General features: G+C 45.8%; 4 protein-coding genes across 8 annotated transcripts; 2 read left to right on the plus strand and 2 right to left on the minus strand.

Moving 5' to 3' along the window:
- Window positions 1-2147: 2147 nt before the first annotated feature.
- On the plus strand, window positions 2148-26725 carry SLC2A4 (solute carrier family 2 member 4). The gene is made up of 11 exons (XM_033925371.1): window positions 2148-2557; window positions 10679-10786; window positions 11683-11855; window positions 12710-12834; window positions 15209-15324; window positions 16274-16436; window positions 16987-17174; window positions 18808-18912; window positions 20949-21050; window positions 24009-24212; window positions 25650-26725. The coding sequence occupies exons 1-11, from the start codon at window positions 2522-2524 to the stop codon at window positions 25854-25856; spliced, it is 1527 nt and encodes a 508-aa protein (XP_033781262.1). The 5' UTR covers window positions 2148-2521; the 3' UTR covers window positions 25857-26725.
- Window positions 26726-37154: 10429 nt separating this feature from the next.
- Window positions 37155-55029, minus strand: YBX2 (Y-box binding protein 2). Its single transcript, XM_033923513.1, has 10 exons — window positions 54686-55029; window positions 52593-52656; window positions 51895-51928; window positions 51428-51517; window positions 50625-50927; window positions 50425-50531; window positions 48480-48645; window positions 42784-42930; window positions 37704-37791; window positions 37155-37506 (listed from the first exon to the last, which is right to left on the minus strand). The coding sequence occupies exons 1-9, from the start codon at window positions 54819-54821 to the stop codon at window positions 37738-37740; spliced, it is 1101 nt and encodes a 366-aa protein (XP_033779404.1). The 5' UTR covers window positions 54822-55029; the 3' UTR covers window positions 37155-37506; window positions 37704-37737.
- Window positions 55030-55263: 234 nt separating this feature from the next.
- On the plus strand, window positions 55264-77426 carry EIF5A (eukaryotic translation initiation factor 5A). 3 transcript variants are annotated; one of them, XM_033923520.1, is made up of 6 exons: window positions 55264-55369; window positions 63872-64070; window positions 66436-66540; window positions 67804-67935; window positions 68134-68198; window positions 77045-77426. In XM_033923520.1, exons 2-5 carry the CDS (start codon window positions 63906-63908, stop codon window positions 68194-68196), a joined length of 465 nt encoding a protein of 154 aa, XP_033779411.1. In that variant the 5' UTR covers window positions 55264-55369; window positions 63872-63905; the 3' UTR covers window positions 68197-68198; window positions 77045-77426. The 3 variants fall into 3 exon arrangements, with proteins under 3 accessions (XP_033779411.1, XP_033779409.1, XP_033779410.1); XM_033923518.1 differs by lacking the exon at window positions 55264-55369 and adding an exon at window positions 61814-61940 and having other exon boundaries at window positions 63749-64070; XM_033923519.1 differs by lacking the exon at window positions 55264-55369 and adding an exon at window positions 61814-61940.
- A 4143-nt stretch (window positions 77427-81569) lies between these two features.
- GPS2 (G protein pathway suppressor 2) lies at window positions 81570-100097 on the minus strand. 3 transcript variants are annotated; one of them, XM_033923514.1, is made up of 12 exons: window positions 99950-100097; window positions 97248-97383; window positions 97038-97147; window positions 95336-95448; window positions 91172-91251; window positions 90359-90438; window positions 89425-89593; window positions 87497-87583; window positions 86691-86770; window positions 83218-83310; window positions 82535-82618; window positions 81570-82355 (listed from the first exon to the last, which is right to left on the minus strand). In XM_033923514.1, exons 2-12 carry the CDS (start codon window positions 97339-97341, stop codon window positions 82272-82274), a joined length of 1074 nt encoding a protein of 357 aa, XP_033779405.1. In that variant the 5' UTR covers window positions 97342-97383; window positions 99950-100097; the 3' UTR covers window positions 81570-82271. The 3 variants fall into 3 exon arrangements, with proteins under 3 accessions (XP_033779405.1, XP_033779406.1, XP_033779408.1); XM_033923515.1 differs by lacking the exon at window positions 99950-100097 and adding an exon at window positions 99787-99921; XM_033923517.1 differs by lacking the exon at window positions 82535-82618 and having other exon boundaries at window positions 99950-100096.
- Window positions 100098-101484: the final 1387 nt, after the last annotated feature.

Below are 101484 nucleotides of genomic sequence, written 5' to 3' on the forward strand. Positions count from 1 at the left end.
CTGTTGTTTGGTCTCAAGATCATAGTGGTGGAACCATGTTTCATCAACAGTAATTAGTCGTTCCAAAAGGTTGGCTGAAAATGCTGCAAATTAAACTTGGGAGTGTCCACTTGACACCGTTTCTCGTCAGCATTGAAATATATGGGCATCCACTTGGCTGACAGCTTCTGCATACCCAGCTGCTCGTGGATTATACACCCAACACGTTCCCGGGATACCTGTAGTGTCACAGCAATTGTTTGAGCCAATATTCGCCGATCTGGCACAATCAGGTCATGGACATGGTCAACAAATTCAGAAGTTGACAGACCTTGCTGCATTTTTGGCCTCGAAATGTCCACGCTGAAAGTTTGCACACCACTTGTTCACTGTGGAGTGTATGATGGGCATTTGCCACTCAATGTTGGCATTATAAAAGAATGGATTTCCTTTGGAGTTTTCTTCCGCAGGAATAGGAACTTTCCAATGATCTGAAACAATGCCAAAACCTAGCATTACGATTCTGCAAACGGGCACTTTGCAAAATAAAATAACCCTCTTTTCAGCTGCGGTGGCAAAAATAACATTCAGAATTTAGGAAACCGGCTGGGCCGAGAACTTTTCAGCACCCCATCGTAGTTTTCTGGAATTCACAAGCGGTAGCCGGGTTTGGCAAAGGTTTGGACAAATTCCTGGAGGAAAAGTCCATCAACCGTTATCTAGACAAAGGGAAAACCGCTGCGCATTCCTAGAGGTCAATAGCATGAAATCTTGCTACTTTCGGGGAACGACTAATTACTGTGGATGAAACATGGTTCCACCACTATGATCGTGAGACCAAACAACAGTCCATGCAATGGTGGCAATCGGGTTCTCCAAGGCCATGAAAATTCAAGACCCAAAAGTCAACAGGAAAGGTCAAGGCCACAGTGTTGTGGGATCAGGAAGGTGTTTTAATGACTACCTTCCAGAGGGGTCAACCAGTTAATGCAGAATACTACCGTAACTCGCTGTGCCGATTAAAGGAGGTATTGAAAGAAAAAAAAGGAGAGGGAAGCTGCGGAAAGGAATTCTCTTTTTGCAGGACAATGCACCTGCTCACAAGGCTGGCCAAACGATGAATGTTTTGACGCAGTTGGGGGTTTCATTTCATAGACCATCCATCCTACTCACCAGATCTTGCTCTATCTGACTATTTTCTGTTTCCAGACCTGCCAGGTGCTTCTGATCTGGACTGGGCGGGATACTGGGTTCGCTGGATGCTTGGTCTGATCCGGTACCTTTCAACTCAGCATCTCCGCTCAATAATCAGATTTGGTGGAGAGAACGAGAGCAGGGGGCTTTCTTAATCCCATCTCCTTCCCTGCAGTGATTGGAGAGAAGAGCAGACCCCAACTTTTCTGGGCCAGGGCAAGGGAGCGTGGGGGTGCAGTATTTTCCCGGGCTGACAGCAGCAGTTACAGTGGAGGACAGAGTCGGACATCCAGGATTACTTAAAAACACAGTTATTTGTAAATGTATTTTTTTAGACACTGAACCCTCGCTGAACAATCTTTACAGGATCTTCTGAGGATTATTTGTTTGGTCTTATTTGTTTCATCGAATAATGTATGTAAAGATATGCAAACCGTTTAGAACAGGGATCTCAAAGTCCCTCCTTGAGGGTCGCAATCTAGTCGGGTTTTCAGGATTTCCCCCATGAATATGCATTGAAAGCAGTGCATGCACATAGATCTCAGGCATATTCATGGGGGAAATCCTTAAAACCCGACTGGATTGCGGTCCTCAAGGAGGGACTTTGAGACCCCTGGTTTAGAAAATGTTTAAAATAAATATGTACTGCTTTCAGTGGAAGTAAAACCTGGATGCCTCAATCCATCCTGCTTTTTTGGGAGCTATATGGTAACCCTGCTTAGGGGGGATTTCGAGTACTTGGCTCTCGGCTTTCTCCAAACCCCCAGGTGCACACGTAATTGTTCCAGGCAGCATGGACCCGTCTGTGTCGAATGGATAGTGACACACACCCCAAATTCCCGATGACACACTGGTTAAGAAGCCCTCAAGTTCTGCCTAGCCCGTGAATACCCTCTTGTGGTCCAATGGGAGCCCTACCGGGGTGGGGACAAACCAGAGGCTCGTCCCTGCTTGCAAGATCTGCCCAAGGAGACCTCCAGAGTTCCGACAGCTTTGCTAGGGGCAGCTCCTGCCTAGGTCCCACCCCTGCCCTGCCCTCCTCTAGGGGCACACAGAGAGGCCAACACATATACAAAGACACACATAGTCACGCACCCAGCTCTCTCTCCTTCTTTGCACTGGACTCTAACTTTTTGATTTCCCCCCCCCTCTCCCCCAGATTGCCAGCCATTGACTTTTTTCCTTTGCTCCCTCTCCCCCCACACCTTTCTCTGTTTCGTTAAATTTGGGGAGGGGGGTTTGTTTCTTTCGTCGGAGTACAGCCCCTAGGATTTCTCACCGCTATCTTCTACCTGTGCCTGGACTGGATTACCAGAGTGCCAGCTTGCCTTAAGCGACCGGGGAAAGGATGCCAGCCGGATTCCAGCAGATAGGAGGAGGGCAGGTAAGGAGCGCAGCTGGGGGAGGGGGGCTGGTCTCCAAGTTTCAGCTTTACCCTTCCAGGGGGATCCGTGTGGGACGAGGAGTTTACCAAGGCCTAAAAAGTGAGAGTGTGGCAGAGAGGCAGACAGACGAAAGAGGGAGAGAGGGAAAAGGAGACAATCCCGAGTGTCAGGAAAAAGAGAACAAGAGAGTGGGGAGGATATGAGAAGGAGGAGTGGCGTGGAGACCTTTCGGTGACATTGGAAGTTCGGGGAAGGTCAGAGACAGCGAAAGAAATGCATTAGTAACTTCCTCCCTCTCACTCCTCCCTGCTTCTTCATTACATTCCTTCGGCCTCCCTCACCTCTCCACACTTTGTCCCCGTTCCCCTCTTCGGCAGGTCTTTCTCTCTCTGTCTCCCCTTTCACCGCACTCCTCCCCCCTCTCTGCCACGCTTCCCATCCCTCCCTGCATCCCTCAGACCTCTCAACCCACTCTCACTCATCCACAGTCCCTCCTCTCTCTGTCCCTTGCGCTTTTTCTTCCTCCCTCCTCTTTGTTTCCGCCCTCCTTCCTTTCTTTCATACCTTCCTGTAATATTTGATTCTATGGCATAAGGACATTTTTCTATCTTGTGCTATTGGAAACAATCTCTATTGAAGAGACTTAAGCACCCATCTCTCTTTTCCTTACCGTCTCTTTTTCCATTTGCCAAATAGAGAAAAACACGGGGACAAATTTTTCCCCATCCCCGCGGGAACTCATTTTCCCATCCCATCCCTGTGAGTTCTTTTCCTGCCCCTGCCCCATTCCTGCAAGTTCCGTCCTCATCTGCACAAACCTCAGATACTTTCAAATCATAAGTAGCAACCTTCTAGAGCTCAGATTGTGATGTCATAATACCTCATTCCACCAATGCCTAAGCTCCGTCCTCATCTGCACAAGCCTCAAACCCTTTCGAATCCTAAGTAGCAACATTCTAGAGCTCAGATTGTGATGTCATAATGCCTCATTCCACCAATGCCTAAGCTCCGTCCTCATCTGCACAAGCCTCAAACCCTTTAAAATCCTAAGCAGCAACATTCTAGAGCTCAGATTGTGATGTCATAATACCTCATTCCACCAATGCCTAAGCTCCGTCCTCATCCGTACAAGCCTCAAATCCTTTCAAATCCTAAGTAGCAACATTCTAGAGCTCAGATTGTGATGTCATAATGCCTCATTCCACCGATGCCTAAGCTCCGTCCTCATCTGCACAAGCCTCAAACCCTTTAAAATCATAAGTGTTTGAAGCTTTTGCAGTTAAGGCAGAGCTTACAAGAATGGGGCAAGGATAAGGTCAGCCACAAAACTCTTTGGGACAGGACGGGGAATTTGAGTTCCTGCGGGGACCAGGACAAATTTATCCCCGTGTCATTCTCTAGTGCCAAAACAGGAAACATAAACAGGAAACTTCATGAACCTGAGCTGGTAAAGTGAAATGATTATAATAATAATAATAACAACGACGACAACAACAGAAAGAACCACAAACATTGTTCCTAGGTTTGGGTGATTTTCTCTCTCCTCCTTTCTTCACTCACCTCACTCTTTTTCTATCTTCATCCCCCCCTCTCTTTCCCCACCTCCATCTCTCCTCTCTTCATCCTTTTCATGTCCTCCCCTCTCTATCTCCTCACTCTCTCCTTCTCTTTTCTCATCTCTCTCTCTCCATCCCCTCTTCTCTTTGATCTCTATTTCCTTATCTTTTTCTCTGTCCCTCTCTCTTTCACCCTACCATCCTCTTTATTCGTCCTCTCACCCTTATGCTCTTCTGCCCCCTCCATTTTCCCTCCCTTGGACAGGCGCAACCCCACTGTCTGTTTATTTATTTTACTTGCAGTATTTGATAAAGTGCCAGTCCCTGTACAGGCCAGGTTACAACCTATAACTGCCTTCAGTCACTTTATTTGTGCTGATCTGTTGGTAGGGTAGTGTTGAGAGGTTGCCCTGCGTCTGACCTTGCATTGGCATGTGCCAGCGCTCATAATGTCTGATGATATGTAAGGATAAAGCCTCCCACAGTCATCCTTGCATGCCTGTACAGATACAAAGCAGTTTTGTTTGGGAGTATCTGTAGACTTCATGGTGGAGAAGACAGTTCACTCCTACTACCCAGCGCTGTACGTGTGCATTTAACATGTAATAGACCGTCCCTGCTCAGAGGAGCTTACTATCCATTTTACACAGACAAACAGGACATATAGGGGTTGGGGAGTTTCTCACAGAGAGAATTGTACTTTGGGCCTAGATGAGTGGGAGTTAGTTAAAAGCAGTCTCGAAAAAAGTGAGCTTTTAGCTTGGATTTCAATACTGCTAAAGATGGAGCCTCGCGTGATGACTCAAGCAGTCTGTTCCAGGCGTACGGCACAGCAAAATAGAAGGGGCGGAGTCTGGAGTTGGCAGCGGGGGGAGAAGGGTACGGATAGGAGGGACTTACCCGACGAACGGAGTTCGCGGGAGGGAGCATAGGGGGAGATAAGCGAGGAGAGATATTGAGAGGCTGCCAAGTCAATGCACTTGTGCTTGAACTTGAACTGTATTTGGGAATGGACGGGGAGCCAATGAAGTGATTTGAGGGGAGGGGGTCATGTGAGCATGACGGCTTTTGCGGAATATAAGTCATGCAGCAGAATTTTGGACGGATTGAAGAGGAGAGAGATCATAATAATAATAATATTAATAATAATAATTTATTTATAACCCACTATACCTTAAGAGTTCAGAGTGGTTTACAACAAAGAGAATCTGCCAGACGCAGATGAAATATAAATGGAATTATATACTCATATTTTCACGCATATAACATGCACACGTGTAAAACGCGCACACGGGTATACCGCGCATGATCCCGCAACCCCATTTGGACTGCAATTTGAGTTCGACCGGATGAATAGGGGCATTTACATTCATAATGTCGGCCCACCGACCAGACCAATAGAAGGATCAACAAAGACCTGGGATGATTGAATAAAACAGTAAACTTTTTTTATTTACAACTTTATTTAGATTATTTTGTCCTCGATACTTTGTTTGATCTACATTAAATTTTAGAGTTTATGAGAATGAAGATGTGATTTGTGTTTTTGTTGATGAATTCATACTCACTAACTGGAGAGATCTTTCGTATACATATTCTTTGTTACAACATGGCGTCGAGGGGTCCTGGAAGCCCCCTTAGCTACACCGGCGGGGACTTGGAAGGGCCGAAATTAGCCATACGGGGTGGCAAATGCCGTCTCTGCTGTATGGGTTTCGCCGAATGGGTGTCAGTAATGTAAAAAAAAAAAATTGTATAACCCGCTCATGGACATTCCGCGCATCTTCTTCCGCGGTTTGTAAAATCTTGTATAGCGCGCGCGTTATATGCGTGGAAATACGGTAATTAGCACGGTTGGGTTTCTTTAGCCAAAATTGTCATACAAATAAGATTTCACAGATTTCCTAAACGTTCGATAAGACAATGAATTCATAAATAGGGCACTTAAGGTTTTGCTCCAGACACTAGCCTGCGATAAGCTAAAGTTTTGTCCAGGAATCTTTTTGCAGTACATCCTTTTAGCGTAGGAAAAGAGAATAGAGAAATTCTCCGCATGGAACAGCATTCAAAAGGAAGTGGGAGAAACCGAGATGCTTTCAGGTGGGATCTTTATGCATCACGATCAGGGGGTCTCAAAGTCCCTCCTTGAGGGCCGAATCCAGTCGGGTTTTCAGGATTTCCCCAATGAATATGCATGAGATCTATGTGCATGCATTGTTTTCAATGCATATTCTTTGGGGAAATCCTGAAAACCCGACTGGATTGCGGCCCTCAAGGAGGGACTTTGAGATCCCTGATCACGATGACACCAATTTTCACGCAACTCAACACCGACAGTGTTTCGATGCCAAAAGGGTGCCTTCCTCTGGAGTCTATCGGCAAATAAGCAAACATACCTTGACTTCAGGAAGAAACTAAAGCCAGGGCAGGATTAAGAGCCCACTAGGCACACAAGTACACTGGGCCTCCTTCCCTGTTCTGATGCGCCCCGGCGGAAACAGGAAGCTGTGTCAGAAGGAAGCTTTGGGCAAGCAGCGCCGTTTGGAAAATTACCCGCGTCCCTTGCTCATCTTACTTTCTGTTGATGGGGGAGGGGGGTCTGTTGCCGATCGGTTCGTCAATGGGGGGGGGGGGCGCATTGCTGATCGATGCTGAGGGGGGCCATCGCCATTTGAAAAAAAAAATACCCTCCTTCATTGGGCCCCCCCCTGACCATTTCGGGCCCTAGGCACGTGCCTATTTGGCCTATTCGTTAATCCTGCCCTGACTAAAGCCATATCATTTCTCTTTCTAGCTCAACCTCCTATCCCTCACCTCCCCCCCTGTAACAACCACAAAATCCGATTCAAAAATGTAACTTCAAGAACTTGGTATAATTCTTATTGTCAACTGCATAGATTCCTTGTAGAAATTGCGGGATATAAGACACGGTTGCATTATATTATTAACCTGAGTTTCTATTGTTGGGCCGCAACGCAAAACACAGGGGAAACAAATCCACAGCAAACAGAATAATAAAAACAAGTGGAATTGTCCAATGATAAATGGTGCAATAAATAAAGATGTCTTTCAACTCATCTGGGGCAAAAAAAAACTGTACTAAAGGATGTATATAATAACAAATATATAAATAATAAAAATATGTTAAAGAATGAATCAATATATAAAAAATATATATACTGTAAAAAGAATAAAAAATAAAAAATAAGCAGAGAAAACACAATATTCTTCATCACAAGAAAATTATACAGGCTCACATACAAGATCTCAAGTCTAAATCTATGTTAAGACCCTGTGGACTGATGGTGTTAAAATTATGTATAAACCGTTGTTTCATGTTTGGTTATTATATATTTTATTATTATAGTGTTTATATGTTTATAGATGTGTTTACATGATTTTATACGTTACCTATAGACTCCTGACGCAGGCCTTAGGGCCGAAACATGTACATGTCGGGTCGAGTATTTTTGGAAGAATAAAGGATGACCTGTTTGTCCAGATGAGTTGAAAGACATCTTTATTTATTGCACCATTTATCATTGGACAATTCCACTTGTTTTTATTATTCTATTGTTGGGCCAACATCTAGCCAAACCCCCAGTAATTAAATTTCTTCTTTAAATTTCACATCTATGTTATTAAGTTTCGCCATTTCTATGGGAACAACCTGATTTCCTTTCCTCCTTGTCAGACTAAATGGAGAGGTTTTAACCAAATTGCATTTGTCTTATCTGGATTGAACTTTAAAGAGCGTCGAGACATCCAATTAAATATATCCAGAAATGCAACATCCGCCAAGATCTTAACTGAAGACGTATCAGATAGTACTGGAAAAATTAAAGCAATATCAGCTGATGGCATAGGCAGTGGAACACTTTTTTTTATTGGGGGGGGGGAGGGCAAAAGCTCCACCCTAGCCCGAGCAGCATCCTGTGGCACGACGACTCCCTCATCTACCGTCCCTGGTCGCTGTAATTTTAAAACCTTCGAGCAGCATCAACGAGCGTCAACGAGCCCCGGAAGTCTTCATTCTACAGCGGCTGGGAGGAGGTGGGTGAGGGAGTAGAACCATAACTGACTCTTCTGACCGCCAATTTTGGGGGAGGCAATGGCCCCTGTGGACTCCCCCGTTCCGATGCCTACGGCTGTTGGCATAGAGTTCTTTCCTGTAAATGGGTGGGGGAGATGAATTTGTTAAGAGATTACATAAATGTATGAATGTAGCTGGCAAATGGATGAGTGAGAATAAGCTAATTCTGAATGTGGCCAAAACACAAGTCATGTTTGTAGGAAAAATAGAACAGGTTTGGCCAGAATGAGACGTGTTAGTTCCAAGTTGACTATGAATGCATAAGTGATACAGTCATCATTTTTTTCAGATTGTTGGAGAGATTAAAACCATTGGTCTCACAATTAGATTTTCATACAATTCTGCAGTCATGTACTCTAAAGTGGACTACTGTAATTACATTACAATAGTGATTTTTATTCCGCCATTACCTTGAGGTTCAAGGCGGACTACAGAAGAGGATTTCTGGACCTGTCCGGAGGTGTTACAGAGTAGAGCGGGTTGCTTCAGAGGATTTAAATGTTTCATACGGCGTTAGTTAGTCTTCGTGGATTTCTTGGATAGCAGGGTTTTTATTTCTTTTCTGAAAGTTTTGTAGTCTGGGGTCGCGATTAGTAGATTGGAGAGTTGGTGGTCTAGTTTTGCTGCCTGTGTGGCTAGAAGGCCATCGTACAGTTTTTTTCCGTTTTATGTATCCTATTGGAGGGTATGTGAATGGTGTCTGGGTTCTCCTGTATCTGGTTGTGGTAGTTTGGATTAGGCGGTTGTTCAAGTAGGCTGGGCTGTCACCATTTATGGATTTACGGTAAATAATAGACAGTAGAATTTAAATAGTATTCTTGCTTGAATTGGGAGCCAGTGTGTGTCGAGGTAAGCCTTGATGATGTGGTTGTGTTTTCTTAGTGAATAGATTAGTCTCAGGACTGTGTTTTGTACTGTTTGTAGTTGTTTTATCATTGTTGCGGGGCAGGGGAGATATAGGATGTTGCAGTAGTCAAGGAGACCTAGGACTAGGGACTAGACCATGAGCTGGAATTGTTTTCTGTCGAAGAATTTTCGAACTTGCCTTAGGTTTCTCACGACCGCAAATGAGTTCTATATTGTTTTGTTGATTTGTGGTTGCATGGTGCAGCATCTGTCTATCGTCACTCCCGGAAGTTTTAAAGTGGGTCGAATGGGGTATGTGATAGAGTTTACTACTAGGTTTGTTATGGTTGGATGTTTTGTTGGTTTGTTTTTTTTTTTGGAGAAGTATGAATTTTGTTTTGTCTGGGTTCAGTTTTAGTTTGTGGTCTTTCATCCATGTTGCCATTGTTTCTAGAGTTCTGTGTAGTGTGTTTGTCATGGTGGGCATTGGCTGATCAAAAGGAAGGAGAATGGTGATGTCGTCTGCATAGCTAAAGGAGGTTAAACTTATTTTGTCTAGGCAGGTGCCGAGGGATGCAATGTAGAGATTGAAGAGTGTTGGGGATAATGGCGATCCTTGGGGTACGCCATAGAGGTTGGACCATGGATCTGATTTTTCTTTGTTTGTCTTTACTCTGTAGGTCCTGGATTGTAGGAATCCTTGAAACCATGTGTGTACTTTGCATGTGATTCCTATCATATCTAGTATTTGTAGCAGGATGTCGTGGTCTACCAGGTCAAATGCTGCGGTGAGATCTAGTTGAGAGTTCCTATGAGCGTCGGGAGCAGCGCGGGCCCTTCAGCGCAGTTCCCTGCAGTAGAAACTGCTAGCGCGGTTTCGTAGAACAGGGGGGGGGGGGGTTAGTGATCAAAATGTGTCAGTTTTGTGAATTTCTATCTGCTGTCTATATTTTGCACTATATTTGCCTATTTTTCTATAGTTGTTACTGAGGTGACATTGCATATTTTAAAGTCATCTGCCTTGACCTCTTTGAAACCCCCCCAAATATAAATGATAATTAACATTTTCTGTGCGTACAGTGTGGTTTTTTTGGGGGAATACTTTGTGGTTACCATTATGTATTAATAAGATTATATTGTGTGTATATGAAAGATGGATGGAAGAAATTGCATTACAATTAGTACTATTATTAGGGGGGGGTGGAGTCAGGGGCGGAGTATGGGCGGGTCTGGGGTGGAGTTTGGGTGGGTCTGGGGCGGAGCTTGGGCGGAGATACTCAGTTGGTATTTGCTAGGCTTAGGAGGTAGTGGGCTTGAAGAAGTTGAGAAACTGCCCTAGACAACCGAGGTAGAAAAAAGAATTGTATTTTTAATTTTGAATAAAGTACAAAACTCACAGCTGAAAGTCTGATATATCATGGGTGAGAGGGTGGGGGCAGCGCATGAAAGGAGGGGGGGGCGAATCCATGGAGGGCAAATTACACAGGGCACAATTACAGCTCGCTACGGTTCTGTCCAGTGCAGTCACAGTTAGATTATGCTGTTCTGGCTTTGCCTTAGCTCAGAGAGGAAAAGTGCCTTTGCCAAGCTCTCAGCCTGCATGATTTGGTTTTGTTTTGTAACAGGAAGCAGGGAGCAGGCTTACTGGCACCCTGGTTTTGGCAGTGGTCGTAGCCGTTTTGGGGTCCTTTGAATTTGGTTATAACATCGGTGTCATCAATGCACCCCAACAGGTAAGGAGCACTTCTCCCCATCCTGTCTCGTACAGCTTCATGGAGGGCGGTAGATGCGAAACAGGGTGGCTCTGGGTGCACGAGGATGGGCAGAGCCAGTCCTGCTTTTAACCCCATTGCATGCTGTGACTTGTAGTTCCTGCGTGTCGTAGATACACTGGAGCCCAGTGACGCAAGGCGTGTTAAACCAGGTGTGGCTTATCCCATCCCATTCGACAGGTCCCAAGATACAAATAACTCAGGGGTGGATGGAGGTGATACTGGAGTTCTTTGAAGTTATTGTAAAAAAAAAAAAAAACACAGCTCGCGGGACATACCAGTATCGAATACAATAACACGTTCACATAGATAGAGCAATGAGAAGGTACAAAATCACAGACAAAAACCCTCCCACTGCCACGAAAACGGCTTAAGGTGGTCAGACACAAACTTCATAGGCATAAGAAACCTCCCCTGGGAAAATAGAAATCTCTGTGGGATGCAGTCTAATTGTTAAAGCGATCCAAGTGAACTAGGCTCAAACTTATCTTGACTAGCGATCGGTACACCGACGGTGGCCGGCGTTTCACATCTCTGCTGCCTCAGGGTGCCACCAGTCCGATCGAAAGCTTTCAAAGGGGACTCAAAGGGCACGCCTCCCTGCGCTCAAAGCTGGCGTGTAAGACACACCATTGAAGGAAATTCGAACTCCCCGGTGGCTTTGTTTTTGGCCTGTGCTGTGGTTTTGGACCTTCCCCCTTTGCAAGGGGCACATCTACATTACGACGCACGACGGATGGGGCGTATCACAGTTTTGGGGAGCTGAATATTTGCTATTCATTTCCATCTGGGGGTGGGGGGGGGGAGGGAGGTCCTACATCTTACCCATGCGTTGGCTTTTCTCTCCCTCTACCCAGATCATAGAACAGAATTACAATGCCACCTGGATGCAGCGGCAGGGGACAGAGTTCCCCTCCCCCATTGCGCCAGGGACCCTCACAATGCTCTGGTCTCTCTCGGTCTCCATCTTTTCCATCGGAGGGATGATCTCGTCCTTTCTGGTGGGGCATATCTCTGAGTGGCTGGGCAGGTATAAACTCATCTATTATCTTTCAATAGAGCATTAAGCAAAATGGCACTTGCTCAAAACTCCTCCTCCTTTGTCATTGTCCTTCTCGTCTATCATTTCTTCTCCTCTCATTTCCTTGATATTTTTTTTCCTGCTATTCTGTTTCCAACTCATTCTTTCTGTCTTTCCTTGCCCAGCATCTTGCTCTCGGTTACCCCCTTCTCTCTACCGCCTTGTCTCGTTCCCTCTTTTCCTGTCTTTCTCCCATTTCCCCATGCTCCCTCTACTCCTTGTATCTTTCCACTTGTTCTTTTCTTATCTTTGAATCTCTTCTCCAATGTTCTCTATTTCCCTTTCTCTGTCTTTTTATGTCATATTCCTCTCCTTTTCCTTTCTTTATCTCCCCTCTATCTTTTTCTCACATTTCCTCTCTCTTTTCCATCTTCCTCTCTTTATCTTCCCTCCTTCTCTTTTCATGTCACACTCCTTCTATCGTCTCCATCTTCTCTTCATCCCCCCTTCTCAATCTGTTTATGTCACATTTCTTCTGTCTTCGCCATCTTCCTCTCTTTATCTTCCCCTCTATCTTTTTTATGTCAGATTTGTTCTCTCTTCTTTATCTGCCTCTCTGTGTCTTCTCCTCTCTTTTTATGTCTCACTCCTTTCTCGCCTCCATCTCTTCCATGGGTACCTTTTCCTTCCATCCCTCCCTTTGTCTGTTTCCTCACTCCCTCTCTCTTCTCTGTCCTCTCCCGTGCCTTTGTCTCCTTCCCTCATGAGTCTCTGATTAATAAGAATGTGTGTTTTTTCTCACTACTGATTGTTATTGTCTCTATTTTGTGAGTGGGGTGATTTTCTCTATTTTTGATCTCTAGGAAGAAGGCCATGCTTCTAAACAACCTGCTGGCTTTTGTTGGTGGAGGCATGATGGCCCTGTCCAAGCTTGGCCAATCCTACGAAATGATGATTCTGGGCAGATTTATCATTGGTGCTTACTCAGGTAATAGCAGCAATCGGGTGTGTGTGTGTTGGGGGGGGGGGGGGAACTGCTCGTATCCTTGCCTGCCTTCTATCCCCAGATGCACTCATACTTGTCCCTCTTTAGGAGCTTCTTTTAGAAACGTAGAAAAATGACAGCAGATAAAGGCCAAATGGCCCATCTAGTCTGCCCATCCGCAGTAACCATTATCTCTTCCTCTCCCTATTGATTAAGGCTCTTAACATTTGCATCTCCTCTTCCTATAGGCTAAGGCTCTTTACATCTGCATTGTGATGTCATAGAACTTTATGGTTACACAAACATTGTAATATGATGGCAGGTAAAAGCCAATGGCCCATCTAGTCTGCCCATCCACAGTAACCATTTTCTCTTTCTCTCTCCGAGAGATCCCACGTGCATATCCACATGCCTTTTGAATTCAGACATAGTGTCTGTCTCCACCACCTCTTCCGGAAGACTGTTCCACGCATCTACCACCCTTTCTGTAAAAAAGTATCTCCTCAGATTACTCCGGAGCCTATCGCCTCTTAACTTCATCCTTTGCCCTCTCATTGCAGAGTTTTCTTTCAAATGAAAGAGACTCGACTCATGCGCATTTACATTACGTAGGTATTTAAACGTCTCTATCATATCTCCCCTCTCCCGCCTTCCTCCAAAGTATACAGATTGAGATCTTTAGGTCTGTCCCCATACGCCTTATCACGAAGACCATGCACCATTTTAATAGCCTTCCTCTGGACCGACTCCATCCTTTTTATATCTTTTTGAAGGTGCTCCAGAATTGTACACAATATTCTAAATGAGGTCTCACCAAAGTCTTATACAAGGACATCAATACCTCCTTTTTCCTACTGGCTATATCTCTCCCTTCTAGCTTTCGTCATCACCTTTTCAACCTGTTTGGACACCTTAAGATCATCACATACAATCACACCCAAGTCCTGCTATTCTGTCGTGCACATAAGCTCTTCACTCCATAATCAGTACCGTTCCCTCAGGTTTTTGCAGCCCAAATTCATGACCTTGCATTTCTTAGTATTAAATTTTAGCTGCCAAATTTCAGACCATTCTTCAAGCTTCACCAGGTCTTTCCTCATGTTATTCACACTATCCGGCGTGCCTACTCTATTGCAAATCTTACCCGACCACCCTTCTGCTATATCGTTTATAAAAATGTTAAAAAGTACAGGCCCAAGAACAGAACCTTGAGGCACACCACTGGTGACATCCCTTTCCTCAGAGCGATCTCCATCGATCACTACCCTCTGTCGCCTTCCACTCAACCAGTTCCTGACCCAGCCCATCACTTTGGGACCCATCCTGAGGGCACTCAGTTTATTTATTAGACGTCTGTGTGGAACACTGTCAAAGGCTTTGCTAAAATCTAAATACACCACATCTAGCGCACATCCTCTATCCAATTCTCTGGTCATCCATTCAAAGAACTTGACAGATTTGTCTGACAAGACCTACCTTTTAATGAATCCATGTTGCCTCCGGTCCTGTAATCCACAGGATTCCAGAAACTTCACCATTCTCTGTTTTAAAAGTGTTTCCATTAATTTGCTTACCACAGAAGTCAGACTTACCGGCCTGTAGTTCCCTACTCCTTCCTTACTTCCACTTTTGTGGAGAGGGACCACATCCACCGTTCGCCAGTCCTCCGGTACCATTTGCATCTTTTCCTGATGCTTATTTCTTCACACCGAGGATACGTTTTCACTAATTATAGAAACATACATTTTATTGTGGACGTCGTGTGGGCTATGGGGTGGTGAATGTAGGCCTCTGGATTGATTATTAAGGCACAGCTGCTACTTTCTGTGACTTTTAAGGACTTTATGCAGCATTGAGATTGTCTATATCATCCTTTTACGGTTGAGAATTGGGGAGCTATTTTTCTGCGCTGCTCTCATGGTATGGGTTGAGTTCTGTTCCACACAGCATCGAAATTCTGAGCATCAGCCTGCACGAGATTAAATTATTCACCCAAAAATTCAGACACAGAGTCGGCGAAAGGACTGAGGCACTGGCAGATAAAGTGACTCCCCCGAGGTTGTACTCTAATATTAAGTCTATTTCGATATTATATTCTTTATGCCATCACTTCTGGCTGTGCTTGTTATTTGATTCTACTTCCTGGTGAATCTTCTGTGAGGGTATTGAACTCGGGACCACGGATTGTAAGGCCGCTTCAACCATAACCCCTCGAAACCTTACATTTTGGGGGGGGGGGGGGGGTTCTAACCTTACAGTACACAGAGTTGGTGACAGATCCAGGAGCTAAACCTCAGGTTCGCGTACAGAAAGCCAGAGATAAAACAGGGGATTAGAACTCAAGATATCATGTTAATCAGGCTTCTATCACCGGCAGGTCTGGCCTCAGGACTGGTTCCCATGTACGTTGGAGAGATCTCCCCTACCAACCTGCGGGGCGCTCTGGGGACACTGCATCAGCTTGGTATCGTCATTGGGATCCTGGCAGCACAGGTATGGACATCCCTCCCTTCACTCACTGTCCCACTCAGGTTAAGGCAGAGCTTTATATTGAGTTTGGAAATAGAGAATGACACAGGGGACAAATTTTTCCCCATCCCCGCGGGAACTCATTTTCCCGTCCCGTCCCCATGAGTTATTTTCCTGTCCTTGCCTCGTTCCACCAATGCCTATACTCCGTCCTCATCTGCACAAGCCTCAGACCCTTTAAAATCCTAAGTAGCATCATTCTAGAGCTCAGATTGTGATGTCATAATGCCTTATTCCACCAACGCCTAAGCTCTGTCCTCATCTGCCTCAAACCCTTTAAAATCATAAGTAGAAACATTCTAGGGCTCAGATTGTGATGTCATAATGCCTCATTCCACCAATGCCTAAGCTCCGTCCTCATCTGCACAAGCCTCAAACCCTTTAAAATCACAAGTAGCAACATTCTAGAGCTCAGACTGTGATGTCATAATGCAATAGAAGCAAGTTAAAGTGACATCTGTACCTGGGACTTTTAATATGACATTCTTTGCAGTAATCCTTCTGCTGTGCTCAGCTGCCTGTGCACAGTTTGCTAAGAATGCTGGCTGCTTGAACGTCCAATAAAACTGGTGTTTCTTTGTTTTTCATGTGGACGTCTTTATATTTGAGAATGACCAAAAAAGACAGATGTACTAAAGACCAAAATGTCTACATAGGTCATTCTCAAAACAAAAAAAACAAAACAAAGATAGGCATCGTGCTGTTTTGAGAATGGACATTTTCTCTCCTGGATTTCTGGACGTCTTTCCCAAAATGCCCAAACTCAGACCTAGACGTCCTGTCGAAAACGCCCCTCCATGCATTTAAACATTTTGAAGACTGCAGATAAACGAGGAAGCATCCCTTCTGCTTAGAATGATTGTCGATCTCTTGCCCCCACCATGACCCAGTCCTTTCCTTTCTTTTTCTTCAGGTTTTCGGTCTGGATTCCATCCTGGGGACTGCAGAGCGCTGGCCGGTGCTCCTAGGGCTGACAGTGGTACCATCCATTCTGCAGATGATCCTCCTCCCGCTGTGTCCGGAGAGCCCACGTTATCTGTATATAATCTGCAACGAGGAGGGCCAGGCCAAAAAAAGTAATTCAAGCTCTCGTCCCCCTCTGTCACCAGAGCAAATGTATCCATTCATATTCTTTGGGTAGATTCTCAACTGAAATGTCTCTGCTGCTGATGGACTTGAAGAATGTCTCAATTTAGGTCTAAGGGGAGGTATCTTTTAGGGTAGAATCGAAGCTCCACTGGTAAAGCAGCAGAGAAGTGAGGGAGTGAGTGTGGCAAGGGTTGATAACAGGTTTTCAGTAGGTGGTCTCCAAAATTTAAGGTTTGGTAATCTACATGAGCAGTAAGGAATCAGGAATTATAGTACCTGGTTCTCTGTAGATGAATTTGATAATCCCTTGAAGGTCAGAGACTGGATGGACTCCTATGGACAGAATCCTACACATCAGATATTGGATGGTCCCTTCAATGTCAGACCCGGTCCCTTGAAGGTCACACACTAGTAGGCTGCTCCTCTGAAGGTCAGAGGTTAGGTGATCCATTCAGAAAAAATTCTTAGCTTCTAGAAGATTTGTTGCTTTTTGATAGACCACAGACATTGATTTTGCTGTTCCCTTCACACTTACAGGCCTGAAGCGTTTCATGGGAAAGCAGGATGTGACTGAAGAGCTGACTGAGATGAAGGAGGAGAAGAGGCGTATGGACATGGAGAGAAAAGTCTCCATTCTGCAGCTCTTCCGTTCCAAAGTGTACCGGCAACCCATCCTCATGGCCATTGTCCTCCAGCTCTCTCAACAGCTTTCTGGCATAAATGCTGTATGTAGAAAGCAGAGAGCAGTTGGGGAGATAGAGTGAGAGGAAGTGGAGAGAGCGAAAATGAAGGGAAAAGAGAAGCAGTGTTGAATGTAGAATAATGAAGCTCTTCTTTAAGACTGGAGAGCGGGGTGAGAGGGCTCTCTGAGATCAGAGAGAGGCAGTGTTTGCAACCAGAGTGCCACAGTGATACCACTTTTAAGATGGACTAATTCACAGTTGTAGACCAAGAAGAGCTAGGTTCCTCTTTGGCCTGGTAATTTGGCATTTTCAAAATGGGATACCCTTGTCAAGTGGCCAAAGTCTAGGGCCTGGAGAGAAGGGAGACAAAGGTACAATCCCCTCCTTCCCTTTCTCCCCCTACCACGGAGATCCCCTAAGTCTTCTTTAACTGTGTCACTTCCACTGCCTTATATAAACTGCTTTGATTGTAACCACAGAAAGGCAGTATAATGAAGACCCATCCTAGGTTCCCGCTAAGCTAGAGGGCACTCGGAAAAGTTGAAAGGGGACAGATTCAAAACGAATGCTAGGAAGTTCTTCTTTACCCAACGAGTGGTGGACAACTGGAATGCGCTTCCAGAGGACGTAATAGGGCAGAGTACAGTACTGGGGTTTAAGAAAGGATTGGACAATTTCCTGCTGGAAAAGGGGATAGAAGGGTATAAAATAGAGGATTACTGCACAGGTCCTGGATCTGTTGGGCCGCCGCGTGAGCGGACTTCTGGGCATGATGGACCTCAGGTCTGACCCAGGAGAGGCATTGCTTATGTTCTTAAGCTACGCTCATACATTCTACGAAAGTCGCTCACAGATTTTACACGGTCACTCACAAAAGTACTTGCAAAGCTGGAAAATTGTTGGTTTTCAGAACTTGTTGCTCATATGAAAAAAGTTTTTTTTAGAACTTGTCGTTCCCATGAGAAAAAAAAGTTTGCATGCACCCGGCCAGTCCTTAGAGATAGCATCGGACCTGTCCCCTTTCCCTGGAAGTTGCATGTATCCACAGTACAGAAATACATGCCTTTTGCATCTCCAATCCAATCCTTGGTTTTATATGCCGATTCGTCCATTCCAAAAAGGGCTCGGCTCGGTTAACAAGATTTGCTAAATTCAGCTAGAGAATGAGACGATTCTATTCCAAAATTATCTTGGAACAGAAGGATCAACCAGAGATTTTTGAAATGGATACGTTTTTAACATTTTCCGAAAAATTGTCAAAATGAGAAAGCAACCTGATCTCCGAAGGAAGCTCATTCCACATTTTTGCAGATAGAAAAATAAAAGATTTGTAAAAATTTGATATAGCTTGACACTCTTAACTGATGGAAAACCAAATTTTATATCTCTAAGTATTTCTTGAATGAGACGGTAAACAAGAATTGAAAAGGACAGGAATTAAGGGGGAGAAAATCCCGTACAAAATTTTAAAAAATCACACAAATACACTTGAATTGAATTCTCCAAAACATAGGAAAGAGGGTCACATGATCTCCCCACCCCTTCCCCTACCTTCAAAAAGATAGAAAGAGGAGAGAGAGTGATAAGAAGGTTGTTCTGGGAGGGGAGACACTGACGGGCGCTCCTCTGAATTATCCGCCATAATTACACTTGTGTTATTCCTATTCTCTTCCAGATCTTCTATTACTCCACCAGTATCTTCCAGAATGCTGGGGTGGAGAAGCCAGTATATGCCACCATTGGAGCTGGAGTCGTTAACATGGTCTTCACCGTCATTTCGGTAAGTCAACAGAGGCTATGAGTAGTGGATAAGGGGAGTGGGTGGGAAGTGCTCTGAACAGTGGGCCCCCCTCCCCCATAGGAATCCTCTCGGGCCCTGAGATCCGCTGATTAGAATCTGCTGACGGTTCCCTCAATCAAAGAACTTTTCTACACTCGAAACACCATCTTCTGTGCCACAACCCCCGCCCTCTGGAACGCCATGCCAACATACCTCCGCCTTGAAAACTCTCCCGACAAATTCAAAATCCAACTTAAGACCTTTGTATTTCAAGACGCTTACCAAACTACAAGATAAGATCCCTTCTCCCGCTACTTCCAACGATTAATGAGAACCGCTTTTAAGAAATGACTTCCCTTCCCTATCTGTTTTTCCCCTTCCCCCTTCTTACCTCCCTTTAATTTTATTTTAACTTCGACGTCATTTTGAATCTTCCCCCTCCCCAGCTCCTCTCGTATCAATTTTGTCTATGTTCTTGTCCTGTCCATATATTGCTCTATTTTATGTTTTAACTCAAATTTTAGCATTGTAAACCAACCAGATACTTGTCAATGGTTGGTATATCAAACTGTAAATAAACTTGGAAACTTGTTGGGGAGGGGGGGGGGAGAGGTGCCAACCTACCTTGCTACAACACTGGATTCATAGTGAGCCTGTTTCGATGATGGTAAGACTAGAGAATTGGAATCCATAGACCTTCTTCTTTTCCTCCCCCTGTTCTTTCCTCTCTTGTGATTCCCAGATGTCTCTATGTCGCCTTGAACTGGCTGATGTAATCCTAGTTATCTCCTCTACCCATTGCCTACAGAGTTCAGATTTTTTACAGAAACAAGTTTCAAGTTTATTAGGTCTGGTATTGAGAAAGACATGGGGGAAGCTGCTGCTTGCCCTGGATCGGTAGCATGGAATGTTGCTTCTCCTTGGGTTTTGGCCAGGTGCTAGTGACCTGGATTGGCCATCGTGAGAACGGGCTATTCTTATGTTCTTATGTCTTGATATACCACTTTAAATACCAAAGCGGTTTACATCTTTAGAGGGTTAAATTAAAAGTTGGGGGAATGGACAAACAAACTAATAGCAACTATTAAGACAAAAAAATTGAAACAAAGGGAGAAAGGGTAGGGATACAATATTAAAAATAAAAGGAGACGGTGCAGGAGAAAATATCAGGGAAGTGGGGTTGTCTGGAACAAGCCTCTTCACTTTTCTAGTTCTTTGAAGGGAAAAGTTTTAAGATTGGTTTTAAAGTTCTTTAAACTAGTTTCTTGCCGTAGGGTGAGGGGAAGGGCGTTCCATAATGTTGGCGCAACTAAAGGCTGTATTAACAGATGCAGGAGTCATCGTATGACCCTTTCTTCTTAATGTCTAAATCTCTCCTCTGATTCATCTCCCCCCCCCCCCCCCGTAGACCTGCCAAGATTCCCTCTTTCAGCCAGTGACTCCCGCTTTTGCAGGTCTTCTCCTGCACTCCCGCAGGTCAGCCGCAGTGTCCCGCCGAGTGGACCTCCCTGTCCAGCGGCAGGAGGAAACACTTCATAAAAGGTCATCTGCTGTCGCTGATCCCAAGGCAGCAGGAGGTGACGGTCTACGAAGCGTTTTCTGCCGCCACTGGATAGGGAGGGCCACTCTTTTTCTCTCTGGCCACCAATTGGCTGTGCCACAGGTGGCGCAGTGAGTGAGGCCAGGTGGAGCGGGAAGGGCAGGAGGCAGACCCTAAACCTTCTGCTGAGTGGATTGAACTTAAGAACATAAGAATTGCTGCTGCTGGGTCATAGAAGATGACGGCAGAAAGGGGCCATGACCCCATCAAGTCTGCCCACTCTAATGACCCACCCCCCATGACGTTACCCCCCTAGAGTTTCCATATGTATATCCCATTTCCAGTGGTCCATCCTGCCCAGCAGTCCGCTCCTCTTGGCAGCTCTGCCTTAGCACACAGTTGGAGAACAGCAATGTCCGTATCAGGATTTCCTTCACACACTCCCTTCCCCCCCATACACTTTTCTCATCCCCTTTTCCTTGTCTTTCCCTGGCAGCTCTTTCTAGTGGAGCGGGCAGGACGTCGGACTCTGCATCTTCTAGGTTTGGCTGGGATGAGTGGCTGTGCTATACTAATGACCATTGCACTAGTGTTACTGGTGAGTAATTTGCACGACAACTGTCTTAGCTCTGATATAAGTGAGAAAACAAAAGCATACACCAAACGATACTACATGAGCCAAGCCCTGTGCTCTCTGCAATCTGGATGTGATTAGCATCGTCAAACCTGTGTCATCCAATGAAGGGATTATTCCACCTTATAGACGGGCTAAGGGCTGGTGGTTCAGTCTACATTTTGGGAAATTATTTCTACAAATGAACAACTGTCCCACAGTAACTAGAATCTAGTTGGAGCTGCCTCAAGTCCTATTTTATTGACTCCAAGGGATACCTTTTTATAGAGTTTTATTTGAAATAGGGCTAGAGATGGCCTCGAGAATGTCTAGAGCCAGGGAAGGGGATAAAAGTGAACTGAGGGGGGTCATTTACGAGGAATCATAGAATGACAAGGCTCGAAGGGGTCTCGGAAAGTCAATCTAGAATTATGAGACAACGGGACTGGAAGGGACCTTGAAGTAGGGTTACCCGATTTTACGTCTGTAAAATCTGGACCACTAGGCCCGCCCAGTTCCACCCATCCCCGCTCTATTACGCCCCAGCTCCGCCCTCAGATCCAGCTCCGCCCTCAGATCCACCCCAGCCCCGCCCCATTGCCTGTTCATCGGGCAGGAAGGCATCCACGTGCCTGCGCGTGATGTCGCCCGGTTGCATTCTGGCATGCGCGGAAGCAACGCAATTTCTTTTCAAAACCTGGATAAAGCGGCCAGGTTTTGAAAAGCCGGACACGGCTGGGGAAATCCGGACGTTTGGTATCCCTACCGTGGTATGCACGCTCAACATTGTTGGTTGGTTTTCAGAAAAATGAGTCTTTTCTCCCTGCTTTCGTTGATTGTTTTAGTACATTTCATATATTTTGTTTTATTAAATGTTGTATTCCCAGGGTAATTTGTTCCTGTATTTCTCATCTGATAAGATTAGATTTAAGCGAATTTTCAAGGGCTCTATTGACTGTCTGTTAGGGTCAGTTATTAAATGATGGAGCTTAAAAAAAAACAACCAACCTCTTTAGGAAATATTTACGAACAGTTTGCAAGATATCCTGCTTTTATTATTTTTATTTATTTTTTGTTCTTGACTTTCCTTTATTTTTTCAAGATATCTTCAAACAATGGTAGAATTAGTCCACATCAAACATGCAAAAGACTACCGTGACCCGACACGGACTGTGTTTTGGCTGACAAGCCTTTTTTGAGGGTCCAGACAGAAACAGGTAGTTCAAGTTCAAGTTTTTATTAATATTTGATGAATCGCTTATTCAATTTGCTAAGCGATGTACAATTTCCCAAAAAAACATAGTTATGAAAACAGACATAATGACATCAAACTTACAAGTTTAAAACAAACATGAGTCGTGGAGGGTAGGGGGGAAAAGTTACAATTCTTTGTTAGAGAGAATAAACAAAATGGAAAAAGACGAAAGGGAGGGTAAAAAGTTAAGAACCTAAGATATATGGTCGTACGTCTAGAATTTAGATGTTGAATGCATCTTTAAAAAGATAGGTATTTAAAGATTTTTTTTAAAGGAAGTGAGATCTTTTTCTTCTCTAATATACTGAGGTAATGAGTTCCACGTTTAAGGGGCCATTACCGAAAACATATCGTGTCTTCTGGTGCCTACAATTTTCAGTGAGGGGATGGTTAAGAGGTTTTGAGAAGTTGGTATGGATGTCTCAAAGAATCCTTAAATTAAAGACGAACAGTCTCGAAGAGTCCAAAGTAGAAAGCATAGACAAGCCTTTTACACCTTTGATGTGGACTAATTCCATATTATTTTATTTTTGATCATGTTTGACCCCAGATTTAACTGGCTTCTTATTTTGCAATCTGCTTTGAACTCACAGAGTGATACGGCAGAATTTAAGATAACATCACATGTGTTTCTCAACCCGGTCCCGGATTCCCCCCCCCTTGTCAGTCAGATTTTCAGGAAATCCACAATACAAGGCATAAACTTGATTTGCATACACTGCCTCCATTATATGCAAATTTATTTCAGGCCTATTCATCGCGGCTATCCTGAAAACCTGACTGGCGGGGGGGGGGGGGGGGGGGAGGGGGTGCGGAAACATTGCTCTCGTGCAAATCAATTGTGCGTGCTTTAGTTTATAGGCTAAGAAGCATTAAATTGATTTTGCGTGGCAACAGATTAAATGCATGCTAAAAAAACCCCAAAACAACGCATCCCTACTGGAAAATCCTAGAAAGACAAGACTGGAAAAAAGATCAAAGGGTAATCTAGAGCAGTGGTTCCCAACCCTGTCCTGGAGGACCACCAAGCCAGTCGGGTTTTCAGGCTAGCCCTAATGAATATGCATGGAGCAGATTTCCATGCCTGGCACCTCCATTATGTGTAAATCTCTCTCATGCATATTCATTAGGGCTAGCCTGAAAACCCAATTGGCCTAGTGGTCCTCCAAGACAGGGTTGAGAACCACTGATTTAGAGGTGTGGAAAAGACCGCAAGAAGTCTCCTAGTCTTTCCTCTGCCTCCAGCCAGTTCCCTCTAAACCAGACCAGACAGGTGAGCCTCTTACCTGTTCTTACAATCCTCCAGGGATTTCATTTTAGCGCTCAGCTCTCCTCAGTTAGCAACCCAAATCCTTCAATCCTAAAATCATAATAACTAGTTCTCTAATTAAACCAATTATTCTTCTATGATGAGTCCCAGCTTCATTACATCTAAGGTTCAAAACATAATACAGTATTCCACCTTATCACTGTGGATGAGTAGATTCACACTCTGATTTATTTGGCTTCTGCCATGACTGACTTCTCTTGGAGCCAATAAGTTGGTCTCTGTTCTTCCTAGTTAGTAGCCCAGGCATCTCCCTGTCACATTTACTCTTGATTGGAAAATCTGGAAACTCTACTCTTGGTCTATACAGTTGACCCTGTTAAGTTCTGTCATTTCACGTCACTCTTCCTTCTCCTTCCAGGACAGAGTCCCTGCTATGAGCTACATCAGTATGATTGCCATCTTTGGCTTTGTGGCATTCTTTGAGATTGGGCCAGGACCCATCCCATGGTTCATTGTGGCTGAGCTGTTCAGCCAAGGTCCACGTCCAGCAGCTATGGCAGTGGCTGGATTCTCCAACTGGACATGCAATTTCATCATTGGAATGGGCTTCCAGTCTGTGGAGGTAAGTGGGGAAGAGAACAAAAGATTCCTAAATACCTAATTCACTGTTGCGGGAACCAACACACAGTTTCATCCAGTGGAGGAAACCGTAGGGCATAGTGCTCACTGTAGCTTTCCAAGGGAACAGATTGGGGCAGATCATTCACTGATTATAGGCCCATCTGATTATACAAAAAGAGGGAGTCCTCGAGACATTATGACCTCACAGGATGTTTAAGCATCTGAGAATTCTGGGGATAGTGTGACCTCACACAACCAGCAAGCTGCAGAAAGCGTGACATCAAAAATCTTGTGAGCAGCAGGGAATCTTGGGGTTGGTAGGACCTCAAGCAACCTCTGAAGAGTAGGGAAGCTTGGAGACAACATAGGAGCAGCAGGATATCTTGGAGATACTGTGATCTCAAAGAGCCTCTCCTTGGTAGAAATATCTGGAGATAATGTCAGACAACCTGTGAGTGGTAGGGAATCCTGGGTACAGTATGAGCTCACAGGACCTTCAGGCCTACTTACCATCCCATCAATACGTGAACTATTTTATGATACAACTGGCAAATCCATTTTCTCGGTCACAGCTCCTTCTCTGCGGAATGCCCTCCCATTGGACCTCCGTTTGGAAAACTCTTTAGAAAAATTCAAAATCTAAGCTCGAGACTCCCAGCTCTTCAATAATTCTCACGTAGCTCTTCGAAGTATTTTGGAAAAAAACAAAAACGTTTCTTTTGAAGCGAGCCCGATCATAATGTATCTCTCTCCTCCCCTTTATTTATATCTCGATGTGTTTACAAACTTACCTTATATTTCCTGCCTCTCATCTCGTGTACAACAGTCCGTTCAAACTCCCTTGGTATTTATTTTTTTTATACACTTTCGATATGTTATAACTTTTATTTTAATTATTTTCTTTTAGACATTGTTTTATTGTAAACCGTTTAGATACCTATTTGATAAACGGTATATCAAAAATAAAGAAACTTAAGAGACTGGGATTGTTCTCCCTTGAGAAAAGGAGATTGCGAGGGGATAGTATCGAGACTTTCAAAATACTGAAAGAAATCGACAAAATAGAGCAGGAAAAAAAATTATTTACAATGTCCAATGTGACGCGGACAAGAGGACATGGACTGAAGCTAAGGGGGGACAAGTTCAGGACAAATATCAGGAAGTTCTGCTACACGCAACGAGTGGTGGACACCTAGAATGCTCTCCCAGAGGAAGTTATTGCGGAATCCACCGTTCTAGGATTTAAAAGCAAACTAGATGCACATCTCCTTGCGAGAGGCATAGAGGGATATGGGTGACTAAAATTACACCAGGTGTACACCTGGCTGGGCCTCCACGTGTGCGGATCACCGGACTTGATGGACCGAAGGTCTGATCCGGAGATGGCGCTTCTTATGTTCTTATGTCTAACTCTCTCCATTTCTCATTCTTCACCTAGAGCCTCTGTGGTCCCTACATCTTCATCATTTTCGCCATCCTCCTACTGGTCTTCTTCCTTTTCACCTACTTCAAGGTGCCTGAAACCAAGGGCAAGACGTTCGACGAGATTTCAGCCACATTCCGCCAACGGACCCTCTCATTGCTGGACCAGGAGATGAAGCCCAGCACCGAGATGGAGTACCTGGGCTCAGAACCTGAAGCCTGACCTCCCGGAGAGAGCAGATGGCACCCACCAGGGGAAGCAAACCAGCACTTTAACTCCAAAACAGGGTCACGACACACCGCATCCACGCATAAAGCTTTGGATGGTGTGCATTGGATAGGGGGTGGGGTTTAAAATGTATTTTCTTGACGGGAAGAAGGGAAGGAGAACAGAAGTAGTGTGAGGTTTCATTCTTCTCTCTTCCAAACATGACATATTCACAAGCAATTGGGAACAGCAGTCCAGGGAGGGTGTAGGGTAGAGGGCCTTTTCAAGGCTGAGATATTGCGAGGGGGGGGAAGAGTTATCGGGCCCAAGTATAACATAGCCGATCCTTGGTCTCCTGTGTTCTTCAATTCCTCTCCACTTTTCTCATAAGGGGTAAAATACAAACGTGGTCTAACATGCCTTCCAGGACACGGAGTTAGGCTGTGAACACCAACTAAAATATTTTCTGTAATTCTATTTAAGGGTGTCAGTCTCTGAAGACTAGCCCCATTATGTCTCATAGATACCAATGTCCTTAATTTATTGACATGATGGTCAGTTATTGTATACTTGTATTGCATAGAGGCTTGGACTTTGTGTTACTCTGTTACAATTGCACTTTGCTAAGTGTGTTAAGTGTAGAGTTGCCATGTTTGTGGCATAATTACTATATGCATGGAGCTAGTCTAACGACAGGGAACAGAAATGGGGTATTTTAGAGTGGCAAGTGGGGGCCTTTTATCAGCTATTAGTGACCGGGTCAAGCAAAGAGGAAGGTTAAGGCCTCTGCATTTTGGAAGACAATGCTTTTTAAAGGAGTGGACTCATAAGAAGTTCTCAGATGTGGGTCTGTGTTTATAATATTAAATAGGGAGAAGGGAGTGCTTCAGGCTACACATTATTGAGATGGCTTGGGGAAATCCACTGCTTATTCCTAGGATAAGCAGCATAGAATCTGTTTTGCTACTTGGGATCTAGCTGGGTACTTGGGACCTGGGTTGGCCACTGTTAGAAACATGATACTAGGCTTGATGGACCATCGGTCTGTCCCAGTATGGCAGCTCTTATGTTCTTATGTGAGCCAAGTATTGTGACATCACTGATGAGGTTGGCTCTTAGGCATTGGTGGAATGAGGCATTATGACATCATAATCTCAGCTCTGGCATGTTGCTACTCTTTGGCCTTCTGCCAGGTTCTTGGGACCTGGGTTGGCCACTGTTAGAAACATGATACTAGGCTTGATGGACCATCGGTCTGTCCCAGTATGGCAACTCTTATGTTCTTATGTGAGCCACATATAGGACAATCAAGCCATTGTGACATCACTGATGAGGTTGGCTCTTAGGCATTGATCGAATGAGGCATTATGACGTCACAATCTCAGCTCTGGAATGTTGCTGCTCTTTGGCCTTCTGCCAGGTTCTCGGGACCCGGGTTGGCCACTGTTGGAAACAGGATACTGGGCTTAATGGACCTTCAGTCTGTCTCCGAATGGAGAGTGTGGCGCAGTGGTTAAAAGCTACAGCCTCAGCACCCTGGGGTTGTGGGTCCAATCCCATGCTACTCCTTGTGACCCTGGGCAAGTCAGGGGAAAATGCTTCAGTACCTGAATAAACTCATGTAAATCATTCTGAGCTCCCCTTGGAGAATGGTATAGAAAACTGAATAAATAAATAAATGTTATGTTCTTATGGTATAGGAAATTGAATAAATAAATTAATCTTATGTTTTGACCAGCATACAACAGCAACACCTAGTGGACAGGCTCAGGGCCACATGATATCAAATTCCTCAAGGAGCTACCAGTTATAGCCCTGTCCCAGGACCATACAATGTGGGAAGAATCCCAGTTAGATATGTATGAGGGCTGAAGGCCGTATACCAGCTCATTTTGACTAAAGTAGAAGCTGAAAAACTCCTCTCTTGATAAAAGCTCATTGGCGCCCTATCCATCACCGAATTACTTATGAAACACTATTACTGACTTTTAAAACAAGAAACACTGGCCAGCCAGAATTTATCAATAGGCTTTTGATACCCTATTCCTCATCACATCTTCTCCAATCCCCCCCAATCAAAAATCTATTAGCCATCCCATCCCGCAACCTCAGGGTGCCGAGGCTGTAGCTCTAATCACTGTGCCACACACTTTAGTTGTCCATCTTTTCAACTTTATTTACACCCCCTTTTTGTCAAACCACGCCGAGCTAAATGCCAAGCCGTGCCTTCTAATCCTACGGGCGGCTCGGCCTTTAGCTCACGCTTCTTGGCAGCGTGGCATGATAAAAAAAAGGGGGGTTATTTCTCAACTTGATTACTGCAATTTGTACGATGTTGTTACATCTAAACCGTTCTTGAAGAAATTGCAAACTATACAAAATGCTGCTGCTGCTGCAAAATTGATTTTTACTGCCCATCTTTTGATGGAATTACACCTCTTTTGTGCTCCTTGCACTAGACTAGAATTTAAAAGCAGCTATTCTGGTTTATGGTCGAATAATTTGTATTGAGTCAAAGACAATGCAAAGGTACAGCTTATACAGATGAGCAGCACGTAGCTCAGATTTGAACAAAGAATACAAAAGAAACGTCTATAACCTCACCCACCCTCCCCCCCCCAACTCCCCATCCAGAAATAGAGACAGACTGGAAAGTAAGAACAAATGGCCATATGATAAGCATAGATAGGAAAACCACTTCAGCAGTTCAAAAGGCGGCTACACGCCTTTCGAGACAGTGTCACAGAAAGGCTCCCAAGTTGCTTGACAGTGGACGCCCTGCACCGAGGAAGAGTCTGTGAGACCCCGGCGGAGCGAATGACATAGGGACAAGTTTTTCCCTGTCCCCGCCGGACCTCAAGCGTCCCATCCCGTCCCTGCCCTTGCCCCACTCCTGTAAGCTCCGTCCTCAGCTGCGCAAGCCTTGAACAAAGCGTTTGGGGCTTGTGCAGCCGAGGACGGAGCTTGCAGCAGTGAGGCAGGGACGGGAAAAGAACTCACCGGGATGGGAGAGTCAGCTCGCGCGAGGACCGGGAAAAATTTGTGCCCGTGTTATTCTCTACCCCGGTCAGTAAATGAATCAGCCGAGTCCTCCAAAGGGAGAAAGTGGGAGCATCAGTGTCCAGCCATGTTAACATAATGCACTTTAAAGCTGCCTGCACCGACCATTTGAGGAAAGCGTTGGTCCCTTTTTGTCTAGGGCGATAAGCAGGGATGTCAGCGAATAATGTAGTTGGAGAACACCGGACAGTCACCTTTCAAATTGTACCAATGAAAGTGACAACTTGGTCCCAAAAAACTGCAATGCAGGGGCAAGAGCAGAACCTGTGGCCCAAACTCGCCTCTGGGTGACCACATTTATCACAGTCTGCAATCAAGCAAAACGTCGAAAGGTATGCTCATTTAAGAGAAATATAAAGACAAAACACCAGCCTGTAATGTAAGTCCCAGAAGTACATGTACCTACATCCTCAAAGAGGGCAAATTTTTCAGGGCAGCAAGTACAATATCATCTGGTAATATAATTTGAAAATCGCAAGACCGAGGCCGGCAATATATGATGGGTCAAGGAAAGGGGTTTCGGCCTTCAACTATCTGCTGAAATTTGAACGGTGCTTTCATCTGGAAGTCAAAAGGGTAAGCAGTAAATAAAAGCTCTTGACGGTGAGAATCCAGATTCGACTTCCCTAAGGAAGTAATGTTAGGATGGATCTGCAAAATACGCAAAACTGTCAATAGGAGGAATGTTATACTTCTGTTGGGCAAAAGACTTAACTCGACCTTCCTCCACGAGCAGATGCAATAAAAAACGACTTCCCTTTGCTTCCTGTCGCACAAACGGAGAGCCCTCTAAGTCGGGAGGGAATTGGCTGTTTACGCAGATCGGCAAAAAAAAAAGGGAACACAGCACTAATACCATGACATTTACAAACCCATTGCCAGACTCGCCTCAAGGGCCTAGAGAGCACATGGTGGTTCAGTACAGAAGGGATGGCGGAGAGGTATGCATTAAAATGTTCCACATGAAAACAAGAGCTCCAGTGAGGTGTTGGTAAAGGTGGCAGTGCCCCTAAAATCATTAATGTGACACATACCACAGCTGATGATCAAATATTCAATAAGCCCCCTTTCGACCAAGGTATAGCCACTTTATGATGGGGAATTCTAGCTCTTTTGCCCGACCACCGAAAACATTGCACCAGACACACAAGCTTGTTTTTCATCAGAGCGTAGTAAGCAAAGATGCAAAACCTGACAGAAAGCCAGCAGGGTACAATTAACGTGTTAAATAGGGCTAAGTCTCACCATAAGCGATAAAGTATAGGCTTGCCACAGACGTAGCTCATTAGAGAAGTGAACAAGAGGTATAGGGTCAAAAGATCATATGGAATAAGAACCCCCAAGTATTTAAAGTGGGACTTAGCCCACTGTAGAGGAAACGTCCCAGGCCACTGGCGTTGGACCACAGCTAGCAAAGGCGTAGCAACAGACTTATCAAGATTAAGAGTCAGTCTGGAGTAAAAACCATATTCCAAAATAAGGTCTAGAGCAGACATGGGCAAACTACTGCCCACGGGCCATATCCGGCCCATTTAGATTTTTTAATCTGGCCCGCCAAATTTGTCTACCGTATTTTTCGCTCCATAAGACGCACTTTTTCTCCACCCAAAAGTAGGTGGAAATGGTGGTGCGTCTCATACAGTGAAGATACAAATTTTTTTACCACCCCCCTAGTACCTTTTTAAAATAGCCCCCACCTCATCGTACCTTTTTAAATCCCCCTTACAGCCTGGTGGCCCAGCCTGTATTGGCAGGAGCATGCTTCCCGCGCCGCTTCCTGAATGGCTGCTGTCCGTTCTTGCAGGACTCGCGAGAACTGACGGAAGCCATTCAGGAAGTGGCACGGGGCCAGGCAGAAGCGGGGCCCAGAAGATCGATGGAAGGGCTGATATCTTATCCAGATCAAGAACTAAGTTAAAATCTCTGAGCAGGATCAAAGGATCAGTCGAGAAGTGCGAACGAATAGTGATTAAGTTGTAGAAAGGTCATCTCTGCTGTATTAGGGCCATATACTACCATTAATAAATAATGTTGCTCTCCTAGAGTCAGCCTCAACAGCAAATATTTACCATCAGTTGCCTTCTCTAACACCTGGGGTACGATTTGCGGATAAGAACCACGACACCTCAGTGGCGACCAGCGGGTGAAGAAAAAGAACCCCCCCCCCCCCCACCCAAGAGCGGTGCAATTTCAGATGCTCGTCATCCATCAGCCTGCTCTCCTGGAGGCAAGCTACGTCAACCCTGTAGCACTGAAGCACAGCCATTGGTTTAGTGCATTTGATTGGCGAGGTTATGCACCCAACGTTCCAGTAGAACAGCTTATAGGGAGAGCCCGCCAGTAAGAGGGAAGCAAAGAGACAGAAACAGAAGAGACAATAGGAAAAGAGCACTCTGGGAGCCCAGCCTCCCCCCCAGGATGCTAGAATATTCAAACAACTAATGGAACCATTACGAAGCAGAAGCCATGTTCCTGAGAAAACAGTTCTCCGGGACAAGAGAATAGAAACTCTGAAAAGGGACTCCCTGAGAAACCCCACCCACCCACCTTTTAACATGAAAACAAAATAATACACTAGAAAAGCAAAGAGTCCCCAAATTCCCTCCCCAACTCCTAGTAACAGCTTCCCCAAAATAATATATGACAATGTGGATTCCCCCTATAGGGCTGCCCACATTAGGGGGGGGGGGTTACGCTGAGACATGAACAACTCCTCACCACCCCAGCAATGAACCAAATAGACTACCTATCCCAAAGCTACATCTAGATATTACTAGCAGCATAAGCAACTGAAAAAAAGAGATGTGTTACCGTATCAAACATACAGTAGAGCATGTACAAATGTAGAATGCAACCAAATATCAAGTGGAAGGTCCTTCTGAGTCTAGAGTATTCAAAATGTCTTGGGCCAAGGCAAAAGTGGGGAACTATCGTCAGCGCCCCCAATGATGGACTCGCAGGATGGTGGGATGAGCATGAAGTGAAGATGTTTCTCTTGGAGCTTGGCGCAGAGCGGGGCAAATTTCCTGCGTTGTTCCATTAAAGCCATTGAGAAATCCTGGAAAATGCACACAAGGCAGCCATCATAATAATAATAATAATAATAACTTTATTTCTTCTATACCGCCATAATCTTACGACTTCTAGGCGGCTCACAGTGAAGAGAGCTGGACAGTCAGCGAATTACAGAATACAAATGGCGAGGATGATACAGTACAGTCAGTGAATTACAGATTACAATTAGTAAAATACAACACGATACAATACAGTTAGTACAGTACACGTTAGGAGATAAATCTGTTGAATAGTGCTGTCTTAATTTCTTTCCGAAATGCGACGTAGGTCAGTCTAGTTCTGTTGATGGAGTTGCCTAGCCAAGTCTGCTGTTTGCCAGCTTGAGACTTCAAAGTTCTGTCCATAAAGGACCTGTATTTGCAATCAGTGATCCTTGGGTAGGCAAAAAGATTGGAGTTTCATAGTACAGAGAATCTCGTTTTCCCCCTTAAAGACGCAAAATCTCAATTTTGTGTATATAGTTATGAAGTTTGACAATGACGACGCATGGCTTGATAGAATCAAGACCTCTCCGGCCCGCCATGGCTGAAAAGGAAATCTCTTGCCCAAGCCAGTTTTCCATAGCAGTAAGCAAGGTACAGACTCCAATTTTCCAATTCTTCTATTTTGTCTGTCTGCTTTTGCAGTAGTCCCCACATCTCCGCCATCTTGGATGACATTGCCATAAAGGCATCTTTCAGACCCATCCGGCGAGTTGTAACAGATAGCAGGCCCTCCAGGTTCGATAGTTGGTTAGAGAGCTATGCCAACCGAGGATCCAATGCAGACACCATAGCCAACTTCAGGGCTTCTAAGCAAGCTGCAGAACGTTGTAGAACATTGTCAGGCTGTGGATCCACTGTCTTGGCCTTGGAAGATTTCTCACGATCCTAGTCCTTTTTCTGGGTCTTCACGCTCATGGATTCTGGCGATTTAAGCACAAATCTGTCCATAGACCATCTGGGCAGAGTGTTAGTGTAAAATTTTGTAGATTATCGCTTTGGGAACAAGAAAATTAAGGGAGCCACAAGCAGAGGCAAAGCACCTCCGCCGCTGTTCAGCACATCACATGACCCCCCCCTAGTCTGATTTTTTAAGGGATTTATTAACTGCCTTTTCATGAAGAGATTCACCCAAAGTGCCTTCTAGTACATTGAATAGTATTTCCCCTATCTGGCCTGGCATGCTCACAATCTAACTTTGGTATGCATGGATTAGCAGCTTGTTATTTAAATTCTATCATATTTTGTAACAATGTTTTTTGTAGGTTTGCTCGAGACTTTTACTATTAATCTCCCTCCCCCCAATCCAAGAATATTTTTATCAGAAGGATATTGTATTCCTCTTTGTCTTATCAAGCTATACATATGGAATTCAGCTCCTTTAAGGTATGACTTTACCATTGCAAAAATTTTTTTAAAAAAGATAAAATTCCAATAAAGGAAGGGATCCTCTTGACTTTGAGAATTGTGGAGTATAAAATCATTCCACTGGTTAAGTAAAAAGTCTTTAAATTCTGGATCCTGATAGAGATATGTAACAAAACGCCAGTATTGGGATCGAGTATAAGTAACATCTAAGTGACCAACCCAAATGGGTGAATTATCCGAGATGCTGAGTGGACCCACTTTAGAATTTATCTTGGCCGATTACATAATTTTAACCAGTTGCTTTAAATGTTTGAATGACCTTTATAGAATGTAATCGACATTGACCATTACAGTATATGGGGGGATATAAGATCAATTTTGTATTACCACCATTTCTGGTCATGCTTTTAGAGCTGGTAATTGAAAACCAGAGCCTCTAAGGCTGTGAATCGCAAACTGCGTGCCGCAGCGAGATTCTAGGTGTGGCACCGGGGATTGAGTCGCTTCTGGTATCAGCGCATCTCCTCCTTCTCTGCCCCACCCAAACCTTCTCTCATTGGGCCTGAGCTCAGGGCTGTGTCTAGCGGGCCTCCAAGAATGTGCAGACATCATGATGAAGTCGTGTGCATGCATACATCAGTGCTCGCTCAGAGGCCCTGCTGCTACAGCTAAACACACAGAAAAATATTTGCCTTGTTATTGTGATGGAACAATAAAAAGAGAGTTTGTGGGACACTGCTCTAAGGTTTTAAGGATGCCCTGGAGTTTCACACCTCTGAGATGGACAGGCAGCAGCCTCTCTGGTTAACGGCCATTGTACTCTTGTCCTGGGGCATGCTACAAATCTTTCTAGATCACGGAACAGCGACTGCTAGGTTATACTCTTATTTTTTCAGAATTGAAATTTTGGTCAGTAAGAGCAGCTTTTTCTGCATTTTTATTATTTTCCTCCAAATGACCACATTTTTTCTGCCAGTATTTAAGTAGCATATTTTCTCTTTGTTTTAATTGGATTTAAACAAAACAAAGGGAAGATGCTGCTCAACTCTTGGAGAAAAAAAAAAGGGGTAGCGCCAAAGGCCTCGAGTAACTGCACCCAAAGCCTTCCGAGTTTGGTTTCGGAGTACATCCATTTTGGGGATTTTTAGTTTTGAGCTAAAGCTCTTTAGGATCTTATAACATAAGCCCAACTATTACACTTTTTCCCCCATCTCTTCTAGGGCAGGCTCATTTCTTAGATACTCATCAAGTCACCAACGCTGGGTTTTACTAAGCCACAGTAGAGGTTTCTACCGCAGCCCAGAGCATCCGACGCTGCTCAGATACTAATAGAATTCCTATGAGCACCAAAGCAGCAGTCCAAGCCACAGTAAAAACCTGTATTGCAGCTTACTCAAAGGAGCCCTAAGTTTTCCTTTGAGTTTAGGGAATATGCCAATTCTACATCAGTTGATTCAGTGGCCCATGAAGCCTTAGTCTGGGGCTAGATGCAGCTACTAGAATCAACAGCAGCATCCATAAATTTAGTCTCAGGCACCTGCTCACATGAAGTCCTTACAGAACGCTTTAATTTCCTACTCCTCACTAGAGCTACAACTATAATTGACCCTTGCGAGTTCTTAACAGTTTTGATTCAGCATTATGTTCCAAGATGTCAGCCTTGAAACTCGCAGCTGGACAGCAGCCTGTTATGTCCTCAATCGGGTAGTACAAGAACCTGGCCCTTCAACCGTCTGCAGCTTGCTTCCGCTAAAGAGCTACTGCAAGGGCTCACTCATCCTTGACTCATGTCATACTCACCTGCAGGAACTCAATTTTCCCTGTCCCTACACATTTTCTTACAGTCCATGCCCCATTCCTGTAAGCTCTGCCTTAACTGAACAAGGCTCAAACACTTATGATTTTAAAGTGTTTGAGTCTTGTGCAGATGGGGAGAGAGCTTGCAAGGGCAGGGACAAGAAAAGAACTCTCCAGGAAGGGAAAATGAGCTTCCACAGGGACAGGGAATAATCTGTCCCCATGTCAACCCCTAATACTCAACCTGGTACTTTACTCCTATTACAGGATGTATAAAGGTACCAGCAGCAATTGCTTGATTTAATTTCAAGAAGCTCAGTTATGCCTGTGGAACCCTTTGATCACCACTAGAGAAGGGTCCTCTGGTTCAGAACACTTGGCATATCTTCCTGTGTTTTTAGAACTTTCATGCTAATTACTTTCTGCTTTTTTTTTTTTTTGGGGGGGGGAGGTATAGTAATAAGGAGTCTATATTCTATGTTTCTATCAGGCAAGTGGGGATCTCTTAGGGAGAGGAGATAGTGGCTGCTGTTGATGGGCCATTCGGCCTTTATCTACCATCATATTTCTATCTGTGGAATTGATAAGATAAATAGGATTCTTAACCCACACCAGTAATGCACCCAGCTTTGGGAAGGCCAGGCAAGCAGACCATACCCAAAGATACCATGGGTATGGAGATCCTATTCTAGCCCCAAGGGTCAATGCCTCACTCCAATAACAGATGTGGTCATCTTACAAGAAAAGAAACCTACAAAGTAGAACTCAGTGGTAGCAGTCTACAATCCCCCCGCCCCTCCCAAGTACAATGAGCAGTGACTGACCCACTCAAAATCACTCCCACTGGCTAAAGCAGCAGGGCCATTTTGGTTAAATACCACTGACCTGCGTTTAATATAAACACTAGAAGGAGCCAACTCCCCTCCCATTTGAATTCAACAAATAAGTATAGCACTTACACTAGCTTCTAAAAGGTAAGATACCTTCTTTACGTTGCAGGAGGATCCATAGCTAAAATCCCCTTAATATTTAGATAGCATCCATGCTTGGGCTATCTCTACAGGTACAGGAAAGAGGTGGCAGTAGATACTTTGATTGGCCTGATTGAGGGCTATTTACATTGAGCATGGGGCTAAAATATTGAATGCTTTGTATTGTACACAGTGGACTGCCCTGTAGCAACAACTCCATGCTACGCAATTAGGAGCTTTAACTTATCTTTTCTGTGTGTTACAAAATGCAATATATATTAAAAAGTTATATTTTGATGCTCCATGGCTTAATTTAAGCATGAGCCTAAGGGAACCAGCTTGGCTGTACACCACTATAACATCTAGTGTACAACTGAGTGTTACAAGCATGTTAGCGCCAGTTGGGATGTTCATGCAGGATATGGTGCGTTTAGAGCAGTGGTCTCCAACTCCAACCCTTTGCTGGGCCACATTTTGGATTTGTAGGTACTTGGAGGGCCACAGAAAAAAAAATAGTTAATGTCTTATTAAAGAAATGACAATTTTGCATGAGGTAAAACTCTATAGTTTATAAATCTTTCCTTTTGACTAAGTCTTAATAATAATATTGTAATTTATAGCTAAAGAGACATACGATCAAGAAACGGTTTTATTTTACTTTTGTGATTATGATAAACATACTGAGGGCCTCAAAATAGTACCTGGGGGGCCGCATGTGGCCCCTGGGCCGCGAGTTTGAGACCACTGGTTTAGAGCATAGATTTCCTGTTAATTTTCTTAGGAATTCAAATCAGAGGGCTAGGAGAAGCCCAGCCAGCAAGGCCTATAATATATGTTGGCAAGGGCTCTTCACTATGCATCCGAGACATTTGATGCTCCGATGGATACCTATATAGTTTCAGTTAGCCTTATCAATCCCACCCTACACACATATTCAGTTTTATAGAACACTGGCAACTTTCAGCCTCTGTCACCCGCTCTTATATGAAGCGGAGCAACAAGAGCAGCAGTTCTACAACGCTGCATGGCAGAACCAAAGAAAAACACAGCTCCAACAGAAAGTCAGTGCAAAGTCTGTATTTGGTATTTTGGTTGTCTTTTTTTTTTTTTTACTGAAGCCCAAACTGCACGACTGTCACAAAGTGCTCTTAAAAGAAAACAAAAATCACAAAATAAAGTTCCTGTAGGGGGGGGGTTAATGACCAGTCTTCTTCTCCAAACTGGACAAGGCTCTGTGTTTCAAGTATCTCTCTCCAAAGTCTTCAAATTAAAGCGATATAGTGCATTCAAGTCCCATCCTGCACCCCCCCCACCTCAATTGGGAGAGAGTTGGTCAAAGCTGTACAAAAGGGTAGAGGGGAAGATAGTTTGTGCAGCTGGGCAAGACGTGACATTCTTGGGACTCAGGGGCACCTAAAGGAAAAAAAAGAAAACAAAACATTACCAGTGATTACCCACAGTGAAAACCCTAGAGGTAGTAGGGGTGAACTCCCTGTCCAAAGAAGTTTCATAATTTAAGGTAAAACAGCAAAAAAACCCAAAAAACTTCCCCATATTCTCCCCTCATTTAACTTGCTGTATGAAAGCAGTATCAATGATCACCAACTTACTTCAGTGATGTCCGTGCCCTCCTTTATCTGCATTTCATTCTGCAAGAGGGGGGGTGGAACGATCCCCTCCAGGCTCAGGATCTGAAGTCTGGGGGGAAAAAAACACACTGAAATGTAGTCTGTACTAGATAATGACATGGTACTGAAGGGAATAGACTCAGATAAGACAGGTTGTTCACCCACTCCAAGGTAGGAAGAACAAGAGGGCACTCTCTAAAGTTGAAAGGGGATCGATTTCACAAACATAAGGAAGTTCTTCTTCACCCAGAGAGTGGTAGAAAACTGGAACGCTCTTCCAGAGGCTGTTTTAGGGGAAAATACCCTCCAGGGACTCAAGACAAAGTTAGACAAGTTCCTGCTGAACTGGAATGTACGCAGGTAGGGCTAGTCTCAGTTAGGGCACTGATCTTTAACCAGAGGGCTGCTGTGTGAGCGGACTGCTGGGCATGATGGACCACTAGTCTGACCCAGCAGTGGCAATTCTTATGTTCTTATGTGACTATTACCCACAGCTATCTGCAGATAACCCACAGGAATGAGGAAAGAAAAAAAAAAAAAAAAAGACCACAGATATGGGAACAAGGCCATTCACCCCCCCTGTAGAGAAGTGGATGGCCTTGAACCCGCAGTAAAGTATCTGCCACGAGTTGTCTCCCTTCCCACCCCTCCTTGCAATCATGTGTCCAGCAGCCTCCTCACTCCCTCCCTATCGTGGGTCCAACAGCCTCCCTGCCGATTGCCTGTGGCAAAAAACAACAAAACCCCCAAACGTGCAACTCTCCTGGGCTGTCTGCCCCTTCGCACCTCCTGGAGAGGTCCTACCAGCCTCTTCGAAGCTTCTTGCAGGCAGAGCTGCTCCGACCAGAACCTTCTTGCCACCGAGTCCCTCCTTGCCGAAGTTACATCAGAAGGATGACTTGGCAGCAAGAAAGTTCTAATTGGAGCAGCAGTGCCTGAATGAAGCTTCGAAGAGGCTGGTAGGCCTGCCCTGGGAAGCACAAAGGGGCCGACCCAGTAGAGAGATACAAAGCATGGGGGGGGGGGGGGGGGGAGGAGAGATACTAGATATGAAAGAAGGAAAGGAGGAGAGAGATTCTAAAAACTACCTGGAGGTGGGGTGTTAAGAGTAGACTGAGAAGCAGAAACCAGAGCCTGAGACCAATGTGATGTGAAGAACATGATGACCAGACAAAAGGTAGGACCCCCCCTCAACTTATTTTGTGATTAGAATATATCAGATTTGAAATCTGTATCCTACTAGAGTTGGTGTTATGGTTTAGTTTAATTTATACTAGAGAATGACATGGGGACCATTTACTGTGGTAAACCATGGTCACTGCAGTAAATCTGTAGTAATGGGGACATTTGCAACTGGTTTACCGCAGGAATGGGGACAAGACCTTTCACTGCCCCGTGGAAGCAGTGAAAAGCCTTGCTCCTGTGGTAAAAAAAAAAACAAAAAAAAAAAAACCAACAACTGCACCCGTGTCACTCAGCATCTCCTCTTGTGCCTATTTCACCTTCAGGAGCCAGCCATGCCACGATGAAGACAGAAGGAACACAAAACCTAAGCCCGAGACCAATGTGATTTGAAGAATAAAATTACCAACCAAAAGGTAGAAAAAAATGTTGTATTTTGATTAGAATATTTCAGATTTGAAATATGTATCCTGCTAGAGCTGGTATAATTAGACATAACCGGGGACTGCTGTGCTTCTTTAGTTTCCAGCTGGCGTAGGGCTCTCTCTCTGACTAGGGGGCAGTTGCCCTAGTTGCTCTCCCCTAACACTATTCCTGCCATGTGTGACTGAAGTGTTCTGTTAGCTTGATTTTTCTATGTAGCATTCTGTAGTAATTTGACTTTTCTCAATAGTGGAGGGGATATTTGAGGGGGAGGAGACGGGTTTTGTTGATCCTTGCTCCATATTTGTGATTTATAAAATGACAAATGTACAGAATATTGTTTTTATACTTTAATAAAAATAAGTTCAGTATAAAACTATTTGAGGCTTGTGTGGATGGGATCAGATGGTTTGTGGGGATGGGAACAATTTTTTCCCCATGTCATTCTCTAGTCTGTACCTACAGATCCATTCCCCTCCACCCCCTAAAAAAAATAAAACAAGCTACAATGAGTTCAAAACCTGGCTCCAGGATGGCTGACCCAGCAGGGGAGTCACCTGAGCTTGTGCTCTAACACTTACACACTTAACTGCTAGCTCAGAACCAGCTACAAGCATTGGAGACATGGGCCTAAATTTAACCCCCCCAACCACCATTGTCAGCATGCTATCCATAGCTTAGCGAGGGTCTATAGGAATAGAGATGTTAGCACCAGATCTACTCAAAAATTTTAATTGTCCTTTCCAACGTCAAAAGGCATTATATACATTGGCAAACTAGGGAAATCTCTACTTTTCAAACTTACTAAGTTGTAGAATAATTTCTGTTCCACTGCGCGATCTGGACTCTTTCCAACTATTTCAAAAACATCTGAAAACTTGGCTATTTTCAAAGTTGTAAATTCCGCTCCTCTCCATGCTATTCCAAATTCATATTTTACTTGTTCTCTTTTCTAATTTTTGTAAACCGTGCTGAGCTCTGTTGCTATAGAGAAGATGTGGTATAAGCCTAACATTTAGTTTAGATGGGGGTAGAGATGTGGTTTTAAGGCCCAATGGCTGCTTAGTCTATTACACAAGGCCAAATACTTAACTATGAAGCAATGACCAAGATTCACTCATCTGCCTGCTCAGCAGAGATCCATCCACACTGGCTAGACTAGCAGATATATATTTCTCTCTATATATAATTGATGGATGGAGGGGATAAAAAAAAAAGGGCACATATTTTAAGTAAGAAACCCTTCAAAGTATTTGAGAGCAGAACTTAGAGAAAATACCTTAAAATCCCCACCCCAAAAGAACCATCCTTGCTCTCCAAGCCCCCCTATCACTTGCTACCTTTCCTAAGCATGAAAGTAAACAAGGTTTCAGTTTTTTCTGGAATGACAAAATTAACTTCCTAATGACAGCGAACTTCCCAGGTTAGGGACAACCACAGAGTTTAAAGGCTTCTAGGTAAACACTTGACCGACCATCCTTGTAAGATAACTGCTGACAAATCCTGCCCAAGCAATATGAGAATACAGATCAAGGGGTAAGCTAACTCAAATGCCATCTAAGGGAGAGAAGGGATAGTAGATGGTATATGGATGAGCAGACTGAACAAGCCATGTGGTTTAACTGCTGACATTTTCTATATTCTTATGCAATGAATTTGTCGACTCTTAAAAGCAAAAAGTAGTATTTAAAAAAATAAATAAATAAATCACGTCACTTTACAAGAATCAAGAAAGGACAATACACTCAATTGCTGATAACCTGTAAAGGTTGGATTGCAGCCCTATCACAAGTTCAAACCTCATAAGCTACAATGCAACATTTAAAAGCCAAGCTTTGCACCACTGTTCTAAAATCAGGAGACAAAGCTTATAAATTCTGGATTAACCTGAGCTTTCAACAACCTGGAATCTGTCCCCCTAATCCTTAAAGATAAGCAAAAGATTATGAACACTAGCTACAGAAACTGACTACTACAAAAATCAGTCTGTGTACCTACCACTATGAACTGTCTGCAAAATTAAGAACCATAGCATTTACAGCCAAACATTGGGCTACCATGGGATCTATCCTCATCCTTGCACAAGCTTCGAACACTTTAAAATCATAAAGTGTTCAAGGCTTCTGCAGTTAAGGCAAAGCTTGCATGAATGGGATAGGGACAGAAACAGAACTTGCAAGAATGGTGAATAGAGATTCCACAAGGATGGGAAAATATTTGTCCCCGTGTCATTCTATACCAGTGGTCTCAAACTCAAACCCTTTGCAGGGCCACATTTTGGATTTGTAGGTACTTGGAGGGCCTCAGAAAAAAATTAATGTCTTAAAGAAATGACAATTTTGCATGAGGTAAATTCTTTCCTTTTGGCTAAATCTTAATATTGTCATTCGTAGCTAAAGAGACATATGATCAAGAAACTTATTTTACTTTTGTGATTAGGATAAACATACCGAGGGCCTCAAAATAATACCTGGTGGAATTCTGTATGTCATATGTACAAAATGGAACTCACCATTGCAACGCAAAAAGGTTATGCGAGTAAATTTCAGAAAGTCTGGGGACCGTTAACAGATTTTTGTAATGAATGATTAACTTTTCCCATAAGATATTTGATTAGAGGGGAAAAGGGGTGGGATTTTATTTCTGATTACATAATATATCAATATTTGAATGAATTCACAATAAAGATGATTTTATGTATTATTGAATTGGGAGGGAGGGAGGGGGGATTATATTCAATAAGAATGATATAAATTTAGATTTCTTACATAATATTTTAACATTATAGAATACTAATTTCCTAACGAAATGTTAAATTTGATGCTAATATGTGAGTTAATCAAGTGTGTATCTAAGTTTTATATGAGTTTAATTGATACACTTGTTGTAACATACAAAAATGAAGAATTATAAAAAAAAAAAAATAGTACCTGGAGGGCTACACGTGGCCCCTCCGGCCGCGAGTTTGAGACCACTGTTCTATACCACCTTCAAATGGCCAGCTAACTGGAGTGGAGAGAGAGAGAGCCCACAGAGCACCAAGCTGTGAAACAGGCACACCAGGCTTCAAAACCCAGTGCTGTTCCTTGCAACAGAGGGTTAAATGCATTGTTAATATACAGACAGCCCTCTAGGGATAGAGAACAGGCCCTGCTGTACCTGAAAAAGTAACAAGCCTTACACTATTCCTGAAAATATGTACACTAAATGCAAACTGGGGTAGATTGTCATAAGTTTGCACCTTGATTGTCTGATATGTTAAGGATTTGAGAGTGCATTTGAGGAGTTATGCAGACAAATATCCTTTGATTAAACATGCAAATTCCCTTCAGTAACTAATTGCCCACAAAAGGCAAGGGTCTAAGCAACCAAATAAAACCAGCAGCACCCAATTCCCCTACTGCATCTCACCTGACCTCTTCACCACATTCCCCTACCATCTGACCCAAGCACTTACCAGCTGCGTCTCTAGCTGGGGCTCTGAAGGCAGCTCAGGGACTGGTGGCTTGTCGGTGCTGACCTCTACTGGTGGGTCCTGGGAAGGAGCCACAACTGTGCTGACTGTGTCCTCTGTGCCCAGAGTCAGCTGCTCCTTGGTAACACTCTGCAGAAAAAAATTATAGTTGCCTCAGCCATCATTTGTATTGTACAGTGTCATGACTGTGGCATTGCAGAAGGGAACAAATTAGAAAAAAAAAGAATTAAATTAAAAAAATTAAATTTTGCTCCATGTTACATTAGGGTTGCCCAGAAAACCTAGTGATTGATCAGAATATTTTTTAAAGCATATCCTGGGATTCCTCAAAGTCACCGATTACATAAAGCTCCATTTTTCTTAAAAATTTGCTATTTTTGCTTAAGAGCAAATTTCTTGGTATTCTAGCTATAACTTGTGTTTTGTTTTCACACTCGGCAACATTGATAGAACATTTTGTGTCAAGTCTTATTGAAAAAAATAAATCAGTCCAGAAATAAGCATACTAGACACTCTGTAGTGTTATTGTAACAAGTGGGGTTGCACCATTGAGCAATAGAGGCATAACATTCTTACTCTTGTTAGCCATCCCTTTTCTAATAAATCCTAGGATCCCGTTTACCTTTTTACCTGCCGCTGCACATTGGGCGGAAGGCTTCAGCCTATTGTCTACGATGACACCCAGATCCTTTTCTTGAGCCCCCAAGGTTGTCCCTTAGCATCCAATAACAATGATTTGGATTAATCTTCCCAATATGCATCACTTTGCATTTGTCCACACTGAATCTCATCTGCCATTTGGACGCCTAGTCTCATTTCCTAAGGCTTCCTGCAGTTTTTCACAGTGTGGATACGTTTTAACAACTTTGAACAGTTTAGTGTCATCTGCAAATTTTAATCGCTCTTGGTTCTAATTTCTAGATCATTTATAAATAAATAGCACCGGTCCCAGCATAGATCACTGTGGAACACTCCTCCACTGAAAAAAAAAAAAAATGGCCATTCAACTCTACCCCTGTTTTCTGTCCGATAATCAGTTCTTAATTCACAAATATTGCATCCTAGCCTATTTTCTCAGGAGTCTCTCATGAAGAACTATGTCAAAAGCCTTCTGGAAATCTAGATACACATCAACCAGCTTGCCTTTGTCCACATCTTCAAAGTCATCAAGCAAACTGATGAGGCAAGACTTCCCTTTGGCTGAACCCATGCTGACTGTCATTAAATCATGCTTGTCTACAAGTTCCACAATTTTATTTTTTATAATTGTTTCCACTATTTTGCCCAGCACCGAGGTCAGGCTTACCGATCTGTAATTTCCCAAATCTCCCCTGGAACCCTGAAGGAGCTTCTCAAGGACCTCCCAATGGTCCATGAGGATTTTAGTAATGTCTTGAGAGGATAAACAGGTGGTCTGAGTTTCTGTGCTGCTCATAAGTGTCACTGTGTAGCCTCTAATTCCTGGAGGGATTCTGTGATCACCTTTAAAAGTGCTGAAGGTTTAAACAGCCTGCACATAATCAGGTCCTCCCCGAGATCAGAGGCCTTCACCAGATCTGGATGTGGCACCCCTAGAGAAGCAGTAGCATCTCCTACTACAGAGGACACTGACTGGGAGAGCAAAGGCATTGAAAGAGCCCACTTCATCCCAGTCTTACTTGACTCAACCTCTGTCTTGCACATGGCACTGTTGCTAGGGAATTGCGCACTAGGGGGAAAACGCAACTCTTGTTAATCATGGAAGCTTCAAATATTTTCAAATTGGGAAATCCCAGAGGGTTGCTGCAGCAGCAATTTTAGCATCAAAAACAGCCTGAAGGAACTACACTGGAGAACAAAAACTAGTGATTTGGGGGAGGATTAGAGGTGGGGGAACCTAACTAACCCCAAAACCCAAAATAAAAAAGGACACCCCCCCTGCCTGATTGTGTTTACCAGGCTGTCAGCCTGTTACTCACTGTACAATGCTGTGTGCTGGAAGCTGCAAACAGCTTACAGAGAACCTCTGCCTCAACAGGTCTGAAATCCTGATTGCTTGTGTCTTCAAGACTGCCTCTCGGGCGCAAAGAACACACCAAACCTTGTGCATGCAAATGGAGGAGGTCCTGGAAAAACCACCCTGGTGCCACTCAGCCTGCGCTCAAGCCCACTGAGAATGAACCCAGAGCAAGCCTTGCTCCAAATGGAACGGTCCCTGAACCTCTGTACTGTTAGTGCAGGCTGTCCAAGTGGGTGCACTGCAAAGCAATCTGCCCTTGGAAGCAGACCCTCGACCTCAATCTGTGCTCGCCCACAGCCAGAACTGTCCCAAGAGTGGGATCCTCTGCAGCACCGAAAAGCCTCAAACAGCAAAAATAAGAATTTAATTGAAAACGAGCAGAAAAAGAAATCTGGCTCCTACCATCTCACTTGTAGAAAGACAACTGAGGAATTAAGAGGACAGTCCAGAGGGATGGAAGGCAGAGCAAAAGAATGATAATGAAGATCTCTAAAGAATTCTCATGAGAAGGGATAACTATCCACAGGTTCATAAGTGTCGCACTAGCACTGATCTTATGAAGCAGCTAATTTACAACAAATTACCTCCTCCAAACTTAAGTATCACTGGCGATACAATGTCCATCATAATACTAACAACATAAGTGAACTACTGTCAGTCTAGAACTGTCATCTGATCAGTGCTTGCCCAATGTTGGCAAATTGACACTAAATATCCTCTTTTCTGCCTCTGAAAAATCTATTACTGAAGGCATTATTCACTGTCAAATCTACCACTGTAAGTGTCCTCTTTGCAACCACATCTATCAAAATTGATCACGGCAAACACTGTTTGGTCAATGTCTATTGTCAAATTGTTACGTTGAGTATCCTTTGTAATCCACATTATAAAACATTCGATAACAAAGAGGTGATCAAGAGTGGTATTGTTCATTTCAGAGTTCCGATGCGTTATATATTCTTCATGAAGACATTTGTCACAAAATTTCAACTCGCAGCTCTGCGACAATCCCAATCACTTCATTCTACCACCTTTTTACAAGGACCAGAACAAACTCCTGCAGACAAGTTGGTCTTCACTAATTTCACTGCACAACAAAGTTTTTGCTTCCTGAACACTGCTGGGTGTTTCTTATAGAATTTTGGGTGCTGATCATGAATATTACATCAAAAATTACCCATCACGTACCATTTCAGAGAAATCTTCAATTTTGTCGTGATTTTTTCTTATATTTGGATGCAAACAATTTTTTCTCCCATAAGTGTCTTATCAACCAGGTATAACTGGAATATCTGTGGAGACCTCAAAGTCGTTGCTCTGTTACTAGGACTGCAGCTTGGCTATACAAAGTACTGCTGTTTCATCTGCGAATGGGACAGCCGAGACAGAGAGTCGCACTATTCTAGAAAGAACTGGCCACTCCGTAAAAAGTTAGTTCCAGGACAGAAAAATGTAGCACATGAATCGCTTGTTGACCCGACAAAGATATTTTTGCCTCCTCTTCACATTAAACTGGGACTCATGAAGAATTTTGTGAAAGCAATGAACAAGGAAGGGGAAGGTTTTCGTTATTTAAGACAGATGTTCCCAAGAATAACTGATGCCAAGATCAAAGAGGGTATTTTTGTTGGCCCCCAGATCAGACATGTTATGAGTGACAAGCGATTTGAAGATCTGTTAGTTGGGCCGGAAAAAATTGGCTGGAAAGCCTTGAAAGACGTTGTTGACAATTTTCTGGGCAATTACAGAGCCCCAAACTACATTCAGCTGGTAGACAAACTTCTCAAAGCATACAAGAGAATGAAGTGCAATATGTCACTCAAGATTCATTTCCTCCATTCACACTTGGACTTCTTCCCCGCAAATCTCGGTGCTGTGAGTGACAAGCACGGTGAAAGGTTTCATCAAGACATAGCTACGATGGAGAAACGATACCAGGGCAATTGGAATCCGTCAATGCTTGCCGACTATTGTTGGATGCTACAACGTGATGCACCAGACACTGAATATAAAAGAAACTCGGGAGCAAAACACTTTTAATTCTGTTTCATTTAGTCGCTTGTGCGAAACGTAAACTTGACTATATATTTTATTGTCAGTAAACATAAAAATGTCTATTTCTCATAGTTCTTACGTGATGCAGTAAAACCAAAACCATATTTGAGCATACCAAGTTGGTACCTGTCATAATCACCAAAAACTTTTCAGGAATCAAGACTTAACCAAAAAATTGTTGTGCAGTGTTTTAAACTGGAGCCACCAAATCTTCCCACGTGGGGTTGCCACATGTCAGCGTGTGGAACGATTTGTCCCTACACATCAAGAATCTTCCCACTCTTCCAGAATTTAGCCCTTTAATTGGCAGATGGTGAAATGGCTTATTTATGGAACTTGATGTTGAACGAGAGCAACAGTGCCAAGTAACAGGCATTTGGAAATAGAGATCTCCCATAAGAGCCATAGAAGACATGTCGCTTCTGAGCAACAATGTCAAATAAAAGGTTAAGAAAGCTCTAACTCATCTTTTCCTACCGAAATTTGGTAACTTTGCTCTCAATCACAATCCTAAATTATCCTCTTGTTGCCTGTGTTAAGTTTGTGAATTTTATTATTTCATGTGTAAAATAGTCTTGCTCTGTCTTGTGTCTGTTCGTTTTTACACAACCGATTCTGTACATTTTGTTGATGTAAACTGCAATAATTTCTTTGTTAGGCCATTTTGGTAGTATATCAAGCATGAAGCTAAAGATACCTTCCAACCCCTCCTTCGAACTTGGGTGTGTGGCTTCAAGGTGGGTGTTTCCATATGTATTTATGGAAAAAAGCATGGTCCTTCAAGCAAATGGCTCTTCTGCCCATTCACATCCCACTAAAACAAGCTTGGATAGAGAAGCCAAGAGTAGCAGAACACAACCCCCCCCTCCGAATGATGGGGGACCAGAGGTCTGCCATTGTGCCCCAAGCCTTGTTGTGAACAGAAGACACCTGATCCCTTTGCAAAGTCCAAAGCAAAGATCCTGCAAAGTCCAAAGCAACACTAACTTCCTAGTATTACTCTGTGGCATATATATACACAAGTTCAAACCACACTACCTCACTACACATTGCTACTAGCAGCTCTTCAGAGAGCTTCCCCAACCCCCCCTCCTCAAAAAAAACAAAAAACAAAAAAAAGGTCTCACCCTGCAAATGGATTTAAGACCTGCCCATAGCTCCAAATTTTTCAGCTGAAGCAAAAAATATGGACCTTATGTTCTTGCATACAGCCAGGACTGGAAGCTGGAACCACACCCATTAGATACTAACAAAAGCTACCCGACACCTTCTCACTGACTTTAATGCCAATCCATCTTAGTCAAAAGGAAGCTATGGACATCCAATTTGTCTGCATGTCAGACAAGCCTAATGGCTAGAGAAAGGTAAATCAGGGTATAAATACCACTGGTGCTTTGCGATCTTTGGCAATTGCCTTTGATAGGAACAGATTGCAAGCTCATCAGGGGAGAAATACTGTACCCAATCCAAAATACCCGTCTTCTTCACTATAGTCTCAGTGAGTCAGGAACAAAGACTTATCTGGCCATTAAGCCACCATCTTGACAAGTACAGGGCAGGGAGGAAAACCACGTTGGCAGTTCTGAGAAACCTGGTGTAGGGGAGAGGACCTGATCTACCTCACCTCTGCAGCAGCTTGCGCCATTTCTGCTGACTGCTGTCGTCTGCGTTGGAAGTAAGGTCGATTGCGTTGTCGCTGGGGCTCTGGGCGTGGCCCACCATTCTGGCCCTGTTTGGTTTCACCATCACCACCTTCAGTCTGCTGCTGCAGGGGCCGTGGTCGGAAGGGCCTGGTTTAAGAGAGTGAAAAAGCAATAGCACTGAGCTTGCAAAGTCATTTCTGTACACATTACCATAAGAGATTAAGCTGCATGCTGGCAGTATCCCCTTTCTAGAGAGCTTAAAACCTAGATATGAGCACTTCCACAGGGGGGGTGCATAACCAAAAAAGGTTTGGTCCATACTCTTTTTTTGAATGAACACAACCAATGGCATGCATTAACTATTAGCACATACAAGCAATTTGCATGCACTTGAAATTTTTTAGTTGCCAAAGCAGACACGTGCACTTGTGAATACACCCTGCTACTATCAAGAAAAAATAAAACCTGGTGTTAGTAAGCCTGGATCCTGGGTACAAGACTAATGGGAAGCCACCTATCCCTTAAATCTGGACTTCCTAGTCTATTATTCACACTCTTCCAGGAATTGTCTTCCTGTGCTCCTCTCTGTTTTATAAAGCATTCATATAACCCCCTTAGGGAATGTTATGTATTTTACCCAGCATTTTCCTCACTCATTTGAGACCCAGCTTATGTGGGATTACAAGGTTTGTCTGCAGCTACCTTGGACTATTTCCCCTCCTAAACACACTTACTCCTAGCTATAACTCCTCCTCCAAATCCTTCCATTATTTTATTTATTTATATTTCTTATATACCACTTCTATTCAAAGTGATTTACATTGAGGTACTCTTAAGTATTTCTCTCTGTCCTGGCAGGTTTGCAATCTAACTAATGTACCCAAGGCAATAGTGTTCATTGACTTGCCCAGGATCAGAGCAGCATGGGGATTGAACCCATGACCTCAGGGTGTCGAGGCAGGGGTTCTAACCATTAGGCTATTCCTGGACACTAGGTGTCATTGTATGACTAACTTCCTCCTCTATAAATTGTCTTACATATTCTGACAAGCACTGGGAATCAACCTTTTATGCAGGGCCAGTTAAGTACAACTGATGATCTAAGCACAGCCCAACAATGGTGCCCCTCAGACATTAAGACTCGAGTGCTGAGAAATACTGTAAGAAAAATATTTACACTTGGATTACTGCAATTTGCTTCTCTCGGGTCTTCCGCTCAACCATCCCCCCCACCCCCTTCAATCTGTGCAAAATTCTGCTGCATGACATTGTGTGAGCCACTATTACTTCTCTACTTAAGTCACTTCATTGGCTCCACATCCATTTCTGAATTCAGTTCAAACTCCTCTAGCAGACCTACAAGTGCACTCACTCTATAGCCCTTTAATCTTTCTCCCCCTAGGCTCTGTGAACTCTGTCCACTGGGCAAGTCCCTCCAATCTGTACCCTTCTCCACTGCCTACTCCAGACTTTGTCCCTTCTACCTTGCTGTGCCTTATGCATAGAACAAACTGCCTGAGTCTTTATGTCAGGCTCCTTCTCTAGCAGTATTCAAATCCAAGTTAAAGCCCACTGAGCACTCAACTCAACTCCCACTAACCATAAAATTATCTCTGTCCACCCTATCATTCTCTGCAAGAAACTCCCCAACTCCTCCCATATGTCTTGTCTTTCCAAATTAGACTAAGCTCTTCTGAGAAGGTAGTGTCTGTTGCATGTTGAATGTACAGTGCTGCGTATGCTTTTCAGCACTATAGAAGTGATAAATAGTAGTAGTAATAATGGGTGTACAGACAACAGCAACAATATTAAGGGAAACTCTGGTGCCCCCTTTCCCTGAGTGCCTCAAGTATGTGCTTATTTTGTTTAATAGTTAATCCAGGGCTGTGATTTTATTCACATTTCATTTGTCACTAGCCACGTTACCTGCGGAATCTAGGTCTGAAGCGACGGCCCTGGGGTCTCTCTTGCCCCTGTCCTGGCTGCTCCTGAACTGGTTGTGTGGTATCTTTGGGCTCAGCTGTCTCTGTACCCTGAATGTGTTAAAGCATGCTTGTTAGAACCATACACAAGGGACTGGCCCATTCTAATCTAGTATCCAAGAACCTTCTGTGGGCAATTCATACCTCTGGTGGCTTTGCCTGCTGCTGGGCAGGTGCACGTGGCCCACGCATGAACCTTCGCCGGTAAAAGAATGGGGGTGGACGCCTCCGCTGTGGTTGAGGCGGCTGCTGCTGTTGTTGGGGAGAGCCATCTCCAGGCTTCTCACCTTCGCTCACTGGTTCGGCTCCAGCACCTTCTCCCGCAGGTTCCCCTCCCGGCCGGGGTCTATTGAAAAATCTTCGCCGGAAGCGGCGGCGGTTAGGCGCGTAGCGACTGCCTTTCACTGGCACGCCTCCAGGGCCCGTGACATTAGCAGCCTCAGCTCCCTGCAGCCGAAACAGGGGAACATGTGGTTCACAGTCTTAAGAGCGCGAGACAAACACGCACCGACAAACGAGCGCCGACAATTCAGCGCACCGCAGGAAAACCTTCTTTTAAAGGGTTCCGACGGGGGTTGTTGGAGGGGAACCCCCCCCCCCCCACTTTACTTAATAGGGATCATGCTGGCGTTGGGGGTTGTAACCCCACATTATACTGGAAACTTCACTTTTTTAGGGAAAAATTAAGTTTTCAGTATAATATGGGGGGGGTTACACCGCCCACACCGCAGCACGAGGCAGCGCGATCCCTATTATGTAGAGTGGGGAGGTTTCCCCCCCCACACACACACAACTCCCATAGCCCTTTAAAAGAAGGGCTTCCTGCTGCGTGCTGAAGTCTTGCTCTGAATTGTCTACATGCGTTTGCCTCGCGTGCTTTTGTCCCGTCACCGATAACATGCAGGCAAATAGTACTCAAAGCTCTCCCTCCCGTCCACAGATCTTACCTTCTCTCCTTCAACAACATCAAATTCCACAGTTTCGCCGTCCCCTACACTACGCAGAAATTTGCGAGGGTTGTTTCGCTTAATCGCCGTCTAGAGAAATAGAAGCACAAATCTCTAAGTCAGTTGACTTTTTCAACTAGGGCCAACCCTTGAAACCCCCCACTAGTATCAATCCTAATCATCTTGTAAGCTTCTGTTAGCTTCTAGAACAAAGGCAACATCTGAGCAGTAAAAGCCCATTTCAGTCTTGGCTATTGAAAACTATTGACCGGCCTGTGGTCATTACAATCCATTAGACAACTTCACAGGTCCCCTCCCCCCCTAATTAACAAGAACATAGATTGAACAGTTACCTCACAAGTGCAGACTCCAGGGTGAGAAGCAAGAAAATGAAAGGAGGAAGAGATTACTGGTCACAGAAAGGTTTTCAAGAGCATCTCAAGGGGATAAAAGGAGAGGGCACTCACCTGGTGCACAAACACATCTTCTTTGGTATCATTTCTATAGATGGGGAGAAGGAGGCAAACAGACCACGTAACTAAGCTCAAAGCTCAGATAAATCATACAAAGTCTCCATCATTCACAGTGTTAGGCCAGTGCTTGTCGATCTTTCGGTGGCTATGACCCCATGACATCAAATCAAATCGCACGACCCCCTTGGAGGTGCAGAATAAATGATGCACCAACAGAGTTCCTAACCCACTATTTCCAGTAGTATTCGTTAGTCATAATTGTCTATAGCTGGCATCTACAACTTTTCTGAAAAGCCATTGTATAGGCTCTCCTGTAAATGTGCCACAAATCATTTTTTCCTTCCCGTCACCATCCTTATCTGCGTCTCAGTTCCCTCTTAAGGTCTCTCCCTTTCTTATCCCCACCCACTACCAATTCTGTTGGCACAAGCCTTCTCTCCTAGGCACGATACAGCCAGCCAAAGCCACTACCTTCTGACCTTTGGTCAGGACTGCCCGATCACCTGCTTTCCTTCAACCGAGGTTTATCTGGGCCACCGCCTCCTGTAGTTGAACGCTCCACCCTCTTGGCTGAGGCCACGAATGCTAATAAGTACCAACGACTGAAACTACCTCCATTCGGGATACTAAAAACAACCCAACTGATAAGGACCATATTCAGCTTCATTGGGGGTTGGCGACTCCTGGCATACCTGTTGATGAAGCCGTAGCCATTGCGAACATTGAACCACTTCACAGTTCCAAGCACCTGTGTGGCTGATGAGGGCAGAAAAAAAAAACAACAACAACAACAAAAAAGGAATGTTTGAAAACAAGATTAAAAATACAATAAATGGCTCTGAAGCTGTTTACCATTAAGCTCATTCTTAAACAACTTAAGCAGCAGGATACCTACTGTATTCCTTCAGGTTTAAATAATCTCTATTCTTTTTTTTTTTAAATTATTTATTCATTTTTCCATCTTTACCACAAGTGCACAATACTACATCATATTCACTTTTACATATCAGTTATGATTTTACATACATGAATTTATTCCCCCTTCCACACTTCCCACAAGTAATTTAATTCAAAATATCACTTATATATTATATTTCAATCTATTAATCAGACCTTTAAAATACCTATTTACCCTCCCCCCTACATGTAAATGTACTTTCATTAGGAAAATGATGTCTATTCATTGCAATAATTTGTTAACGGCCCCCAAATCTTTTAAAAATTATTATAATTCCCTTTTTGTATGGCAATTGATCTCTATTCTTAGTACAGCATCTGTAGTTACTAAAGCCCAGCAGTGACCAATCTACAATACTAGAAGTACCTATCGTATATACTCATTTTGTTACTCCCTCCCAGTAGGAACTGAAATACCTATAGTTATGTGACAAACAGGTAATATGGGGTAAGCAAAGGGTAAAAGCATATTCAAACATTTAAACTCAAGCTTTGTAGTTTTCCTTTCAGTTCTATAGTTTAGCAAGTGTTTAGCAGTTTTAGGAGGGTCCCTCCCCTGGTGCTCGTAAACTGAACCACCCCCTTTCACTTCCTTAGTAGCAAAGCTTGCTCATTAACCTTAATCAGGAGGCAACACCTCCCATGCCTCAAAGGCAAGGTTAACAGAGTCAAAGCTTCTGTGCCAAGCCAATATACCCTCACCTATTGACTTTTTTTTTTCAAAATTCTTTATTCATTTTTCCATCTTACATCAAGTACACAATATTACATCATTAAAAACTTGTACATATTACTTGAATTTTTCTTTATCATCTTAAATACATAAATTTATTCCCTCCCCACCCACATTACCCATAAATATTTTAATCAAAAATTTCTTATAAATATTATATTCTTATCTGTTGATTAAATCTTTGAATAAAACTTTATACCCTCCTATCTATCTATCTATCTATCTATCTATCTATATATATATATATATTACTTTCAGTATAAAATGATATCTAATCATTGCAATAATTTGTCAATGGCCTCCAAATCTTATTAAAATTATTATAATTCCCTTTTTGTAAGACTTCTATTGAAAATAAAGAGGGACATCTCCTCCTTGGGCAGTTAAAAAACCCCCACTCAGGCTGATTAGCCTAAAAGAATAAATTCAACAGCAAAAAGGAAAAGAAACAAAGGCCAAAGAAGTCAAACCCGGAGGAAGGGTTGGGGGGGGCAATTAAGTCAAACAGGGAAGAAGGGTGGGGGGGGGGCAAATAAGGCAAACAGGGAAGAAGGGTGTGGGGGGGAAGAGGCCAAATAAGGCAAACAGGGAAGAAGGGTGTGGGGGGGAAGAGGCCAAAGAAGTCAAACCTGGAGGAAGGGTGGGGGGGAGAGGCCAAAGAAGTCAAACCTGGAGGAAGGGTGGGGGGGGAGAGGCCAAATAAGCCAAACCGGGGGTGGGGGAAGAGGCCAAATAAGCCAAACCGGGGGTGGGGGAAGAGACCAAATAAGCCAAACCGGGGGTGGGGGAAGAGGCCAAATAAGCCAAACCGGGGGTGGGGGAAGAGGCCAAATAAGCCAAACCGGGGGTGGGGGAAGAGGCCAAATAAGCCAAACCGGGGGTGGGGGAAAGAGACCAAATAAGCCAAACCGGGGGGGGGGAGGCCCAAGAAGTCAAAGAGCAAGGTCCGACTCCCCCCCCCCGGTCCAGATTAAGACAAGGGCTCACAGAGGCAGCAGCAGGAACTAAGAGAAGCGAAAGCCACTGAAGCCTCCACCGCGGCCACGGGGGGAGCGGGAGCGGGACCAACCCTCCACCGCGGCCTCGCGCTCTTACCAAGCACCTTCTTGTCGGCCTGGCTGCGGAGCGGCGCTTTCTGAGGCGCCGGAGCGGGCGGCGGCGTCTGTGCCTGCGGCGGCTGCTGCTGCTGCTGGGTGTCGGGCGGGGGCCCGGCCGTGCCGGCCTCGCTCATGTCGCGCTCGCCTTGGGCCTCCTCTGGCTGCGGCTCTCGCTCTCTCCGGCCCGGGGGGGCTCCGCTTCCGCGTCCCTCGCCGGTGCGGTGGTCGCTGGCGTCTGCCCCGCCCCCCTTCTGCTCGCCGGCGCGTGCGCGCGGAGCGATCCCTCACAGCCGCAGCGCCCGACCAACTCCCCCCTGCGGCGCGAGCCCCGCCCCTGCAGGCGCGCGCCCCCCGCCATTTATCGGCGCCGCCTCCGGCGCGAGGGGCCCTCCCATTGGCCGACGTCCGAAAACGCGGAGCGCGCGGCCGGCCGATCGATGGGACTGGCTGCCGCCGGGAGGGGCGGGTAGCTAGCTCGGCACGCGCGAGGGGGGAGGGAACCGCCCCGCCCACCTTGGACCAGCGATTCATAAAATGCACAGCGGTGAAGCCCCGCCCACACCCGGCTAGGTTCGTTCTAAGACGCATGCGTGCGTCTTTCATCACCGCTAAGGGCATGAGACAGTCGGGGGCTTCAGCGCACAATTGTTATTAACTACTTGGGATCTGCGACTGCATAAAGGTGAAACAATATAGGAAATCCCCAGACATGGTGGATACACAATGCTCTCCTGGTTAGTAGGTGAATTCAATCAAAAGCTCTCCTTTCTTTGCAGTTAGATGAGTAAAGCATACAGTGCAAACCAGTGCACCATTATCACCACGGTGACTGTAGACATGTGTGCAAGAGAGACAGTCCACACTCCTATAGAGCTCACCATCTCGTGAAAGTGGGATTTTTCATTCTGAATTTGAGTAAAGCAATGGTTCCAGGCAAGGTTCAAAGTGTGAAGTTGGCAGTTAGCAATAGAGGAGAAAGGGGATGCCAATTGATTTTTTTAAAAATGTATTCCCCCACTTATTGGGCACGATTAACCAATAGGCCCAGTAGGCATGTGCCTAGGGCCCGAAATGGTCAGGGGGGCCCGATGAAGGAAGGCATCAACATTGTTTTTTTCCAAACGGCGATGGGCCCCTCCAGCATCGATCGGCAACGCGGGCCCCACACCCATCGACCGAACGTAAGACAAGCAAGCAACGCGGGTAAGAAAGGCAACGGGAACTGTAATTGTGCAAGCGGTGTTGCTTGCCCAAAGCTTCCCTCTGACGCAGCTTCCTGTTTCCGCCTGGGCGCATGGTGGGGTGGGGTGGGGCGGGGCAGGGGGGCCCAGTGTACTTGTGTGCCTAGGAGCCCTTGACGAATTAATCCTGCCCCGGGTTACAGTAGAAAACATACACATTCAAAACATACACATGCTATCCTATTCTTCCAGATATAATCACTAAAACTAGCATAACGTTAATCAAAAGTTCACTCTATATGAACTATAAAATACATTTCTCTTCAGAGCTAATGAACAAATAAATTTTCAGCTCCTTCTTGAATGACAGTTTCTCCCTACAAAGTCTTAAAAACCAACAAAAGATATGGACCAACAACAGAGATGGTTGTTGCTTGTGGTTTTTTTTTATAGTGTGTTTTACCTAGTGCATCAATTGATAACTTCATTGCGGATTGTGATCTCAATTTTCTGGAAGGTATGTACTACAGTTGCCAGATTTCCCAATCTGAAGATCCAGACCCCTAGATCCGCCCCCAGGCTCACCCAGTTCTACCCATCCCTATCTTGTAGATGGTCTGCGCATGCCCGTCCGAGCCAGGACCATTTGAAAAAGAAAAACTTTTTTATTGATTTTAGCCCTGCGAGCCCGTGGTTTAAACCCGTGGGTTAAAACCACGGGCTTGCAGGCCGGGGAAGGGCAGGAGAGATTCGGGGGAAGATTGGGGCAGAGCAGAGTGGCATTCAGGGGGGAAGATCGGGGCAGAGCAGGGCAACATGCGGGGCGAACAGGCAGGACAGAGAGCAGGGCTTCCAGTCAGAAAGATATTTTCGACTGGTCCCCAGCAGTCGCTTTTTCAGTTCATCAGCCAGCCCTGGATATTTTTTTTGTCAGATGAAAGATAAGAAGATAGTAAGATGCTGGTCACCTGCGTATTTTATGGTTTGTGCTTCTTGTATTACGGGAGTTTTTGTATGGGAGGTTTTTGTATTGTGGGAGTATGTATTGTTGATGGTGTATGATGTAATGTTGCACCTTTCTCCCCAATGTTTAATGTTAGAAGCTATGCAGGACCACCATGTTGAGGCAGTCTTCAGGAAACTCTTTGATGTAGCCGCTTTATGCATTAAAGCTGCTTTGGCGATGCCTTTTGTTGCAGGTGCCTGTCACGCTCAAAAATGCACTCTGGAGAGTGAGGCGGTAGTTCCCCCTCCTCAACTTGTTTTGGCGGGGACAGATTATATGTATGACCTTATGCAAGTTTGGAAAAGGTGTCAGCGTACTCCTTCTCTGCCCGCAAAATGCTTTGGTTCAGACAGTGGGCTAGTGATGCCACGTCCAAGGCTTCTTTGGCTAAACTGCCTCTTCAGGGGCAGTTATTGTTTGGCACAGGTCTGGACTAGAGAGCTGAACGGGAACGACGGGGATCCTGCGGGGTTGGAGGCAGCTCGAGCCGAGAGGTTTTCTGTTATGACTGTCCATTTCTTATCAGTATTTAGACGGGCTTGCCTTGAGTTTTAAGTCAGCTCTTATTGATTTTCATGTATGATGTGATTCTTATGCATAATTTACTCCTGTTGTATGGGCTCTTTATTGTTATGACTGTATGGTTTTAAATTGGTATTTTAAAGTGCCTGCTATGAGTTCTAAGGCTGTCTTTATTGATTTTCATGTATGATGTTGCTCTTATGTATAATTTATTCCATTCACAGTGTAAAGACATTCAGTCTGTCTTTAGTCAACATTTGTTTTCTGAGGGAATAGAAAGGGAGAATTGGGTGTGGGTGGACAGCAACAGAAGGATTTACAGAAGATGAGAATGCGAAAAAGAAACTGGGACCAACTTGATGGAAAAATAAGTCTCCAGACAACAAAGGTAAAAAAACAGAATTTATTGACTAAAATGTTAGCTTTGGGAAATGTATATAGCAGATGTCTTTGTATTGTGTTCAAAAGAAAAGGAAATGCATTTCTGGGTTTATTTCTACTGTTGCTGACCCTTGCTGTGGCTGGTGGGAATCCCCAAGCGCCACCAGCAGAGGACCTCCTCTAGAGACGGTCAGAACTCCCCTCCACCAAGTGCAGCAGTCGCTGGCAGCATCCATGAGCCACTGAGGTACCAGCATCTGTGACTTAGGGACGCTACTGCTGCCGACCAAGCTTGGCAAAATGGACCCCCGGCCAACTGCAGAGGAAGTCCTCAGCTGACAGCTTGGGGGTCCTCATCAGCTGAGTATTTCTATTTTATATTTACATTAGAGGCTGTGGTAGAAATCCGTTTACAAAATATGTATTCTTCCCAATTAATATTTCCAAATTAATAAAGTGTCTTTGCTTATTTGTAAATGGGTCTTTACCAGAGCCTCTAATTCAATAGCATAATTAAATGAAATAACTACTTTTGAAGTTTATAGGGATGGGCGGGGCCGGATTTGATTCTAGCGGGGACGGGTTTGATTCTACCAGGGATGGGTGGAGATGGGATTGATTTCTGTCCCCGCGCAGCTCTCTAGTCTGGACAACCTCATGTGTTCCGAGATGGATCATTGCCCTAAGACTCTGCCTGATAGCCTGGGATTCTGGTTGTTCTAATTTTGTGGCTCACGATTTGACCGTATGCAAGTGCCAAGTTGCAGAGATCTTTACAGGGCTATCGATGGCGGTACACTGGCTGCAGACGTTCCTAGCCTCTCTACTCCATGCTGAACAGGCACAATGGTGTCAGGCTGACGGATTGCCCCTCTGTGGATAGGGGGTTGGCTCTCAGCGTTTCTTCCAGCCTGGATGCGCATTACATCCAACCAGTGGGTCTTGGACAATATTCGGTCGGGTTACAAGCTGGCATTTGCTCGACCTCTGACAGATCGGTTCATAGCTCCTTCAGGTCAACCGGACAAAGCGCTCAGGGTTCAAGCCACCGTTCAGCACTTGCTGGATATTCAAGCTATAGAGCTCGCGGGCTCAGGCAGATACTCCATTTACTTTATCATGCCAAAGAAAGGATCAGAAGATTAGAGGCCTATTCTGGATCATCAGCACGTGGATGCGGCTCCCAAGATTCCACGATTCTGAATGGAAACCGTGTGTTTGTTAGGTTACTGCCCCAAGAGAGTTCCTTGCCTCTCTTGATCTCACAGAGATGTACTTGCATATTTCTATTTTTCCAGCCCACAGCAAGTTCTTGCGGTTTTGTGTTTTGGAACCTCATTATCAGTCCTCAGCACTGCCCTTTGGGCTACTGACAGCGCCTCAAACCTTCACAAGGGTGATGGTGGTAGTGGTGGTTACCTGCGGTAGTTGGGTCTCCAGGTGGAAAGTAGCTATTTGACTAGCTCTGACGAGATTCCAGAAGAAACTGGAGGGTCACATAGTCTGTGTCTTCTCCAACAGTGCGATGGTGGTAGCTTAAGTCAATTGTCTAGGAGGAACCAAGAGCACCCCTCTGGCTTAGGAAGCCCACTTTTTCTTTAGGCGGAACATCATCTTCTAGCACTGACGGCAGTGCGTATGGCGGGAGTAGACAGTGTTCTAGCAGACTTCCTAAGCAGACTCGATCCAGGTGAGTGGGTCCTGTTCCCAGAGGCATTCCAAGAGATAGTGGGGTGCTAGATGAGACCCCGCTTTGACCTCATGACCAAGGCTAGAAACAAGAAAGTGGATCACTTCTTTAGTCAGAAATCCGAGCCTGGAAGCGAGGTGCTCAATGCTCTTGTACAGCCTTGGCATCTGGAGATTATCCTGTATGTTTTTCTTCCTTGGTCGATGATCGGCCGGGTCATTCGGAGGATCGCAGCTCATCCGGGCCGTGTTATTCCGGTGGCTTGATTGGCATTGCAGACCATGATAGGCAGATCTGATGAGGCTGTGCCATGGTCACAGCATTTGGCTGAGCGCCTATCCAGCCCTTGTCACGCAGGGTCCGGTATCAATGGAGGATCTGGGTCAGTTTTCTCTTACAGCATGGCTCTTGAGTGCGCAGCCTTAGAGCATGAGGGATATTCTGCCCTGGTTGTTCATACTCATCTGAAGTCTAAAACGTCTGTGGTGTTGACATACGCAAAGGTGTGGAAGGCCTTCCAACATTAGTGTGCCCAGGACCAAGTGGACCTTTATTCAGCTCTAATCTCAATAATTCTTGGCTATCTTCAGGCTAGTTTGGATAAAAGCCTCACTGTGGCTTCTTTTCAGGTCCAAGCGGCTGGGCTCTCCTGTTGGCGTCTCATCCTGATGTTGCTAGATTCTTGAAGGGGGCTTTTCATGTCCGACCACCAGTTAAGCACCCTTTCCCTTCCTGGGACTTTACTTGGTATTGTCTAGCCTTGCCAAGGCTCCTTTTCAGCCCCTTTGGGATGCTACCCTCTTGGACTTGACGCTAGGAAGTTCTTCTTCACCCAGAGGGTGGTGGACACCTGGAATGCGCTTCCAGAGGGCGTGATAGGACAGAGTACGGTTTTGGGGTTCAAGAAGGGATTCAACGATTTCCTGAAGGAAAAGGGGATAGATCAGTGGTCTCAAACTCAAACCCTTTGCAGGGCCGCATTTTGGATTTGTAGTACTTGGAGGGCCGCAGAAAAAATAGTTAATGTCTTATTAAAGAAATGACAACTTTACACGAGGTAAAATTCGTTATAGTTTTTCACTTTCTGCATGTTGCACTGCTTTCAGCTGTATATAACTGAAATTATCAGAAGCAATTAAGGAAAGATTTATAAACTATAGTTTTACGGTGACGAGACAAACAAGCGCTGACCATTCAGCGCAAGATTTCAGCGTGCCACAGGAAAACCTTCTTTTAAATGGCTCCAACGGGGGGGGGGGGGAATCCCCCCACTCTACTTAATAGGGATCGCGCTGCCATGTTGGGGGAGTGTAGGGGGTGTAACCCCCCACATTATACTGAAAACTTAACTTTTTCCCTAAAAAATAGGGAAAAAGTTAAGTTTTCAGTATAATGTAGGGTTATAACCCCCTAACCCCCCCCCCCAATGCCAGCGCGATCCCTATTAAGTAAAGTGGGGGGTGGGTTACCTACCTACACCCCGTCGGAGCCCTTTAAAAGAAGGTTTTCCTGTGGCGCGCTGAAGTCTTGCGCTGAATGGTCGGCGCTTGTTTGTCGGCACGCGTTTCGCTTAAGACTATGAACCGTACAGATGCAGGAAAGCACTTGTGTGAGGTTACAGCAATGAGGCAGGCCAACGTTGCAGAACAACGGTAACATACCGAGGGCCTCAAAGTAGTACCTGGCGGGCCGCATGTGGCCCCCGGGCCGCGAGTTTGAGACCACTGGTATAGATAGAGGATTGCTCTACAGGTCCTGGACCTGATGGGCCATCGTGTGAGCGGACTGCTGGGCGCGATGGACCTCTGGCACTGCTTGGAGGAGTGTGTGGCGCAGTGGTTGAAGCTACAGCCTCAGCACCCTGGGGTTGTGGGTTCAAACCCCGCGCTGCTCCTTGTGACCCTGGGCAAGTCACTTAATCCTCCACAGCCCCAGGTACGTTAGATAGATTGTGAGCCCACCAGGACAGACAGGGAAAATTCTTGAGTATCTGATTGTAAAACCGCTTAGAAAACCTTGATAGGCGGTATATAAAATCCTAATAAACTTAAACTTATGTTCCCCAATCATCTTGAAAAGCGGGCCCCTATGCAAGTCCTTGCCTACCCCTCCCGCCCCTGGCTCTTGCATGACTGCAAATGCATGCATGCTTAGAGAAGCACGTGGCTACCCGGCAGCAGAGAGCCGGGGCGCACAGCGCGTGCGCAGACAGCCTTGGGCGCGCGCGGCCGCTGGCGAGCTGGGAGAGCAAAGGCGGGTGCGTCAGTGGTGCCCGCCTGTGAGGGGAGGAGAAGGGAGAAGGGAAAAGGGAGGGGCGTCCGAGGCGACGCGCAGGCGCTGGTTGTTCTGGGACGAGCTGGAGGGAGGGAGGGAGGAGGAGTTCTGCGCCTGCGTACTGTGTCCCGTGTGCTGCAGCAGCCTGAGCCTCGGGAGCGGCGGCGGTTGCGGTCTTCGGACAGAGAGCTCGAGGACGGTGAGGGGGGCGCGCGGTGAGGGGTGGCGGCCTCTGATTGGGCGGGCGAGGGCAGCGCGCGCGCGAGGCTGGGGCCTTGGAAAAGGGGGTTGGATAACGGTCAGGGCTCGCGCTTAGCCCCCTCCCCCGGGGGGGGGAGGGAGGGATAGGTTGCAGGCTGGCGTGGTGAGGCTACGGGGCAGGGAGAAAGCGTCGGGATGGGGGAGGAAGCTGCCAGGGCAATACAGAAGGAGGGAGGGAGAGAGAGTTGCCATTTATATGGGGGGAGGGGGGCTGCTGGGATGGCTGGTGTCAGAGTCCCTCCTGGAGGGTTTTCAGGATTTCCCCCATGAATATGCATGAGATCTATTAGCATACAATGGAAGCAGTGCATGCAAATAGATCTCATGCATATTCATGGTGGAAACCCTGAAAACCCGACTGGATTGCGGCCTCCGAGGAGAGACTTTGACACCCCCCTGGGCTAGAAGGACTCTCGCTAGACCAGGGGTGTCAAAGTCCCTCCTCGAGGGCCGGAATCCAGTCGGGTTTTCTGGATTTCCCAAATGAATATGCATTGAAAGCAGTGCATGCAAATAGATCTCATGCAGATTCATTGGGGAAATCCTGAAAACCCGACTGGATTCTGGCCCTCGAGGACCAACTTTGACACCTGTGCGGGGTGAGCAACTCCGGTCCTCGAGGGCCGGAATCCAGTTGGGTTTTCAGGATTTCCCCCCAAGAATATGCATTGAAAGCAGTGCATGCAAATAGATCTCATGCATATTCATGAAGGAAACCCTGAAAACCCGACTGGATTGCGGCCTCCGAGGAGAGTCTTTGACACCCCCCTGGGCTAGAAGGACTCTCGCTAGACTCTAGAGCAGGGGTGAGCAACTCCGGTCCTCGAGGGCCGGATTCCAGTTGGGTTTTCAGGATTTCCCCCCAAGAATATGCATTGAAAGCAGTGCATGCAAATAGATCTCATGCATCTTCATGGGGGAAATCCTGAAAACCCTCCAGGAGGGACTTTGACACCCCCTGGTGTAGGAGGTGAAGGGTCTTCTGAATGGTATGAGTAGGGGGCGTCTCTATGAGGTTTGACTTTGCTCAGCAGTTGAGCTGGTTCTGGGTTTCTCCTTTTGCAGCCAGGCACTTTGAGAATGCAATTAAAAAAAAAAAAATGAGGACTGGAAGGCCTTGCATGCACTGGAATGAACCCAAACACCTGGATCAACCAACTCTGAAGCCAGCTGCCAACTTTACCATAGACTAGGACCTGGGATGGAGGACATGTGGGTTGGCAGAGTGGTGCATGAGGGGGGGAGGATTAATAGGGGTGCAGCCCTTCCTCCAGCTCCCAGAATGATACTATTTGGGGGATGAGGAAGGGGTGGGAGTTTGAAGAGGGCAAGTAAATTGTTGGGATGAGGAACAGAAGCTCGTCATGGGCTGAGGTATGGAGAGGATCATTGGTTAGGCATGGTGTCAAGTCAGGAGTTCGAGGTAGCTTGCTGTTAGGGTTTTGTCATTTTGCTTGGAGGTGTGACTGATTTATCTGTGTCTTATGTTGCACTGAGCCTTTGCTTTGCTGTGAGTTGCTGCCCAGGACTAGTTGGGAGCCAGCAGCTGTGCAAGTGAAAGAGCATACTGCGATAGAAATAGCTGCTGGGCCTTTAACAGTAACTAAAGATTGCAGAGTCAGTGGCGCTATGAAGGGAATTGGAAATCTTACCATGTCTTTTTGTGCTGTTTGCTGACAAGAGCATCTGCTCTAAATCAGGAAATCTCTCGCTCAATTTCTAAATCGCCTTTTCTTTCCCACACAGTTAATGTATAGCAGCAGTGACATGGAAAGCTCAGATCTTGTAAATTTTCACTTATTGCACATTGTAGACTGCTGCTTTTAAATCCTGTCTGTCCATATATTTCCCTACCACCACCACCACCAGTTTCCCCTTTCCCCCCACCAAGACCCCAGTCGAGATGGCCGATGACCTGGATTTCGAGACTGGAGATGCAGGAGCCTCCTCCACCTACCCCATGCAATGTTCCGCCCTACGCAAGAATGGTTTTGTTATCCTTAAGTCCCGGCCATGCAAGATTGTGGAGATGTCCACCTCCAAGACCGGCAAGCATGGACATGCTAAGGTGAGCCCTCAAACTTTTAACGCTCCTGTTTCTGCTAATATACAGATCATAAGAAAGTTAGAGCTGTGATATCATTCCCTTATATCTGGAAACTTAGGACATGTTTTACAAAACCGCAGCGATGGCCCCGAAGCCCATAGAGATTTAAAGGGCCTAATGCGGCTTAATAAAAGGAGGCCTAAGTCCAATAAAAAGGTATCGCTGTCATTCCTTTTGTTTGTTTTTTTTTTCTATGTATTATCTAGGACAGGGGTGCCCAACACGTCGATCGCGATCTACCGGTAGCTCAGGAAGGCAACGTGAGTCGATCGCAGAGCCCATCCCGGGCTCCGTGATAGACTCGTGTTGCCGTCCCGATCTACCGGGCCTATCAGCCTTCCTCTCACCGACGTCAAAGACGCCGATGCCGGGCATTAGGCTGTTTTTTTGTCATTTTGTGGGGGGAGGGGGGAGCGTGAGCGTGGCAGCGGCAGCAGTAGCCTGAAAAAAAAATCATCCTGGCCGGGGTCGGTGTCATGCTCCGGAGCTTCTACAGCCTTCCTATCTCCCTCTCCCTTCTACCTGCTTCCGGCCACACCCCCTGCTCCACGGCTCTCTTCGGCAACTCAGCAGCAGCGATCGACACAAGCTTCTGACGTCGGGGCCTACCCTCTGCGAGTCCCGCTTGTTTCAACTTCCTTTTTCCACAAAGGCGGGACTCGTAGAGGGAAGGCCTCGATGTCGGCAGCTTGTCTTGATCACCGCTGCTGATGAGTTGCTGAAGAGAGCCGCGAGCAGGAGGGTGTTGCCAGGTGCAGGTAGAAGGGAGAAGGCCAGATGCAGGAATCGTGGGAGGAGGAGGAGAAGAGAGAGAGAAAGAGAGAGGGGAGGGAAACAAAAGGAAATATTTCATACTGGGCTGGGAGGGAGGGTGGAAAGATTCTGGCTACAGGGTGCAGTAACAAAGGAAAAGGGGGGAAAGCTGAAAATGGAGATAGTGACACAAAGAAGAGAAAGGGTAAGTAGGACCTACTGAATAAGGATAGAGATATAGAGGGGACATGAAGAGGAGGTGAAATAGAGACAGAAGTAATGCTGAAAAAGTGGGAGGGGAGATAAAGACATTGAAAGGGCAAATGGTGAACATGGGGTAAAGACAAGGACAGAGACAAATGAAGATTCTGAAAAAGTGGTGAGATAGGGATATAGGTGAGATGGACACAAAGAAGGGTGATGCTGGAAAATCGGTGGAATGGTAATTCTGACAGACACAGAAGGGAAATGCTGGATCAAGGAGAGATAGGGCTCAGGCTGGATGGAATGAGGAGAAATGCCTTGTTTTCCTGGAACTTCCTCTCCTACGTCAGAATTGACGTCAGTGAGCGGAATGCTGGTCAGCGCGACATTTCTGCAGGGAAAGCTTGGGACGGCGGTGGCTTGAGGGCTGTTCCCCGATGGCGGTGGCAGCAAACCGAGTGGCTTGGGGGAGGGCATGGAGAAAGAAAGAAAGGGGGCAGAGAGGGAGACAGAAAGAAGGGGGAACAGGGAGACAGAAAGAAAAAGTTGGGGGAGAGAATGAGGTCTGGAGGAGAGGAAACATACAGGAGGCTGAAAGAAAGGAAAAAAGATTGGATGCACAGTCAGAAGAAGAAAGTGCAACCAGAGACTCATGAAATCACCAAACAGCAAAGGTAGGAAAAATGATTTTATTTTCAATTTAGGGATCAAAATGTGTCTGTTTTGAGAATTTATATCTGCTGTCTATATTTTGCACTATGGCTCCCTTTTACTAAACCGCAATAGCGTTTTTTAGCGCAGGGAGCCTATGAGCATTGAGAGCAGTGCGAGGCGTTCAGCGTAACTCCCTGAGCTAAAACCTACTATTGTGATTTAGTAAAAAGGGAGGGGGTGTATTTGTCTATTTTTGTATTTTGTTACTGAGGTGACATTGCATAGAGTCATCTGCCGTGACCTCTTTGAAAAAACCTGGAATATGAATAATTAACATTTTCTCTGCCTTTCAGTGTGCTTTGTGGTTTGTTTTTTTTTAATTTTGGTAGATCATTTTGACTTAGTCATTATAAAAGTAGCTCGCAAGCCCATAAAGTGTGGGCACCCCTGATCTAGGAAACTTACCACCCCCCACACACACCTTTTACAAAAACATAGCATGGTTTTTAGCGCCGGCCGCAGTGGTAACTGCTCCGAGGCTCATAGGAATTCTATGAGCATTGTAAAGGGGGAGGGGTTAGAGATCTCTGGTGAGCAATATTTTTTTTTTCTCTATTTTCTTGTCAGGAAGTGGGTTAATCATTTTGGGAAGTGGGGAGGGGTCTCTGTCTTTAAACTTTTAGAATTGGCAGTTTTTGGATCTTTCTGCTTGCAGGTACACCTGGTTGGCATAGACATATTTACTGGAAAGAAATACGAAGATATTTGTCCTTCTACACACAATATGGATGTCCCAAACATTAAAAGAAGTGACTTCCAGGTATAAAAAACATGCTAAATGCTGTTATATAAGGACTGTTTTGTCAAGTTGTCACATCTGCACAGCTGCATTTATAGGTAACTTGTAGGTCTTAGCTGCACAAGTTTGATTGCTTATGTTCCGTGGAACAGAATCCAGGCCTGGTGTCAGGCGATCCCGGAGGTGGATCTCCCTTCCAGGATTATGGTCAGCCAAGGGGAATGACATAACTGGCCTTGGTTCCCCTTTGATGTGGCTGTACAGATTACTACAGTAGCTATAGCTTCCTACCGTGGTTCCCTGAAAATAAGACAGTGTCTTATTAATTTTGGGCCCAAAAAACGCACTCGGTCTTTTTTTCGGGGTATGCACATGATCATCTCTCCTTTCCTCTCCTTAACCCCAATTCTTCTTCTTTCCTTTCTCTCCACATGTGCAGCATCTCTTCCCCTCCCATCCCCCTGTGCAGCAGAACCCTTGCCCAGCTTCTATCCTTCCCTCCCCATCCCTCATGCAGCATAACCCTTGCCCAGCTTCTATCCTTCCCTCTCATCCCTTGTGCAGCAGAACCCTTGAGCACGCCCCCGCCGCGCAGCAGAACCCCCGCTGACACTCCATCCTTTCCTCTCAGCGAGCAAGCCCTACCTTCATCCAAAGCAGCGTCGGGTCGGCACCACTCTAAACAGGCTGCTTCGGCCTTGTCCGTCGGGGGATTCACTCTGCTACATTACTGATGAAGAGTTGGGACGAGGGCTTATTTTTTGGGGAAACACGGTAGTAAGGGCTTGTTAACAAATTCTCTCCCTCATCCTCTGGTCTCCCGGCTCAGCTGCCTTTTCTAGTGGTCTTGCAAGCAAGAAGCAGATCAAGTGATGTGGAAACCAGGTTTCAATTGACTATTCAGTAAAACAGTCTGGTTTCCACATCGCTTGGTGTTTCTGGCCAGCTCCTTGCTTGTACAGCTCTGGTGTTTGCAGATTTATGCTTCTCATGGTTGGTATTTTCCAGTGGTCTTGACAGAATCCTGTGGGGGTAGCAGTGTGATAGTTTGATCTGTGGGTAGAACCAAAGTGGTTTATGTATTATATGCAGGTACTTTTTCTGTACTTAATGAGCTTACAACCTATGTCTTGTACCTGGGGTAATGAAGGGTTATGTGATGTGCCCAGGGTCACAAGGAGCTACTAACCATTAGGCTACTCCCATGTTTGTGGGTTAGCAATACTGGAGATGTGGGATTTAACTTGTATACCATGTTTCTTGAAAAGGATTGTTCTATTACAGCTTATTGGCATCTCGGACGGATACCTGTCGCTGCTGCAGGACAGTGGGGACGTGCGTGAGGACCTGCGGCTTCCTGAGGGGGACCTGGGGAAGGAGATCGAACAGAAGTATGAAGCTAATGAAGAGATCCTGGTGAGACTTGGGCATGTTCTCTACTTTTCTGGGACTGCAGAGCTGTGAGAGCCGTCTGTGGTTTCTGTTAAGAGCATGCCATACTTTGTTTGTTGTTCACATCTCCCTCTGCAAAGTGACTTTTTCCCAGTCCTCTTCTCACATTCAAGAAATGTCCTGGCTTGTGCTGCAGTGGCTGAATCTCTTTCTTCCTCCCAGATCACTGTGCTGTCGGCAATGGATGAGGAAGCTGCGGTTGCTATCAAGGCCATGGCAAAATGAAGGTACAGCATATTGGACTGAAAGTCCTGTCTAGGAATTTGGTGTACATTTCCCCCTCCCCATTCGCGGTTTCCCTACTCGTGATTTCACATAAACACAATTTTTTTGGGGGGGGGGGGAGAGGAGGGAACCCCCCCCATATTTTTGCCTTCCCCCGGCATCCTGGCCTTACCTGGTAATCTAGCTGGTTTTTGGGGCAGGAGTGATCTTCCTACGCTCCTGCCCTGAGCAGATAGTGAGCATAGGAATTGTGACGCTCCTCAATAGCCATTAGGAAATGGCTGTGGGGAGTTCCCGTAGTCTCTTGAGAGACTACGGGAACTCCCCACAGCCATTTCTTAATGGCTATCTGCACGGGGCAGAAGCATAGGAAGATCGCTCCTGCCCCAAAAACCAGCTAGACCACCAGGTAAGGCCGGGATGCCAGGGGAAGGCGGAAGGGAGGCAGGGGTGGGTCACAGCCGGTTATTCGCGGTTTTTCACCATTCGTGATCCAGCTCTGCCCCTATCCCCTGCGAATAACGAGGGAGAAGTGTATTCATTTGGATTTATTTACCAGCTTTTTAAAGGATTGTCACCCAAAGCAGTGTATAGCAAGAATAAGCCAAATATAGGCAGTAGATAATTACAGTAGTAAAATATTCAGATATAAACACATTATGGCTTACTTACAAAGTCAATAGAATACACACTAAAATGTATTAATGATCATCTTTCTGCAGAAGGATTATGTTAATTATCATTTGTTATACCGCATACACCATATTACAGACCTCAGCGGTTTATATTCCAAGTTATAGTCCATATCAAAGAAAAATCAATTCCTAAAGCGAAATGAAGAAAATAAATTCGATTTATCAAACATACTTCTGCACAGCGGGGAGAAATATCTTCCCTTAACATGATTTATCTACAGGCAGTCCCCGAGTTACAGAACTCGACTCAAGTATGACTCGTACTTAAGAACATAGTTGCAGCTTCATTTGATTTCACCAAGCAGTATTTCCAGTGGCATAGACTCCTGTAGCAGATTCAGGAATGATACATAGGGACGGTGTATGGTTGTGCCTGAGAGGGAACATTGGTAGGGACAGTTGGCCCTTTTGTCACCTGGGAGCAGAGGTAAGCAGCAAGAATCTTAAAATCTATGAGTTATGAGTTACATATGAATCCGATTTAAGAACAGCTTTAAAAACATAACTTAAGATGTCTGATCATTAGAATAAGTAATCAATGGCCCCCAAATCTTTTTAAACTTATGATAATTTCCTTGTTGCATGGCAAGCACCCTCTCCATTTTGTAAATATGACATACTGAATTCCACTAAACACCTTGGTATTAGATAAGATATAGGGGGTGGGATTGGGAAAGATAATAATTGCTAATTGTGGGAAGGGATTCTTTTATATTTATATATTTTAAGGATTATAAGTAAGATTGTCAAGTGACTTGTTAAAAATTTTTTTATTTTTTTTTTAAATTCTTTATTCATTTTAAAACTTACATCAAGTGTACAAATATTATATAATAAACACATTTAGCTTGAGCACTTGAACATCTTATCATTATATCTTATAATTAAAAAAGTAACCCTCATCCCACCCTCCCTCAAAACCTTCTATTCATTATAAGATCATATAATTTGAAACCCACCCCCCACCCAATACTGAATGATGTATAATTAATAGAAAAATGGCATCTAATCACGACAGAAAGATGTTAATGGCTCCCATATTTTACTAAAATTTTTATAATTTCCATTCTGTACCGCTATTGATCTTTCCATTCTATATATGTGACATACTGAGTAACACTGTGATCCTTCTAATTATTAGTAATATGTTGGATGGCAACTCCAGTCAAAATCATTAAAAGTTTGTTGTTACACGCTGATATCTGACTCTTTTTTCTCATAGACATTCCAAATATCACAGTATCATATGATAACGCTACATGGTTTTCCAATAAACAATTTATTTGATCCCAGATTGAGTTCCAAAAGGCTAAGATATGGGGACAGTAGAATATAAGATGATCCAAAGTCCCAACCTCTAATTTACAATGCCAGCATCTATTGGACAAGGAACTATTTAATTTTTGTAATCTAACTGGGGTCCAAAAAGCTCTATGTAACAAAAAAAACCAAGTTTGTCTCATAGACGCTGTAAAAAAATTTTTTGATTATTATACACTTGTAAGATTTGAAAATGAATAAAGATTTTTTTATTTTTTTTTAAACAACTTGTTCTTAACCCGAGGACTGCCTGTATTTGCTTATAGTCTGAAATTCCAAGTTATGTAAATACGTATATTGCTACTTGGGCCATCAAATTTTATTTGTAAACTTTAAGTATTGAGTTTTATAAGGTTGCAGCAAAGAATCCCCTAAAATTTCACATCCCACCTTCCTTTTTTTATTTTTTTTTAATTTATAAATCTTTATTCATTTTAAATCTTTCAACAAGTGTACAATAAAATCATCATTTAATATATAACATCACTTGAAGCTCTACAATTTCCCAAGAAAAAGATTATATCCTACCCCACCCTCCCAAAAATTATATTCAAATATAATATATATCATATAATATAATTTGGATCATTTGTTTTATAATTTGATAATGAAAACCACAAAACACACCCCTCACCCACAAAACAATATATATTAAGTAAGTAAAGGAAAATGCTGATTCTTTAGCACTCTCCAGACCAGTAGAGGTTAACTTTACGATTGGGTATATATCTAATCATGACCAGCAGGTGGAGACTGAAAACAAAACTTTGGGACAGTATATCCTAGCCCCTCCTCTCTATTTCCCTCAGTCTTCTTTCAGTCTCCAGCAGGTGTTGAGTGATCTGTACCCATCTCCCTTGGTAGGGCTGTTGGAATTTGTTTAGAGGTTTATTGTCCCTGTTTTTAGCCGGACGGAGCTTGGACGGACTCTGTTTGGGGGTTCGTCCGACCTCGGGGGTGTCAAACCCGGCGGGTCACGAGCGGGGTCCCTCCCCCCACTTCCTCCACCTCCCCATATTTTTTTAGAGGAGCCTCAGCAGTAAGCCTTGCCCCCTAAATCAAGCAAGGCATATTGCTTCGAGAGCCTGTGGAGTCTGTTCTGTAAAAAAAAAAAAAAAAATCCTGAGGTAGTGCTGGTCTGGAGGGTTGTATCCCTTTAAGAAAACTGTATTTTACTGTATTTTTTCAACTAACCGGCACTTTTTTACAGCTAGGTCGCGTATGGAGCAATGAGCACTTCTAAAGGGAAAAAGTGCTCATTGTGCTCCAGACGCGAGGCACTCGCGGCCGGCCTGTGCAAGCGGTGTTCAGGCCGGTGCGGTGGAGGAGCTCCGTCGGCAGCGGCTGCAGGCGCCCAGAGCTCCCCGCCGATGGTGCCTCGCGAGTCGGCAGGGAACGGTGGAGAAGCCCGGTCTTCTCCGTCCGCCCACGGAGGGATTCCCCGAGCCGCCGACGGTCGGGTTTTAGAGGATTCCCTCTCAGCTGATATTTTGACAGCTGATGCCGGCTTGCCTGTTTTAGCGGCTGAGACTATTCAGGTCTCTCAGCCGCTGCAGGCTATGGAGGGAGCTGTTTTGGCGGGAAAGACGCCATCTTCTCTGTCTGGCCCCTCCATTTTGTCTTCCACCTCAGGTGACCTTCCCCCTGTTTTGGCTAAGCAGGGGCAGGTTTCTGCTGGGTCCCCTGCTGTGGCAGGGAGTCCCTTGGGACCCTCGGGGGGTTTTTCCCCTGATTTTTTCTTTTCATTATGCAAAGCCTATTTTCAGGCGGCTGGGGGTCCCGGTTGCGCCCAGGGGGTCTCGGGGGGTGGGGTTTCCTCCGCGCTCCCTGCGGCTTTGCCTCTCTCGTCTGACGTGACGTCCCCTCCGCCGCCTCTCTTGTCCAAGCGTCCGCGGGTGTCGTGGGACGAGGATTTGTGGTCGGAGGAACGTGTCGGTCTGGAGGAGGACCTGGACCCTTCTGAGGAATTCCAGGACCCTCTGGAGGGGACGGAAGCTGGCGGCGGGTTGTCGGGTTTCCCGTTCTCCAGTGACGAGGCGTCCGTGGTGCGCCTTTTTCAGAGAGATGAGCTGCCTGACCTTATCCAACAGGTTTCTTCGGCTTTGCGTTTTGAGGACGCGCCGCCGGAGACTCTGCGTGTGGGGGACCCTCTGTTACGAGGGATCCGTTCCGTTTCCCGCTCTTTTCCTATGCATCAGGATATTCGGGATATTATTCTTGAGCAGTGGAAAACGCCGGAGACGCCGTTTCGGCTGGCGCGCAGCATGGCTCGCCTGTATCCCATTCCTGAAGGGGATCGGGCTACGTTAGCTTCGCCAGTCGTGGATGCGGTGGTCTCGGCTATTTCCAAGCGGCATACCGTGCCTGTTGAGGGCGGTTCTGCCTTGCGGGACTCTGAGGAGCGCAAATTGGAGACCATCCTTAAGCAAAATTTTCAAGTCTCTGCCTTTGGGGTCCAGGCGGCTATTTGTGGGGGACTGGTCGCTCGCGCCGTGTTTCGGTGGGCGGAGCGGGTCTTGGATCGAGAGTCTGACGACTGGTCTCTGGTGGATCAGGAGGTAGCGAAGATTGAGATGGCTGCCTCATTCCTCTCGGATGCTCTGTATGACTTGGTGCGGATCTCGGCTAAGTCCATGGCTTTTGGCGTGGCCGCAAGGCGTGTGTTGTGGCTGCGCGCTTGGGCGGCGGATGCTGCGTCCAAAGCTAAGCTTACTAAATTTCCCTTTCGGGGGTCGTTTTTATTTGGAGAGGACTTGGATAAGTTGATTCAGACTCTGTCGGACTCGAAAGTTCCCCGTTTGCCGGAGGACCGTGCCCGCCCGGCGTCTCGGGGTGGTGCGGCCCGGGGGCGTTTGCGGGAATTTCGCAAGTATCGCCCTGGGCGTGGGGCTGCTTCTTTCCAGTCTCCGGGGTTTTCCCGGGGTCGGTTCTTCCAGCGCATGCAGCCCTTTCGGGGGGCCCGTCGGGGGGCAGGGAATCCCTCCGCCGGTTCCCCCGCTTCCCGTCCTGCACAATGACGCCTTGCCGGCGCCCCCCTTGGTTCCGGTGGGGGCCCGGCTGCGCGACTTTTTTCCCAAATGGGCCGAGATCACGTCCGATCAGTGGGTCCTGGAGGTGGTGCGGGACGGTTATGCCCTGGAGTTCGCCCGCTCTCTGCCGGATTTTTTCCTCGCTTCTCCATGTCAGACTCCTGGGAAGACGCTGGCGTTTCGCCAGACCCTTCAGCGCTTGCTAGATCTCAGGGCAGTAGTTCCAGTGCCCCCCCCGGAGTGGGGCACGGGCAGGTACTCCATTTACTTTGTGGTGCCCAAGAAGGAGGGGACTTTTCGGCCCATCCTCGATTTGAAAGGGGTCAACAGGGCTCTCAAGGTTCCCTCTTTCCGTATGGAAACGCTGCGGTCGGTCATTCTGGCGGTTCAGCCGGGGGAGTTTCTCACTTCTCTCGATCTGACGGAGGCCTACTTGCATGTTCCTATTCGGACCTCTCATCAGCGTTTCCTGCGCTTTGCGATCTTGGGTCGGCACTATCAGTTCTGTGCGCTTCCCTTTGGGCTGGCCACGGCTCCCCGGACGTTCACCAAGGTGATGGTGGTCGTCGCGGCAGCCTTGCGGTCGGAGGGCATCCTGGTACACCCCTACCTGGACGACTGGTTAATTCAGGCCAAGTCGTTGCAGGAAAGCTCCCGGGTTACGGCTCGGGTGGTGGAGTTTCTCCGGTCGCTGGGCTGGGTGGTCAACCTTTCCAAGAGTCGGTTGGTTCCGGCTCAGCGTCTGCAGTACCTCGGGGTGCTGTTCGACACCTCCTTGGGGAAGGTCTTCCTCCCAGAGGCCCGGGTGAGCAAATTGCAGTCTCAGATTCGCCTGCTTTTGGCGTCCCGGTGTCCTCGGGCGCGAGATTTCCTCCAGGTCCTGGGGTCGATGGCGGCGTCCCTGGACGTGGTGAGGTGGGCGCGGGCCCACATGCGTCCTCTCCAGTATGCTCTGCTCCGGAGGTGGTCTCCCCAGAGGCACGGGATGGATGTTCCGGTTCCCCTGCGAGGCTTGGCGCGCTGCAGTCTGCGTTGGTGGCTCCGGACCCCTCACCTAGTTCAGGGGGTGGGTCTGGATCTTCCGCAGTGGACGGTGCTCCTTACGGATGCGAGTCTCCTGGGTTGGGGGGCCCAGTGCCTGGGTCACTCAGCTCAGGGAACCTGGTCCACGGAGGAGGCCTCCTGGTCGATCAACGTGTTGGAGACCAGGGCGGTCCGGCTGGCGCTGTTGGCTTTCCACTCCCTTTTGTTGGGCAAGTCGGTCAGAGTCCTGTCGGACAATGCCACGGCGGTGGCTTATGTCAATCGTCAGGGGGGCACCAAGAGCACTCTGGTGGCGCAGGAGGCGGCTCGGCTCATGGTTTGGGCGGAGTCGCATCTTCTGGACCTCTCGGCCTCTCACATTGCCGGGGTAGAAAACGTTCAGGCGGACTTCCTCAGTCGTCACTTCTTGGATCCGGGAGAGTGGTGTCTCGGCGCCGAGGCGTTTCAGTTGCTAGTGCGTGCTTGGGGGCAGCCCCTGATGGATCTGATGGCTACAAGTGGCAACGCCAAAGTACCCCGCTTCTTCAGTCGTCGCAGGGACGGTCTGGCCGAGGGTCTGGATGCTCTGGTCCAACCGTGGCCAACGGAGGGGCTGTTGTATGTGTTCCCTCCTTGGCCATTAGTGGGCAGAGTACTGCTTCGCATTGTTCGCCATCCGGGGCTGGTGGTCTTGGTGGCTCCGGATTGGCCTCGTCGTCCGTGGTATGCGGATCTGGTGAGGCATCTGGTGGCGGATCCTCTTCCTCTGCCTCTCGGGTGCGATCTTCTGACGCAGGGTCCCATTCCCATGTTCGACCCGTCTCCCTTTTGTCTTACGGCTTGGCTCTTGAAAGGGGCCGCCTGAGTAAGAAGGGATATTCCGACAAGGTGATCTCTACACTTTTGGGGTCCCGGAGGCTTTCTACCTCTCGGGCTTATGTACGGGTTTGGCGTCTTTTTGAGGAATGGTGCCAAGCGCGGGGAGTGGTCTCCTTTCGCGCTTCTCTGCCTAACATTCTAGAGTTTTTGCAGGATGGCCTGGATAGGGGCCTGGCCTGGTCTTCTCTTCGGGTTCATCTGGCGGCCCTGTCGGCTTTTCGGGGGCTGGTGACAGGTCAGCGTTTGTCAGCCATTCCTGATGTGATTCGCTTTCTTAGGGCGGCCAAGTTGATCAGGCCTCCCATAAGGCCCTCGATTCCCTCTAGGGATCTCAATCTGGTTCTCTCTGTTCTAGTGCGCCCTCCTTTCGAGCCGTTGGATGGCTGTTCGTTGAAGGACCTTACGCTGAAGTCGGTCTTTTTGGTGGCCATTACTTCCGCTAGACGGGTGTCTGAGCTACAGGCTTTCTCTTGTAGGGCTCCCTTCCTGGAGTTTTCGAAGGAGCGGGTTGTTTTGCGGCCTGTTCCTTCCTTTCTGCCGAAGGTAGTTTCTCCTTTTCATGTCAATCAATCGGTGGTCCTCCCGGTCTTGGGTAGTCGGGAGGGTTCTTCTGAGCAACGACAGCTGCGCAAGTTGGATGTCGGTCGGGTCCTCCATGCTTATGTGCAGCGGACCCGGGATTTTCGGAGCTCCGATCATCTCTTTGTGCTTCTGGCGGGTCCTCGTCGGGGGGCTGGCGCTTCTAAGGCTACTATTGCGCGTTGGATCAAGGAGATGATTGCTTCCGCTTATCTTCTGAGTCAGAAGCCGGTTCCGGAGTTTCTCAAGGCTCATTCCACTAGGGGTCAGGCGGCTTCTTGGGCTGAGTCGTCGCTCGTGCCTCCGGTGGATATTTGTAAGGCTGCGGTTTGGTCCTCCTTGCATTCATTTGTTCGGCATTATCGGGTAGATGTTCAGGCGCGTCGGGACGCGGTGTTCGGTGAGCGTGTTCTGGTATCGGCCCTTCGGGGGTCCCGCCCGTGAGAGGGACTGCTTTGGTACGTCCCAATCGTAAAGTTAACCTCTACTGGTCTGGAGAGTGCTAAAGAAGGAGAAATTAGGTTCTTACCTGCTAATTTACTTTCTTTTAGCTTCTCCAGACCAGTAGAGGTCCCCACCCTGTCTGTTGTTGTTGTTGTTGGGGCTGTTGCGCGGGCAGTTTTTGGTTTTTTGCTGCGGGTTCTAGTATTTTTCTAGGGCCGGGGAGAATTGAAGAACAGCGGCTGTGGCTCGGCTGGCTTAGCTGGCGAGCTGTGGGGACCTTCTTCCTTCGGGAATTTCTCCTCTGCATTTTCCAACAGCATTTTTGGGTATGTTATTTGTTACTCCTTTCGGAGTATTGTTTTTTCTCTCTGTTGTTTTCCAGTTCTTGGTTCTGCTTGGCTATTCGGCAGACTGAGGGAAATAGAGAGGAGGGGCTAGGATATACTGTCCCAAAGTTTTGTTTTCAGTCTCCACCTGCTGGTCATGATTAGATATATACCCAATCGTAAAGTTAACCTCTACTGGTCTGGAGAAGCTAAAAGAAAGTAAATTAGCAGGTAAGAACCTAATTTCTCCTTATTCCACCTTCCTTTTTTAATAGGTAATTTTAGTTTTCAAAGTATTTGTTTGCATTTATCCTCCTCTTTTCTAGATCCATTTGCACACAGCAGAGTAACTACTTCTGATTTCCTTTAGAAAAGCATATTCATGGTGGAGTTCTCTAGATTAATAGTAACAGTAGTAGAAAATGTCAAGGCTTTACATTCAGAAGATGAACGCATAAGAAAATGTAAACTGTGTTTAGAATAAAGTCTTAAAAACATACATCTCTAGGCCATAGATTCAAAACATTGTAAAAACTTTTTGCTTTGTTTTTAGGGGTGCTACCAGAGGATTGATTGTCTACTTCAGCCTGTCTGCCAGAACCAGGAAAATAAAATTACATTTTCAAGGTGCAGGAGAGAAAGAGCTCTTAGAAGTCAAATATAATTTTCAGAATTATTTTGTTTATTTTTGGGGGGGGTAGGGATGTGGATTTTCAGGAGCAGGGCTACCAACCAGAATGGTGCAGGATTTTATTTTGCAAAAGTGATTTTGGCCTGACTCCTACCCTCTCCACCTCCCCTCTCCACCCTGCTCTCAGGAGTCTGTAGCACTACAGTCTGGTTCTTGCTAAAAATTTGCACTTAATATTAAAATGGAAAAAAAAAAAAAAGACTAAGACAAAAGGACTTGCATTAAACCTTTTATTTTCAATTGTTGGGTTTGCAGCTGTATTTTATTATCTTTTGACCTTGTGTGTGTGTCCCGTTTTTTTTGTTTTTTTTTTGCTTTTTAAAGGTTGGTTAAGTGAGTTGTGGGGGATTGCAGATTCCACTTATAAATTGCTTCAATGTTGAGGGAAAATCTATTCATGGCAAGGTGTGCGGTAGAAGTTGGGGTGCCCATTCTATAGTCGCTTAAGGCCTTTTTTTCACAAGGTAGCCAGTCTGGCATATCACTGCTGCGATCTTTCTTGCCTTTTTTTCCTCCATAATATCTCGAGCCAGGTCCAAATTCTTATTAACCAGATGACCTGACCAGCATCATTTAGGAAGTCTCGACGAGACAGCTTGTGGAATCCTAGTAGATGCTCATTACTCAAGAAAGTAAGTGTGAACCATTGTCTGCAATGTGTTCTCTTGAGCAGAAAATACAGATAAGTGATAAAAGATGCCACAGTGTGACTCTTGAGTGCTTTAAAGACATTTCCGAGAGCTTTACCGGATTGCTATGAAAGTCATCACCTCCTGAAGACCTGTCCTTTGCAACATTTATGAAGAAAATATTTCTGGCGATTGGATTTGACATTCAGGAGGCAACAAAGCCAAGAGCTTCCATGCTAGATATCCTTCAGTACTGTAATATGCTTTTGTACAATTGGCAAAACAAGCCATCTTTCACATGGGGTATTAGCTGTCCTGCTAGTGTTAAAAGTTTCATCCAATCTTGAGAGCATTACTACCTTTTAACAGCTCAACCTGTTCTTAAAAGTACCAAGATTGTCTTAAGTTAGTCTAAAATGCAGTGACTTGTGTCATTTCAGAAGCTAGATTTCATGATTGTCTTTGGTGCGTTACCTTTTAAAATAAGCTGCTTAACAGTCATCCAATGCTTGGCCAGGGCCTAAGTTTGTAATTGGCTCAGTCTATCTAATCCAGGGGTGTCAAAGTCCCTCCTCGAGGGCCGGAATCCAGTCGGGTTTTCTGGATTTCCCCAATGAATATGCATTGAAAGCAGTGCATGCAAATAGATCTCATGCAGATTCATTGGGGAAATCCTGAAAACCCAACTGGATTCTGGCCCTCGAGGACCGACTTTTGACACCTGTGATCTAATCCAATAACTGTGTTCAGTTGTATTAGACATCCCTTATTTCTTTTGTCTTTGAAAGAGGTCTTGCCTAGTGCCCATGTGTAACAAGAGCGGTGTTAGCTACACCGCTCTTGTTACTTTGGAACCAATTGCCAAACAAAACCAGACTACATCTAGATATTTACTTTTTATAAGATAGTGCTAACTTTGGTTTTAACTGATATTGAGTTTGTGTCATAATTCTGCTATGCATATAATTGAAAGTTATATTTCAGGTAAACTGATAAATGGTAACTTTAGGGACCCTGTCTGACTTTGTGTTAGTATACTAAATGTGATGTGTTGGTTGGGGATTACAGTGGGATATAAATAAAATAAAATGAACATTTCTAAGGCTATAGATATGTTGAGTGGCGGGCATGGTCCACTAAATCAAGGGTAAAGGGTCATGGATTTGATATACCACCCTACCTTTTTATAGCTGCAGTTTAAAGAACGAGGAGTTACTTGAAAAAAGTGATTTTCAAGTATAAAATTCAGTGGATACCAGGGTCAGATGAGAAGCAGTTGCCTCGACTGTCTTTCGTAAGAGGTAGCACTAAAAAAAAGCCCCCCAAAAAGATGTTGCATCTCAGCAATGCTAGGCAAGATTCTGATCTTTAGTGTCCCTTCAGTGTGGCACAGAATGGATGGGTTTAAAGTTTTCTGCCAGCAGGTGTAGACCGAGACATTGACTTTTGGCTGCAGTACAAGTGAGCTGTGCAGTCCCATCTACAATCAGTCTGTTCTCAGTCTCCAGCAGGTGGAGTGGCAAGCGTGGTGCAGTCTTTCCTTTAGTTAGTTAAGGCCTGTTGGGTCCGATGAGTGACCTTTTGCTTGTCCCTTTTTGCTGTCTGGCCAGAGCTTGGGGACCCTCAGGGGTGCCACACTCGAAATGGTCGAGTCCCTCCCCCAGTTTTGTTTTCTCTAGAGGAGCCTCAACTGTAGGCCTGGTCACAGACTACAGTAGAGCCAATGGGGGTCTGCTCTATCAGTCTTGTAGCTGTGGGTTGTGAGGTGGTGTTTTTTTAAAAAAAGGAAAATACCGCAGACTAGAGAAAATAAAAGGGTCTGAAGCAGCTGCTTTTTATAAGGCGTTTTTGTGTGTAGGTTTCCCGCACGTATGAGTACTTTTAAAAAGCAGACGTGTTTTATGTGCGTGCCGACCCATGGATGCGGCTGGCGTGTGTGCGAAGTGTTCAGCTGCTTCGATGGGGAACAGGTTTCAGCTACTGGCATGCACCGCTCGTTGGCAGGGAGTGCAGGAGAAGCCCATGCCAGGGTTTCCTCAACTGCTGGGGAGGATACTGTTTCGACCGCTGTGGGTGCTGGGGATTCCTTTTCCACACAGCAGCGGAGGCTGGATCTAGTAGGCTGCCTCTGCATTTGGGAGACAGTTTGGCAGCAGGCCTTCCTTCAGTTTTGGCGGGAAGCTGGAGGGCAAGTTGGTTCTTTCGGACAATACCACGGCAGTGGCAACTCTTATCATAGAATGGGCACTTGCAAAAACAAATGGTTTTGATGCAGAAAAAGAGTTTAAAATCAGTTTGCTAAAAATCCAAGATGGCCACCGTGTAAAAAAAAAAAAAATTGCACCAAAAATAGGCTGTTGGAGCTAAATGCAAAAAATAAAATATAGCAATTTTAGGGTTTTAGAAGGGGACCCGCATACTAAATCCCCCCCCCCCCAGATGCTCCCCATAGGGCATAATGGAAGTACTCACTGTGACTTCTGGTGCCTGTTTGTCTGAATCAGCCTGGTTGCAGGGAAAAAATTTCTGCCTCAGAAATTGCTCATACCTTAAACCAGTGTATTGCAAACTGTGTGCCTTCTGAAATTTCAGGTATGCCGCTGCATACTGGGGAAGAGAAGTGCCAGCTGCCTACAGGAAATGCATCTTGTGAAGAAAGGCATGTCCTGTAGGCAATCAGCCCGCGCCAGCACCTCTTCGGCCCTTTTCCTTGCAGGTACCCCCAGGTGTCTTGAGCCAGGGACACTAGGTTTAGTGTGTCCTGACTCGAGAAAGATTGAGAGATATTGCCTTAAACCGTTGAAGGAAATCTTTTGGCTGCCAGCCTTGGTTGGCCCCTGATCACCGAATCCCACCCACAGGATTCATCATGCAGTGACACGGGGAGAAAATATGCAGCCGACTCCCTGAAACCCCTAGGGTTCTTACTCAAGGACCACACAGCCTATGCTCAAGCCTCTGATAAAATCAATAGGCAAGATGCTCCCATCTTGACCCTGAGCTCCTGAAGGGACCCAAAGCAGACTGGCCTCACGGCCAGATTGGCCTGGGAGCAGCAGTCCTCCCATGCAGGATTACTTCCTTTCCCTGGCAGAGTATGCTCGAGCAGGGGCCCTCCAAGCACCAAAGTCCTAAAGAATTTCAAACATTTGATTGAAAACACACCCAAAAATAAGAAAAAACTGAGCAAAACACACCTTCTGAGTTTGCTTGCAGAAGGAATAACTGAGGAGGGTGCTATGCTCCACTGCAGAAGGGGAGGAGTTTCAAGTTCTACAGCTACAGTACAGACTCCAGTATATCCGCAAACAGAACAGAGTTCAGCATGGCAAGGAGCTGTGCCTAACAAAAGCAGATAGGCCCTAATAAGTCTATGGAGAACCAGGACTATTCCCTCCTCTCCCACAGGGAGACTCAGACCTCCAGTGGAGCAACACTCCCACCTGTTAGAAATTTATCATGCAACTCCAGCCAGCAAAGTCAAAACTCCAATACAATGAGGTTGCTCTGAGCCACCACCCCAGGGCTGCAAAGAATCCTGCAGACCTGGCCCAGAAAAAGTTTAAAAGAAGCAGAAAGCCTTAAAGAGGGAGCAGTACACTTCCACATCCACTGCTGATACCGAGTCTCCGGCGCAAGCTGTGAACTAGACCAGACCTCTCCGTTTACTAGGTGACCTTGCCTTTCTCTCACCCCCTCTCCCCTCAGCCACATGCCAGATGTCTACATTATATACAGAACAATTAAACAGAGACACCACAAGGCCACAATTAATTTTATTAAAAAGAAGCAGATGATCAAATCAGGTATAGGACTTTTTTCCCCCCTAATGAAGCAAATTATAACAAGAAAGCCACTTGCCCATCTTTCCACAATTTCCTTTCAAGATGATTCTCTCCCCCCCACCTCCTTGGTTATGCCTGTGTTGTTCAGGACAACCTGTGACCATAGAAATTAAGAAGGCAGCCTAGGGCCTATGTGTAGCTAGACAAGACAGTGTCCAGGTTGTTTCTCCTCAGAGGGGATCTTTGAACCACATGAACAGGGATCGAGTTCAAAACTTTCAGAGAATCCAGAACTTGGTTTTATGGTTTCACAAGATTAAAGGTAAGCAACAAGTAAAGCTAGACAAAAGGAACAAAATGAAAAACGTCAGAGCCATTTGTTCCCTCATGCCTACAATAAGGGTGATCCAGGGTCCTCTCTGCCAGGCTAAGTCACACTGAACCAGGAACTTTCCATTTTTCCCTAGAGTCTCAAAAAGGCAGACATAGAAGTTTATTGCACCCCACCGTGGCATCGGCAAATCCATCCAAGGAAGGATGAAGGAAAATACCCTTTTAAAAGAGCAACACTCCAAGCTGATTTTGAAAGACCAGTGAGAACATATCCACACCAGGGACTGCAAGTTGGATGCCAGAGTGCATTCCATAGCGTTCTCCAACTCCTTGATTGTCCGACTACTTAGGGTAGAATCGCTGTCCTTGCCCATGTTGGATGAAGGGGTGACGTGGGGCTTGCTGTGTCGTCGCTTGAAAGCCAGACTAGAGAAAAGAGAGACAAAGCACAGTTACAACAAGAAACAAGAGGATGAGATACAAAAAGAGATAAACACTTTGTGCAAAGCTTTCAAATCAAAGAAGCAGGGAGAACAAGGCTAGACGGATAGATGCAGGTGGCCAAAGAAATACAAGCTATATGAATGAGCCAGACCACCACTCACTGCGTGTGCCTGCTGGGGTGGGGTCCCATGGGAGAAGCTGCCAGGTGAGGCAGGTCGCGGGGGGTGAGTGTACGCCAGTGCTGACTGCAAAAAAGAAGAAAAACCCCCATCATCAATGAACAGCATTTTACCGGGAAGAAGGGGGACCAATTTAGCAGGCTAGAGTGAGTGAAGGTGGGCAGGGAAGGCATTCTCGGAGGGTTTTCCTTACCTTGGACATGGATCTGGGAGCACAAGGAGGGGAGGTTTGGCGTGAGAAAAGGTTTCCTAACTTGGTAGCCTGCATCTAGTCCAGGATTTCTCAACCCAGTCAAGGTTTCAGAATCTCTCCAAAGAATATGCATGCAATGAAAGCAAATCTGCCATGCTTATTCATCGTGGGCATCCTGAAAACCTGACTGGCTGGGTGTATCCCGAGGATAGGGTTGAAACCAACGATATAGATCAGCGGTTCCCAACCCTGTCCTGGAGGACCACTAGGCCAATCGGGTTTTCAGGCTAGCCCTAATGAATATGCATGGAGCAGATTTGCATGCCTGTCACGTCCATCATATGCAAATCTCTCTCATGCATATTCATTAGGGCTAGCCTGAAAACCCGATTGGCCTGGTGGTCCTCCAGGACAGGGTTGGGAACCTCTGATATAGATGACAGGACAAGTTTTCACGTGGAGATTTTCTTACCTTAGCTGGCTGCATCTGGACAGAGATCTGTGGCGCAGGGAGGAGGGTCTGTGCCGGGTGCAAGGCCTGTGGATGCATTGGGCGGATTGTTGACTGCGCTCGGACAAAAGAAAAATGACAAATCAGATTTGCATGTGCTGGTGTAACCGGTCCAAACTGCCACAGTATTCTAAGCGTGATCTTTGAGATAATTATGCTTGTTAACTGCCTTGAGAGATTGCAAGCCCTCTGGACACAAGAAAATCTATACCTGAATGTCAATTTTCACCCGAGCCAATGGAGGGTTTAAGTGACCTGCCCAAGATCACAAAACTGAATTTGACTTTGATAAACGACGATTATTTTTCTCCAGAAAAAGTTGCACTGGTGACGGTTTGCCCAGGGCTGTTTCTGCGATACAGCAGACCACAATATACAAATTAAAACCACGGGATTGTTCCATGTTTGTGGTTTCAACCGCAGAACTTTCAAAGGATGCAAAACAAGGCTTTATGCTAAGTGCACCACGAAACCCACAGGGTCCCACAAACACCAGCCTGCAGCACTGAGGTCAGGCTGAAACAGTTTCCCATTTGTCCTAAATTACACTGCATTTTTTAGGCTGAGTTTTCAGGGCCTTTTTGAACTTTCAGCTTAGTCTGAACTCTGGGAGAAACATACTATAAAGTATCCTCCCTCCCTTTATCCTTCTTTCTTGGAATTCCTCAAACCCTAATACCACCAGATCCTCCCACCAATTAAAACTATCCTTCCCCTCGCTAAAAGGCATTTCCCACACAGGAAAGCTAGGGACCTCCCTCCACTTCAAAATCACTGAGCTCTGGAACAACCTTACCTCCCCTCTTCGGAACTTAAGCTCCCTCCAAGTTTTCCGCAAACATCTGAAAACCTGGCTTTGCTCAAAAAATGTAAGTCTCCCTCCAACTTAGGAATCAAGGAAACTCTTATATCTTGGCATCCCAAGTCCTCTAAATTTTCTTCACACTTCTACCTCTAACCCTCTGTTGTATTTCCTTCCTATTTCTCCTACTGTAAACCGCGTCGAGCTCTACGAACGTGGAGATGATGCGGTATACAAACCTAAGGATTAGATTAGATACTATGACAGATTCTGGGTATGACCTGGTGTTTACCTTCTGAGAGCGTGAAAATTCACCCCTTTGATGCTACTTTTAATACTTGAACCCCACTGTTATCAATCTGCACTCTGCTTCTGGTTTCCTGGCTAGAACTGGGGCTAACAGATTATTCTTCCACCAATCTGGAGCAGAAAAGCTCGATGTAGCTTGGGTGAATAGGTAATTTTATTACTTAAAACAGAGTAACATTTTGTCGGGCATTAATAGTTCCGTATACATTCTGTGCCCTACTCGGGCACTGCTAAGGAAGGGAAATTTATTTTATCATGCTCACACCTTTTCAGTCGTTCAAGGTGAGTTGTTACATTCAGGTAGACTAGTCCTTTCCCTGTCCCTCAAGGGTTTACAGTCTGTTTGTACGTGACACAATGGAGGGTTATGTGGCTCAGCTAATAGAAAAACTGAGAACAGTCTAATTTGATCTGTCACCACAAATATTGATCGATATGATCTAAAGACTACAAGGGGCGTCCAATAATTTATCTACCTCAATAGGAAATTAAAGAGTTTTCAAAAAACTGTTTTATTTTTCAATATAGTCCCATGTAACTCCATACACTTCATCCACTTTTCCTGCAATGAACTTAGTCCCTTCAAATTCTTCTGTTTTGACCTTCAAACAGCTTTCTTGACGTCTTCATCACTCCAAAACCACTGTCCGCTAAGAGATTTCTTCAAAACTCAGAACAGGAAATAATCCGAGGGAGCCAGGTCAGGACTGTAGAGTTCAGCTGCTAAAACCCACATTCACAGATGGCAGCCTGTAATTGTCATGACGTGTGCACTGGCGCATTGTTGTGACGAAGAAGCACACCTGCTTTGAGTTTTCCTTATCTTTATGGTTGTCTTGTGTGGCGTGAACTCCAGAAGCAAAAGTCCTTCATCATCCAAGACGATGGTTGCCATGATCTTGCTTGCAGTTTTTTCCATCCTGAACCTTTTTGGGGTGGAGGATGACTTGTGCTTCTACTGCATTGACTCCATTTTGGACTCAGAATCTCTGTCATAGACACAGGTCTTATATCCAGTCACCAAACAATGAAAAAAACTTCACTTGGTCTTCATGGAGCATCTCCAAGGTCTCCTGCCATTTCTGTTGGCCAGAATCCCTTTTTCTTCACTAGCAGTAGTCAGACCCAATTTTTCATGAATTATTTTCCAAACTCAACCTGCCAAGATGCCCATTTCTTCAGTTATTCAGGAAATCTTAAGTCATCTGTCTGACAAAATAAAATCTTTGACTTTCTTGCACATTTCTGTGGAAGTTGTTGCTACAGGCCGCTCAGTGTGAGGGTCATCTTCAATGGACTCTCTACCCCACAAACTTTTTGCTCTAAAATTTTACTTTGTAGGATGATGGAGCAGACTCACCATAAACTGCAGTCATGAATTCATGGATCTCCTTTGGTGAGAGGTTTTATCACTGAACGGTGCTCCAAATCTAGCCGTTTCTTACTTGGTTCACACGAGGACTCTCCTGACATCCTGTCTCTTTAAACATTAGACTTGCACTGAGCCACAACTATACATGAGTAACCTTGAGACTTTACAACATGCACGGCCTTGTTTCAGCATGCTTGCTATTTTCTTTCATACTCGGGTAGATAAATTATTGAACAACCCTCGTAGATGTTGCATAAGGAAGGGGACAAGGGGGATCCTTGAGGCACTCCACAAACTGCAGTCCATTTTTGGGAACTATTCTTACCTCATAGGTTTGATTTCCCCAAAATTTTACAAACCATTTTAGGACTGCTCCCTGTACACCTAATTCATTCAGCTTTAGTAGGAGTAAAGATTTTAGTAGTTCTACCGCATCAAAGGCTGCAGATGTGTCAAACTGTAGCAACACGGAGTCTGCTCCTGATGTCAATTCAAGTACACTTCCCCCTCCCCACTCGCGGTTTCTGCACTCGTGATTTCACATAATCGTGATTTTTTTCTGGGGAGGGGGAAAATTTTTTTAAAATATATTTTTTACCTCCCTGCCACCTTCCCGGCCTTACCTGGTGGTCTAGCGGGCTTTCGGGGCAGGAGTGATCTTCCTACGCTCCTGCCCCATGCAGATCGCCATGAGGAAATGGCTCTAGGGAGTTCCCGTCGTAGTCTCGAGAGACTACGGGAACTCAGCAGCCATTTCCTCATGGCAATCTGCACGGGCCAAGGCTCTGTTCCTAGATCAGCTGTAGCTTGGCTACACAACACCTGCCACTGAGCCATCACATAGACAACACATTAGTCACGGAGATGGTGCAGTGACACCTGGCAGCAGGAGCCATTCTCCATCCCCCATGACGTGAGTGAGAGGCACAGCAAGCAGCCATCATTACTCACAGAATCAGTGAAGCCAGATTGCTGATTGGCATGCTCCAGCTGCTTCTGCAGTGGGATTCCAGTGCTAGGAGGGATGAACCCTGGAAGAGGAGAGAGAGAGAGATCAGGGACGGACCACAAAAAAAGGCAGCAGAACTCCACCTCCTGACCAAAATAAACCTTGGGAAGCAAATACAGTGGAACCTTGGTTTATAAGCATAATTCATTCCAGAAGCATGCTCGTAAACCAAACTGCTTGTATATCAAAGCGAGTTTCCCCATAGAAAGTAAGGGAAACTTGCTTCATTTATTTCCCCCCCCCCCCCGAGGCCACCGGTGCTGCTCCACCTTACCCCCCAAGGCCCCCGGCGCTGCTCCCCCCCTCCCGAACCAGCATCCACCACCCACCCACAATACCTTACCCCGATCTGGCACCAGCACCAACGCACAGGACATGCTGGTGCCTGAAGATCCTCCCTCATGCCTGGGCTGAGCCTTGAGCATCTGCGCATGCTCAAGGCCTTCTGGTTCTCGCTCTCTCTGACATTCTCGGAGGTCCAGCCCAGGCAAGAGGGAGGATCTTTGGGCACCAGCACGTCCTGGTGCCAGATCGGGGTAAGGGATTGTGTTCGGGCGCTTGGGCGGGGGATGCCGGATCGCAAGGGGGGAGGTGCCAGTTCGTGGGGGGGGGGGCTCGCAAATCGAGTCAATGCGGGATTTACGGGAATGTTTTGCTTGTCTTGCAAAACACTCGCAAACTGAGGTTTGACTGTAATGTGAAGGAAACAGGACAGAAGCTGATAAGAGAAGGGATAAAATTCCTTCACCTGACTGTGCTGCGGGGAAGTGCCCATGGACCCCATAACTTGGCTGTTGATGAGATAAGTACTGCATGGCCTGGAATGCAGAGGGACCTAGAAGAACGAGGAAAAGGGGACTTTTAACCAAATACACTTTAGGCTAGACATTTCCAACACCAGAAATTCAGAGGCGCCTTCAAAGATGCCTAAGAACACTTGATACTCTTTCCTGTTTAAAGTTGGTTAGGGACGCCTTTACATATTTGCTACTCGCCCTGTACAGTCTTTTCTTTCTTTTAAAAGAAATACAACAGCATAATATATGTCTTCCCATTCCTTGTGTCTACTTCTTATATCTTTTCTTTCTTGACTTTATTGTACTTCGTTCCCCCCTCCCATGTATAATCAGTATGGTTTGTCCTTAGTTTGTAGGAATCTGTGTTTTAAACTACAGTATAATCTCATTATTACGTACTTCAAGGGACCTGGAAAAACGGTCCGTTAGATCCAGAGTTGCATTTTTTAAAAACTTTATTTAGGTCAACTTGAAATAACATACAATTGATGAAAAAAGTCACTGCACAACCATATCAGCAACATCAAGAACAAAATTCATTGGTATGGCACGAAATTTTGCAAAACCAGAACACTAAAAAGATGTTCTAAAGCATTATGTCGCACTGTACTGGAGAGAAAAATACTCTCATTTTCTTCTGGGCTGCATTTTGATACTATATCGCCAGCACGCCACGCGCCTTGTAGGTAGAGACTGCATGTCTGTTATAGCCGAAGAAAACTACAGCTAAAAGCGGCGCTGGGGACCAAATTGGTTGTCCGTTATATCCGAAAGTCCGTTATACGCGAGTCCGCTATATGCGATGATCTTCCGTATGTTTATAATGGCGCAAGGCTGGGACCGGCGGACCTCGTCCGCTATAGGCGAGGTTCCGTTAAAAGCGAGTCCGTTATAATGAGATTATACCCCTTACTTTTATTAATATTGTACTATCGCATAGAATTTCGATAGGCGTGTAATCAACTTTTAAATAAACTATGAAACTATGTGTCAACTAGTTTTGTTTCATAAGAACCTTACTCAAAGTTTTTCAAAACTTTAAGCACCAGCAGCTGAACACAATGTCTTTTGTTCACCTACGGAGGAAACAACATCTTATATCACATGCAGGGCTGTGGAGTCGGAGTCGGAGGAAATTTCGGGTACCTGGAGTCGGAGTCAGAAGTACAAAAAACTGAGGAGTTGGAGTCGGAACATTTATCTACCGACTCCATTTTTGAACTTGGCATACCAATCACGAGCGATTCTTTCAGCTATTACACCCACTATATACACAGCACAAATGTTGCGAGCAGCTTCTGTGGCCTTAGAACCTTGATTAAAAGCAAAAAGAAGGTGGTGTCGAAAATGCTCATTTCTCTCAACTTGACATTCCATATTAACGATCTGAAAATTAACCAGTATTGTGGAGTCGGAGTCGAGGAGTCGGGGTTGGAGGAAATTTCGGGTACCTGGAGTCGGAGTCTGAAGTACAAAACACTGAGGAGTCGGAGTCGGAACATTTATCTACCGACTCCACAGCCCTGATCACATGTCTACATGAGCACCTCAGATACACAGTAGAGAATGACACGGTGACAAAATTCATCACCGTTCCCGTCCCCGCGGATAACCGCGGGAAATAATCCCATGTCATTTTTTAGTGTCTATTTCAACCTCAGTCCTTCTATATCAGCATTCTTCAAAGCAAAGCTTGAGGGTCAGTGGTTATGGCCATTCATATTGTGATTCTTCCCTCGCTCCTTAAAGAATGATATGAAGATGGTTTCCCGTGGGAACGGGAACGGTGATGAATTTTGTCACCGTGTCATTCTCTAATACACAGCTCATTTTTTGGGCTTATGCTACAAGTCATAGTCATGCGTTGGGTGGCATTTACCTCTGATTTGCTGCCCACTGGTGTAACTGACTGGCACTGCCTGTCCAGCTCCAAATGTGTGTTGGGTCTGGCTGACAGCATAAGGGCTGTGACTTGACTGGCTGGCAGCATACTGGCCGTGCTCTGGAGTGCTCGGAGTGAAACCGCCCTGGCCTGTGAAGTGACTCCTCTATAAACGTATTTGAGAAAAAAAAAAACAAAAAACAGGTTTCAGAGGAATCCGAGACTGAGCTAACCAGATAATTCGGCGCCAATCATGTTTCTCCCAGCCCCCTCCCATGTTCATTCCCTTCTTCTCCCGCAACCCAGGTCATAAGAGAGCACGGTGCTCTTCCAGGGTTTCCATCTGCTCCTAGCTCACACTTTGTGCCCTGTTTTCCAGTCCCTAGTTACAGCGTGGAAAGGGGTTGGGACTTGTACACTGCCTTTTTGTAGCTTTACAACCATACTCGAAGCGGTTTACATAAAGGTACTTCAAGCATTTTCCCTGTCTGTCCCAGTGAGCTCACAATCAAATGTTCCTGGGGCAGTGAAAGATTGAGCGACTTGTCCAGGGTGCTGAGGCTGTAGCTCTAACCATGACCAGATCCTCAAACTATAAAGTCTCCTAGTGAGATGAAAGTAAGAGGAATATTTTTTCAAATAAAGACAAAGGGACCTCAAGTGTTCACATCCAAGTGACAATGGAATGCATCCCAACAGATGGACTTAATGTGAACTATCTCTGGTCCCAAATGCCATTTTTTTTCTTTCACCTCTCTAATAGTTTTTAAATTAACTATTTTTCATTTAATTGGCCAAGGAATATAGCAGCCTATCAAATACTGCACCTGGGAACATATCCCTGGATAAGCGGCTCAAACCATTGCGCCACACTATCTTCCAAGACAGATAGGAGGGGGGAGGACCCAAAAGAGAGCAATTCGGTACTCACTGGGATGACAGGGGGCCCGAACATCTGCTTGTTTCGATCTGCCATCAGTGAGGCCTGACGACTATGTCCGCCAGGGCTTCCTGCAGAGATAAGGAAATGCTTGTTATGTGCTAATTTTATTTGTTTACATTGTTCCCCGCCTGGATTTGTAGACAGGCGGGCTACAAACAATTTGAAATAAATACATTTCTTCCTCAGTATACTAGCTTCATTTAACGTTCATCTCTTTGCACCGATCTTAGCCTGTGATCACGGGACGTGTCGAAGTGGAAGATGATATTTTCTTTCTCAAGGGACCCTCGGCCACAAGAGGGCACCCGCTCAAACTCAGGGGCGGAAAATTTCATGGCGACACCAGAAAGTATTTCTTCACAGAGAGAGTGGTTGATCATTGGAACAAGCTTCCAGTGCAGGTGATTGAGGCAGACAGCGTGCCAGACTTTAAGAATAAATGGGATACCCATGTGGGATCCCTACGAGGGTCAAGATCAGGAAATTGGGTCAGTAGGGCATAGACAGGGGGTGGGTAAGCAGAGTGGGCAGACTTGATGGGCTGTAGCCCTTTTCTGCCGTCATCTTCTATGTTTCTATATGTTTCTATGTGATCTGGTGGTAATGAACAGAGCGGAAACACCTTGAGCCAAAGGCCTACCAATCTTACTGGGCGACTCGGTGCCACATCTGCAGATACAGATTCTCGCCTACGACGTCAGCCAATTTCAAGGCATTAGCTTCAGCAAGTCGCTTGGCTGAAAGTTCAATAGTTTTCTTCCTGCTGAGCTAACCACAGACTCAGGGGACGGGTGTGCTTACCTTGCATACTAAGGAGGTGAGTCCCAGCATGAACAGCTAAGCCTTGTTGATAGGCCGCTGAAGTAAGTGTCGTCATATCACTGTAAACGCAAAAATTAACTTAAGTTTCAAGTTTATTAATATGTTTGATGAATCACTTATTAAAATTACTAAGCGATATGCAAAATCAAAATATAGAATAATATAAATAAACTAATATTTTAACAGTATACTTTCATAAAATACAAACATGAGTCGGGAGGGAAAGAGTAAAAGTTACAATTTTCAATTTTTGGTAGAAAAATGGAAAAAAACAAGAGGGTGAGGGGTAATTAAACCATAGCACGATTTGAAACCTCACTAAAAAATTTAAAAAAATTTAACTATTAAAAGCATCTTTAAACAGATAGGATTTTAAAGATTTTTTGAATATTGCGACATCTTTTTCGTTTCTAATGTATTGTGGCAGAACGTTCCACCATTGAAGTCCCATCACAGAGAACATGTCAGATCTTCTTATTCCTATAATTTTCAGAGAAGGAACTGAAAGGAGATTTTGGCCAGATGAGCGAAGTGGGCGTTGAGTACTGTGTGGTATTAGTAGTCTAGATATAAATTGGGGTTCGTTGAATGCTAGAGTTTTAAAAATAATCCTATGATCGATTGGAAGCCAATGGGCGTCTATCAACAACGGTGAGACATGGTCATATTTCCTAGCATTGTATATTAATTTGATTGCAGTATTTTGTATTAAGCTGAAATCAGAAAAAAACAAACTTGTCTTCTCTCCATATTGGCCCACACCACAAGCCCTTCTGCCCCATGCTAGGAACCACACCCATCCTTAATCCCTTCCCAGGAATGCAAAGTGAGCATCGTGCCTGTATATCAAGTTTAATTTTATTTGATGTATCGCTTATTACAAACTAAGCGATTAACAAAATATTACAAACATAGTTAAGTTATATAATATTGAACATTAAAAGGGTAAAATTAACAATATATTAATACTACTTTAGCATAAAGGGAATTGGACACACAAGACAATATAGACATACTATGACACATATGGAATGAACATGAGGGCTAAAAGTTACAAAAATGTTGTTTCCCTAGAAGGGAGAGAGAGTGGTCTGAAGGGGAGGGAGGAAACATTAGGAGGGGATTAAAAGTTCTAAAATAGAGATTGGCAATGAAGTGAAATTAGAGATCAAATGAGAGTTTAAAAAGAAATGATTTTAAATTGGTTTTAAATTGATTTAAATTTTTATTATTTCTGATATATAGCGGAAGAGAATTCCAGGTTAGAGGAGCTATTACAGAGAAAATATCGTGGCGTTTTGTCCCTACTATATCTCATCTCCATTTCGTACGCCATTTTTCCCCTCTTCTATACCACCATAGTCATTTCACTTACGACCGTCTCAGTTAGATTTTTGCAATGTGATGTACGAGGGTAAATCAAAAAGTAAAAGCAAAATGCATTTAACGGCGTTAACAGAAGTAACTGAGAGCAATTGAACAGATGATTTTTCCACATAGTCCCCATGCAAGATAAGAACATAATAAATGCCTTCACCGGATCAGACTCTAGGTCCATCTTGTCCGGCGACCCGCACATTGCGGAGGCCAAACTAGGTGTTCCCTAATGGACACCTTGTTCACCCGTATCCCTCAATGTGATTTGCAAGAAGGTGTGCATCCAACTTGCCCTTGAATCCCAGAATGGTGGTCTCTGCCACAACCTCCTCCGGGAGAGCATTCCAAGCGTCCACCACTCGCTGTGTGAAGCAGAACTTCCGGACATTAGTCCTGAGTCTGCCGCCCCTCAGTTTTAGTCCATGACCTCTTGTTCGAGTCGCTTTTGACAATGTGAATAACGATGTTTCTTGCTCTATTTTGTCGAAACCTTTTAGTATTGACACATTTGTTGTATCGTTCAACTGGCTTCTGCATTCCCGCCGAGGAGAAGTTTTTCGGTTGCTCCCAAAGCCAGGTGAGCACCACTTCTTTATCATCCTTCAGTGGACCGAAGATGTGATAATCGCTAGGCACCAGATCCGGGCCATGAAGATGTGGAAGACGCTCAAACCCAAGCTGTTGCACTGTCTCTTCTGTTGCTGTATGAGGATGTGCAAGACTGCCCTGGACAACATTCCTCTTCTTCTGCTGAGAATTGCAGGCTTAAGTTCATTTCACAGCAATGCACAGTAATGTTCAACGTTTGCCCGTGCGCTCGATAGGATTTTCTTGGAAGAAGGCTGTTGTTTGAATTTCTTCTTTGCTGGCGAAGACAGATGTCTCCACTCCATGCTCTGTCTTCTGCTCTCCGGGTCGTAGTGATGCACGCATATCTCATCACCGGTGACCTCTCCAGAATACTCGGATCTTCTTCATACCGTCTCAGGATCTGGGCCGCAACCTCCATACGCTGTGGCTTATGCAGATCAGTAAGCTGTTGGGGAACCCATTGTGTGCAGACTTTCCTGTATCCCAAGTCATCATGCATTATGGAGATCCATAGCTGGTATCCAAATTTTCAGCCAATCGAGTCACCATTATTTGTTGGTCTTCTCTAATCAAGGCATCTGCCCAGTCAATGTGCTCTTGTGCACGATGTTGATGGGTGACCAGAACGACCTTTTGTCAGTTACACCTGGCTTTATGAGTGGGTAAAAAGGCTTTAAACCTTTTTACCCACTCATAAACTTAAACAGAGTCATTATCAGACAGTGAATTTTCAGTTTTCACTCCCTCCGCCCAAAGAAAGTTTTAACGGAGATTTCGGCAGTTGGAACCTAAGCACGGTACCGGGTAGAGCTTTGGATTCTTGCCCAGAATTAGCTAAGAAGAAAAAATTTAAATTGAATCAGGTTGGGCAGACTGGATGGACCATTCGGGTCTTTATCTTCCGTCATCTACTATGTTACTACACATTGTTCTTCAATGGTGCAATCTTGCAATGCAGCGTCCACATTTCCGATCTAAAGGCCAAGCGCCGCGCTGTGCGAGGATGAACTATCCAATGGGCAATGCATGAGTACATATGCCGCATTTCGCTAGCTCTGTTCCAGTTATCGCGTAATTTAACAATTGCCTTTAATTTCTGATCTGCCCTCGTATTTGGACTGAACAAAGCAGATTTTGCAAAAGCTCCAAACAGTTCAGAATACCGTGGTGCCAGTTGATATTCTCACTAAATCTGATCACATTTCTCATCATTCTAAGTGTTTGCATTGGCTTCCAGTTGAGGCATAGATTTTGTTCAAGTTTTATTGTTTTCTTTTTAAGATGCTGCATAGGGCAGTCCCGATTTCTATGTATGACCTTGTGGTTTTTCCACCTACCATAGGATCATACAGATCGCGGTCTACTTGACCTTTCTACTTTCCTGCCTTTAGAGGGCAATAATCGAGAAAATTATTTAATTCTTCCTTTGCTTTTCAGGCCACTCAAGGGTCAAGATCCTTGCCTTCAAAGCTACTACTACTATGACTTATTTCTATAGTGCTCCAAGACATATACAATACTGTACATTAAAACATTCAAGAGAGAGTCCTTGCTTAGTAGAGCTTACAAACAGGACATGTAGGAGGTTAGGTAGTTTTTCAGCAGGCATGGTTGCTTTACAAGCAAGTGGAGTAAAGAGTGGACTTTTAGCTTAGATTTGAATACTGCTAGGGGCAGAGCTTGACGTAATGACTCGGGCAGTCCGTTACAGGAATTTGGTGCAACAAGACAGAAGGAACAGAGTCGAGTTAGCAGTAGAGGAGAAGGGTACAGATTAAGATGAAGTCTGAACATGAATGTCTAAAACGGTTCTACATCCATATGTTATGCAGACTACAAAGTTTTTAGGAAGTTCTTGAAACCCTTTTTATTTACTAAGCTTCTCTCTTGAATTATATGATACATTGTTTATTTTTTATACTATTCTATGTTTGTAACATTTGGGTATGCCCTGCTTTTAAATATGTGATTCACATTGAACTTGCTTGCAGGTATATGTGGAATGCAGTTACGTTTTCCTTATTAGTCTAGGCCTGTCCCTTGATCCCTACAGCAGCTGTCCTCCCTATTCACTCCATCTTCTCATTTACTCTTCCTGTTTCTTCAGCACAATTCTCTCCACCCTACAATCTCTATATTTCGCCCTAGCACGGTCCTCACTGCCTTCTCTCCTACCTCTGTTCCTTACGGCGTCTCTTTTCTTCCTCATGCAGAACCTTTTTCAGTTGTAGGAACAGCTGGTGCTTCTCCTCCTGCAGAACAGAGAGCTTTTCCTGCAGCTTCTGGATCTGCACCAAGAGACAAAATCAAGCCAGGAGCTACAAGTGTACCCTCCGGGGCTAATGAGGACACAGCTAAAAACAGCATTTCATGCAGGAAAGACTACAAGATTCCATATGACACAACTATATCCTTATGGCTATTTGGTTCATTCTTGACTACAAGCCTCCTTCCTCCAATTTTTAAAGGCCCAGCTGCATAAAGGAAAGATATGGGGAAAGGAGGAAGAAAGATTAGGTTCTTACCTCAATAATCTTCTTTCTTGTACAAAACAGTACAATCTTTATTTGTATATCACCAATACCTCTCAGAAGTTCACAGTGGTTCACATACAATCAAATACAAATAAAAATTCAACATTTAAATTAAAACTTTTTAAGAACATATTCCCTATAAAGATAGGTTTGTAGCTATGTCTAGTAGTCCTGAAGGCTAGTTATGCATCTGAACCCGCAAATTGCTTGCAGAATGCTGCCAATCATCTTTGAACTCTGCCTCCTTCCCAGAAAGTTGCTCCTGTCCTCTCAATTTGTACAAAAGCACTCAAGCAGCACTATAATGACAGACATAACTGAAAGGAGGGAAACAGGGAAAAATCCCCGACTCTACAATTCTATTCTGCTCTGTAACAACATTCAATTAACATTATAACATTCAAGTAGTGGAATGAGAACTGGAGGCTTGGCTCTGCCTGGGATCTGAGAATCTCTGCCTGGCTCCCTAGAAGGAGCTCCTCTTGAGACCTGCTGAAAGTGCCTGGAGCCACGAAAATTAGACTGCCCAGTGCCTCTAGAGGTTCACAATCTCCTGTAAGGTAGAGATTTCGGCTGACAATCTGCCGCGCCAGTCATAAGACCGTCCAATCCCTTTCCAGACAACATTTTGCTCTTTGAAAGGAAGTCTGCTGAGGGTAGCCTTAGAGGTGGAATCTCCCGCCCATTGCCTGATCCAGAACATTCTGCGGGCTGAGACTGAGTAAGCCGAAACTTTGCTCACGATTCTGATGATATAGTAGATAGCATCAGCTGCATAATCCACTCCAGCTAATAGGAGCCGGGGTAAAGGCTCAAAAGCCTCTGCCAGCTTAAGTCCCACAACCTGGTATGACAGGCACATGTCACAAAGGAAGCTGCTGCACCTGCTTTGATTCCCAAGGCCAGCTACAAGGGGAACGGACCCAAAGCTCCCAAAAGTTTCTGTAGCTGGCCACAGGGGGATTGGCCTGTAAGCTACAGACCTCAGTCTGCTTCTCCATGTTGGCAAAGTCGGACCCTTGACTAGGGATGATCTGAGCACCAAAATCTGTCAAAAACCCCCCCCAAAAATGACCTCCCCAAAATAAAGAAATAAGCAGAGCACATTAGAAAGACTTCTTCTGGCTCATGTGCACAAGGAAAAACTGAAGGGAGCAGCAGAGCCCTCTGGTACAAGAATAGGGATTCAAAAGCTGGAGTAGATTCCTTCTGCATGGCTTGCGAGCATGGGGATATTACCCATTCGTAAAAAATGACACACCTATTGCACTAGAATGACAGTTAGTGACAGCTTATCCAGCACAAAGTTGAGGGACATTCAAGGATGGAAGTCAAAGCCTTACCTGTTCTCTGGTCTCCTCCAGCGACATCCGCTCCTCCATCTCCTTCTTTCGCCTGCGTTCCTGCTCTTCCCTCATTTTTTGCTCCATCATCTTGTCCACTTCTTCCTCCTCTGGAAAGCAGAGCATACAAACACACGCCCTTAAGCCTGGTCCTTACATACCATCTTCCCCCACCTTTATGTGGAAGAGGGAGGATCCTGCTACAGTTACCTTGCCGTTTCCGCTCCCTTTCCAGCATGATGTGGCGGTGCAGTGCCCGAGCCATGGCATTGGACAATTTGGGCCTCTCCAGTAGCGCTGGCATTTTGGGAGCCTGCTGGTAACTTTTCTCAAGGAAGCAAAAAATCTAAGGAACGGAAAAAACCCAAAACTGTGTAAGACTGAAAGAAAACAAAGGATGGTTGTATACCAGTCACACTTTCAGATGATAACCAGTACCCTATAGTTATAACAAACATCAAGTGATTATAGACAGTAACAGGGCATGTGGGGGGAAGGAGTTAGCCCATGATACTCAAGAAGAAACTGAAAATTACAGGCCCACCAGTGCAAGAGGGGGGGAAGGAGTGGGAAGGGGGAAGGAGTGGGGGGTTTAGCCCATGCTCAAGAAGAATCTCAAAGTCACAGGCCCACCAGTGAAAAGGGGGAAAGGAGTGGGGGGTGGGGGTTTAGACCATGATACTCAAAAAGAAACTGAAAATCACAGGCCCACCAGTGGAAAAGGGGGGAAGGAGTGGGGGGGGTTAGCCCATGATACTCAAGAAGAATCTCAAAATCACAGGCCCACTAGTGGAAAAGGGGGGAAGGAATGGGGGGGGTTAGCCCATGTACTCAAGAAGAATCTCAAAATCACAGGCCCACCAGTGCAAAGGGGGGGGGGAGGAAGGAGTGGGGGGGGTAGCCCATGATATTCAAGAAGAATCTCAAAATCACAGGCCCACCAGTGCAAAAGGGGGGAAGGAGGGGGGTAGCCCATGATACTCAAGAAGAATCTCAAAGTCACAGGCCCACCAGTGCAAGAGGGGAAGGGGGGAAGGAGTGGGGGGGGACTAGCCCATGATACTCAAGAAGAATCTCAAAGTCACAGGCCCACCAGTGCAAGAGGGGAAGGGGGGGGGAAGGAGTGGGGGGGAGACTAGCCCATGATACTCAAGAAGAATCTCAAAGTCACAGGCCCACCAGTGCAAAAGGGGGGAAGGAGGGGGGAGGAAGGAGTGGGGGGGTGGCCCATGATATTCAAGAAGAATCTCAAAGTCACAGGCCCACCAGTGCAAGAGGGGAAGGGGGGGAAGGAGTGGGGGGGACTAGCCCATGATACTCAAGAATAATCTCAAAGTCACAGGCCCACCAGTGCAAGAGGGGAAGGGGGGGAAGGAGTGGGGGGAGACTAGCCCATGATACTCAAGAAGAATCTCAAAGTCACAGGCCCACCAGTGCAAAAGGGGGGAAGGAGGGGGGGAGGAAGGAGTGGGGGGGATTAGCCCATGATACTCAAGAAGAATCTCAAAGTCACAGGCCCAATAGTGCAAAAGGGGGGAAGGAGTGGGGGGGATTAGCCCATGATACTCAAGAAGAATCTCAAAGTCACAGGCCCACCAGTGAAAAGGGGGAAAGGAAAGGGGGAAAATCACAGGCCCACCAGTGGAAAAGGGGGGAAGGAATGGGGGGGGTTAGCCCATGATACTCAAGAAGAATCTCAAAATCACAGGCCCACTAGTGGAAAAGGGGGGAAGGAATGGGGGGGGTTAGCCCATGTACTCAAGAAGAATCTCAAAATCACAGGCCCACCAGTGCAAAGGGGGGGGGAGGAAGGAGTGGGGGGGTAGCCCATGATATTCAAGAAGAATCTCAAAATCACAGGCCCACCAGTGCAAAAGGGGGGAAGGAGGGGGGTAGCCCATGATACTCAAGAAGAATCTCAAAGTCACAGGCCCACCAGTGCAAGAGGGGAAGGAGTGGGGGGGGGGACTAGCCCATGATACTCAAGAAGAATCTCAAAGTCACAGGCCCACCAGTGCAAGAGGGGAAGGGGGGGAGGAGTGGGGGGGAGACTAGCCCATGATACTCAAGAAGAATCTCAAAGTCACAGGCCCACCAGTGCAAAAGGGGGGAAGGAGGGGGGGAGGAAGGAGGGGGGGGTAGCCCATGATATTCAAGAAGAATCTCAAAGTCACAGGCCCACCAGTGCAAGAGGGGAAGGGGGGGAAGGAGTGGGGGGGGGACTAGCCCATGATACTCAAGAAGAATCTCAAAGTCACAGGCCCACCAGTGCAAAAGGGGGGAAGGAGGGGGGGGGAGGAAGGAGTGGGGGGGGGGACTAGCCCATGATACTCAAGAAGAATCTCAAAGTCACAGGCCCACCAGTGCAAAAGGGGGGAAGGAGGGGGGGGGAGGAAGGAGTGGGGGGGACTAGCCCATGATACTCAAGAAGAATCTCAAAGTCACAGGCCCACCAGTGCAAAAGGGGGGGAAGGAGGGGGGGGGGGAGGAAGGAGTGGGGGGGACTAGCCCATGATACTCAAGAAGAATCTCAAAGTCACAGACCCACCAGTGCAAAAGGGGGGAAGGAGGGGGGGGGAGGAAGGAGTGGGGGGGGGACTAGCCCATGATACTCAAGAAGAATCTCAAAGTCACAGGCCCACCAGTGCAAAAGGGGGGAAGGAGGGGGGGGGAGGAAGGAGTGGGGGGGGGGAGGAAGGAGTGGGGGGGGGGACTAGCCCATGATACTCAAGAAGAATCTCAAAGTCACAGGCAAGAGCAATCAGAGCTTGCAGCAATGCACTAAGGATGCCACTGGCACGCGCAGCAAGTCACGCGCATTAGGCTGCCGTCACGCGGCCTTCAAGGACCTGGGATTCCCCCGATCCGGCATCGCTTCCCTTATGGTCACCCCCTCCCTCCCCCTCCAATACCTTCAAACTTGTCTCAGAGGCGACTGTTGGACCAAGAGCCGCCCTGGCGTTGCCCCATTCCCCGGCCGCGTCCCGTCGGAAACAGGAAGTTGCGTCAGAGGAGGGCGGGACCTAGAAGAGGAAACACTTTGCAGCTGATCGCCGGCAACTTCAAAGGGCGAGAATACGGGCAGGGGAGAGGGAGACGACGGAGCCGAAAGGAAGGGGCGGAGGGATTGGGGTGGGAGAGATGCTAGAGCAGGAGGGAAAATGCTGGACTAGGGGGGATTGAGAGAGAGATGGAGAAATGCCAGAGCAGCGGGAGAGGGTGTTAAGAGGGAGGCATGCAAGATCTGGGAGAAGTGGGGAGGGAGAGAGATGCAAGGGTACAGGAATGGGCTCAGAACGAGAGAGATACCAGACCAGGGGGTAGGAAGGGGGATTGAGAGAGAGATGGAGAAATGAAGAGCAGTGGGAGAGGGTGTTAAGAGAGAGGCATGCAAGATCTGGGAGAAGTGAGGAGGGGAGAGAGAGATGCAAGGGTTCAGGAATGGGCTCAGAACGAGAGAGATACCAGACCAGGGGGTAGGAAGGGGGATTGAGAGAGATGGAGAAATGCAAGAGCAGTGGGAGAGGGTGTTAAGAGAGAGGCATGCAAGATCTGGGAGAAGTGGGGAGGGAGAGAGATGCAAGGGTACAGGAATGGGCTCAGAACGAGAGAGATACCAGACCAGGGGGTAGGAAGGGGGATTGAGAGAGAGATGGAGAAATGAAGAGCAGTGGGAGAGGGTGTTAAGAGAGAGGCATGCAAGATCTGGGAGAAGTGAGGAGGGGAGAGAGAGATGCAAGGGTTCAGGAATGGGCTCAGAACGAGAGAGATACCAGACCAGGGGGTAGGAAGGGGGATTGAGAGAGAGATGGAGAAATGAAGAGCAGTGGGAGAGGGTGTTAAGAGAGAGGCATGCAAGATCTGGGAGAAGTGAGGAGGGGAGAGAGAGATGCAAGGGTTCAGGAATGGGCTCAGAACGAGAGAGATACCAGACCAGGGGGTAGGAAGGGGGATTGAGAGAGAGATGGAGAAATGAAGAGCAGTGGGAGAGGGTGTTAAGAGAGAGGCATGCAAGATCTGGGAGAAGTGAGGAGGGGAGAGAGAGATGCAAGGGTTCAGGAATGGGCTCAGAACGAGAGAGATACCAGACCAGGGGGTAGGAAGGGGGATTGAGAGAGATGGAGAAATGCAAGAGCAGCGGGAGAGGGTGTTAAGAGAGAGGCATGCAAGATCTGGGAGAAGTGAGGAGGGGAGAGAGAGATGCAAGGGTTCAGGAATGGGCTCAGAACGAGAGAGATACCAGACCAGGGGGTAGGAAGGGGGATTGAGAGAGATGGAGAAATGCAAGAGCAGCAGGAGAGGATGTTAAGAGGGAGGCATGCAAGATCTGGGAGAAGTGGGGAGGGGAGGGGAGGGGAGGGGAGGGAGGGGAGGGGAGGGAGAGATGCAAGGGTTCAGGAATGGGCTCAGAAAGAGAGAGGTACCAGACCAGGGGGATTGAGAGAGA

This window comes from Geotrypetes seraphini, chromosome 16 (genome assembly GCF_902459505.1).
Source record: "Geotrypetes seraphini chromosome 16, aGeoSer1.1, whole genome shotgun sequence".
In the NCBI taxonomy this organism is placed as follows: Eukaryota; Metazoa; Chordata; class Amphibia; order Gymnophiona; family Dermophiidae; genus Geotrypetes; species Geotrypetes seraphini.

Bases quoted from the DNA above. Each gene is read 5' to 3' on its own strand.
- YBX2 (XM_033923513.1), bottom strand. From the start codon at position 54,821: ATGAGCGAGGCCGGCACGGCCGGGCCCCCGCCCGACACCCAGCAGCAG. The intron at 50,928-51,427 runs GTAAGATCTGTG...TTTCGGCTGCAG, and splicing joins ATGTTGTTGAAGGAGAGAAG to GGAGCTGAGGCTGCTAATGT. The intron at 50,532-50,624 runs GTATGAATTGCC...TAACACATTCAG, and splicing joins AGCAGGCAAAGCCACCAGAG to GGTACAGAGACAGCTGAGCC.
- SLC2A4 (XM_033925371.1), top strand. From the start codon at position 2,522: ATGCCAGCCGGATTCCAGCAGATAGGAGGAGGGCAG. The intron at 10,787-11,682 runs GTAAGGAGCACT...CCCTCTACCCAG, and splicing joins TCATCAATGCACCCCAACAG to ATCATAGAACAGAATTACAA. The intron at 12,835-15,208 runs GTAATAGCAGCA...TATCACCGGCAG, and splicing joins TATCATTGGTGCTTACTCAG to GTCTGGCCTCAGGACTGGTT.
- GPS2 (XM_033923514.1), bottom strand. From the start codon at position 97,341: ATGCCAGCGCTACTGGAGAGGCCCAAATTGTCCAATGCCATGGCTCGG. The intron at 89,594-90,358 runs GTGAGTACCGAA...ATACGTTTATAG, and splicing joins TCGGGCCCCCTGTCATCCCA to AGGAGTCACTTCACAGGCCA. The intron at 82,619-83,217 runs GTAAGAAAATCT...TCTTTTTTGCAG, and splicing joins TCCAGATGCAGCCAGCTAAG to TCAGCACTGGCGTACACTCA.
- EIF5A (XM_033923520.1), top strand. From the start codon at position 63,906: ATGGCCGATGACCTGGATTTCGAGACTGGAGATGCAGGAGCCTCCTCC. The intron at 64,071-66,435 runs GTGAGCCCTCAA...TTCTGCTTGCAG, and splicing joins GCAAGCATGGACATGCTAAG to GTACACCTGGTTGGCATAGA. The intron at 67,936-68,133 runs GTGAGACTTGGG...TCTTCCTCCCAG, and splicing joins AAGCTAATGAAGAGATCCTG to ATCACTGTGCTGTCGGCAAT.